Source organism: Pholis gunnellus (genome assembly GCF_910591455.1).
Source record: "Pholis gunnellus genome assembly, chromosome: 17".
Lineage (NCBI taxonomy): Eukaryota > Metazoa > Chordata > Actinopteri > Perciformes > Pholidae > Pholis > Pholis gunnellus.
This window is the reverse complement of record NC_136544.1, coordinates 15516114-15653478: the sequence shown is the minus strand read 5'-3', so window position 1 is coordinate 15653478 and position 137365 is coordinate 15516114. Positions and strand designations below refer to the sequence as shown.

The 137365-nt window shown below is 42.3% G+C and overlaps 17 protein-coding genes across 19 annotated transcripts in view; 9 read left to right on the top strand and 8 right to left on the bottom strand.

Moving 5' to 3' along the window:
* Positions 1-10901, top strand: part of atp2a1 (ATPase sarcoplasmic/endoplasmic reticulum Ca2+ transporting 1) — a 16834-nt gene extending 5933 nt beyond the window's left edge. Inside the window, exons 6-25 of the mRNA XM_079177419.1 lie at positions 837-975; positions 2203-2283; positions 2371-2456; positions 3241-3396; positions 3565-3706; positions 4495-4661; positions 4767-4855; positions 4985-5087; positions 5197-5328; positions 5466-5591; positions 5794-6012; positions 6119-6230; positions 6326-6549; positions 6677-6897; positions 7003-7205; positions 7549-7634; positions 7759-7892; positions 8549-8666; positions 9109-9226; positions 10553-10901. Coding sequence (XP_079033545.1) covers positions 837-975; positions 2203-2283; positions 2371-2456; positions 3241-3396; positions 3565-3706; positions 4495-4661; positions 4767-4855; positions 4985-5087; positions 5197-5328; positions 5466-5591; positions 5794-6012; positions 6119-6230; positions 6326-6549; positions 6677-6897; positions 7003-7205; positions 7549-7634; positions 7759-7892; positions 8549-8666; positions 9109-9226; positions 10553-10563 — 2667 coding nt within the window. The 3' untranslated portion in view covers positions 10564-10901. The remainder of the gene's footprint in view (positions 1-836; positions 976-2202; positions 2284-2370; positions 2457-3240; positions 3397-3564; positions 3707-4494; positions 4662-4766; positions 4856-4984; positions 5088-5196; positions 5329-5465; positions 5592-5793; positions 6013-6118; positions 6231-6325; positions 6550-6676; positions 6898-7002; positions 7206-7548; positions 7635-7758; positions 7893-8548; positions 8667-9108; positions 9227-10552) is intronic.
* On the bottom strand, positions 10661-17855 carry rabep2 (rabaptin, RAB GTPase binding effector protein 2). Its single transcript, XM_079177420.1, has 11 exons — positions 17645-17855; positions 15907-16062; positions 15448-15524; positions 14971-15348; positions 14796-14891; positions 14595-14693; positions 13725-13835; positions 13195-13273; positions 12767-12921; positions 12348-12464; positions 10661-12249 (listed from the first exon to the last, which is right to left on the bottom strand). Exons 1-11 carry the CDS (start codon positions 17667-17669, stop codon positions 12145-12147), a joined length of 1398 nt encoding a protein of 465 aa, XP_079033546.1. The 5' UTR covers positions 17670-17855; the 3' UTR covers positions 10661-12144.
* Positions 17856-19610: 1755 nt separating this feature from the next.
* On the bottom strand, positions 19611-24178 carry LOC306709973 (uncharacterized protein). The gene is made up of 12 exons (XM_079178312.1): positions 23981-24178; positions 23263-23374; positions 23056-23149; positions 22783-22837; positions 22465-22605; positions 22192-22352; positions 21917-22015; positions 21592-21737; positions 21289-21460; positions 21087-21199; positions 20479-20563; positions 19611-20361 (listed from the first exon to the last, which is right to left on the bottom strand). The coding sequence occupies exons 1-12, from the start codon at positions 24096-24098 to the stop codon at positions 20302-20304; spliced, it is 1356 nt and encodes a 451-aa protein (XP_079034438.1). The 5' UTR covers positions 24099-24178; the 3' UTR covers positions 19611-20301.
* Positions 24179-25292: 1114 nt separating this feature from the next.
* nudt9 (nudix (nucleoside diphosphate linked moiety X)-type motif 9) lies at positions 25293-30195 on the bottom strand. Of its 2 annotated transcripts, none has more exons than XM_079177163.1 (8): positions 29899-30195; positions 29038-29325; positions 28802-28891; positions 28146-28232; positions 27760-27871; positions 27486-27632; positions 27306-27390; positions 25293-27131 (listed from the first exon to the last, which is right to left on the bottom strand). In XM_079177163.1, exons 1-8 carry the CDS (start codon positions 29997-29999, stop codon positions 26986-26988), a joined length of 1056 nt encoding a protein of 351 aa, XP_079033289.1. In that variant the 5' UTR covers positions 30000-30195; the 3' UTR covers positions 25293-26985. The 2 variants fall into 2 exon arrangements, with proteins under 2 accessions (XP_079033289.1, XP_079033290.1); XM_079177164.1 differs by having other exon boundaries at positions 29038-29289.
* Positions 30196-30997: 802 nt separating this feature from the next.
* On the top strand, positions 30998-42734 carry mapk3 (mitogen-activated protein kinase 3). Its single transcript, XM_079177533.1, has 9 exons — positions 30998-31381; positions 32739-32921; positions 33998-34187; positions 36072-36188; positions 36333-36447; positions 36717-36845; positions 37000-37109; positions 37972-38100; positions 38995-42734. The coding sequence occupies exons 1-8, from the start codon at positions 31155-31157 to the stop codon at positions 38089-38091; spliced, it is 1191 nt and encodes a 396-aa protein (XP_079033659.1). The 5' UTR covers positions 30998-31154; the 3' UTR covers positions 38092-38100; positions 38995-42734.
* A 1904-nt stretch (positions 42735-44638) lies between these two features.
* gdpd3a (glycerophosphodiester phosphodiesterase domain containing 3a) lies at positions 44639-51891 on the top strand. The gene is made up of 10 exons (XM_079177985.1): positions 44639-44973; positions 45385-45427; positions 46333-46468; positions 47120-47165; positions 47298-47416; positions 47751-47840; positions 47976-48109; positions 48331-48390; positions 48625-48676; positions 50090-51891. Exons 1-10 carry the CDS (start codon positions 44835-44837, stop codon positions 50216-50218), a joined length of 948 nt encoding a protein of 315 aa, XP_079034111.1. The 5' UTR covers positions 44639-44834; the 3' UTR covers positions 50219-51891.
* A 524-nt stretch (positions 51892-52415) lies between these two features.
* On the top strand, positions 52416-57142 carry ypel3 (yippee-like 3). The gene is made up of 5 exons (XM_079177665.1): positions 52416-52744; positions 53938-54056; positions 54305-54348; positions 55088-55196; positions 55939-57142. The coding sequence occupies exons 2-5, from the start codon at positions 53940-53942 to the stop codon at positions 56026-56028; spliced, it is 360 nt and encodes a 119-aa protein (XP_079033791.1). The 5' UTR covers positions 52416-52744; positions 53938-53939; the 3' UTR covers positions 56029-57142.
* A 2606-nt stretch (positions 57143-59748) lies between these two features.
* On the top strand, positions 59749-64209 carry atp6v0ca (ATPase H+ transporting V0 subunit ca). Its single transcript, XM_079177429.1, has 3 exons — positions 59749-59971; positions 62341-62524; positions 62930-64209. The coding sequence occupies exons 1-3, from the start codon at positions 59896-59898 to the stop codon at positions 63132-63134; spliced, it is 465 nt and encodes a 154-aa protein (XP_079033555.1). The 5' UTR covers positions 59749-59895; the 3' UTR covers positions 63135-64209.
* Positions 64210-65084: 875 nt separating this feature from the next.
* spsb3a (splA/ryanodine receptor domain and SOCS box containing 3a) lies at positions 65085-70109 on the top strand. Its single transcript, XM_079177410.1, has 7 exons — positions 65085-65240; positions 65967-66162; positions 66579-66759; positions 66852-67039; positions 67138-67240; positions 67336-67461; positions 67576-70109. The coding sequence occupies exons 2-7, from the start codon at positions 66055-66057 to the stop codon at positions 67965-67967; spliced, it is 1098 nt and encodes a 365-aa protein (XP_079033536.1). The 5' UTR covers positions 65085-65240; positions 65967-66054; the 3' UTR covers positions 67968-70109.
* A 741-nt stretch (positions 70110-70850) lies between these two features.
* Positions 70851-72144, top strand: mrps34 (mitochondrial ribosomal protein S34). 2 transcript variants are annotated; one of them, XM_079178006.1, is made up of 4 exons: positions 70851-70917; positions 70995-71379; positions 71500-71542; positions 71649-72144. In XM_079178006.1, the coding sequence occupies exons 2-4, from the start codon at positions 71062-71064 to the stop codon at positions 71945-71947; spliced, it is 660 nt and encodes a 219-aa protein (XP_079034132.1). In that variant the 5' UTR covers positions 70851-70917; positions 70995-71061; the 3' UTR covers positions 71948-72144. The 2 variants fall into 2 exon arrangements, with proteins under 2 accessions (XP_079034132.1, XP_079034133.1); XM_079178007.1 differs by having other exon boundaries at positions 70858-71379.
* Positions 72145-72598: 454 nt separating this feature from the next.
* nme3 (NME/NM23 nucleoside diphosphate kinase 3) lies at positions 72599-75693 on the top strand. Its single transcript, XM_079178045.1, has 5 exons — positions 72599-72680; positions 73746-73876; positions 73975-74076; positions 74213-74325; positions 74826-75693. Exons 1-5 carry the CDS (start codon positions 72635-72637, stop codon positions 74941-74943), a joined length of 510 nt encoding a protein of 169 aa, XP_079034171.1. The 5' UTR covers positions 72599-72634; the 3' UTR covers positions 74944-75693.
* A 154-nt stretch (positions 75694-75847) lies between these two features.
* mapk8ip3 (mitogen-activated protein kinase 8 interacting protein 3) lies at positions 75848-98866 on the bottom strand (the record flags this gene model as incomplete). Its single annotated transcript, XM_079178177.1, has 34 exons — positions 75848-77131; positions 77690-77836; positions 78677-78841; positions 79370-79408; positions 80211-80324; positions 80413-80584; positions 80686-80834; positions 81017-81084; positions 81172-81252; positions 81511-81630; positions 81803-81986; positions 82072-82272; positions 82394-82559; positions 82738-82893; positions 83363-83452; positions 84075-84125; positions 84249-84408; positions 85156-85326; positions 85451-85507; positions 85657-85808; positions 86092-86149; positions 86623-86775; positions 87040-87097; positions 88127-88144; positions 88850-88861; positions 89693-89811; positions 90272-90374; positions 90513-90744; positions 91554-91605; positions 92312-92335; positions 92986-93077; positions 93546-93616; positions 94344-94464; positions 98561-98866. The coding sequence occupies 34 exons, from the start codon at positions 98864-98866 to the stop codon at positions 77007-77009; spliced, it is 3987 nt and encodes a 1328-aa protein (XP_079034303.1). The 3' UTR covers positions 75848-77006.
* Positions 98867-102876: 4010 nt separating this feature from the next.
* On the bottom strand, positions 102877-106658 carry jpt2 (Jupiter microtubule associated homolog 2). The gene is made up of 5 exons (XM_079177116.1): positions 106520-106658; positions 105861-106012; positions 105233-105378; positions 104641-104680; positions 102877-104331 (listed from the first exon to the last, which is right to left on the bottom strand). The coding sequence occupies exons 1-5, from the start codon at positions 106573-106575 to the stop codon at positions 104066-104068; spliced, it is 660 nt and encodes a 219-aa protein (XP_079033242.1). The 5' UTR covers positions 106576-106658; the 3' UTR covers positions 102877-104065.
* Positions 106659-108998: 2340 nt separating this feature from the next.
* cramp1 (cramped chromatin regulator homolog 1) lies at positions 108999-120766 on the top strand. The gene is made up of 20 exons (XM_079177868.1): positions 108999-109078; positions 109461-109837; positions 111113-111315; positions 111418-111571; positions 112042-112125; positions 112306-112354; positions 112682-112767; positions 113243-113366; positions 113896-113977; positions 114301-115239; positions 115388-115565; positions 115664-115836; positions 115940-116014; positions 116176-116257; positions 116477-116587; positions 117217-117374; positions 117738-117924; positions 118064-118231; positions 118583-118728; positions 118978-120766. The coding sequence occupies exons 1-20, from the start codon at positions 109029-109031 to the stop codon at positions 119089-119091; spliced, it is 3540 nt and encodes a 1179-aa protein (XP_079033994.1). The 5' UTR covers positions 108999-109028; the 3' UTR covers positions 119092-120766.
* Positions 120767-120998: 232 nt separating this feature from the next.
* On the bottom strand, positions 120999-125403 carry dhrs7b (dehydrogenase/reductase (SDR family) member 7B). Its single transcript, XM_079177020.1, has 7 exons — positions 125376-125403; positions 123493-123664; positions 123206-123324; positions 122847-123057; positions 122535-122627; positions 122284-122436; positions 120999-122082 (listed from the first exon to the last, which is right to left on the bottom strand). The coding sequence occupies exons 2-7, from the start codon at positions 123644-123646 to the stop codon at positions 121877-121879; spliced, it is 936 nt and encodes a 311-aa protein (XP_079033146.1). The 5' UTR covers positions 123647-123664; positions 125376-125403; the 3' UTR covers positions 120999-121876.
* A 974-nt stretch (positions 125404-126377) lies between these two features.
* On the bottom strand, positions 126378-129627 carry tmem11 (transmembrane protein 11). The gene is made up of 2 exons (XM_079178301.1): positions 129562-129627; positions 126378-128045 (listed from the first exon to the last, which is right to left on the bottom strand). The coding sequence occupies exons 1-2, from the start codon at positions 129606-129608 to the stop codon at positions 127529-127531; spliced, it is 564 nt and encodes a 187-aa protein (XP_079034427.1). The 5' UTR covers positions 129609-129627; the 3' UTR covers positions 126378-127528.
* Positions 129628-131550: 1923 nt separating this feature from the next.
* On the bottom strand, positions 131551-135218 carry natd1 (protein NATD1). Its single transcript, XM_079176914.1, has 3 exons — positions 135056-135218; positions 133673-133791; positions 131551-133196 (listed from the first exon to the last, which is right to left on the bottom strand). Exons 1-3 carry the CDS (start codon positions 135153-135155, stop codon positions 133080-133082), a joined length of 336 nt encoding a protein of 111 aa, XP_079033040.1. The 5' UTR covers positions 135156-135218; the 3' UTR covers positions 131551-133079.
* Positions 135219-137365: the final 2147 nt, after the last annotated feature.

Below are 137365 nucleotides of genomic sequence, written 5' to 3'. Positions count from 1 at the left end.
TTATCTAAATTGAATCGTCTTTTCTTCCCGTAAAACTAAAAATGAAGTGTGCTTACGTAAGCTAGTACCAAACTTTAAGCGATCAGTGTGTATGTCAATCAAGATCTAATATTATTATAAGTTATTTGCTGATGTTACAGCACATTCAATCAAATCTGACCAAACCAAAAACTTTACAAATACATAGTTTAAAAAGATTTTCTTTCTCTTTGATTGTTGCCTCTTTAGTCAATCATTTATGTTAAAGAGAAATAATTAAGGCCCCAGAAATTATTCTAGAACAAGTTTTCAAGGGCTTTAAATAGACTAAGTAGTCACACATAAGCCTCAATGATTTATCTCTCGTTGTCTGTACTTTATGCAAAACCAAGAAATATTCAAACAGTATTTTACTTCAAATGTTATGCAGACTGTAGATGCTATCACTGTTTAATATGACGTTACAGGGAGCGGATAAAAAAACAGGAAAACCTTAAATACAAGCAAATGCAACAATATGACGAAAATGACCTCACACATTACCAACACTGTGGAAAACGTATTGCTGGAACGGTATTGCAGGATTATTGTATGGGATTATATTATTTTGTATTCAGGTTATTTTGTCCAACAATTTTAACTTGTACAATTTAATAACTAGCATTCAGGTTTATGACTCCTTAACTTATTATAGTTCATGTTTTCCTATAGTGTCACAATGCTGGTATGTGGAGTTTCACACTAATCCAGGAGAGACGGGCACACCGGCAGAGTTCCTCTTGAGTAGTTATGGTTGTGGTATTAACATTGATAGTCAGTAATACTAATGTTTTATGTTTTGTATATTTTCCCAACAGGAGCGCAATGCAGAGAGTGCCATTGAGGCTCTGAAGGAGTACGAGCCTGAGATGGGGAAAGTTTACCGGTCGGACAGGAAGAGCGTGCAGAGGATCAAGGCCAGGGAGATCGTTCCTGGGGATGTGGTGGAGGTTTCCGGTAAGATTCCCAAAACTGAAGGAGCTGTTCAGCCACTGAAAACGCTCCAGGAACAGTCAAGTGTAAAAATAGGTGCAGCAGCAGTGAATCCTCAGGGTCACAGAATATCTATACTTGGAGCAGACAAAGGTGCACAGGAAATCCTGTAATTTCAGTGTTATGAAGTGACTCAACGCAATCTACAAATATGCAGACAAAAGCCACACAGGGTTAAAGGTCAAGCCCAATTTCCTGAAACTAACCCTTCAGAATAGGACTTTGTTGTGTCCTCAGGAGACGAGTAAGCTAAAGAAGCAGCAGCTGACATTGGGACATTTGAATTAAGTAATGATAAAGTCTGGTAAAGTAAAACATTCTTGCTTCGGCTTGTATCTGAAAGTCAAATCACGATATAGTTGATACTATATACTAAGAATAAACTGTAATAATATTCAGAACGCACTTTCACTATGTAGCGCGTACTATTAATTAAGCCAAAGCTCATCTCTGCGGCTTATTCAGGACTTCTCAACCTTGGAGCTAGACAAGCAAGTGTTTTACGGACTGACTCTCAGTGCAGAGGAATGATAATCAACTCCAAGCGTGAGCTGAAAACATTTCAAACAGATGACTTTTGCCCTAGAAACTCTTATTTTGTTTGACTCCTGTTTTCACATAAAGCAGAAATCAAGCTTCTGGGCCCATTCGCTCATATACTTCAAAAGAGTCACATGCATGTACGTGTGTGTGAGTCTGTGTGTGTGTCTGTGTGTGTGTGTATGTGTGTGCATGTGTGTGTGTGAGTACATGTCTCCTTATGTCCTTGAGAATGAACATGGGCCCTTTTAAGGCAGTCACAGAAAAAAGGGGTGGAGGGGAACTCAAGGAACTTGCTGCGGGAAGAAAAAAAAAAAAACAAGCTTGAGTATAAATACACTTGATATCGCCGGCCGGCTCGCTCCTCTGTCTCTGTCTCTCCCTCTGTTTGCTGTACACCTGTTCTTTTCATTTCATGATCTCCCCAAGGTCTCCCTCTCCCTCTGTCTCGGACTGTGGTATCAGTTTTCAACAACAACACTATCCATCCAGAATGCTAAAACCAGTCAATCAACCCCCCCCCCCCCCCCCCCCCCCTCTCTTCCTGCTGCAGCCCAATGCTGCGGCCGCATTGATATGAAGCTGTTTTAAACAAATCAAAATGGTCTGATGAACCTTTGCGTGCGTCTCTCTGTTTGTGTTTGACCCTAGTCGGTGACAAAGTGCCAGCTGACATCAGGATCGTCTCCATCAAATCCACGACCCTGCGCGTGGACCAGTCCATTCTCACCGGTAGGTATCTGGGGGGAAAGACAGACATGATGTCTCTTTGATTGTCCGCTTCCTCACCTGACCACCTCACCTGTGTGTCTCCCGTAGGTGAGTCTGTCAGCGTGATCAAACACACTGACGCCGTCCCAGACGCCCGAGCTGTCAACCAGGACAAGAAGAACATGCTGTTTTGCGTGAGTCTTTTTTATGAGAACTTTTCCACCTTAATGTGACATACTAAATAAAGCTCCTGTTGTTGCAAAATGATGACCCCAATACAGGCTGAATCCACCCACACATGCTCCACTTGAGTGTTGTGGAGGACAGTAACCAGCGAACAACTAATAGCAGCTTCGTTAGGCTAGCGTGCAACGCTTACATGCTGAGGTTTAGCAGATATATCGTTATGTTAAGCATGTTAATAATAACTGTATTTATATAGCACCTATAAAAACAGAGTTTACAAAGCAAAATCAAGACAATACAACAACAGAAAGCCCAACAAAAGCAAGACAAACTAAGTAAAATTGAAACATACAATACAATACAATAGATGAAACAATAAAACCAATCTACAAACATATTAGATGATAAACATATTAGTTAGCCTGCTAGCATCATTTGGACCAAACCCAAAGCACACCTGAGGCTGATGGGAATGTCATTACCTTTGCTGTTATTTCAGGAGAAATCAAATCTTTACCCGGTGATGGTGCTGGAGGAAAAGTCATGGATCACTAAAGTTATTACAATTCATCCTGAGGGGGGCGTGAATGCACTCCGAACAAAATTTCATGACAATTTCCCCAATATCTTTCACTAAAAAACAAGCGATCACCAACGCCAGTAGGATTCATCCTCTGGGGATCATGAATGTATCATGGCAGTCCATCCAATAGCTGAGATATTTCTGTTTGGTCCAGATTAACTAACTTTCAAATGTTTTTTTTCCTCCATCTCTGCTAAAACTCCGTTCAGGGAACCAACATCGCTGCAGGAAAAGCCACTGGTGTTGTTATTGCAACTGGCGTCTCCACTGAGATCGGAAAGATCCGTGACCAGATGGCTGCCACTGAGCAGGAGAAGACCCCTCTGCAGCAGAAAATGGACGAGTTTGGCGAGCAGCTCTCCAAGGTGGGTGAGGCAGACGGACGAATCTGAAACAGCATCACCACGGCGACAGTCGTTATCTATTGATTCATTTAATAAAAAGAGGACTAATACTGTTTTAAATGAATTAAGATGGGAAATGTGTAGACAAAACAAATGTCTCACACATCCCTCTGACTGCCTGTCCTCCAGGTCATCTCCCTCATCTGTGTGGCTGTGTGGATGATCAACATCGGACACTTCAACGACCCCGTCCACGGAGGCTCCTGGATCCGCGGGGCTGTCTACTATTTCAAGATCGCTGTGGCTCTGGCTGTGGCTGCCATCCCTGAAGGTAAACCTTGAAGGATTGTCTAAGATTCGTCTCGTGCAGCTCTCCTAAGATGACGCTCCATTCAAAATCAAATAAGAGCCACTGGCTGATTGATCATTATAATATTATACAGTCACATTGAGGAGTCTGCTCACAGGTCTTGGGGAGTAGTATACTATGTGTGCCAGGTTTTGACAAAGGAAGAAGAATGTGTCTCTCTGATGCATTGATTTCGGGGTTTTTTTCCCCCGACAATATGATAGGAGCATAATGAATTCTTTCATTCTGTTCATACCTTGATTTCCTCAAGGTATCAGCCATCAACTCTTGAATCAGAAACCTTTTTGCCTGAATGGCACCGATTAAATACTGCGGGACAGAAACGGTCTGAGATTTAGAGGTGCTCGCTGTCACATGAGGGTCAGCTGCAGACTGTGGCGATGCTCGTCACACACCATGGTCTGATGATGCCAAAACGACGACGTCATCTGCAAAAGACAGATGCCGCCATAATGTCACTAAACTGGACACTCTCCAGACCTTCTTCACATCATAGTCAGAGTCGATTTTTGCCAAGAATCTGAACACAGATCTGACTGAGGGGCTTGCAGCAGCCCCCTCCCACAGGAATACCTCAGTCTGGGTGTCCTCCAGCTGATGGGTTTAGGGACCACAACTGTTGTCTGGAACCCAGTGGCAGGTGGTTTTGAGCAGACAATGTCGGATCATTCTTTCTTGTCACTAAGTTGTTCTTAATGTTTATTTCATTCAGTACCTCCCTGCCTAATCTCCCGCTCCGTCCACCGCAGGTCTGCCCGCTGTCATCACCACCTGCCTGGCTCTGGGAACACGTCGCATGGCCAAGAAGAACGCCATCGTCAGGAGCCTTCCCTCTGTGGAGACCCTGGGCTGCACCTCGGTCATCTGCTCCGACAAGACCGGTACCCTCACCACCAACCAGATGTGTGTAACAAAGGTAGGTTCACACGCAGCACACCGATATCACCTTCAATCCAGACAGGTGGCGGGAAATAAGAGCAGATCTAATGAAATGTGTTGTTGTTTTTTTGTTTCCATGCAGATGTTCGTCATTGATAAAGTCGACGGTGACAATGTTTCCCTCGGTCAGTTTGACATCTCAGGCTCAAAGTACACCCCTGAGGGAGAAGTGTAAGTGTCAAAAGAGTTCAAAGTTAATCTCACAAGAACCTGCGCACACATAAACACCACAACCCATTCTTTTTTTTGACTAAATATCTTATTTAATTCTAAATATTTTTGACAATCTTTTTTCACCAGTACAAGGAATGGATCGATTGTGAAGTGCGGCCAGTTCGACGGACTGGTCGAGCTGGCCACCATCTGCGCTCTGTGCAACGACTCTTCTCTGGACTACAACGAGGTCTGCAGAGCGTTCGGGACAACTTCTGTTCATGACATTCGTGGTTAATTGTGATCCACGGCCCACTTCAAATGTAACGTTTGTTCTGTCTTATTGCTCCATGATGCAGTCCAAAGGTATTTATGAGAAAGTGGGCGAGGCCACAGAAACAGCGCTGTCCTGTTTGGTGGAGAAGATGAACGTGTTCAACACTGAAGTGCGTGGCCTGTCCAAGGTGGAAAGGGCAAACGCTTGCTGTTCTGTAAGTCTACAACATTTGTTTTTGCTGTAGCAACTTAAAGGTGATAATATGTCAAAAACAATAATATGGGCCAGACTCAACCTTGATTTTAGATCATTTTCCTCCGGTTGACCTTCTTCTTCCTCATGTTCTAACAGGTGATCAAGCAGCTGATGAAGAAGGAGTTCACCCTGGAGTTCTCCAGAGACAGAAAGTCCATGTCAGTGTACTGCTCTCCTGCCAAGTCTGCCAAATCCCCTGTAGGAAACAAGATGTTTGTCAAAGTGAGTGTGTGACACAAGACATACAGTACACTTTCTGTGGTCACTCTATAAAAGTCTAAAACAGAAGCTATGATGTCACCATAAAACAGCCTCTAAATTTGAAAGAAATGACCGAAATGAAGTTCAATGAATCAACTGATATATTATTCAAATACCATTCGTTGATGGATGATGTTGCCCGTTATGTTAACTCCATCCACAGGGCGCTCCAGAAGGAGTCATTGACCGTTGCTCGTACGTTCGCGTGGGCACCACCCGCGTACCCCTGACCAGCTCGGTCAAAGACAACATCCTGTCGGTCATCAAGGAGTGGGGCACCGGGCGGGACACCCTCCGCTGTCTGGCACTGGCCACCAGCGACACACCTGTTAGGAAGGAGGACATGAACCTGCAGGACGCCACCAAGTTCGTTGACTATGAGGTAAAGGCAACTGATGAGGAAACGTTGAGGCAGAAATGTCACAAAAACAATTGTTGGGATGTTGCTGTAGGCTACACTTAACATCTTGTTGTCCTTTCTTCTCCAGACTGAGTTGACCTTTGTCGGCTGTGTTGGCATGCTCGACCCTCCTCGTAAGGAAGTCGTGGGCTCCATCGAGCTGTGCAGGGCTGCTGGCATCCGTGTCATCATGATCACTGGTCAGTAGACTCAAAACACACTCTCATCTCATCGTATAAGAAAACAAGCAATCTCTTAAAAGAAACGACTAAATCTTCATTTCTGTCCTCCCCAGGCGACAACAAAGGCACAGCTGTGGCCATCTGCCGTCGTATTGGCATCTTCACTGAGGAAGAGGATGTCACTGGCAAGGCCTTCACCGGCCGTGAGTTTGATGACCTCGATCTGTACGATCAGAAGATCGCCGTTCGAAAGGCCGGCTGCTTCGCCCGAGTGGAGCCGTCCCACAAGTCGAAGATCGTTGAGTTCCTGCAGGGCTTCGACGAGATTACCGCCATGGTGAGCAGATAAAAGATAGAGAGCGCACGCGTTGTTGTTTCTTGTGCTGAAAATGGAACGAGAACCGTTATCTTAAAAGTATGGATGGGCAAAAACCATAACTTATCTCCCTCCACCCTTCACCAAGACTGGTGATGGAGTAAACGATGCCCCCGCCTTGAAGAAGGCGGAGATTGGCATCGCCATGGGCTCTGGCACTGCCGTTGCCAAGTCTGCCTCTGAGATGGTCCTGGCTGACGACAACTTCTCCTCCATTGTGTCCGCCGTAGAGGAGGGCAGAGCGATCTACAACAACATGAAGCAGTTCATCCGCTACCTCATCTCCTCCAACGTCGGCGAGGTCGTCTGGTGAGCACATCCTTTGCGTAAGCGGAGGAGAGGTGTGATAATAACTTTTACAAGAGAGTCAAAAACTAATAAAAAATCGCTGTACTTCCTCTCTCCGACGCTCAGTATCTTCCTGACGGCTGCTCTGGGTCTGCCCGAGGCTCTGATCCCCGTCCAGCTGCTGTGGGTCAACCTTGTGACTGACGGTCTGCCCGCCACCGCGCTGGGCTTCAACCCTCCTGACCTGGACATCATGAGCAAAGCCCCCCGCTCCCCCAAAGAGCCCCTCATCTCTGGCTGGCTCTTCTTCAGATATATGGTCATCGGAGGTAAACATGTTCTCGCTCGCACTGCAGACAAATCCCTCCTCTGTTGTGGCAATTTCGTTTTATTTTTGTCTAAAATGGCCTCCAACCGTTTCTGACAGAACACTCGCAGAGAATGTTCGTCTAAATGATGTTGTTGCCATGGTAACCCATCCGCCTTCTGGGTACAGTGCGCCAAATTAACATTGATTTCTTCACAACAGCGACTTCATCAGAACCTCTCTGGCTGTCGGCAAACGATTAGCTTCCACACGTCTATTGATGATTGTAGGATTTGAACTGTTGGATGAATAGTTGGATAAATAAAAAAATACTTCTTTATTTAACACGTTAATATCTCCTCCAGGTTATGTTGGTGCTGCAACTGTCGCAGCAGCTGCCTGGTGGTTCCTGTACTGTGACGAAGGCCCGATGGTTTCCTTCCACCAGCTGGTTAGTATTCACGCGGCGTACGCCATCCAGCTGCTGTGACTAGAAACCTTTCATGTAAACTAGGACGGATCTCAGCTTCTCAGACTTCTTTAGTAAGATGTTACGTCTCCGTCTTCCCCCTCAGTCACACTTCATGCAGTGCCACGACGAAAACGAGGACTTCACCGGGATCGACTGCGATGTGTTTGAGGCCGCCCCCCCAATGACCATGGCTCTGTCTGTGCTGGTCACCATCGAGATGTGCAACGCTCTGAACAGGTCTGACGACACGGTCAACTCGTACTTCTGTGACTAAGTACATTCACTCAAGTACTGGATCAAAGTACACATTTAAAGTACTTTCCATTTGATGCCAAGTCAGAAGCACTATTTTCTTGTAGAAACAGTACTTTTACTTTTGATATTTGAAGTACAATTAACTGATAATACTCCTGTACTTTTATTTATATGGGGGTTTAAAACGCAAGACTTTAAAACTGCTGTGTTGGTGCTTTTACTTTAGTACTTCTACCTCCACTGAGTGAACTACATAACAGTATTTAAAAAGAAAGTTAAAATTATCTCCCAATAGAACGACAATAACAACAGTAAAAAGTGACACAGCAGTAATAATAATGCATTTATAAAACATATATCAACATTACACTCATGTGGGAACCGTGGATCATATGCATGCAACATATCAGAAGTGTGATAACTCTGATTATGATAAAGACGCAATACACAACATCTACCTTCAATGATCAACATATAAATGTGTCACATGCTCATTTATTTTCCTACATTCACCTCAACACACAAACACACTTTTCACACATGCCCTCAAACATGTTCAGTCTGCATTAACGTTCCCCTCCGCCTCTCCCATCCAACCCCACCTCCCTCCTCCTCCTCCTCCTCCTCCTCCCCCCCAGCTTGTCTGAGAACCAGTCCCTGGTGCGCATGCCCCCCTGGAGCAACCTCTGGCTGGTGGGCGCCATGAGCCTCTCCATGTCCCTTCACTTCATGATCATCTACGTCGACCCCCTGCCCGTGAGTCCGGCCTCCTGCACCACAAAAACAAACATCCATCTCCCTCGACTCCTCCCTCACACACACACACACGCACACACACACACACACACACACACACGACCTCCATGTTGCCATTGCTTAAATACTTAACAGACGATGCACCGCTCAGCTGCCCAAATTACTAACAGAAGTGGGATTTAAGGTGGCATACAATCAAACCAGCTGCTCAGCTTTGTGAACTGCTCAAATGGTGTGATTGTTTTTTTGATGTGAACTTGTATCTTCACCTACAATAGTGTCGAGATACAAATTCACAGGAATGACAACACATTGTTCAGAGGGAATAACACTACTGATATTCATACGAGCACTGACGTTAAAATGATTTTACAGCTCGTTTCTTATTGGTAGTTGTGCTTCTAGTTTGGCAGCTTTGACGCGACGTTGCTCTCGTCCACAGATGATCTTCAAGCTCACTCACTTGAATGTGGAGCAGTGGTTGATGGTGCTGAAGCTCTCCTTCCCAGTCATCCTCATTGATGAGGTCCTCAAGTTTGTGGCTCGCACATATCTGGAGGGTAAGCTAAACGCGTGACCCGTGTGCAACACGTTTTCCTTCATTCTATACCTGTGTGACGTTTATAGCGTGTAAAACAGACGTTAACGTGACTTCATCCTCCTTTAACATTTTAACCTGAACCTGTGCTACGAATGTCTCCCAATTAAATGTGTGATTTTAACCTCTTTTCTTCTTCCTCACACAGTTGTAATGATCTCCCACCCTCTTTCCTCTAATCTGTTTACTCTGATGACATGTATCTAACTTTCCTCTCCTTGGATGCTCTTTTTCACCATTCCCTCTGCGACAGTCTAAACCTATTCCCCCTCCTCTACCCCCCTGTGACAAAAGGTGTTCCCCTGACTCATGCTCAAGGTTTAAGCACTCTGCACCGTGCACAATCGTTTTGTTGAGTCTTACAAATCTTTCTGGACTAACACATTTGGATCCTGAGTGCAGCCGTTTGTCTGACTTTACATCTTTCTTGAATTGCCAGAAGAAATCTAATACTTGGTCTCAGCATCATACGTAGTATTTGCATAGTTGGTGTTTATCATTTAAAGTTTGAATTTGTTACTTTATTGCTGACAGTAGCTTGTAGATCCGCTCAGAGTAGAAACAGCAACATTACGATGCTTTTAATGTGCTCAAACTTGTGATTATGTAAAAGCAGCCTTTTATTAATTTGACTTTGCTCATAGAAAAAACACATTTTTTTACTGAGTTTAACTCAAATATATATTTTCATTATACTGTATTTTAGCTAATGGGCATTATTTTTCCCCGCTATGTGAATCTGGTGTTTAGCTCAAGAACCGACTAAAAATGCATATATGAAGATTTGATTTTGGGAAATATGCTAGTTTGTTTCCTTGCCTAGAGAATCCATCCATGCTGGAAACAGGTGGATGGATTCATGGATGTATTAATTTATAAAAGAAATGAATAATTCAGAAATGTAAAAATGTAAATTTGAGATTCCAGGTAGAAACTGGTCCCAGACAAGAATTTGCTCCTGTAAAAGAAGCACATTTTATTTTTTACACTTTGTTTGTTGTACACATTACACCAAAAAAATATTTTAGTTTAGTAAGTTTAGAGAGTTTAGGAGGAGCTGGAAGACGTTTTTTGTTACCTTTAACAGAGACGTGCTAGCTGTTTGGTTATGCTAAGCTAAACTAGCGAGGATGGAGGAACAGTGTTAATCTCATCATCCAGCTAACTCGAGGCAACAAATCAAATTAGCATATTTCCCCAAAACAAACTCTTGACTCGATGCTTTTTACTACTCGACCTCAGCACACTGCCATCACCTCACAGCTGACCTGCTTGTTTTCCTCTGCAGGGAAAGTCTAGAGGTAAAGAGCGACAGAGCGGCTGAAGCAGAGAGAGAGAGAGAGAGAGATAGAGAGATAGAGAGCGAGAGAGAGGGGAGACGCAGAGGATGGAGAAGAAGAAGGCCGAGCGCTCCCCCTGAAGGAGTGCTCGGATGACAGTCACTCATCAGAACATCTAGTGGCATGAATGCAAAAGAAAACACATACGCCATCTGAAAATACACCAAAAGAAAGCTGCAAAATATTTTTTTCTGTGTATGTACTGAAGTTAATATATAGGTGAGAGTTATTAAAACTATCGTGTTGATTCTATTCTTAAAGAATAAAGATATGTATTAAAGAAAGTCTTGGATGTCACCGTTTTCAATTCAGTTTTTATATATATATATATATATATATATATAAATAATGTCGTTAATAGATGTCGAGCGCTATTTCCTGACATTAATCAAGCTTCTGTAATGCAACAGAGCACAACAGGAATAATGAGGTCAATAACAATCAGTAAACAAGGTGTAACTGCAGGCATCCAAAAAACTACACATTTATGAACGTTTGGTTTATGACAGTTGTTGCACAAGTGAGACAGTTACAGCAATTATCACAATGAAGTCACAAACTGATGTATAACTGTATTAGTACTTAGAGATCTGTCTACAGTTAACTCTTTACATTATTCAGGGATTTATAGCCGGTGGTAAAGTTGTTAAAGTTGAATTTGCAGCGGCTGTACTTTGTATTATTTTCAAGTTCATGTATTTCAAAATAGGTTAAATGTAAATGATCCAATTATACGGTATATTAAAGTATATTGTGTAGAGAAATATATTATTATGCACATCAGTCTTTTACATTTTCCGTTGACCCTTTTTACATATTAGGCGGCTCTGCACGGAGCTCCGAGCCCAGGGTGGAGAAACTTTATCTTAATATTTGTAATAACACGAAACAATCTGGAACACATTCACATTCCTTCATAGAGTTTTTCTGAGCTTCTGTTCAAATCCACCGTCAATAATTAGCTTGAAGTCTAAAAGCGACTACGGACAAGATTAGTTAACAAAGCTGAGCTAAAATAAAAAGACAATTAATGCTTGTGATGAAAATCCCACCTGAAGTTCATTTAGGAGAGTTTCTACTTTGTGTCACTATTCTTCATTATTGCACTGTGAACGTTTGCGTATCAATTAGTGATACGGTGAAATAAGGAGCGTTGGAATGTTGAGTGTTTTGCTGGAATCATGTCAGTTTTAACAGAAAACATTTACATGTGTGTTAGTACAGGATGTAAGACAAAAGGGGAATGTGAACAACGTCGTCACTTTGGGAGCAAAGCAACAGTCTGTTCGGTTTCAGTCACCGAACCGTCACCTCAATCACAACAATAACGTCTCTTTAGGAACATCGAATGTTAGCAGTGCTAGCAGCACCAGCTGTGATAATCCCAGTGGTCACGACAGTATTTCACGTGGTTGGTTGGTCCTTTTTGGAGAAGTTAAATCTCCGTCTGTGCTCTTTGGTTAGATATATATATATATATATATATATATATATATATATATATATATATATATATATTAATATATATATATATATAAACTCAGGAAGCGTCTGCAGGCGGGGAACCAGCTTCACTGACTCTCTCCTCCAGGATTTCTCTGACTTGTTCAAGACTCTCAGCCTGCCGAATTACCTCCAGCTTCATCTGAAGGGACAGACGGGGATCAGAATTATATTTATATTTTTTTTTTACCATCGATCCTCCACTCAAGCAAACGTCCACAACTGTATATTGCGTCTCACCTGCAGCGACTGGGAGAGCTGCACAAAGTCCCTCTGGACGGTCTGGATGGTGTCGACCTGCGAGCGCATACTGATCACTTGGCTACGCAGCTCCAGGCACTGTTGATGCAGAGACGCCTGACAGCCACGGAGAAACAGGGTGATGGATTAGCACTGTTTTGAATATTCACAATGTAAGCGTAACAATTCACGAGTCGGGTTTCAGTATCATAGATCCATGGCCCACCACGATGTGTCACACTTGATCCTCATTATGTTAATATTTCAGTATTTCTGAGAATGAGAGCGGCCCTCTACAGACGGTATTCACCACCAGTACAAATAATCAGCACTACAGACTGAGGCACAGAGGCAGCAGTGATCATTACAAGCATCAGCAGGAGCACTAAAGCTCGGTGCTAAAAGCAGGTTGGATTTACTTTGTCGTCAGTGAGGGTCTTGTTGGTGCGCTGCACGTGAGACAGCGCCACCCGCAGGGCGTCCAGTTCAGTGCGGCAGGCCAGCAGCTCAGCCTGCAGCTGGTCCTTCTGACTCTGGATCCTCTCCGTCTCCGTCTTCAGACTGGACAGCTGCACTGCACGCAGGAGGAAGGACCGAAGAAATACAGTTCATGACAAGTGGCCTCTTATTTATTTAGTTTAGCTAAACCAATCACAAGAGCTAATGATTTGGCTTAGCAGACTAATAATAAAGTTGTGGACTCACCTTCTAAAACTTCTGATGACAGTAGTTGTGAGTGGGAGCAGGCAGGAAGAGATTAAAACATGGTTCAGTGTCAAGACAGTGAGTGGTGCAAACCTGTCCTGAATAGATATCATATATAATAATGATAATATAATCCACAGACCGTTCTCCTCTGTCCGGGTGTCCAGCTGCTCCCTCAGGTTGACAATCTCGATGCGGAGCCGCTCCTCAGAGTGCGCCCCCTGCAGGTTAGAGTCAACAGTCAGCACAGCAACAGTCACTGCTGTTAAAGCTGTTCAGGAATAAACACAATCTGATCCTCAAATTAAAGACACCAAATAAACTATTTAAACTAACAACAGATACTAAAAACAAATATATACTTCCAGAGCCAGGACAACGACGACTTGATTACAAAATGAACCTCCAATTAATTAAACCTTTCAATATTTTACAGTCATCACAACAACTATCTGCAATCAAGAAAAGCAGCAACTAGCTAAAAGGGAAGTTACATAAAAATAAGCTTCCCACGGGTTTCTGTTCCCTTTACAACACTGTGTGAAAAGATTAAATCACATTATTCTCATTAAACCGGATGCAATTAATGTCAAATACGTTAGTTTATTAATTGTGCTAACATGATACATAACATGATATAGTGTAAATGAAAACCTAGAACAGTGATTCTACCTGCAGTGTTGCTGGGAACGATGAAGAGTCTGGTCCCTCCTCCTCCACCTCCTCTCCTTTCAGTCTGGACAGCTCACTGCACACCTTCCTCTGGGAAAACGATAACTCTGCCTGGACACACAGATGCAGATGTGAACACCTACGTCTACTGAATGAGGTCATCTTACCTTCTGTAATATGTAATAAGCAGCTAGGAATCTAGTGACTTCTGTCGGCTTCATCACTGTGTGATGGATGAGTGAGTCATGGTGCACTCGGGTTATGCGTTTATGGCAAAAACTCAATTTAAGAGACGAAACTTCATTTCTGTTCTTGGCGTCTTTTTCATTTTAATCAAGATGGTTGAAATACAAAACAGCAACATAAAAGGTAACATTTAAGCCTGTAAAGTAAATATGCAGCTGGAGCCAGCAGCCAGTTAACTTAGCTTAGCATAAAAACTGGAAAGGGAGGGAAACAGCCTGGCTCTGTACCTCTAAAGGTCACTAATTAAACACTGTTAGTGTAATGTGTACAAACCCTCAGTGAAATGTCAAATCATTATATTATGTGACAGACTTTCTTGGCAGGGGGCTGGCAAACACCAACATATAGTACGGGACATCCCCCCCACTAAATACACAATTAGTTGTTTTAACACTTTTATAAAAGCTGTGTAGGCAGATTTTGTTACCTGCTTTGGACGGAGCCAGGCTCGCTGTTTCCCCCTCTGTTTCCTCCCTTTATGCTAAGCTAATTTAACTTAATTCAACTCGCGGCAATAAAGCACATAAAAGGTATTCCCCAAAATGTTGAATTCTTCCTCGAAGGTAAATCACCATCCCTGACGGAGTCACAAACACTCCGTGGGATCGACATCATGTGACTCACCAGCCGACTCTGCACGGCATTCTGTGATTGGCTGAAAGATTTCTGCAAATCCTGGAGGAGGGCCTCTGAAGTGTGGACCTGACACTGGAGCAGTGATACCTGAACACACGAACAGATGAACATGTGTGTCAGTCTGCACACGTCACATCCGCTGTGTGATTGTGCCTGCTGTCGACACACACTCAGAGCAGAGCTGCTCACCTGCTTGTGTGTGTGGTTGGTCTGTGTGTCCAGCTCCCTCTCCAGCTCCTCCTTCTCAGCCTGCAGCCGACTCGCCTCCCCTCGCAGCTCTGACACCTGCCCAACACAGCACACCTTCGTTACGCCGCTACGTCATTTGTTGTGTGAAACCTGACTCTTGATACGAACACTGTACCTGAGCATTGAGTGCATCCCAGTCGCCGTGCGTGACCAGCCGGTGACCGGCCGGCGGCAGGTAGATGGCTTCTGGCACCAACGTTCCTGTGGACACCAGAGAGTCGGTGTCCTCCTGAGCGTGGAGTTTTCTGGGCAGAGAGGGCGTGTCTAACGAGAAGGAGGACAACGAGGCCGAGTCGCAGTGCCGCAGTGAAAAATACGCCTCTGACGAAAGAGGAGCCCCTTCTCCCTCCGCCACCGCCTCCAGCTCCGCCGATTGGTTGTGCCTCCTGTCCGTCGGCAGCGCGGCCTCGGCCTCCGTCAGGCTGTTGGTGATCGATGCGGTGGATTCATTGCTGGGGACTTCGGCCTCCGTCCTGCCTCTCCGTCCACTGATCTAACAGGTAGAGGGGAAAACAAAAATATGACCTGGGGTTACGTCCAGGACATTTGGGAACACTTTAAGAAAAGAAAAGACACAAAGACAAACACGGACCACGGTCGGTCCACTGGCTCTCCTCCACTCCGCAGACTGAAGGGCGGATATCCGGGCCTCGTACTGCGCTGCCGTCTCTGTGAAGACAAAAAAGCAGCATGAAATAATGATTTAATCCTCCAGTCAGATGAACAGTATCCGGTTTGTCTCAACAAAAAAAAACGTTGCATAAACTCACCATACTTTAAAGTCTTGCTAATAAAACAATCTCAAAAGCAGCTACACTTTAACTTATACATTTAATTTTAATTCTTTTAAAAAGGAGTATAACTTACCCTTCATGTAACTGTTTCCCTGTCCTCTCCTGACCTTTTACCTTAGTGAATACCTCAACTACATAGTTTAGAAACTACACAAACAGGATACGAAATGAGAGTAAATACTTTTTAACGTGAAATCAGATAAATGGGCACATACGCACACACAAACATGAAGGCGCTGAGACAAACACACACTGACCTCTCAGGGCCTCCTGCAGGGACTGGATCTCTTGATCACATTGTTTTTGCAGCTCTGCCAGTTCCTCCTGTTTGCTCAGCTCACAGATCGTCGCCACGCCCTGCCAGTGTTCGGCCTGAGATCGGAACTCGGCTAGCTGGGCCTGCAGGCCGGCCTCTGAAAAATGATTTAAGAAATGTGTTTCAGCTTCATTAAGTTGTTTTGAAGATGTTTGGGATCAGTAGGGTTGGACTCACACACACACATAATAGGGTAAACAGCAAGCTGTCAAAAGGAGTCTGCATTACTAGCAATCAGACGAGTAAACGCTTTACTACAACATAAGTAGAAAGATCACCCGACTTTGCAGCATGTAATTATAAATTCTTTGCATCATTTAGTTTTGTAACGCTGCACCCAAAGCCTTTAAATACAGGTCAGCCAGTCACGTAAGAGTGTGTTTGTGTTTGCATGAACAAGGATTAGGCCGTGAATGACCCCACCTGATAATATTCTTAGTTTTTTTGAGTATATGCGCGGAAACATAAGCAATCGTTCACATTGCTGAGCAAACTGAGATCAATGAGAATGAGCCCCATTTATAAATCAGTCTAATGAGTAAATATACTGAAGACGTCCAACTGACTCCACTATAGTTAATGGAAAATAGCAATAATAACAACAAAATCAACCACAGGTATGTCGTCTTTACTTCTGACCTTATTAAAACCCAATATGTAGAAATATATTATATTATAAAAACATATAACCCCTCTGTGTGCCACAAACCAGGCTGACACATGTAATGAAGGTGACAATACTGAAATAACCATAAAACATTGCACCAAATAAGAAAATATGATCACGTTAGTTATTTAACAACAGAGAGGTGAACTCCCACAGCAGAAGAACAAAAAGACTTGTTTGGATTTGGGAGAGGAAGAGCTTTATATAAAGTAACATAATAAACAGTTATAGAGCTGGAAATGTATTTAATCCTGTTTTACAGCATTAATGTGTCTTTATCTGTGGCATGTCATCAGGTTTATGAGTTATTCTCTTTACATTAGGAAGTATCAAGATGATTAGATAACACGAAGTATGTGTTTTAGCTGTCAGGGCCCTGGGGTCTATTATTGACATAACATTATTATTACCGTATATCATTACAGGTGCCAAACTGAACTATTGATATATTTATGGATGTAAAGACTCCACCAACATGTACACAATGTATTACATTTCTTTGACTATTGTGATGAATGTCTTCTGATGTTGAACAACTTTACAGCAACACTTTAGTTGAAGTTGAAGGTAAACCTTTAGCTTGATAAGCTGCTGTTAAAGCCCTCTGCAACAGGTTTTAGTCTAAAAAAAGCACCACATCTACAGATTAAGTTGTTGTAATACATATGAGTTGATACAGTCGTCCCATAGCGGTGATAATAGCACATTAAAGACATGAAACAGAGCTCTCTCGCACAGAGTTAGCGTTTATAAGAGGTCCAGAGACCACAGCTTAGACACCAGTTAAGTTAAGCTAAAGTGTTAGCTTGGGGCTAGCCGCGCCCTTTCATTCCTATGGTCAACGATGCTAACAGGCCGTTTTGTCGGCTAACGGACCACAGTTGCTTCACAATCAACAGGTTAACCGTTAATGCTCATTCAAATTAAAGCCGTTAAACAGTCAGTGACACCTCACAACACGTCACTGTGGAAGTAAAGCTCATTCAAGTTGAACGTTGATGTTTTTTATTACCTGTGTCTTCAGTCTTTGAGCTCATCTTCAGCAGCTCAACTGTGGCGAAGAAGGAGAAGAAGAAGAAGAAGAAAAAGAAGCAGAAGAAGAAGAAGAAGAAGAAGAAGAAACACGTCTATCAAAAGTCCGTGAAACGTGTCGGAGTCATTTTGAACGAGCAGCAGTGTTTTTTAGTGTGGAAACGATCCGCGCAGTGTCAACTTCAGGAAACAACTTCCCCCGGTCTAAAGCCTGCGGAAATCACGTCAACCTCCTTCCTGTTCTCACGTGTCTCTCCCTGTTTGACTTTTAATGTCTCTGTTTTTAAATGTCAAGAAAGGTGTGAACGTGTTTTCTTTTAGTAGCTGCCACACCCTGAACATCGGTATCTCTTCATGGCCACTGTGTCTGAACCTCATCATTGACTGTCCATTAATACTGTTACATTATTTATTCATTCAAGTAAGTCTTCATTACAGATTTGACAGGTCCTTAGGCAGCAAGCTGCAGCTGTCAAATAATATATACAATAATATATATGATACTTGAAATGTATACTTGATATATGAAAAAGTTGTTGTATAATAAACATGTTTTCAATTATATTTTACCATGTCATAATGAGGAAGATCAAGGGTTAAGTCACCGAGAACATTTTGGCAATTTGAGGTTGTTTTATTTATTTTTTTCTCAGATTAATTCCTGACTGGCATGTTGACTGCTCCCAAAACCCGACAGTATTACTCTAAGAAAATAAATGAATAACACATGAATTAATGAAAAGAAATCCCCCAAAATACAGTAAATCACATCTATTTTTTTAGATTCACTTGAATCAAAATGATTCCCTCTTTCTCTAAATATGCCAGCTTCTTAGGTTTCCTCTAAAAGTGAAAAAGTGAGTGTACTGAATGCTTTAACAGAGTGCAGAATATCCTGCAGGTGATCGTGTAGTTCAGTCATGGATTCTCTATCTTGTAGGTTGATGTGCTGGATCCACAATATTTAACAGACTGGAATGGAGGAGCTCAGAGCAGAAGGAGGGACCTGCTGATGGTGTTACTGCATGAATGATGTCGCTCTGTCACAGCTAAACTGTCCAATTCCTCCGTTAAACAAAACAAATATCTGTTTGTACAAAAGTCCTTTTCACAAATGCATAATGCTCTGGCTGTGTGTTATCAGCTTTGACAGGCAGGTCACTCTTCATACTTCATGCTGATATGATGCACAGTCCTCTGTTGTCCTCTACAGAGGAGAGATTATGTAATCGTGATGATGTCGTATAGGTTCAACGACTTAAACTCAAACTTGAGTTAACTTTGATGTTTCATGTTTGGGTTAATCCCTTGTCTTCTGGGTAAAAGAGCAGGACTCTTATTTAAGTGATTAATAAACAATCTGTTGAAGAATGACAAGTGAAATTAATTACAGAGATGTTAAAAACCAGCTTTAGGATTAACCTGGAAACTGTTTTATTGGCAGCAGTCTTTTTGCACCTGCTTCCTTTGCTTGACAAGGGAATGACTATCCAAGGTTTATAGTTTCCTGTGTTTTCCTTTCAACAAAAAAAAGAATATGCACAATCCAAATGACACCAAACTGGAAGCCACACACACACATTTAGCTTCAGTTATAAATCTGTGATAACAGCAGAATCCTAACATCTACACGCTGACACCAAAACTGTGTGTCTATTCATAGAACTGATCCAACTCAAGCCCCGATACTCTTACATGCCTTTCTTCGATTTTCATCTAGAAATCTGATATCTACAGCGGGAGGGCAAGCATTCTGTCTTTGCTTCATCCATCTGCAGTCAAACAGGTTGTGGAAAGAAAAACGGATGCAACCTCCACCGAATGGAAATCAAGATATGCTTTCATCAGAGCACCAGCAGAAGAGCAGACATTTAATGTAGATACTGTTTTCAAAGATCTACAGAAAAATCTGAAGAAAGAAACAATATTTTAACTCTTTTATTTAAGTCTTCATTAATTAAAACATGGTCACAATGTAGAAGAGGAAAATAGAAAATGTTATCACTGGAAAAATGTTTGCTGGACATTTACAGGAGTTGTGTGTTTAATAGAATATTCTACATATTAGACATAGACGTTCATGATTAATACCCCAAAACTATAACTTCATGATCCCAGGCAGTCAGAGTTCTGTATAAAATGCTGGTGAAAGTCTTCAAAAACTCATTCAAAGCAACTCATGTAAAGCAGTGCTGTACGCCCTTTAACCAAAATACAATTGATCTGATAAAGGAACATTATAAATACTTTGCAAATGTCTTATAGTGGTATAAGCCTGAATTATTTTGACTGGAGCAGAGGCACAAAATACATGTATAGAAATGCTCACAACAAGTAATCAGTAACAAGAGCTCATTTCCAAACTATTAATCTGCAGGTAGTGTGTTTTTAGAGTGTTCACAGAGGTTAACATCATCTAAAAAAGGTAAACGGGGCTTTACATTATCCAGAGCACCAGATCTGTGATGGGTTTCTACGAGTACCATGTGCTAATAATTTACATCCGCACAATGAGACACAGCATCGAGGGGTCGGAGCGACACGACGGCTGGAGTGAAACCTCGGCAAAGCTTTTATTTCATTTGTTCCAGCGTCGGCGTCGGGATGCTGAGTCGTCGCCTTCGTCTCCGTCCGTCTTTACAAGTCCATGTCGTGATCGCTGACACTCTGCCGAAGGTATTCTTCATACAGCTTTTTCTAGAGGCACACAACAGACGGTTCAACACTATACCGTCTATTATACAGAGACAGACAGACAGACAGACACAGAGAGAGAGAGAGACAGAGAGAGACACAGACAGACAGATGTAATACCTTCTTGCTCTTGACCACCTCCTGAACGTACTCCAGCTTCTCCTGCAGTTGTCTTTTCTGTTTGCCTGAAAGAGTCGGTCGAGTCCTGCAGAGGATTGAAGGGAATTTGATGAGATTTGTTATTAACATATGAGCTGACGTTTGTTTTGGTCCTTTGTCACAAGCAAAGCTGCAAATCCAAGGAAACCCAAAATCACATGTGTCTGCTTAACAAAGATTATGTTCTTGATTCCACAAAGGAAATTAAAAAAAAGTGTCAAAAACAGTCAAATATTAAGGACAAGGAAAACATAACAGAACCTCAGATACAAGGATACTACACAGAGGCCCGATTTTCATTAAAACGTGGTAGAAGGGTGTCGCACGGACCGAGGATGAACCCATTACATTTAGGAGCTGATCCATATAAAAGGGGAGGACACATGCAAAGCATTTAGCAGAGGTCTGGACTCTCAGAGGGCCCTTCTAGTTAAGTGTAGTTGTGTCCATTCAAGAAAGCAAAAGAAATAAACTGAAATATAATTCTAATCGGAAAATAAAACAAATATCACAATGAATGAAAACGGAGACTTTACAGTGAGTAGCAGTAAAGCAGCAGACGGTCCTACCTGAAGGCGAAGCGTGCGACGATGAGCAGGAGGAAGGAGAGCAGCACCATTCCTCCACAGCCGTAAAGACGCTGCTCCACAGAGAGCGAGTCAAACACTTTGACCACCGGAGTCTGTGGATCACAGGAGCGGCTCAAAATCAGACTCGACCGCTTTACGTGCAGACGAGAGCGGCGGTGGTGCACTCGCTTCAAACACTCACCAGGTAGAGGGAGAGCGTCTCTGTGCCCTCGCGGCCCAGAGCCACCTCCAGCAGCTCCTGGGACAGAATGCCCAGCACCAGCAACGCCATCAGAGCCAGAGGGACGGTGAAGCCCAGCAGAGTGAGGAGGCAGCTCTTACAGCGCGCCCGCCGGTTCATAGCACTGGTCTGCCTGTGAGAGCAGAGGGGCTTTAAGCTTAATGTCTGACTGATGCCACTGTGTGGGGATCACCATCACAGTCGGGGATGATTAGGAGGCAATGAAACAAGTTTATTTAATGCAAAGTGTTTGTGTGAAGTTACCGGTCGTTACTGAGCGTGTCAGTGATGGCCTCGCTGATGAGCTCACAGTCCTTCTCCAGGGAGTTCAGTGTGTTCTGGACCGTTTGGTTGATGGTTTTCTCGATGGTGCGACAAACCTCCTCGATCTGGTTTACACAGCGACTTGGCTGAGAACGGGAACGAAGACAACAAATCACAATGTGCACCCGTCAGAGAAGTTCTATCACGATCTTTAAACTCATTTGGAATTATGTGCCAAGTACAAATTTAGGGAGCAGAGACATGAACCTGTAAATAGGTTGGGTTTTTTTAATCACCTAGAGCTCAATGAAAGTTCAACTCTTACCTTATTTGGGTTAGGAATGTAGATGGTGGGCATGTCAAAACCACATTTGTTGAGTCCCGGTCGCTTGCAGAGCTCCTGGACAATCTGCATCATTACTCTCTGAGACAGACAGTAAGGACATGTTCTATTTTAGGTTATCATTCCTCCTGGACGGACCTTAGTGTAAATATATCAGTGCATTTTTTTAACTGTTCATATGAGGAGCGGATAATGTTTGGAAAAGGACAAGGTGTCCCAGAACACAAGCCTATAAATCATGCTGTTGCTGTGCGGACCTGTCTGTCCGACTCCCCCCCGGCCTCGTCCGCCTTGCTCAGGTAGAATCGCAGCCGATCCCCATGTTTCTCGTTCATACGCTCCACGATGTTGAGGGAGCGCTTGCACAGAGCCTGACCCATGGGGTCGAAGAAGACCAGAACCAGGTCACAGAGATCGCCTGTGTGGGACAGAGCATTTTTATTAACACATCAGATGGTTACAAATAATCAAAGTTAGGGCCTTGATAACTACAGCACCACAACAGGCACGGTCAGTGCGCGGCCACTCACCCAGCCACATGATAACCTCGTCCACGTCAAACGGATACTTCATGTCACCGTCCACCAACCCTGGAGAATCCACAAATGTCACCAGGCTGAACCGTTTCTGTCGCGACGTGCAGATCTCTGTGCTCAAGTACTCCGAAACCCCTGAAAATCAATTCCAAGAACATCACAGATCAGATCAACAGTGATCACTTTACAATAGAAGAAAACGTCACGCTCAAGCCACACAGTGTAAAATAACTTGAATGCTTGTTTGAGCAACACGTTATGAACTCTTTAGAACAGAATAGGGGAGGGTTGTGATTTGAGCTGAAGTCTTACCTTTGAACTCTTGCAGAGGCTTGAAGTGCGGATATAGATGGAGGGTTGCGTTTCCCTGAAGAAAAGCAGAACCAGATTAGTCGTAGATAGTTTGTGAACCAGGATCTCCCGAAGAACTGAAAACACCAGAGAGGAACTAATTCAAGTTAATGTAATACGTTATTATCATGAGGAGTTATATATAACGTCCATAAAACCATTCACAATGTGTTGCTTCTTCCTGGACCGAATCCTTTCTTACAATAATTGCTGTTTTTGTACAGTTGCACTCACTGTGAGAGATTCTCTCTTGCGCCCACTTGTAATGAAGTTGAAGCCTTGGGTCTCAATAGCCACTCCAGTGCGCTGGATGTGCTCTTCCACATACCTGACCAAAAAAAAGAAAAAGAAAAGAAGAGGAAAGGGTCAGAAACAATTTAGTGAAGCACAGGTGGAGGAGAAGTTTTGTGTCAGTGCATACTTTTTAAAAAACATGTTTACCAGTTGATGAAGGAGCTTTTTCCAGCAGAGTGGTTGCCCATCAGCATCACAGTGATCTTTTTCCTGGGCGGCAGCAACTTCACATTAACAGATTCGGCTACTGAGATCAGCCCTGGGCAAAAACATGATGAAAAATAAAAGGATGCAAGTTATCCATCAAGTAAAAGTGGAGTCATCATCATGGTGCTGTGGCTGCACCTGAAGGGCTCAGGTCAGACAGACAACAGCCAGACCAGGAGCTGGAGAAACTTTTTAGTGGGAGTATTTTATTTTTAAACATGTTGTAAAAGCATAGAAGTTATAAAAGAAAAAAAAAAAAAGAAAAAAAAGATTGTACTTCATTCATTTTCTGAGGACCCAGAATCCTTAGCGACGCCCCTGTGTCTCTTGTGGAAGGACGCTACAAACTCTTTATAGGTTACATCACGAGCTAGCATACGTTGCAAAAAACGCCGTGACTGCGTGGCTGACTCATAGATAATTTATTGGCAGCTGAACGTGGCTAAGAGATCTAGCTTTAACACTAGCTAGCTAGCGCAACGTCAGCCAACACACACTCCTTGTTTAATGGCCAGCTAACGGTTAACGGTGTCAGTTAGCTAGCTGACCGGGGTAACCACAGGGCAGCAAACAGCTCGCTAGCTCAACTTAACTAAAGCGAAGGGGAATGTTTGGAGTGACGGGGTTTGAGTTCAGCAAATCATGTCAGCCAACTCACCACTGTCCAGATCCGTGTACAGTTGATGACAATCCCGCAAGATGCGCTCATCGCAGGACACACCGCCGGTTATCGAGTTTGCGTTCACGGCGCTCCGGTTCTTGGTTTTCCCAGACATGATGGTGTCAAACTTCTAGAGAGGCTTGTTTAAATGAAAGACTCTCTGAACTGAGCTACGAACAAAGCCGGTTAGCCCTGTTTGAATCGCCCCGGTCTGCTGAAACGAGACGTTGGGACGTTATTTGGCCACGTCGTCAGCTAAAGCGGCTTTTTGTCGCACGGGATTGTGGGTATTGTAGTTCTTCTATTGAATTAACGTAGCGTCATACATAATTTATTGGACCAGTCTAGCCCTACACTGAAACCCAACAAGAGCCTGACAAGTGGGAGGAGAACAATGATAAGTACATGTTTAAAATGTTTGATGTAAATGGACAGATTGTGAAAATAAAAGGCTGTTCCTTCTCTGTCTGAAGAAGAAAATGTCCTAAAGGTGAAAAGGTCTGATCGGGTAAGAAGGGAATTATAATAATAAGTGAAAGAAAATAAAGGTTTCACTGACAATCTCCATTACAAAGTGGGGCATGGGATGAAAGGATGATACATGTATTTTTTTCAATTTTTTTTCAATTTTTTAATCAGTAATAAAACTATGTCTGCGGTAAGTGTACAGGCAGCTGTATACCGACGCATCAAAAGAGTTGTGTCTGGAAATGATATGTTACTGTTAGGCTTTGCTTACCACTGAGCCTGGCCTGACAACGCCGTGCAAATACAGCATTACATTGAAATGTTACCAACTTTAAGATTCTCTTTTGCACTCCCTTGCCTGTTTTACTGAGTTGTCCTTACATATGTAAAATATAACTGCACTAATAAGGCAGTATATCCTGCTGCTGTCTGAGTGAGGAGAACATCGGTGTGGTTCAAGACCACTCAGGAAAGAATTTACACTCAATTTAGTAAATGGTTTAAGACAAACACAATAAAGAAATGAACAAATATTGTTCACAATGAAATGTATTTTTCCATAGCTTTTATTTTTTCCTTTTCACAATGAGAACAGAGACACGTGAGACATTGATGTATTAGATCTAAGTGCACTTCATAATGCATAAGGTCTCCTAATGCGACTATGTAGCCTGAGCCATAATGACAGCTGATGTTACACGCACTATGAGACAACAAATACAGCACACCATGTATAACAACCACCTTCAAAACACATATTTTATGAGGGAAAATGCAAAAATCAACTCCAGAATTCAACTGAGTCAGGATTAATATGAAAAAAAACACAAGATCAGACACGTTGGTGTAAGTTATTTTTAGTGCAAGTTGAGTAAGTAGAGACATTACATTACAACATAAACAGACAATCCATTCAGCAAAGCCCCATGTGTCATTACAATGAAGCTAATCAAAATTCCAGTTATTTCACCACTCATCCTACCATTTCGTTACGTATTCTTGTACCAACCACCAGCCCCAATCACAATAACCATAAAGAAATAAAATCTGAACTTTTGAAGGCAAAGGTTAGAGGATTATGTTCCTGGTATGTTACAGACACAGCCGGGGACATCTGGATGGGAAGTACTCTCCCTTCCTGCAACATCAAACGCTGTCAGTGCTCGGACTGTAAATGCATCAGTGGCGATGGTAAGTGGCCCCGGTGTACTGGGAGTCTATCAGAGCTGAGTGTTTTTCTGCTAAAGTGTGAACATGTTTTAAGATTATGCTTTTAGTAAAGGGTTTGAACAGCAGAACCTCCCCACGCACAGCTGCTGGTAACATACCTAAATGCAATTGAATATCATATAATGAGGTTACATTTTGTGGCCTGAGCAGTGACGAGGGCAAATAAAAAGACGTATAGGATCTGTGGCGCCTCCTACAACTGTTGTGGACACATTTTGAAGCAGTTTTTCTTTTAAGAGGCTCTCTTATGGCCACATTCATCTCCCTTTCCCTTTAGTGTCGAGTTAAAATGCTCACTAGTTTTATAGCGGTCATCATTTTCACATCACACCAAGCAAGAGACAAACATATTTTATTGCGAAGCCTTGGTTGTCTGTTGTGGACTGCCTCTTGATGAAAGAAGTGTCCACGTGTTGGTGTTTTTTTTATCATGAATCCAAACAGATACGAGCCATTTAATGCGCAACTCTCCCTCGCCTGCCTCATCGCAAAGTACGCCCAGCCGTGAGATGACTCCTTCTGATGTGAACATTTTGGAGAAGGCAGGCTGTCGAGTGTGAAACGGCCTTTGCTTCCACCGTCTGTTACCACTTGAAACCATGTTTGTCCTCTAGCTCCGGTGCACTACTGGGCTGTGTGGGCAGCTCCAGCACATCTTCTTACTCTATTCACATCTCCAGATCAAAGTCAGCCTGCACTTCTTCATCCTCATCGCCCTCCTTTATCATATCACCCTTAAATTAATGTAGTATGTGCTGTGTTCGGCAGCTCATTGTGTTTGTTCTTACAATATCACGCTGGGTTAATGTGATCCTTGTTAACATTGAATAAATTAGCATTAATTAGTGCCAATAGAAATAATGTGGCGTGCTGCTCAGCAGCATCTTGCGTTTTACAGTCTGGTGTTAAGTTTCTTCCCAGCGGTGTGTTTAATTTCTTTTTTAATGAAAATGTACATCATCTCTTATTTTTTCTTTTCTTTTCTGTGACAAAAATCAAACAGCAGCTCTAACTGAGCCAAGTCCTCAGTCACTAAACCTGCATTAATGTTGCTGTGCATTATACTGTATATATAGTGGGCATACATAGGAGCCTAATGAGATACATATTAAGCTTTCGTTGACTATGATTATTGTTTAAATTAGTGAGGTAAGAGCCGCATAAGTTTAGGTGTCATGCATCCTAAAAGCATTAGCACTCTCAGCACACAGAGAGCAACAAGGCCCTCATGTTCCCTCCATGTTCCCTTCACGCTTCCTTCATGCTTCCTTCATCCTCGTCATGTCACAGTCCGTCCTCCTTGGTTACCAGTGAGCTTTCTTCTCTTTGGCAACCAGCTCCAGGAAATGGGAATGGTTTGCATACAGCGGGAAGGACGAGTCGACGTCAACCCACTGGACTTGTCCTGCGTCATCGCCGGCTTGCAGCGGCAGCTCGCTCACACTGTTGCCTACGGTAACAACAAAGATATGTCATCGCCCGACAAAAAACACGTTTAAAAATGATCTCAAGAACACGTCTAAAAAAAAAAATGGTTTGCAAGTTGCTGGAGCTGTTGTCGCCTGAGTTAAATACTGGATTTCTTTTGACAATTAAAAATATATATAAATAAAATGATTGATACCTGATTCATCGTGGAAGTTGACAGCGACCGTCTCCATCCAAGCATTGTCAGTGTTTCTAGGATCATCCACGTAGCCTTTATAGACCTGAAGAAGAAACAAACATATTCTAGTTTTCCTCTTAAAGGAACTTGTAGAGTAAAACGTGACAGAAAACTATTGAGTGGGTGTCAATGGCGGACCTGAAACCCTGGAGATTTGAAGAGTTTGGCGATGCGCTCACTGATCTTTGCCCTCTCTGACGCCGGGACTGCCAACGAATTCAACGCTTCTTCCGAGAACTCCCGCTGCAGCGTGAGAGAGACCTGCTCCCCTGCATCCACCATCCCCTACAGAGCAATCACACCCACACAAAGAAACAAGCAAGTCACATCTTACACACCCAAAACCACTCAAACCCTTGCATGTCTTGGCTGCCAATTCATTTTTGTTCGAAAGAGAAATGCAGAAACCAACCCCAGGAACGGCCCACTCCCCACAGTCTTTCCTCTTGATGGACACAAACTGCAGGATAGGCCGCTTGGAGACGGAGTGAGATATCTTTGCTCGTTTGGCATCTACTTTCCATCTACCAGAGAGTGACAAAACACACATCTGTCCATCAGGCATCTTATTAAAAGAAAACTGCAAAGTTCATAGTTCTTTGTCGATTGAGCATCTTTCTAACACGACAGGAGACGGTTCTGTTACGCTGATATCACGTTTAGAAGAACCTTAGATTGCATTGGTGGTAATGAGCAGTCCCCCGTTTGAATTCTTCTTTATGTAGCTAACCTGAGTAATGAACTTTTTATTTGCAAGTAACTGGTTAATACAGATGGGTAAAGTAAAGAAAAGGTTACCTGGTGACAATGGGATCTGCTGCGTGATTGGGTCCCCATCGTCCCAGCAGACCTCTACCAGTCACCCCTGTGCGTCCATGAGGATTCCTACACGAGTGACAAGCACATTTGTAAATGCAGTAAGGAAGAAGAAACAGTTATTACAAACACAAAACTCTTTAGTAAAAACTTCAGCTATCATAGCCCTGCTCTGGCTACTCATCCTGACATGCTTGTTAAACATGTTAAAGTAGAAACAGGCAATTTTTCAACTTCTCTGAAAGCGAGGCTTATAGGGAACCAATCTAAACAATGATGGTGTCAGCTATCACACTGTGCAATCAATATTTACTGCATAAGGATAAGTTAAAGCAAAATACTTGTCTATCGCCACTTTAAGCAAAGTCTTTGACGTTAGCATTTAATGAAACGACTCCCTGTAATGTGAGAGGGCTGCTAAAACACTCGATGGCCGCTCTGTGCAGCTAAAGCTTTATGTGAACGGAACATTAGGAAAATGTTCGCTCACACATAAGCCACCAGATGAACTGATATACTAAGTCATGTTACTGTGACTTTCTTTTGGGCTTGAAAATCCCTGAATGTAGATGTGAGTTCCCCGTTTTATGCTAAACCAATCAAACTGACTGAGTGTCTCTTGGTATGCGATGACTTACAGCGGTTTTCCCTTTTCCATTTTGTAGCTGCCTTCAAAGCTCGTCCTGTCCACGGCACCGTCCACAGCGTTAAACTTTGGAGAGAAAGAGCTGCGAAACAAGGAAAGTCATCGGCATGAATAAACTCCAGCTGATCTTTGAGATCTACGAGCATTTACAACAGTCAGACTGTCTCACAGCAGAGATCAGCTACAACTCATTCAACATACACTCCAGTCCTAAGATGTATCGCTCACCCAATATCAGGATCCGCCCATACTGGCTTCTTTTCTACCGACGGGTCGGTGTGGCTGACGGGATTATACTGCGGCCAATTCTGACTCCAGGCCAGCTTGTCATCGGGCACGAGGAAGCGCTTGATTTTGGACCCTGGATACTGGGGGCACCTGGACTTGAGATGAAATGCTGCTGAGGATGGCATTTTCCAGACACTGGTTGTGTAGAGGTTACAGCAACTGGTACTGATGGGTCTGATGGATTGACTGGTCCTGAAAGGGTAAGAAGATGAACAGCAGATGGCCGGCCTGCAAGGCAAGAAATATGAGACATAGAAATCCAGTAAGTCAGCCCAGATCTGCCTCCACTGCAGCAGCGCTGTCCCGGGACAGCACCACTCCACATGCACTCTGTGCCCGCCTGGCTCTTCAGCAAATGAATATAATACATACACATTCCCCCTCAAGAGCAGAAATCTCCTGGCACAAACTAACATTTAAATTCAGCAGTAGAATCATATCATGACATACTGCAATAATAACATTGAGTGAGTGGTTTGGTTACGCTTTTATTTGTTAATAGCTTGACATGTCATTTCATATCGATACGATATGAAATGAAGCTTGACTTCAATGTTGCACGTAAGCAACGTTCATAATATCGTAAATCGATGTAAAAACAGTTAGCTAATGGTGTCTACTGTAACATTGACTTGTCATATGTATCATGTATGGCACTGTTTATTGACTTTGACAGAAATAGCCACTAAAGCACATGACTGTCTACTTTCGATTACAGTACCTTAGAGCCGAAACTGTCCTATAATGTCAAAATAGTGCACGCTTCAAGTTAAACCTGTTAATCAACGTTTCTCTTCATACCTAAGTTCGCGGGTGCAGCCGGTAAACGGGAGTCCGAAGAGAGTGAGAGCTAGACGAATCCCACCGATCCAGTCTCGTCGTCGGACGAAATAATGGACCATTCCTTGAGACACAATAAATCAACAGTCCCTAAATCAACTACCACAACAGGCATGCGGCGCAGAGTAACCAGGAAGTGCACCGCCCGACGTTGTGACGTCTGCAAAATGGGGTGTGGTTACGGCAGTCGCACTCGTTTCCATGGTGATAAGATTATTATAGTATTTATGTCTCAAACAGAGAAATAAATAAACGGGAAAAAATACATGGATTGTGACCGATGCTCTATATTATATGTCTACAATTTGTTATAGACTTAAAAAAACAAACACATTGTTGTTGCACCTTGTTGTGCTTGTGCTTTATATTTGATTTAAATACAAGTACATTCATCTGTAAATGAGTTTAAATTATTAACAATCAGCTGTTTATTAGGGTGAAAGAGGACAATTCAAAGCTGTGACTCACTGTCAAGAAAAGCGCGAGAATAAACAATACGGAAACATGTTTATATTGTTTACATGTTTATATTATTATTTTACAATGTAAATCATTTGTAAAAGTTGCTCCACAAGAGTATTGAATTGTAATAACAGGTTTCCTATATATTAACATGAATACATCTCAAATATAAGGCTGCAAAATGCATATAGTTTCATAATGTAATGTCAAATATGATAATTGTATCCTGTTTTTTATAATGTGCATCGTGACATACAGTGAAGTCCTCTAACATCGCGGTAGTGGGTGGATAACCACACAAAAATCGATAAAAATGACTATTTGGTCATAAAGTATATTTCTCTTGTCACAACAGGCAGCATGCAACATATTTCGACACGCCCACTCGTAGCTGCTGCTGCATGTTTATTTTACAGGTTGCGCTTGTTTCGTTCTAACTACGGAGCCGTACGGGCGGGGCCTTTAGCCAACTGACGCGAGTCCGCCCAGGCAAGTCACCCTCAGGAGCATATCAAGCGCACCTGTATTAACCGTAGTTTGGCACGCGCATTTACGCTCGGTGCTGAGAACTAAATCCGGGCTCGCGCACGAAATCCATTTACACTCCCGGTAGTAGAGAGGGCCCAGGATCGAGTCGCTTTGCTTCCGTCAATCAAACAATCCGTTCGGTTTAAAGCCCCGCACGAACGTTAAACCGATCTAAGCGGCGGCGGTTCCTCGGTGAAACACATTGACAGAGTGGGAGAGGAAGAAGAATGGCGGATTCATGCAGCACTGCAACGGTCGCGGCCGCAGGCTCCAACAGCGCTACTGCTGCTGCCACTGCCGCTGCCGGGGCGGCTGTCACGGTGGCGCAGGATGGAGCGCCCGCAGCCGCGGGACCCAAGGCCCCGGCCGAGTCCGTGAAGGGCCAGATGTTTGACGTGGGCCCCCGCTACACCAACCTGTCGTACATCGGGGAGGGAGCGTACGGAATGGTCTGGTGAGTTGTCGTCTCTGTTGGGCCACCGTAGTGTCTAACGTTAAATCAAAGAGCGCTAGCTAACATAAGCTTGTTTGTTAGCAGATACTGCTAGCCCGTTAGCCCCCAACTGTTGTAGTCAACAAGCGTTTGTCCCGTAGATGTGAGCGTCGATGTACGTGTTTTGAAACTGCTGCCCAACATTCAGACGTTGTTGAGCCCGAGAGCAGCTCATGTTGTGGTTAGCATGTTAGCTCACTGGCTACAGGCGTGGCTATGAGCTTTACAGGAAACCAGATTGGGAGTGATTGCGTAGGACGGAGGTGGCTATATCCGACGAGAGATATGTTTTGCATTCAACTCGCAAATTTGAGTTAGTTATCGCGACAGCCGTTTATCACGCCCAGCGCTAGTCTCTAACCCACAGTTATCTCCGTTTGAATTGTAATTGCTCAACATTAAGCCTGCAGCAAAGCTGGTGCAGAGGATATGCGAAGTGGGATTTGTCAGTTGTTGCGAGGCCTTTCCTCGTGTTATCGCTGTCCGTGATCCACAGCGTTAAGCAACCCTTGTTGCACTTGACATCAATGCCAAGTCATCGCAATGGAGGCTGAACCGTGAAGGTGGATGCTATAGCACGAAAACTGGGGCCCACACATCCATCTCAACAAGACACTCCGCGTACACCATCACTGTCAATGTGTCAGCACATTGTCAACACCCACTGATTGGTACAGTGAAAGCAAAAACAAATAGTTTCATCTTAGGATCTACACGTTGTCCTTATTCCCATGTTTACAGATGTTTTGTTCCAGATGTGACATTAACGGATGTTTACATTCTGTGCCGTTTGTTCACGTCACAGCATTTTACCACAAAGGTGTACATGCGTGTCAACTTGTCCAGTTTCTGCAGTGTGTTGTGCAATAGGAAAACACGCCTTTTACCAGTGTGATGTAACTGGTGTTCCCGTTGAGGCTAAGGGACTAGCTTGGATTTGTTTTTCTCACAGAGGGGACAGTGAATTCAAGGGTCCCAGAAATGCACTATTCACAGCTGCTCTCAGCCTCCATGTACTCTACACCTACACCACACTGACACCTACAGAACAGCTCCACATATCGCAGCAAAACGACGTGTCACATGTGCATCTTGGCAGTGGTGAAAGTCTGCTGCGCCCTTTCAGCCCTAAGTATTAGCCCCGTTTCTGATAGTGTGTGTGTGTGTGTGTGTGTGTGTGTGTGTGTGTGTGTGTGTGTGTGTGTGTGTGTGTGTGTGTGTGTGTGTGTGTGTGTGTGTGTGTGTGTGTGTGTGTGTCTTGAACAAAGTGTAACATGAGACCTATTCTGTGCTTCTTTTCCGCATCCACCCTACCCAGCTCTGCTATGGACAACGTTTCAAGCCAGCGCGTAGCCATCAAGAAAATCAGCCCCTTTGAGCACCAGACGTATTGCCAGCGCACACTGAGGGAAATCAAGATCCTGCTGCGTTTCCACCATGAGAATATCATCGGCATCAACGACATTCTCAGGGCACGGCACCTTGACAACATGAGGGATGTGTATCCTTTAAAGCTTTACAGCGAGGGTCCTCCTGCATTTCTGTCACTTATTCTCCAAACATAAAATGAAATCAAACTCTTATATAGGATTAAACTGATTTAAAAAAACTTCTTCCATACTTGGATTTAAGCAGATAAAAGCATTATTTTCTTCTTTTTTTCATGCTGCACTTACTATAAGTGTAGCACTCAAAAGGTATTAATTTAAACATCTGGTCATAATGCATTAAAAAACGGTGTACAGTGACTTTTGAAGAGTAACTTTATTGCAACAGCTTTGTTTTTTTTTGTTTTTTTAAGTGTGTGGGAGAATCAGGATTCTGCGGTGGCAAACAAATAAACAAGGAGTTATTAATCCGGCTTCAGTCTTGGTGCAGAGCTTCCAGATCGGTTTGATCAAGAGTTCAGTGTGACCGTTAATAAGGAGGACAACTTTGAGGCAATTATGTTTCTCGTGGCCTTTATGGCTGGACAAGCTACATTTATGGCTAAATATGAAATCTAAATGATTATAAAATAGTTTTTACTGATAATTATTTTAAATTACAGTTCATACATTGAGATTTGTTTAATAACATTGTCAATGTTAATGCAACTATTTCAAGTGACCATAATGATAACATATTCTACAATTAAAAGAATAAGTACTGTGATGTTGAGGCATACGTGTTGATCTTTACCCAGTCGAGCTGTTTAACGTCTTCTAAAATGGATCATTTGAGTATGTTAACTAGTTTTGATTCAACATGTCTCCTGTTTTTGGTTTTTCTGTATCTTCGTTTTGATGCTTGGTCTCTTAAGTTGCTCCACTTTGTTGCTTTGCGTTGTTGCTGCCGACTTGTGGTGATGTAACCAGACCCAGGGACGGCACCAACACCACTTTTCACGTTTTATTCAGTATGTAGCTCAGCTGGTAGCCGCATTGCACACCAGGGTCGCATATATCAACAAGACTAAGAGTCTACAGCCGTGTAGGCGGCTCTGTGGGGCTGTCTTAGCGACCTCATGTGTCTCCTGGTGTCGGTGGAGACCGTCGGCCCTCTTTGTTGTCCTCCTTGACCCGCGCGTCCGTCCAGCTACATCGTTCAGACCCTGATGGAGACGGACCTGTACAAGCTGCTGAAGACCCAGAGGCTGAGCAACGACCACGTCTGCTATTTCCTCTACCAGATCCTGCGAGGCCTCAAGTACATCCACTCAGCCAACGTGTTGCACCGTGACCTCAAGCCCTCCAACCTGCTCATCAACACCACCTGCGACCTCAAGGTCTGCAGACACACACACACACACACACACACACACACACACACACACACACACACACACACACACACACACACACACACACACACACACACACACACACACACACACACACACACACACACACACGACCCATCATTTCTGGTAACAATAGGCTACTCTATTCATTTTGTCCCGTCGCAAAAAAAGGGACAAGTTTTGGTGGTTTTTTTGTGTTATGGTGGACGTTACACATGAACCTAAATGAAAACTACTTATGTAAGCTTTGCACAGCGTACGTAGCTGTATAATAGTGGAAATCCTTCACTTATATGTTTGTAAATTTAGCATATATGTGAAACATTCCCTGTGATTCAAAGTCTGTGTACGTGGTAACTGGTACACTTCAGATTTGGAAGTTGGTTAAAAAGAGGATATTTTTGTAATCTCGCACACATTGTGCATTTAAGCCGACTGCTTATTTTTCTTTAGCTAAAACAGTGACATGTTTATTTAACTATTGGTACAAAGTGTAAGTTGCAGCGCTCCACAAGATTGAAGAAGAATCTGAGGGATGTTGGATTGACTGAAGCCCTTCCTGGCTTCATCATTGAAAATATAAACACTGACTCTGTTATTAGCCGATACTTTATATCAAACTACTCACAGATGAATTGTGCTGTCGTAAACATTTCTCTAAAGACGTTTCCCGTCCCTGATTCCAGTTCTTAAAGCCGTGTCTCCCTTTCCTGGTGAATAGAGTAAAACATGCAACGAATATATTTCACTATGAAAGTTCTTCAGCTGATTACTTACTTTAAGACAATTATGGTTTCTATGAATTATGGTTATTTGCATGAATCAGCCAGGTTCAAAATTCTTGTTTCATTTTGTGGACATAATGGAGTCAAAGGTTTTTACAGAGGGGATTTTGGAAATGTCCTTTTGTTTAATGTTCTATACATCAGGCTATGAATAATATATGAACACTCCCCTCACTAAACACCTTCAGAATACAGAGAGGAAGGTTTGGTGTGTGTGTGTGTGTGTGTGTGTGTGTGTGTGTGTGTGTGTGTGTGTGTGTGTGTGTGTGTGTGTGTGTGTGTGTGTGTGTGGAAGTGCTGAAGTGGAGGTTTCTGGCTCAGTCTCAGAAAAACCTCATTTTGAGAAAACAAGCTTTTTAAAAATATGTTTAGTAAAAAAGAGACTGTAGGTGAAGAGGGTAAATAACAATAACTAATATATCTCACCATGAAACCTCCCCAGTTGGTTACTGACTTTAAGACATTTAGTTTCCTGAAATGTTGTGCTTAAATGTGCAAATTAGGCATTATGTAACGCTGACTTTTGGTGAATGTAGGAAAAATTCTACAGACGCAAATAGACAAAGTAGTAGAATAAACGCCTAAATGTGTAATTGTTTGTAGCGTCGTGTGTGTGTTTCTTCTTTTATCAGCTTGTCGGGTCAGTTTGTTCCGTCAGAGATTAATTTAAGTCTTGCTTTTGTTTCCGGAGTGTCTGGTTTGTCTTTTTTTTTCAAAAAGCAGCTATAATAAAGGCATCGATAGGAGCCATGAGGGTTCTCTTTGCCGAGTTGAACGGCTTCAGTGAACACTTGTGAGTTCTCAGCAGCCAACCATCAATCCCTGGATTAGTTGATCATGCGGGAGGAGTGAAGAACAAAGGCAGCACATGTTGCAGCTGCTTTCTGACACATTCCACTCCATGAAAAACAGAAAAATAAACCCTTATTACAACAGCTATCTGTTCCATCTGTTCCTTTGTACCACTGATAATGTGGCAACATTCCCATTCCCATTGAATATAGGTATTGTAATACTTAAAATTGATTTAGAATACTTGATCTACCGTAAGTGTCTGACCTCTGACCCTTCATGTAATCCTCAGATCTGTGACTTCGGCCTGGCGCGGATAGCCGACCCCGAGCACGACCACACAGGGTTCTTGACCGAGTACGTGGCTACGCGTTGGTACCGGGCTCCAGAAATCATGCTCAACTCAAAGGTGTGTGTGTGTGTGAGGAACCGATGTGGATTCTGAGTTGGACTGAGGAGCTTTTTAGTTTGTTGACTGTTTGGTGTGTGTGTGTGTGTGTGTGTGTGTGTGTGTGTGTGTGTGTGTGTGTGTGTGTGTGTGTCTCTCTCTCAGGGCTACTCCAAGTCCATTGACATCTGGTCAGTGGGCTGCATCCTGGCTGAGATGTTGTCCAACAGGCCCATCTTCCCCGGGAAACACTACTTGGACCAGCTCAACCACATACTGGGTGAGTCTTCACTCATTTCTACAAAATGTTCTCACTATTTGAAGCACCGAGTACGACTATCAGTTGTTGTTATTTGCAGGACGATCATTCGCGTTTGCGTCCACTCTTGATTGTCCTCGTTCAGAGTTCTTCTCTCAAGTAACTCAACTTTTTGAAAACTGAACTTGCACAGTTTCAAGTAACTAGAGTGAGACGTGGCCGAGCTGAAAATGAGTCGAGCACCGGCCATGTTGTAAAAAAAAATGTCCCCCTCTCTCCTCTGTGTGCAGGCGTGCTTGGCTCTCCATCTCAGGACGATCTGAACTGCATCATCAACATGAAGGCGAGGAACTACCTGCAGTCCCTGCCTCATAAACCCAGGATCCCCTGGGAGAAACTCTACAATGCCGACTCAAAAGGTAACGGCAGCGCACCGCGGCGTTCATTTGTAAGGGGAGAAAATACGCTGCTGCTTCCTTAGATGTTGAGAACAGACCAATCAATGGTCCTTTTGTATGAGTCTCCTGTGTAATACCACTGTACTAACTGAAGCTCTTGATGAATGTGATGCAGCTCTGGACCTGCTGGGTCGCATGTTGACGTTTAACCCCGTGAAGCGCATCAGCGTTGAGGAGGCCCTGGCTCATCCTTACCTGGAGCAGTACTACGACCCCTCAGATGAGGTACGCAGTGACGGAGCCCGCTTTTCATGCCGAGTTATCGACCGTTGCAGTGTCGCTGCAGCAAAAGGCAATCAGTCAAAACAAGAAAGATGACAAGTTGTAAGAAGTGAAAAGCTGCATATTCCATAAAACCCAGTGATGGAGAGAAACCTTTCTTTTTCATTATATTGTACATTGTACTGTCCTCTACAGAGGAAAGGCATACTTGCATCCACACTGTTCCTTTTTAATTATGGGAAGCCGATTACTATTAGATTCATTGTGCAGCCCTGGCCGTCAGTCAGCCAAGTTTTGAGATTTGCACAAACGTTGGAGGCCTTTTGGGCCTTTTTCCCTCCAACGTGTTCGTCATTGTTTTCAATCATGAGCCAAGATTTGATCGTGAGCCTTTCCCTGCGTTGTGCCGGGAAGCCTCTTAGCTCTGTGTGGAATGCAATTAGTCTTAAGTTAGCTCCAGGGTTCAGCTGGAGGGAGGTCAAAGAACGAGCATCTCGGTTTACGTCAGCGTGGACTGAATCCTACCGCTGTAGAAATCCAAGCGCTGGATTTCTACACCAGTTTGTCCACTTTTTTTGTTTTTATTCAGATCAGATTTCAAACCTTTTACTTCACTGTTCGGGCTGCATACAGTCTCGCCAGTGTTCCCCACGTTGCAGCATTAGTCTTGAAGCTTAACTTTTATATACATTTAATCTGCCCCTTATATTTTGAATTAGTGTGTGCAGCATGTTGCAACAATGCTCTTCTCAATTTTACCACCAAGACTTTGTTTTAAGCTACATTTGAATGAAATGGCTCTCCAGCTTTAGTGGAAGTTGTGTTTTTATATGTTTTTAATGTGTTTTTATGCGTTTGTGTGCAGCCGGTAGCAGAGGAGCCCTTCACTTTCTCCATGGAACTGGACGACCTTCCCAAAGAGAAGCTGAAGGAACTGATCTACGAGGAAACCGCTCGTTTCCAGGAAACCTACCAGGGCTCCTGAGACGCACAGGTACGTGGACGAGGCTGCTCAGCATGCAGTCAAACACGAGCTTCTGCTGCAGACATACTTTAGAAGCTATTCCTACCCAGGTGTTAAGCTAGTTTTCCTGGTTTAAAGTCTTAACCGGTTTAACTGTGCGGTTAGAGGCTACGTGATGGCTTTCTTGCGGTTGCTTGAGCCCGTTCATACATCAAAGTATTTTGGGGGTAATGACTCTTGCATCGTCTTGCGAGGTTGATCAGCATTGTGTTCTGTAGAAGAGAACTGCAACCCCGTGTGTGATTGTGTTTCCTTTCGAACTGGAAGCGCTCTGAATAGACTTTGTTGTGATTTGAGACCACTAGATGTCAGTGGAGCATTAATGCATTCATTCAAACACACCCAAAAACTCTGAAGAGACGATAGTAAATATACGCATGTGGCTCCGAGAGTCAAGAGAAACATGGCGCTACCAAGACGAATCCTCAACGACCGACTTATGTCTGACTGCATGCATAATATTCAACGTCTATGTTTTATATTGAAGGATTGGTCTGAAAGTGGACTCTGGAAATGTGAAGCATGTCCAGGATCAGCTACGTATGATTATAGATGAGGTCTTAAATTTGACCGTACATCCTGTCGGCTGTGATGACACCTTAATGGCACAATGCAGCGGTGCAGGAAGACAAAAAACTAAATGTTTAAAGATCCACACGGGTGTTTATTTCATCACGGACTCACTTACCATCTTTCAACTCATTATTTGGAAGTTTAATCTAGTAGCTTAAAGTTACTGTGAGGAACTTTTAAACACCGTTTCTCTTTAAGTGTGTGAGTCTGATCCTTTAGGATGTTAGAATCGGACTTAATATTCATTCAAAGTGGGCCTAAGTGCATTTCTTTGTCTTTTTTTTTTTTTAGCCCTAAAGAGTGACAAAGCCACACAGAGGCTTTGAACAAGAAGACTCCAAACGACATGCTAAAACAAAAAGGAAAAAAAAACGCATCTTCAAGAAACCAACAAAAAGAGAAAAACAAGAAATGAACATTTAACTGCTTATCTTTCCATTTCTACTGCAAGAGAGCTAAGTTTAACTTTGATTTCTGTGGTTGGGTGGGGTGGTTGGGTCTGTCGTACTCATGCTGTTTCAGTTTTGTCCATGTTGGACTCTCCCTCCTCTCACCTCACATTTGTTTTCCCTGTTAAACGTCCCGCCTCGTCCTGTCCCATCTACAGTAACGCTCTGTTCCCCTCCTGTCCTGCACCTGTTGATCAGTCTGAGCTCTCTCTGTCATATAAACTTCTGTATTAACCGACGCCATAACTCTCTTGTCTTGCTCCATGTAAAGTACAACCTGGAAAAAACCGAGGGCTAAAAGAACGGGGATGCTAATTGGGTGTGTGTATATACAAATATATAAAAGCTTTGTTTTCTTTCTCTTTACAGTGTGCTCGTCGCAGTTTTTGTTTGTACACCGTTGTTCGAGTGTTTTCAGATCAGTTCGGAGTCGTATCTTTGTTTTTGGGTTTATATTTGCAAGTCATTTTTTTTTTTTTTTTTGTTTTTTGAACACTTGATTTTGAGACAAATATTCAATGTTTTTACTGGCATGTTGGCAGGTTTATAGATTTCTTCTCTTTTCTTTTTTTCTTCTAAAAACAAACTGTATGATCATATGAATGCATGCATTCCTGAAATCAACCAAAGTGGCGTAAAGATGCAGGAACCCTGGCTGGGGAGCAACTAAAGGAATCTCTTATCTGTCGTTTTTGAGTCGTACCGTAGACACATTTCTCAACCTTTAACTCGTACCGAGGGCAGACGAACGCAACTCCCCCTTTGGTGGAAGTTGGTTATATTCAGGAGGCGCTACACGATTGGACCAAAATAGAGATTACGTATAGTTTCTATTATTGCGCGTTCATTTAGATAACGGCGATGCATGCGCCCCATTTTCCAGAACATGCACGGCCCTCTGACGGTCAGGAACTACCTGACTTAGGTTTGTTTAGTGGTGGATGCAGAAACGGCAAGAGCTGCCAGATGTGAGACAGAGGTTTAACATTACTGTATCGTCCACATTTTGCCCCACAACGTCCATAAACGTACAGTATTCCATTCCAATTCTAAATGACTTGGCATCACCGAAGCCCTTGTTTCTCAGCTCCTCTTGCTCCTAAACTTCGCTCAGTCCTTCACTTACAGAGCCACGAACACATTCTACATTATTCTGGAAAATGGGGGCCCGGTTGACATCGGCGTTCCCGTCCCACCGTGCTGGTTTTTATACTGCGTTCCTATCCGACTGTACAGAGTCTAACACAGGCTGCGGCCTAACTGACAGCGAAGGCCCAAATCTAGAATCAAATTCATGTATTCAAAGTGGCCATACTTAAATGCGGTCGAGAGAAGTGCACTTCCCCAACGAGCATTTTCAGATTACGATCTTTCTGGCCCATTGACGCAAGTGTTTGAATGTAAACGGCCTGAATTACTGGAGTCTGTCACTGCAGCTTAGTGATTTTCTTTTTTTCTTTTTTTAACAAGAGCAGCACCTCTTCTACGACTACTAAGAACACTGTAAGCCGCTGGGTCACACGGGATGCAAAGATTCACATTTAAACAACTTTCATCTTTTAAGACTGTTGTGTATCAGAGAATTCAGGAAAGTTGTTCAGTTATGACTCGGACGTCGATGTGAGCGTCATTTTAACAACATGATAGTCAAACCCAGGAATGTCGGAGTGCTGTACAGTTGTTCCTGCTCGGCGCACGGCCAAGCGTCCATCACCACGTCGTGCAGTGTATTTATATATAAAGCCTCTCTTCTTGCGCTCCCTCTCCTCCGCCTGTGTGCTTTCTTTGCTACCTTGTTAACATACTGGATGTTTATACTTCGATGTGGGTGATTTTTGTAATGCTACGTGTTTCTTTGAGTGTGTGCATGTGTATTATGTCTGTTGTCCATATGTTCCCTGTCAGTGGCTGCTCCCTCCTCCTCTTTGTTCTGGATGTGTTAACGGCTGCCCGCGGGTCCAGCTCCATCACCAGCTCAGTCTGCACTAATTTCTGCCTGTTGCACTGGGACCAGTACAGAAGCCCCCTTAAAATGGACCAACACATGCACTGGATCCTCTCTCTCTCTCTTGCTCTCTCTCTTACTCTTACTCAGGGGAGGCCTGTGATGCTGATAGACTCACCGGCCTCGCCCTCTCGCAGCAAAAACCATTCGTTTGTCTCTCCGGGCTGTTTACTCAGAAGCCATATCCAGCACTCTGGGATCGCCGTGAGGCTCTTTGGTGCATGTGGTGATACGCATACTTTTAGTTTCAACCTCCCGACTCTCACCACGCTTTACTCAAAGGGCTGCCCCCCCCCCCCCCCCCTTCTCTCTCCTCCTCCTCCTTTCTGTCTGGGATTGGTGAAGACCTTCTAATCCATATCACCGACTTTGCTCCCACTTTCCTCCTCCCCTCTGCCAGAAAATCATTGCGCCTGACTCGCCTGGATCATAGATCGTGGATGGTCACACATGCAGGAACCTCGCATTAACTCAATCAGCACGTCTGCACTTTGTCTTTCCAGCCACGCTCGCTCCCCTCAGAGGTTGTTTTTGTCTCGTATCCTCCGTTTTCAGCTTTAAGTTTCGCCTGCTGCGTGTGTGCGTGTGTGTTACAGCTCATGGATCGTCTACAGTAATTTATGTACAAAGTGTTTGTGTATCTGCTCATCAGTAACATAAAGCCAAGACTCTTTTTGTTGTGTGTGTGTGTGTGTGTGTGTGTTTTGGGCCCTTTCCCTGCAGTTACCTGTGCTTCTACATCTGTGAGATTTTTCTTTTGTTCTTTTTGACCGACACAAAAACAGTCGCACAGATATTTTGGATGTGTTTCATATGTATATTTGGTCACCAGTCAACCAGGCCCAGCTTGCTTCTTCTTCTTCTTCTTTTCCTCTCTCCAACCGACCTGCCGACGAACCAAGAGGACCCCATTTTGCAATCCTCCTGACACACACACACACACACACACACACACACACACACACACACACACACACACACACACACACACACACACACACACACACACACACACACACAGACACACACACACTCTTACTTCCTCTCTCTTTCTGAGGAGTGTATCCGTGTGTTTGTGAGAAGTTGCACTTAAACACACCACATACATTCACACGGTATCGAGTCTGAAGGCCTGACCGTCATGAGGCCTGTTTCCAGATATTGTTGTTTTTAAATGGCTGTTCTTATTATTGCTATTGTTGTTGTTATATTGGTGAGTTGTTGTGTTTTCTTTCTTTTTTTTTTTTTTCTTTTTTTTACATTAAAGGGAGTTAAAGTTGTATCTTTTTATTAATAATTAGAATGTTTTATTTGTATTTTTTTTTTCTCTTTTGGGCGTGATTATTATTATTGGCAGTGTTCAATCTTTCTGAAACCTTTTTTTTTTTTTTTTTCTTTGATTTCCCCTCCAAGATCTTGTAAGGAATTATTTTAAAAGAAGATATACGTAGATTGTCGGAAGAGATACGAGTTATTGAGGGTTATAGTCTGTATATTCTATGGGTATTATGAATTAAACGATTAACAAAGAAACAGAATTATATACATATAATTAAATAAAATTTCCTGATACTGCTTTTTTTTGTCTTGTGGTCGCTTTTCCTTCTTTGGTATTTTCAGCACCTTTTCAGGCTGAACTCCAGCGGCTCATTTACACAAACTAATGGACGGACTTCAGAAAGCTAAAATAAAATATTATGTGGCACAAACCTATCGACTATCTTAATACTTTGCCCTGAATCTCACTCCCAGAGGCAGCGACCGCCGCCCAACCGCAATAAGGTGATGGATAGCTGGCTTGTTAGCATGAAAACCTTTTCATGAAGTGACTTAACATTTCTAAACTACAAAGTGACGTGAAACGACCGAGGCGTAGGACTGGGCGATATGGCCAACATCTATATCGTGATATGAAACAACCTATAACAATAAATGTGAAATTATAGAGAGAAAAACAAATCTTTCTAGGCTTCACGTATATCTTAACATTGTGTTAATTATCTCTGTGTAGCTTAGTCTGTTGTCCATTTTAGGTGAAGAAGAAAAAAAGCCACGTGTCAGTTAATGAGACACAACGTCGTGGGAACCGACGTTTGGCACAACATTGGTTTCGTGGTCCGTGTCTGACTTTCTTACGAACTCTTTGTTTGGTGCCGAGTCTTCTACAAGTCGTCGCATGTTGTGACCTCTTGAAGATCCCACGTGCAACGAACGTCAATCGCCATCTGTTTTTCATCGTTGTTCGACATCACGATAAAAACAATTCAGAAAAAATATAAATTTATATATCTTATATGTATTTATATACCAAGACTTATTAAACCCGCCCCTGTTCACTACAGAACCCTTCTTGAAAAATTCAGCATTTACAAAGAAGAAATCAGTGAGGAGTGCAAAGAAACGGACAAAAAAGGTGCAGAGCTCTGGAGCTGGTGTCACCGATTGTTGCCATAGAAACGCTGTTCAGCAGGTGTTGCCATGGAAAATTATAACCATGGAGACATGGCTCTAACTTTTGTATGTTTAAAATCGAGTCTTTATTCGTTTGTGTGAATGTGTATAACTTTGTATCCGTAGAGCAACGCTCTGAAATATCGTTGCGACTCCAGAACGTCGACGCTGAGTCGTGGGAATGAACACAACGTCATCGCACCGTGAAACGCAACACTCGCTCTTCCAGCTCTGCAGCTTTTCCCACCTTCCTACATAACGTGTCTGAGCACGGCTTCCCCCGGCCGACCCTGACATTCCCAGAGTCTTTTCACGACAGCAGCAACATCTGCTTAGAAGTTAATCTGAAAGAAAAGTAGGCGAAACGTGGAGCGTGATCTGTGTGTCCGAAGGACACGAATTGACCAGGAAAAAAAGAGACGCCCGTAGAAGTGAGAGGATGCTGGAAAGATTGTTCTCGCTTCTGGTGAAAACCACATTCAGAGGGGTGCTCAGAGCGATTGTTTGTGTCCAGCTTTGCTATTGAACCCTGAACAATACAGCACTTCACTCTGCTGACTTTGTGCTGCGTGTAAAGCGAGAACGCGTGCTCGCGGATGAATTGTTTTCATATTTCTGTCCTTGTGGGTCAGAGTTCAGTTTACATATCTCCCAACACACCACCTTTGTCAAATATACACGGGCGTCGAAACCTGCTGCATTCCAGGACGGCTGCAAAACTATGTTAATGCACAAATGCAAATGAACACAATTCAATCTGGAAAAGGACAAATAGATGCCAGCAACTGTGAATTCCTCCTGTGATGTTGCTCGGGTTAGTCAATGAATAGAGTATAAAGTAAATCCTAGGTGCCCAGGTGTGACACACACAAAGGCACCAGTATCCCAGCTGAACAAAAGCAGTGTAAAGAGTGGAATAGTATTGCCTCGGGCAGGGGAGAGTCCAGAGAGAGAGGGAGAGCCAACAGGTGAGCTCTGGGTTAAGAGCCGGTCGTTCATTAACGTACTTTTACAGCTCTGAAGGTTTCCAGATTGTGCAAGACGGAGACGGTCTTCCAGTCTGTCCAGTTTTCTTTTTTTCTTATCTTCCAGGAAAGACAGAGAGTCGGTTGTTTGCACTCAAAGGAGGATTGTTGCAGATCTTCATTATCTTTTGCTTCTGTCCGACGTTCTGCGAGCGAGATCGTGCAGAGATCACTGGACGTGTCTGCAGTAAAAAAAAAAGGATGAGCGGTTTTCTGTACTTCATCCTCCCAGTTCTGGGTGGATACACTCTCAGCTCGGTGTACCTGCTGAAGAACCCCCACATTCTCCACAGGAAGAAACGCACAGCTTTCTACTGCACACGCATCTCACACAGAGGAGGTAAAGGCTCATTTCACACACTTGTTGCACACACCCTGGAGGTTAAATCAATCTAAACTAACTTTCAAATCAAATCTTTATTTCAACGTGTTTCTTTTCTTTATAATGTCATTAACCTGCAGCAAAAAAGCTCAAATGAAGATTTAAAAACACAACAAACACTACACTGTAATTGCAAACTTTATAACTATATCACTATGAATTCTTTCAACACTGATGAACTCACAGTATGTTGCCTACCGTGTCCTCCCCTACAGTAGAGACAGCGATGTAATATTCTCTAAAAGCAGTCAGCTGTGAGCAAAAGTTGTCCAAATGTAGCGAAGTGTGTTTTTTTTTTTTTACTGTATTTGTGGGGACTGGTGCTTCTTTGCTGCCAGCTTCAACCCTAACTACTCTGTTTGTGACCAGGATGTGGAGAGAGGATAGAGGGCACGATGGAGGCGTTCACACAGTGAGTACCGAACTCAACGCACTTTTCCTATAGAGCAGGTCTAGACCCGAGAGTCCCCCATGAGCAGCACTACAGAGACACTGAACTTATGAACTTATTAAAGCTGCTTTAAATGCAGTGGTGTCAATTACTCTCTTTTAGGAAAGAAACTCCCCTTTAATGGCTTTAAACCTTGAGCAGAACCAGGCTCTTAGTGGGACGGCCATCGGCCTCGACCGGAGAGAGAGAGAGAGAGAGAGAGAGAGAGAGAGAGATTTTATGTCATGTACCCTGTTCTTTATCTTTATAATCTGACTTGACGTTTTGGCAATATTGTCTTATTGATGCCAATAAAGCATATTGAATTGAATTGGGAGAGAGACACAGAGATACACAGAGACAATAATAACACAACTGCTATAATAATTTACTCTGATTCCATCTTTTCTGTCTAATAAGGCAGAGACTGAGTGATTACCCAGGCTTTTAAAATGACTTATAGTATAACATACTGTAATATGTGATATAAGAGGGAACTTACATTTACATTTCCTCTTGCCTTGGTTGCTGTCTAATAAACTGTAACTGTGACATTTTAGCCACAACAACTGATTTTTGGGGGAAATATATCTGCACACATATACTTTTACTGCTAAAATATAAATCAGAGTATTTAGGAAGTCAAAGATGCTGGATGTCAAAGATGTACTGTATAAAATAAGTGCAAGATATGTGCTTCATGAAATATGAGACACTGTGTACAGTCCGTTGTTTGCTGTATTAATTGTTTATGATGACATGTCTTGCATGCATTTTAGTTTCCTGTACAGCATTTTAGGAGATGTCTGTTCAGAAAGCTGGAAGAGTAGAAGTGAACAAAAGCTCCCTCACTGTTCCAGTAACACATGCATGTATTCCTCCTCCAGTGCGGTGGATCAGGGCACAGAGATGCTGGAGATGGACTGTCACTTAACCCGTGATGGACATGTGGTGGTGTCACATGATGAGAATCTGCTGAGGCAGACCGGCCACGACGTCGCCGTCTCCTCACTCAACCTCCAGGTGAGAGGCCGCGTCACAAGGTCAAGCTGAGACCAAACAGCAAGTGGAAGGGGGATGAGATTCTCACGTTAAAACATGAATTATTATCATTTACATACATTAGCAACGTGCAAAACAGCTGCATGCAAAGCCACATATTCACTTAAAACTCACCCACGATGCATTGGAGCCACAGCTCACACAGCTGGCATGATTTCTAAATGAGCGAGTTACTGCACTGAGATAAAACCTTGAGCTGCATCTTTAACGTCAGTGTGTGTTTTCAGTGCAAGTTTGCAACCTGCACTGAAGTTTGCAGGCCCCTAAACTGATGTGTGTTCTGAAGAGAATGTTTAGGCCCTGTCTACGCGTATACGGATATTTGTGTGTTATTATTATGTGTGATATTGTGTGTGTGCGAGAGGTCAAAACGCAGAGAAAGATATCTGTATATGTGTAGACGGGGCCTTATATTAACTAAGAGTAAAATGTCACTTAACTACTGAATTACCTTCAGGGGAATCTTTGACTTTGCCTCATTTAGCAACTCCTCTACATTACACCAAGAGTATCTCAAGATGTTTGTTTTATGGTAATCACAATCAAAAATGTCATAATAGTATAACTTTATAATACAACGTTCTCTTTGCATCTGCTTATCGACTCTTTTAGGATTTGCCTCTGTATAAAGAGAGACTGGAGGTGACCTTTTATAGAGGTGAGTTCCTCCTCACATTCTCTTATTCTCAATCATTAACGAAAAGTAATTGAGTGAAGAAGTAGGGCAGTAGGCGTGTGTGTGTGTACGTGTGTGAGTGCTAACCTTGGTGTTCACACATCCCTCCTCCAGGTCGCTACAGCAGCGGTGCAGACAGGAAGTTCGCTCTGCTGGAGGACGTGTTCAGGAAGTTCCCTGAGATGCCGGTCAGCATTGAGATCAAAGAGAAGAACAAACAGCTGATGGAGAAGGTGCAGTAAACCTAAAAAAAAAAAAAAGAGCAGTCTCAGCACTTTCCCAATGATGTAGAAGAATCTCCAAAATATGAAACCATGCTTTTGTGATGCTCAGCAACTTTCCAGTCAAATGTCAAGATTGTCCCTGATGTAGAGATTTAAATAACACTCACTGTTTGTCTTTGACTGCAGTTTTATAATCAAAGTTCCTGCATTTTAGACTTCTAGTTGCTTTAAACTCACACATGTGAAAGTGCTCTCTTTTAAAGTCAACACATCCTGCTTATGAATGTACGCTGATACTCCTTCATATCGCATTATTCCTTCGCCCTCTCTCGTCTGTGTGTAGGTGTCTGACTTGGTTCGCTGCTACAACAGGGAGGAGATCACCGTCTGGGCCTCAGTGAAATCCAAGATCATGAAGGAATGCCGCATAACGGTACATAGACCACCTGGGGGAGACAGAGTGACTTGTGCAACATCAAGTCACAGCCAACGTCGCCTTTCTTTTTGCCTCATACAATATTGTGATTGCTTGTTTTAAAGAGAGAACTGTCTCTCTGCTTCTTCGTAGAACGGCTCCATGCCGTACAGCTTCTCAGAGAGCCGAGGTGTGCTGCTTCTGCTTCTCTTCTACACCGGCCTGCTGCCCTTTATGCCGCTGGGGGAGAGTTTACTGCAGTTCTACCTGCCTCGCGTCATCAACAGGTGTGGCTGCATGTCGAGTCCATGTGTGTGTCCATGCGTGTGTTATCATGCAGCAAACTGCTCCCTCCCCCGCTGCCCAGGCTACACGTTAATCTGAGTTTCTACTTTGTTAGTTACTACTTTATTTATTTCTCCTTCTCCAATTTGATGTTTGATGAGAGATGAATGTCTCACGATACAGATGTGTCTGATGTTTCTTTGTCTGTGTCTGTGTGCTGAAGGACGTTCATTCCAGAGAAGCGCATCCTGAGGAACAAGCTGATCATCTCTTTGATAGAAACGTGAGTCAAGTTTCCTGTGACTTTGTTTTGATGTTGAAATTTAGAACGGACGTCACCAACCACGTCAGAGGAAATAACTTAAGGAACGACTGAGACGATTATCCACAGAAGGGGTGATGCTTTTATGCAGAATCGCATGTTCAATGCTGTACAATAATGTTTATGTGGCAGCAAATTCTGGGTGTTTTACTGCTATTTCTGTAAAAACTAAATGATCCTCTGCTGTCATTCCAGAGTCACAATGAGGAAGAGTCTGTTCAAACATCTCTCAGCTCGTGGAATTCAGGTATGAATCTACATACGTAGAGACAGAGTTAACGATGGATGTTTAGGTGCATCAGGAATGGATAGAAGACAAGAACCGTAAAACACTAACAAGTTTAGATAAGAATATAAACACCAAAGGTACTAGATAATCGGACCAGAGATACTCTGACAGTTTCCATGAACTGAAGCAAATTCTTGTGCCAGAGATTGATCTAAAGAAAATAATAGAAAAACGATAGATTCAAATAAAAACATATATCAACAATAGAGTAATACATGTAAAATGTATAAGAAGTAATTCTAATAAGAATAGCAACTTCTATTATTATAAATTCTATTATAAAATAAGTTAACTAAAATTAGAGTAATATCGACAATGATATTGAAAAGTAATAAAAAGTAATAATGCACATGATATATTGAATGTAATATTGCACAATGTTGAAAAAGTTATTGTTGTCAGTGTCCGACATTTCAGCTACAATAACAATAAGAGAAATCTCAAATTGTAATTCCCGGATGCAAAAAAAACAAAAGACATAGCTGATCAGCTGTTGGACCTAATTTAACCAAAGCGCTGAATGGTTTAATGCACATCACACGTCAGTGTTTCAGGACTAACAGTGACGCTCACGCAGCCACTCTGAGTGTGTTGGGCTCATCATCTCTGTCCTGATGTGAGTCATCTCCGCCCGGGATGAGGTCACCCCCATCGTCCGGTCATGAGAGGTCACTGAATAGTTTGAGCATGAAAACAATTGAAGTCACATGTCGCAGTCTTGTCAGCTGCTGAGGACCTCAACGCATTTGAATGCTTATGAGTGATTCTGACGTAGTGACTAAGAACAGCTTGTCCCCTCGTCAACAGAATGAAAACAGAGGGCTGAGATTTCCTCCAGCAGCAAAACGTGGGCTTGTGTGAATATTAGAAGTGGGAATGAAAGGTAACTGGAGATACCTTCTTTCAGTAAAACACTGTGAGACAATCATCTGTGATACATCATGATAGTAACAAAGAAGCCTAATATGTTAGTATAAGTACTCTGTGTATATTTCTAACACTAAAGAATATCACAATGCTGCTGCCTCGGCATTGATGTCAGTTAGTTGTCCACACTGCAGTGTGAACAAGTGATGCTCCGAGGTCTCACTTTGAGCCGATGTCTGCTGTATTTGGTCTGTCACAGCCCAGACGACTGCTCAAATTTAGTTTTATTGATGGTCGAGTCACGTACTGTAGCTCAAAGCTGCAGGACGGATGACAGAGAACAGGACTCTATCTCACCCTTGTTGTTTTGTTGACATCATCTACTCCCTATTTATTTAAGAAGGTAATAAAAACTATTTTAAGTATGTTTTTTTTTTTTTAGCTGTTAGGTCTGCAGGACCCCGAACCGATCATCATGATTGACTCGTTTAACTTTACCTGCAGGTGCATTTGTTTGTGTGCAATAAAGACGACGACATAAAGGCTGCATTTGAAGTCGGGGCCACAGGGGTGATGAGTGACTACCCGACTCTTCTGTCCAGCTACCTCTGCAGAAACCAAAGTCAGGACTGAACCCAAACACGCCCTCACATCCCAACAACAACTGATAACTCAGCAGCTTTCTGATGAGGGAGGACTGTGTGAAGAAAAGACTGTGAAAGAAAAGTAAATACAAGAAGCGTGAGACCTTCACCGTGACAAGATCAGTGGAGGAGTTGTTGTTCTATTAAACAGAACAGAATTATCATTCAACTCTTTAATCTCAAGCCTTCGCTGTAGATACAATTATCTGCTATCGGGTCGTTTTCCACGGCCTCCACCCTCAGTGTGTCAAACACAGCCCAGTGGGATTCATCTCAGCAGCAACTACAACGCTGTCGGAGTGAAGTTTTCCCTTTTCATTAGTGCACATGGGTCACAGTACAAGAGTAGTGACAAACTAGACAGACATAGGTTTACAGACAAGTAGACAATCTTTATGTTTTGTATGCGTGTCTGTGCACGTGTGAAAGTGTGTTGTGTATTCATGTATGAGTAAGAGCGATAAGACGAATGTGCATGTGGAGGAGATTGAGGAATAAATTAATAAATAAACATTTGTAAAAATTAAATTTAAAACATTTCTTTAAGTGGTGAAAGGGGAAAAAAACATATATTTGTGCACATGCACACATATGGCTATAATAATAACAATAGTAATAATATTGATACTAAAATAACAATAAGGATCATAAGAATAATTAAGTGTTTGTGAATATCTAACCAGCTGCACCGGAGAGAAAACGTGACTTTATTTTGACTGTGTTTGACGTTATTTTCTGGCATTATTTGATTGGTTTGAGTGAGTGATGGACTTTAGAAATACATGATTTGGGACAGTATACTTGGATGTATGCTTATATGTTCTTTTTGTGGTATTAAGATGAAAAGAACACAAACATGCTGGAAATAAAATAAAATGTATACTTATTTGTTCTACAAATATATCCACACAGGTGAGTAGAGTGTCATTAATGAAGTGTTTAATACAGTCACTTATCTACTGTACAGGCTCACTTAGGCGGAGGGTTGACATGTGCAGTTAGCTTCACCTGTGTCCTTGTTTTCCCAGGCTACGGTCAAAGTCCGGCCCCACCGCTGTGAGAATAAACAACCAGTCTAGTGCTGAAACAAAGGCTGCATTTTTCTGACCTGCTTTGCAGTGTGACAAGTGAGTGAATGGATTATTAGTGGATCAGTGCAGACTGAAGTCTTTAATACAGTAGATGCAAAGAGCAAAGGTTTAAATGAGAGAAATAGTGTTCTTGTGAACACACAACCAGGTCGGTAGCTGCGGTTTAAGACACATGGCATTTCACCAGTATTATTTTGATCGTCATTAAGTGTGGTTTAGATCCATATAGATAGATCCATTCGTATTAGTTTGTTGCAATTATTGTATTCGTATTAGTTTGTTTCTGCACTGTACTTTTACTCTGGTTTATGCTCTTAGATGCGTGTTTAAAAAAGGAGATGCACTTATGACTTCTGGTGACTAGTAGTTCTCTTGAATACCTATGTTGAATACACTTATTGTAAGTCGCTTTGGATAAAAGTGTCTGCTAAATGACTGCAATGTAATGTAATATACTTTATTACACAAGTTGGAACTAAATACCTTAAAAACTATTTTATCGATTAATCAATTGTCAGAAAAATGAATCTACAACAAGTGTGATAATCAATAAATCATTAAAAGAATGTCAACAAACAAACTTTAAATAAGAATATGTACTGTTTGTCTTGTTTGATTTGTTAAAGATCTTTTGCAGAGTGTGTTTAGGAGTTAGTAAAATGTCTGAGGATTGATGGTGCTGTGCTGTTTACCTCCTTGCAACTGGCCTGCATACAACATGTAGGCTACATATTTACACACGGCCTCGAGACAGTTATGCAAACAAAATCAAGAGACCACAACAACCAAAATCACTTCTCATGTCTCTAGAAATCAAATGTTTTCTTGAATCTCATCACATAACCGCAAATACATGTTCCATGCATTGTGTAAGTTTGACACGTTTGCAGCCAGTCTGAGGGACTTTTTTTTTTTTTTATCCCAAATCCACCAGCAGGATGTGATAACCCAGTAATAACATAACAGCAACCACACTGGTAGCCATAAAAGGCTCATGTGAAGTCGAATCTGATTGGTTGACCCACATTCTAGACGTCACCGGTCGCCTCCCATTGGTCGACGGGGATTTGTTTTGCACTCTTCAGACTTCCTCCTCCTGCGAGTTTTAATAAACAAAACACATTTGTTTTTTCTCCCGTCGGAGCCGCCGCACTGCCACCCCGTCACCCCGCAAGCCTGCATGCATTGTCGGATCCCAGCTCCTGTTTTTAACCGAGGCCGCGGAGGAACGGGTTCCGATTCAAAAGGAGAGAGACGCGGGTAACCGGGCTCCGCTGCAACAGACCACAGGCTGTGTTGTCTTTGTCCGAGCCGTCTGCGCGTGGTCGACCACGAGCCGCATTGTGCCTGCTTTAAATTAGATGTTTTTTTTAAGCTGTCAGTCATATTGGTCCGCCGTGTAGCCCGCGAGGAGCTTCTATCAGGTGAGTCCACGGACACCCGGAGATTTCCTGCATTGCGTATCTTCAGCTAGCCAGCTGTAGCTAACGAGCTAGCTTAGGTCAGAGCTGACGGACGCATCGGGCCGTTTGTGTCATTATTTAGGCGACTGACAGACGGTCATTAGTGTTGAGCGGTGCATAAAATGGCGCAACACGCGTTGCAAAGGGGGATTAAATGGAGGTTGTCTGATTGCATTGCGAGGATTGTTTGTGCAGACTGTCCTCAACCAGGAAGCAAGCTGCCTGACCTGTGTTTTCATAACGACTCCACCAACTCTTTGTTGATGCAAAACGGTTCATGCTTCATCTAATGTTAGTCTGACCACATGTCAAGTCTCTGCACAGCGACCATAAGAAGACCGGCTACACGATTAACGTTTCAGCTCATTATTTGCTAGAGCAGGTGAGGTATCTTCATGTAACGTTACGCTTATTCTTTCCACCTTCTTACGTAATAGTTCTATTTTTAGCCACTTGTTTCAGCTTTGTTGTGATTTGTTTTTAAGCTGTATTTCTGCTTGTCTATTCCTGTAAGTTGTTCTTTTGGAATGTGCCTAAGTACATTTAGAGCAAAGTAAAAATATGATTCTGATTCAAATAGATTGTCTGATGCTGTCTGCAGATATAATATAATAACAGATTAAATGTTCAGATTTTTTTTTTAAATAGTCATGGTATGTCATGTTATATAACATAGCCCAAATTGGTAATCTTATTTATATATATTACAATAATGAGATACAAAGTAAAAGTTATGAGGTCATAAATCCAATCTTATCATTTAGATTTGAACTTGACTTAGTATGTCATAATACTTGCTTCCTACCTTATCGTCCTTTTTTGTTTGCTTTTGGACTTTGTCGTTTTTAATCGATTAACTTGGTCAATAAAGTGTCAAAGTCAGCAGGTGCCTGAGCCCAGAGTTCTGTCTTTATAATGTCTTTTATTAATACACACTTCACTAAACATATGAAAAAAAGACAAACGCCAGCAAAGTATTTGTAAAGCTGCAACCAGCCAATCATTGGTAAATATTGATTGTCAGAATGAATGTCTGGTCAGTTCCAGCCTCAGTTTATTATCTGGGTGAAAGCCTTGCAGCCTTGTGTCGCTATTATCAGGTGTGTTAAAAGCTGATGTAAAACCTGTCTGTCTCTACGATCCTTCTTCCTCAGACATGGTGAAGCTGACAAAGGCCAAGACGTTCCAGGCGTACCTGGACTCGTGCCACCGTCGCTACAGCTGTGTGCATTGTCGCGCCCATCTGGCAAACCATGACGATCTCATCTCCAAGGTTGGTTGGTATGCTGCCACTCTCTTGTGTTGTGAATAATCCTTTCAGGTGCTACACAGCACCGCCCGATGACTCTCACATAGTTTACAAAGTAGGAGAGCTGGAAAAACTGGACTGACCTAATGCAAAGAGGAATATCCCAGTTAGTAGACATTTTGGAATTTCAAAAAAAAAAAAATCTATTTCATAGTCTGTTTGTGGAAGCATTTTTTTCTCCTCTGATTTTATTGTTCATCCTTGTTTCTTAGTCTTTCCAAGGCAGTCAAGGCCGAGCCTACCTTTTCAACTCTGTGTGAGTATTTTGTTTTTAAATATTACTACACGTTAGCACAACGCATGTAGAAAAGTAGCTAAGGCTATTCATGTATTAGATTTCAAATCTTATTTTTTTATCTCCATAACTGTGTAGAGGAGTAAAAAGTGACTTCAGTTTTAAAATGTACTTTCTTTTAATGTTCCTTACTATTTACTGCTTTGTTATCAAATCTTTATAGATTAGTGTTGGTATTAGATCAACTATTTTTGTGTGTTATTATAAAAACAAAAATAAGTTGTTGGCGTATGATCTGCTTTGTTTTCCCAGCGTATCATTTCAATAGTCAAGTTGTCCATGAAAACAAAGTCCCAGTATCAGACATGTTTGCACAAACCACATTGCCAACAGATAATTTGATTTTCTCTCGAGTGAACCTTGAAGTTCACTTCGGTCACGCTACTTCTGGGTTAGTGGGTCATAAATACACAGGCTCTGACCCTAAAGTGCCTTTTAAATAACTCGAGCACTTAATCTAACTTCAAGGTTTAAACCAAATAGATGCTGATCATCTGTTTTAGTGAAGCTCTGTTCTTAATGGTTTCATGGAAAGTCCTCCCCATGACTGTTTCATGAACCGTAGTCTTTTTTTTTCCCTTTTAAAAAAAGCAATATAGGACAGTAGGTCCTTTTACTGCTTTACAGGGTAATGAGAGTAGTTTAATTACTGTGGCTCAGAGAGGAGCTGCTGTTTGACAACCCTGCGTTTTGGTTTCAGAGTGAACGTCGGCTGTGGTCCTGCGGAGGAGAGGCTGCTGCTCACAGGACTTCACGCTGTCGCCGACATCTACTGTGAAAACTGTCACACCACGCTGGGCTGGAAATATGTAAGCACGTCCGTGTGAACAAAGGGGTTAACATGGCTCCACAGATGCCAGGTTTTGATTTACAGTTCAGCGTCAGATTTCACCCGTTGACGGCTCCCCGGTAACACTAGCAGGATGTAGCGCAAGTCATCCGATCCGTGTCCTGCTTTACCTTTTATTCCACAACTGTTTACTTTTGAGTGAAGGAGGCAAACAAAAGGTTTGCTAAATGTGTGCCACTGAAAAGCAGAATCAAACTGATAGTGATACTTCATTATCAACGACCTCCACTTGTAACAGATCCTTTTGGGAAAAAACAAAGACAGATCATGCTGACTAATCACATTTCTTGTGGCCCCCTCATGGCACCTTTTGTAATCAGCGTTGTAGCTACTACTATGTAACCTTTTAACCCACTTCTTATTCTCTACACATTTAATGATGTTGCTGCAGATGACATCGTTCTTTTATTTCCATGAGGAAGGTTATTAATAGGTAGTAGTTTTCAGAGTGAAGCACACATTTCCTCAAAATGCGACACGGTTTTGGAGGAAAAATATCTTTTATTTCTTCGGCTGAAGCTACAGATACATGTGATCATTTAGCAAAAAAAGAAAAATCTACACAGTAATCGGTTCAAATGCATCTTTGAAAAAATAAATAAATAGTATCGTAGTTGAAGTAAATGACCTGTTAATGTCCTTTTAATGAGACTGGTCCTGGGCTTTACTTTAATAACCCTTCTGCTCTTCTCCTTCTGCAGGAACAAGCCTTTGAGCTGAGCCAGAAGTACAAGGAGGGGAAGTTCATCATCGAGCTGTCCCACATGATAAAGGACAACGGCTGGGACTGAGAAGGACATTTTCATCTTTCTTCATGACTTTCTTTTCAAAGGTTGCATCCCCCTTCGACTTAAAAAGGGGTTCCAGTGTAGCTTCCTCATCCCGCGTACGAGCCATCGCCGTGTCACACTTTCACTTCGTGCGGCTTCGCAAAGAATAGCATGTGATGCCATATCTTTTTCTGCTCTTCATGTTTTTTTTTCCAGCGACCACAACAACACATTTGCTGATCTTGCTATCCAGATTGCTGGTTGTGCTGGGGACATGGACTGAATGAGTGCAGGGTGTGTGTGCGTGTGTGTGTGTGTGTGTGTGTGTGTGTGTGAAAGGCTGGGAGACGTAGTCACACAGGCAGGAGTGCGTGTGGGATTTTAAAGCGCGTGTTTGAGTGATGAGCGCTAAACAGTCTCGCTGTGTGGGGACGAGGCCACTGCAAATAATCTGACCTTCTTACATATCAGATGCAGTTATCCTTTTTGAGTTTACGGTGAACATTTAGAGCAATCTGGCCCAAACTGAGTAAAGTGTATCGGCCTGTTTCACCCGTAGATCACTTCTGAGTGATGACAGGGTGGGAATGTGTAAAGCAGTAAGAGTTTATTTTTTATTTTTTATCAGTGACATTCATGTTTTTATGGTAAGATCTGAAACACTTGTTCATATTTAGCTAAAGGCAATCAGGATGTTGAATTAGTGACGTTAATTAAAGCCCACAAAAGTCTCCTGCAGGAATTCTTAAATCTGGTATGAGTGTCTTCTGCTTGTAGGTATACATTTTAGTGTGTGTGTGTGTGTGTGTGTGCGCGCGTTGAGATGTCTTTAGCTGGGTGGTGTTGTGAAGCATTAGCCTGGGGTTCACATCTAGAGTTTCCGCTGCACAGTTGGGATATCTTCACTTTTACTCAATGCTGATGAGATCTATCCTACGTGTGTTTGTGTGTGTGTGTGTAGCCTAACACGGAGCTGCCCTACGGATCCATTTACTCAATCGTGTTAGAGCAAAGTGTGATTAGGATTATGTAGCATATTTATGGTGATTATTTTTTCTTTTTTAAATGTCTGCTTCTTTCATTAAATGTGTATTATTTTAACCTAATCTTTCATTAAAATACAATGTGTCTGTAACCTGCGGTCAGTTTTCTTTTGCTTGTGATATCTTATTATATAATCTTGCATCTGATTCCCACACATGAATCACACACACACACACACAATTATTAAGATAATTAAAGTAAGTCTAACACTTGAGAACTGATCATCTTTCTTTCAGCATCAATTTAACTTAAATTTCAGTTTGTAATTTATCATTAAAAACATGTTTAAGCATGTATGAAGCTCTGATTTATAGGGAGGAAGAAATTCAACAGGATGCCAGCCAGTAAACCAGCCAACAGATGGCGATGTGGATACTGTTAGAATAAAGGTATATTGGTACTTAATAGTAAGTTATACCTCCATATATTACTGCTGGTTCGATTCGGCTACCTTGCAACACTCAGGGTCTCATAAAATATTTTTTTCTTTAAAAATGCACATAATTCAAATAAAACACTACAAAAAGTATAAGTGGTGTATAGTAACATTTCACAACATCAAGCATTGCGTGTGCGTACAACACATATTGCAACACGCGCCAGTTTGTTTGCTGCAACGTTTACATGATTCAACTTGTTTCAGGTTTTTAAAACGGCCTGCAAAGCAAACAAAAATCATTTTATGTATGCTACCAACAAAGTCAACACATATTCCCTTCTTACTGTAAGGAAGTGATTGTTGAACTTGGATCAGGTCACATGATTGCGCTCTGACCTGAGCGAATAGCTTTTCTTTATGACATGCAGTGGAGAGGCTGCTGACAGTCATGTGTGTGCAGCACATAAGATTTAAGTACACTATCGAGACACAATTGAACTAAAGGCAGAGAGAAACTTTATACAAGTAGCACTGAGGGAGGTTGATTTCTTCTCAAATCCTAAATAATATGTTAGAGTGAGGCAGACGCTGCATGGTACATGTCGACCAAGTAGTGAAGGTGTTTTTCACCCCAGTATACAAAAAGTAAATTCTTGGGGGAACGTCAGAGTACTTTTCTGTTTTGGGGCTTCGGATTTACACCACCACAGCAACCAGATTACAATAAAAATGAAATGGAGGAGTTGATAAGACCCCATTTTAAAGAATTTATAAGATCCCTCAGAAGCCATGCGAAGGAGTTGGAGCTGAAGTGTCATTAAAACGTACATAAAGCATATACTATATAGTATATACCGCAGCATATTTTCTTTTTGCCAGAAGAAAATGTTTGGATAATTATTGATCATAAAAGTCAAAATTTCCACAAGGCATGCATTAATTCATCATGTGAGTAAATTCATTTATTATATTTGGTTGATGACCCCCACCTGTGGACAAGGTGAGGGTTTAGTGCCTTGCTCCAGGACACTTCAACCAGAGGTGGCTGTGGTGAAGATCAGACATCAGATGCAGGACAGCACTCTAATTAAATTGTTTATTTATGCACAGACAATTCTTTGCAGGGCGTTCCTCAGTAGGCAAATTGGCAACACAGTTGTGTTGTGGTGAAAATAAAAGTAAACATATTTCTGTTGTAATATTCTGGAGGGTAAGCGATGTCACTTTATGTAATGTTTGATCTAATCTCTCTCTCTCTCTCTTTTATACTAAATGTTTTATCCATTCTATTTTATTCCCACTTCGTTTGCTCCGTAAAACTCTGTAAAGCTCTTTGTACAAAAAGTGCTCTATGAATAAAGAGGATTATATCATTATTATTATTATTCTGAAAAGGTAAACTGTACATGAATATTTTCAAGGAGATGGATTATAAAAAGCTAAAACAAAAATTATGCTTGTCTTGTACAAAAGAAAATATCTTTCAAACCCAAACTGGTCTTAGGATATAAAACTAAACAGATAACAAACTTGTATAGTCATCAAGACTCACTGGGTGATGCTCTGAGAGAAAAGCACATTTTAAAAAACTAAACTGTGTAAAGAAGGTAAAATAGGATGTGATTAAAAATGTAATCTTTGCCCAAAAGAATAATGTCCTGAGGTGAATTATGAGGTGACATGTTCTTATAGCGGACATTAGGTTTGTACAGTGTCACCTTGACAAAGGCAGAGACCCAGGATGTGTCTCCAGGTCAGACAGTCTTAGTGTGTTTGAGTCTCAGAGGAAGTCTAATGTTGATTTAAAATTACCTCTCCTTGTCAATACAAAAAAAACCTTTACAACATACACATGCTTTAAATGAGGGTGGCTATATGCTGGATATTATGGACACTGTGCCTCTATATTATTCTTGTTTATTTGTTGTTCCATTTTTTTAAATTATAGAGTAAAAATATTGTTTATGGTTGATTTGACTATCTACTTAAAACCTATAATAAATACGCCAGCATGTAGTAAACCAGCGTTTCAACTGCAGTCAGTACACTTGCAGCAGAACATACCATATTATAGCCTACACACTGTACAAACTACTCATATAATACATTGTAGTATTACAAACTAGTGTGCGTGTAAAAGAAATTGCAATCAAATGAGAATAATTTGTACAGTATACTTTACGGTGCATTAAACAACAAGGGTTAGTTATTTCGACCCTTGTTTGTGTTGCGCACCCCCGTGTCCACACAAATGGATCGTTCCGAGATGGTTAGTCATGTGACTTTTTCCGTATCGCCATTTTCCTCTTCTACACCGGTGCTCTTTGCTGGCAGCTACGTTGTCACCCCCCCTCTCAGTGTTTTAACCTATCCAAAAGCTGACGGTGGGAAAAGGGGAACCTAAATAAAGAAAGAAGAAGATAGTCTGCCATATAGCTGTTGTCGCCCCGAGAAAAGTGCCGAGAATGTCTTCTGCGGAGAGCCCCGAGTACGCGCCTTTCTTCGCTGTGATGGGAGCCTCTGCGGCCATGGTCTTCAGCGGTAACTACACCAGCTCCTCCATCTGACATCTCGACCGTTAAAACCGTTACTGTCACAACGCTAACGGGCGAATATGCTCAGACAGATGTTCAGCTATTCTCACGATGTTAGAAACAACAAACATGGGGGTCTGTCTCACGAGAGATGACGGTGATGGGTGTTAGCTGAGTCGGTCACGGCTCACACACACCTGCCGGGGGATGATGAGCAGAGGCGGGGGAAGGTTTCCACTGACTTGACCACTGACGTTAGCTCGTCATGCTAACTAGCTAGCTACCTCCATCAGCTTATATCATATCAAGCTGTGATGCTGCCTTTCTTGGTGACGCAGACTCTTCTTTGAGGTGGCAGCTCAGGTCGACGAGGCCGTCTTTTAATCTGTCATCATTAAGTTATTTAAGGTCTAGATCCTCATGATATTATACGATGAATAGGATTGTTGGGATTAGCCCCCGTCACGGTTTAATATGTGGTGTTACAGGAGGGCCAGCATCTAAGGCCTAAAACATCAGTGATCATCCACGTTTAGCATCCACTCGAGGCGAGGCGGGGTACACCCAGGTTATCGGGGAGGAAATAAGGAATTGTACATAAAAAAATATATTTTTGGGTGGGGATTTACGGTCAATCAGGTGATGTCAATGCCTCCATACACCTGTCTCCATAATGTAGAAATCATTGATGGTTTGACATCAGGTGACACTTTGTGGAGTTTGACCATTGAATGAGTTATAAGATATATAAATCTAGAGCTGCACATATCCAACTTTTATCAATCAATCAATCAATCAATACAATTACAATACATAAACTCTCTTTCATAAATTAAACATCTGTAAATCACACCGCATGAAACTTGGATGAATCAGGATTAAAGCTGAGATAATGGCTCGTCGTGCCTGAATGAATGGATCTAAAACACATTTTATGACAACGACCAAGAAACAGTGTTTAATGTGAATTGCTCACATTCGGCCGACATCAATTGTTTCAGTGTGTCTGTCCTTCAATCCAAATTATTATTTTTTCTAAGTAGGTGGTGATTGAGGTGAAAACACAGTTATACTTATATAGCACAGCGCTGCCTGAGGGCTCTGTTTTAAGCTTTATTCTTCACACCCCGAGGCACACAGACACCTTCACAGCAGTGTTATTTGTGCTTTAGAGCTGTGAATCATACATATATTACACCCTTCAGTAAAATCTCTTAAGTTTCAAAACGGTTTGATTTTTCACCATAGAGTCAGGACAGGATTTCTCGAGGCGGCTCCATCAAGCAGCCACAGGCGACATCTGTGTGAGGCTGATGACCAGCTGGACATGTGATGTCCATTCATTATCTATGGGATGCACAGTGAGGAAGCAACCAGTACAGAAGTGGCACTTCATGCATTTAAAATGGGAGGGATCAGAATAAGTGGATAACAAAACCATTATTGAATGATATAAATTGACGAGTAGCTTGGTACAGAGATGTTAAGCTTGATGGGGAAACTGATGCATTGCTTATTCACACAATAATGGTAATGTTTGCTTGTAGTGAGTCAATAAGCACAGAGCCCTCTAAAGTGTCAACACCCACATCAGCAAGTGAGAAGTGGTGGAGTGATTTATTTATTTATTTATTGGCTCCAGCTGGTCGTTATGATAAGCAGGTAACATCCTGTTTTCAGAGTCCTTTCTGCTTGTTATCATTTAAAACCATGCGTGATAAACGGTAATCGTGCACAGTGTGAAGTTCTCCAGCTGACAAAGAACAGCGCAGAAAACTGGGCACTGCCTTTTCCAACTTCAAAAAGGGAACTTGGACTCAAACAATGGAGTACGCAGAAAAAAAAGAAAAGGCGGGGCTACTGTATTGTTTCAGATCGAACAGGTACACTGAACAAACTCTGTGACCAGTGATGTGCAGCGTGATTACAAATAGGTGACGAGCACTGAGACATGTGAGACGTGAGGTGACGGCAGAGCAGAAAGGGAAGAAAAAATAAGTATCAAGTGGGGGAGGTTTAAGGGCTCCAGAGTACAACAATGAATCCCTTTTTAAACGTGTTTCAGAGGTTTGTGAGGACACTTTAAAAATAGGTGCACTAGTGTGATTTGGCAGTACGCCTTTTTAAAAATTAATTATATACAATTGGTCAGCTATATATGGCTGGGTTGGAGAAAACTCAGTCGAATATCTTCTGCTGTTTCATTTCATCTGTTACCGGCACGTCAGGTCTGAAATCGATTTTGTCTGGGTTTATTAATCTCACTCATCCGAATCCATATCTCATCTGGTTTGAGTTGTTTTCGTCGGGAATCGTTTGTAAGTGAAGAATAAACACTGAACTGAATTAACAGGAAGTCTCTCCTCTCTCACGCAGCGTTAGGAGCAGCGTATGGGACGGCGAAGAGTGGCACGGGCATCGCTGCCATGTCCGTGATGCGGCCGGAGCTCATCATGAAGTCCATCATCCCCGTGGTCATGGCTGGTATCATCGCCATCTACGGGCTGGTGGTGGCTGTGCTGATAGCCAACAACATCTCTGAGAGAGTCACCCTCTACAAGTAAGACGAACCTCTGATGACAAAGTCCATTATAACAGTTTGCCATTTTACATTTAAAGTGTGTATTATTGCTGATTGTTATTTGTGTAAATTGCCTCAGATGGCTTTACAATCTGTACACGTACAACATTTACTATGTCTGGCTCTTAGTAGAGTTATACTGCGAGTTAGTAAACAGCTAACTGCTCAGAACTTGTTTTCTGAGACAAACTTTCTGTGATCATGAAGTCCGATGTTACTCTACAATTTTCTGGTTTATCATTGAAGTTTATGAACTACACTGCAGACCGAAGTCTCTCCTATCGGTGACTTGCAACTTTAACGACAAACCGTCGGCCAAAAAACAAATGTATTATTATACGTTTCAGACGGTATAACCTTGTGCAATTTGTGTCTTTCCAACAGGAGCTTCCTGCATCTCGGTGCCGGTCTGAGCGTGGGCCTGAGCGGTCTGGCGGCCGGGTTCGCCATCGGCATCGTGGGCGACGCCGGAGTGCGAGGCACCGCCCAGCAGCCCCGGCTTTTCGTGGGCATGATCCTGATCCTGATCTTCGCTGAGGTGCTGGGGCTTTACGGCCTCATCGTGGCTCTCATCCTATCTACAAAATAAATGTTCGCATCAAACACCATCTCATTCATTCCACATCGAAGCAGCAAGAACAAATAGGAGATTTTCACCGTACTTCCATTACACCCCGTGGGTCTGACAGGATGGGATGGCAACAGAAACATGTCCTCCGTAGATGTGATCATATTGTTTAATGCCATCCAGTTGTGTCAGGTCTTGTGTGTACTGAACGGGCATGAAGATGTATTGGTTGTTGTGGGATGATGTGTGGACAGTCTGCTTGATTTGTTGTCTGATCTTAACCTGTACAGTGAACCAGAGTCCCTCCACCCTGTAAATGTAGTAACCAGTCTGTGCTGTGAGTGTGAGTATCAACGTTTATCCCTCTGCCCATTCCCCTCCTTTTGATTTCTGTTTTCTGTTGGTGATTTTGATCGTCCTTCTTCGTTTGGAGACTGCTGAAGAATCATGCACACTAGTATTTTATGTTTCCATGTTCTTTTCAGGGACCTTTGTTGAATCACAGTGGTGAGGACTGTCAATACATATTTCTTTTTTTTCACTATTTATGGAAAGTTATGAAGATTTTGACTTAATGAAACTGTCTAAATGGAATACTGTTTATTGAATACCCTATATACATAAAATATATAAATTATCTGTGTATAGTTAGATTCATTGCACCGTGGGTAATTGTTCTAAGTGCTTGGAATTCCTCTGGATGTAGTGTGATTATTTATGGAGGATGTCCACATGTTAACATGGAGTTGACGGTGTGTGTGTGTGTGTGTGTGTGTGTGTGTGTGTGTGTGTGTGTGTGTGTGTGTGTGTGTGTGTGTGTGTGTGTGTGTGTGTGTGTGTGTGTGTGTGTGTGTGTGTGTGTGTGTGTGTGTGTGTGTGCGCGCGCGTGTGCGTGCGTGTGTGTCTGTGAATGACCTGAGTGCATAATGTGTGTGTGCGCAAGTCTTTGTTTAATATGACATTCTCCAACACTAGTACCGTTTACCTGTAGTGCTGCTGTCTTGATTTTTTTTGTTTGTTTGTTTTGTTTAAGGTGAGAGCTCACTGTTCAGCCATGCCTGTCAGATTTCCAAATAAAACTCAACCTCCTCCAGAACATCATCGTTGAGCCTTTTTTTCTGTTTTTAATTGAATGACTTATCTTACAGCGTCGACGTCTTGAAGGCTTTTCAGAGTCACAAGCACCTGTCAGCATTTAATTGAAAAAGGGAAATTGGGTAATAAATAGTTAATTCAATTGATAGATGGCTAGATGAAAAGTGAAAGATTCACAAAAAGGTGTTTAAATTAATCCTAAAGTGGACATGAATGTCTCCTAAAACAGGCACATGCTTGTGAATGTACTTTTTTTCATTCCTATCCGCAGACGACTTGTGAGAGCTTCCACACAGTCTTATTGGTGTCCTGAATACATTTGCCAGCTCCTTTTCATCGAATATATATATTAGTTATATATATATTATATATACTAACCACTAAATGAGGAATGTGGGTTTTGTCCCCATCACTCACATCACATTAAAGGGGATCTTTTAATAGCAGGTCTAAACAGGAGAAATTATTACAGCAAGCAAAACCTCTTTCAATGTCCATAGAGGTAACTGACTATCTTTTTAGGCAGAATTGGGAAAAATTGTGAACCTATCCTTTTAAGAACATTTGATTTTTGTAACATTTGCAATGGTTGAGTATTGTTATGGTTTGTGGTATTGCTACTTACTGAAATTAATTGTATAATTCTGAATACTTCTTCCTACACTTTATACATACAACACTCAAAGAGGGCAATCTTCACAATACTTATACTACTGGTACATTGTTTGCAGTATTTTATATCATGTTGTGCTTTTACTTTTAGTTAAATAACCTCTAAACGTCTCCACTGAATAACACTACTCTTTCCTCCAGGCTAATACAGGAGTATTTGCTGTGCACTAATAAACTTCCTGTTGGAGACCGTGGGCTCCTGCAGAGAGCCCGTCTCACTGTTATTGTTTACGGTCAGCCTGATGTAAAGTAGGTCATGGTGAGCAGGAAGCTTAGCTCCCCGCTCACTCCGCTGTCGTGTGTTAGCTCTCTAGCAATAAGTGGCTTCGAGGAACAACGTCTCTGTGGTGAACAAGACAAGTAACGTTAACGGTTTTCTCTCGCGCTGATAGCAGGACGCAGCTAACGAAAGCTAACTAGCTAGTTTACGCTAACACGCAGCTAACGAACGCTAACTTGGTAGTTTACGCTAGGTCTGAAGCTGCATCACCAGCCTGGTCACCCTTCTCTAAATACATGGCTAATAAACCGTGTAGTAACCGACATCTACCGGTGTACTAAGCTATACTTTCAACCGGCTGTCTGAGTTGAATATATACGCCTCTGACCTTGTTACGGCCTGCTAACATTGTTAATGCATCCGCGGTTCAACTGTGTGGCTAACGATAGCTGCTACCGCTAGCTAGGCTAGGTGGCTAACTGAAGCTAGTTAGGAAAACAACATCTCACGTTAAAAGACCATAATAGATTTGCTGATGATGACAATTATCTGCGGTCAAGCAGAAGACTGCTACTAGCTAGTTAGCGTTAAATGAAGTAGTTAGGACGATATGTGTGTAATTAGTTAACCGTTAATGTGCCCCACTAACTCACTGAGCTTTATTGCATTTGAATACATTTAAAGTGATTAGGTTTATAAAGCTGTAATGTAAGCACATGTTAGTGTTGAGATAAGACATCAGGATAGCAGCATCAATAAATAACTAATACATTATGCAATGCACAAAGCTACAAGCATTAATTGCCAGAGGGACTTCAGTGTCTGTGCCTCTCAAGATTAGCATATGTTGTCAATTTATTTCTCAGCATCTGGACTGATGCTCTTCCTCCTGCATCTGGACTGAACCTGAGCTGACTAGGCGGGCTCTTCTACTGGTGAGACACGGTTACTGCCATGTCCAGGCACAGCAGGAACAGTCGTGGATGGAGATATGTTTGGGGTGGGATACGAAGGGATGCTGATGCCCGGGCACTTGAAGAATGGAGCCATGACCGTTTAGAGGTAAGCATACACGGGCTGCTGTTTCCCCCATTGGACCTGAAGCTCTGAACAGATTTCAAAGCATCAGTGGACACAGGAGTTTTTGTTTGTGTCACTTGTTTCACCCCAGGCAGGAGATAGGATGTGTTGTCATCACCATGAGAAGACAACAAAAAGTCACCTCAGCTATCACTGTCAGACTTAAAGCCTCTAATGTGCCTTTGGCCACTGTAAACAGTGTGTGTTTGGTTGGAGATTAGGTTTAAGGAAAGCATTATAATATCAGAATTTCACTATTACATTTTAGAGATGTAGATAAAACTCAGAGGTACATTTTCCAATGCAGTGCGCAACATCTAAACCAGCGTTGTGCTGTTACATAAGCAATGCTGCTGGCGTTTCAATGAGTTCTTTCTCTCTACATTGCTGCTCCCCAGTACAGTGATTCAGACTCTGAGGCAGACTTTTCGGCAGTGATGGTCCCTCCAGTCCCCAGTGCAGTGCCCGTCACCGGAGAGTCCTACTGTGGCTGCGACTCCCAGGCTGAGACCAACTACAACCCTCGTCTGCGAGGCTTTCACCAAGTTAAAGACTGCCACTGTGGCGAGGACGACCAAGGTGCAAGACAGATCCTGCATATCAATGGCCAAAACAAATATTTAATTTCTTGTCTCTTTGCATGATTGACTGAACGACTTCTGATGTTTCAGAGTTTGACTGGGTTTGGGACGGCAACAGCCCATCGACGGCAACATTACTGAGCTGCGACAATCAAAAAGTGAACTTCCACTCTGAATACAGCTGTGGCACAGCAGCAATCCGTGGCTCCAAAGAGCTGGCTGAAGGGCAGCACTTCTGGGAGATCAAGATGACGTCTCCAGTGTATGGAACAGACATGGTAAACCTCTACGCCTTACCTCCTATCACTGACCTGCTGGTAGTATGCAACGCTTCCGAAAGAGATCCAAACATAAATTGTTGTTTGTATCTATGCAGATGGTCGGCATCGGTACTTTCGATGTCAACCTAGACAAATACAGACACTCATTCTGCAGCCTGTTGGGAAAAGATGCGGACAGCTGGGGTCTTTCTTACACTGGTAAGACTAACACAACATGCTGTGATGCAGCAGTAACATCTCAAGGTGGGGGTTTGTATGAGTATTAACGTCAGTGGTTGTCCTCCTTTTGTCAGGATTGTTGCATCATAAAGGAGACAAAATGAACTTCTCCTCCCGGTTTGGACAGGGATCCATCATCGGGATCCATCTGGACACTTGGCACGGCACGCTCACTTTCTTCAAAAATCGCAAGTGTATAGGTTAGTATCAACAAACACACATACCATAACTGATAAATACTTACTTACTTATGTAGTATTGTAACAAGATATTACACGTGAACATAAAACATTTTGTCACCATTCTCGATGTAGGTGTTGCTTCCACGGAGCTCCAAAATAAGAAGTTTTATCCGATGGCGTGCTCCACTGCGGCGAAGAGCAGCATGAAGGTGATCCGATCGTGCTCTGCGCCCACCTCCCTGCTGTACCTTTGCTGCGCTCGCCTTCGCCAGCTGATGCCGGACTGTATAGACACTCTGGATGTGTTGCCGCTGCCGCCGGGCCTTCGCCAGTTGCTCCACAACAAACTGGGTTGGGTGCTCAGTCTCAATAGTGGCACCACAGAGGAAACCCCAGGTGGGCCCGAGGGACCCTCACGCTCGCCTGCCCCCCCCTTGGCTGGACCGTCCTCCTGTGAGAGTGACTCGGAGGGTTGCACATCTGACCCCGAAGCCTGTCAGAGGAAGAGATGCCGCTGGACGTGACTGCCCAGCTCGACTCAAACCATCACTGGCAGACGTTAATGTCCTGAGGCCTCTGATCTAGTGTTTCCTACCTGCTTCACGAGTTCCTCAACATCAATATTATCCAGTGGCGAAGAAAATAAACCATGATCGGAGCGGTACGTAAGTGGAAAACTGTGACGGCAGTATTTCTGCCGACATGCTTTACTGTGATCTTCTCTTCAGATATCTTCATGCTTGTCATACATTCAGTATCCAAACCAGCTTCAGTAATAAGTACAAATGTGCGGTGTTATTATGTTAGTTTACCATCATTTGTTGCCATTCATGTATGGCGAGTAGCGAAATGATGCAGGAACGGACTGAACAGTGTAACACTGAAGTCAAGTATGGACAGATTTTGATGGTCATCATAGTACATTTGCAAAAAGCGGGTTTAAAAAATGAGAGACTGTATATTTTAGGGATGCACTGATACTGATATCGGGCCAATAATATACACCAATTCAGTAAAATGATATCTATGTATTTATCGTTGCTCTGTATCGTTGCTCTGTATCGTTGCTCTGTATCGGTGCTCTGTATCGGTACTCTGTATATACTGTTACCCAAAGCCCAGGTATCGGTACCCGTTTTGGGACTGAAACATTGGTGCATCCCTTTTATATATTTTCTGTGTTTTCAACCTGTATGCAAATAATGTATATTGTTCTCAACCTTAATGCCATTGATGCATTATCAAAGTAATATGTTACATGTTTTACTGGAATCTGCAATTTTCTGTTGGGTTGCCAAAGTGAGACACTGTGTCTTAGAGTGAAAGAGAGATATGAAGAGACACCCCTTAGGTCAGAGAGTGTACTTTATTTGTTACCCAGAGGTTACAGCTCTAAGGCAAAAAAACCTTTTCAAGACAGATCAAAAACTTGTTACAAGGAGTTGGAGTGAACCTGAATGTAGTTTGCATCTTGTAGTGTTTTATTCCAGCCATCATCTCCAAACAACTAATACACTTATGGTTCTTGAGAAACTTGAGAGCAAAAAAAGTGTCAAATATTTGTGACACTTCTGGCAACATCACCAGGTTTTGAAAGCCTCCTGTTGAAACCGTATGCCACTGGTTTGTAGGCGGGTTTCCTCTTTCCTAAAATATGTCAGCAGTGTGTCCTTGTTATTTAGTGTAGCTCTTTTAAATCTGACCATGAGACTAGGATGACACTCTGAAGAGACTGCCGCACATGTAAAGTAACTTTTCATCACTGTTATATCTTATTGTTTTTTAGAACTTAAAAAAAAAAAAAGTGAGTTTCTTTGATTGACAAAATATGAGATTATGAGCAGTTTTAGTGTTTTTTTAACTGATCTGTTTATGCAAGTGTGTTGTTTTGGTTTTCCCAAAGCATTGTCCCATCACTTCCTGTACCAACTCTTGACTGTAGTTAATCATACTTTATTCTAAATTATTTTAATATCAAACACTCACAGCCTTTGTTGGACTAATAGCTGGCTCTAAAAAGTTGCTTATTTTATAAGAATTAGATTCCAACTTGAGTATTACTGGATCATGAATGACCGAGGAGGGGAACATTACCTCTGGGTCAGGTGTGTAACACTATAACAATAGAAGTATAGAGATGGTGTTTGATCCAGGTGTTGAAGCTATACAGTCTGCCAACTGCTGCCCAGTCGCCTGTCTCCGATCATGTTCGCTCCTCAAGGGTCTTGGTTCAAGTAGAATTGCACAAAGATTGATGGTACTATGCAATAAAAGCAGAAGGAATGTGTGTTTTAAGATGGACACACACAACATTAGTGGTGAAGGTACCAGAGGACCGTGATCATTAGTCATGAGTAGTGTGACATGATGCACTTAATCCTGTCCAGTTGTGTAATGATTGATCAGAATGATCCCTAAATATCTAGTAATATAAGAGATTAGTTGTAGTCCAGCAGATGTATTGGTGTCTTATTTCACTGCATTTGTCTTCACTTTGATGCATCCAAGCACTTTTTCTTACTGTTGTACTGTAAATAGGTAAAATTCTAAGTGTTTCTTCTATACCGTGTCATATTAATAATTCTGTATGTGAAGGCCTTTACTCACCTTTTTCTGTATAACTTATCAGCATGATTTTCAGCTGAAAATAAATGAATGCTAAATATGCAAAAATGACTGGTTGTGTTTATTTATTAGCAAGAAAACAGGCACCTAGGACATTTCAAGATGTCAGTTTTTTTATCTTCAGTTTGGAAGTCTTTTTTCCATTTTTTTTCATTTTACATAAAATATCAAGTAACACTTGGCTGATATCACTGGAGTGGGTGGATTCAAAGGTCTACATTTGGGAAAAAGTAACACTTCAATAAAGAGAAACATTTTATGGAATTTGACCACTTTGCTCTATGAATACAACATTTCCTAAAGTGAAATAAATAACAGAATTGCAGACAACGTCTATCGTGGTCAAAATAAAACAAAACGAGAAAACGGTTCAGTTTCAGATTAACATGGAAATGACCAGAAAGTTCCTTAAAACAGTTATAAACACTCTGGACACACTTTCCTTAACAAGTCCCCTAAAATCCCACCTGTAGTCCATTATACATTTTAAATCTTTGAAGAAAAAAAAAAAAAAAAAGATCTAAATCTGTACAAAGGCAAAGACCACCAGTAGAAATATGACTGAACACTGATTAGGTATAATATGTATTTATTTATAATGTGTGCAGAAAATCTTTATTAATACCCATTCTTGTCTTATGGCACGTATTATATTATTCCATCATTCCTCCCGTGAAATGATTAATGTGCTAACTGAGAGGTCTTCTACTTGATTTTCCTAATGCGGAACTAGAATGTGCAGCGACAGTGTACAGGGAAGCTTTTCACTGTCGGACCAAATGAGCGGAAGTTGTGTGCTTTGCTTGCGGAGGTCAAGTTTCGCTGGTGCTTCTCGCCAGGGACGTTCAGGTACTTTTAATTGCTGATATCTGAGTTTGAACAGCTGCTCCGTTCAGACGTAAATAACTAAATTTACCCTCGTGCAGGTTAAACGTTAACCGGTGTTTATCCGGGAGTATTGTGGAGTAACGAGCTGCTGCACGTCAGGCAGTCATGGTGAAGAAAAGGCGACTTCGTCTCATCGCAGAAATGGCTCGGAAGATCCGGGCGTACCGAGAGCTGAAGTCCCGGCCGCGGGAGTCCCAGAAATACGCCCTGGACTACGAGACGATGAAGCGGCCTCACACGGGGAAGATGCTGCCCGTGCTGGCCTGGCAGGATGTCCGCAGGGAGAGTCGCCTCTTCTCCCTGCTGGCGGGCATGAGGCTGTTCGGAATTGGCCGCCTCTTCACCCGCAAGTCCTGGCTGGAGGATCACACCGAGCCCAGCTACTGGCAGATCACTAAGGTCAAGGTGGACTACACCGCTGAGGTGAGAAAGGGCCACAGCCAAGATTCTGGTCAGCATGTTGCCATCCCAAGTGAGTGCAGTTTTGTTTGTCATGAGGTCTGTTATGATACACATGTAACACCTGATTCCTGTGTTTTCTAGAACATGGATCATGGCAAAGCATGGGGGATCCTCACCCTCAAAGGTAAGATGTAACTGTAACTACCATTGAGGACACTAATGTGATGTAACCCTTAGATGTTACACTCAAACAGCTTGTAGTACTTTTGTTGCATTTCTGTGCTTTGCAGGAAAACAGGAGAGCGAGGTCAAGGAGCTGGACAAGGTGATGTACCATGACTGGCGCCTGGTTCCCAAACACATGGAGCAGCAGATGAAGGACTTTGAGCCGCTCCCTGAGCCGCCCGTGCGCTACGTCCCTTACCCTCCTCTGCTCCGCGCCATGCTGCTGGCCCAGCACAAGAAGGCAGTGGGCAGTGTAGTGGCCGAGGAGCCGGTCTTGCCTCTAAAGAGGGACGTCCTGCTCAACAAAGACTATTTCCACCAGCAGGAGCAAGACACGCAGAGGACGGAGGGGACAGCGGTGTGATGCTCGTGGTTCTGAAGAGGAACATCTTGGGACGTTTTGGACAAAAACAGTGTTGATGGAAGTTGTAACTTCTTCTGTGCGAGTACACTGGAATCACCTCAATGTCCCGATATGTCCTGGACTCAAATGACTTCTCTGAAGCAGGCCTCTCTGAGTGTGATATGTATCTGTGCAATGTGGTAAATATTAAATGTAAGATAAAATATTGCTGCTATCATTGTTTTTTTTGTGATTTGTGCCTGTGTTATAGACTAACTCATAGAGTACTTCACTAATGTGATTACAGCACATTGAATATGACTGGGTGCCTCATACTTTGACACCTTGAAATCACTTTTGTTGTACTATCAGAGAAAGAAGTAGCAGAAGACTCCACCATCAAAAGTTGAATATGTTATTTTGCCTGATTAGATGCCGCTTTTGTCATATTGGTTTTATCACAATCACAATTTGAGAAGAAATCTAAACTGCCAGAATAACTGAATATTATATTACACTAACATTTAAAATAGTCCTGAGTAGTGTTCTTAATTTTGTTCCCCCATATACATTTATAATTTCTAACTTTTTGTTCAACCTGAACTTCCACGGTCACGCGCTTTGGGAAGCATTCCGAAACGTGGGTGCGCGCGTCTTCATCCCTCCCTACTCCTTCCAGTGTGACGTCACTCCGTCCAACCGGCGACAATGATCTGCCTGATTTTGTCCATATTCTCTCACTTCTTAACGTCAGGTTGGTGTTAAATCCGTTTATTCTTCGCGTGTCATTCACTATTGTTGAAGTTTGACTTTCTCCGTTTCCGGTCTGTGTGAGCAGGAGATGCTAACGTTCGCCTCGGCTCTAGCTAGAAGAAGGACTTAACCGTTGAAACAATGGTGTCACGAACAGTTCAGTAACTTCTACACAGGTGTTGTAACTTATTGTGTGTAACGTTAGAGTCGCTCGGCTTTGGATTAGTTAGACGATTAACTGTGTGGGTCGAGCTAACTTTAGTTTACTAATATGTAGTTATAACGAGTCACAGCTACTTAGTCTCACTACCAGCAGCGTCATCCTCGTCACTGTCAAATACGTTGATTCAGTATTCTATTAATAGCTCCTGCTGGCGGTGGGATTCACGTGGAGCGCGTGAGAGCTGTTTTGTATGGAAGCCCATTGCTGCGAGCAAAAAAAAAAGTAACGTTTGTTTTTTCCAGTTAAAAATGTTAATGAATAAAAATGACATTTTCTTTTTCGTATAAAAAAAAAAAATGCACCAACACTTTTGCTGCATCCATCTGTAACCATGACACTGACCAGATGTTTCCAGTTGCTGTTCAGTGAAGGTTGCCCCCTCAGCCACATCGGTTTTATTGTTTCTACTCCAGAGCTGCTTCTTGCTGAAAATCCTTTAACGTTTAAAGTAGTCTTCAACCTATGAAGACCTGCTTCTACGACTGTTGTGTTAAAGTTTCTCATAATTTAGACTTTCTCTTTTTTTTTGCTGGTGGAAATAGGCTTCCAAAGATACGAGCACTGCAATGGTGTCGAGAAAAAGGTCACAGCGAGAGACCTGAAAGTGATATTTGTGAATCTAATAATTACTCCTAAAACTAACAAATAACAGACATTTCTAGAGATGCATGTAGCTTTTGTCAAGTCAAAACTTGTGTGCGTACTCTTGAATGAACGATGCTGCTTCCTCCAGTCTGTACCCAGATGCATGCACGCTGCTCTAGGTTGTGAGTGGTGGCCATCGTTGTTCACAGTTGTTGATTTTACCTTCATCGTTGTCGTGTGTTATTCCTGATCCTCCAGGCTGGACCGGTGTGAATGAGCGCACCTTTATTGCCGTTAAACCAGATGGCGTGCAGCGTAAACTGGTGGGAGAAATCCTGCGACGCTTTGAGAAGAGAGGCTTCAAACTGGTCGGCCTCAAACTGGTGCAGGTATTTGGGATGTAGGCCTTTTATCTTCTCTTGAGACAATATTTTCCAAAGTAGTTTTATGTTTTAGTTGAATACGTGTCTGTCTTGTGTGTCGTCAGGCGTCTGAGGATGTTCTGAGGGAACACTACTGGGACCTGAGGAGTAAGCCCTTCTTCCAGGGACTGATGAGCTACATGAGCTCTGGACCAATCGTAGCAATGGTGACATTCTCCCACATACTGTACACATGTTCAGAGGGCGTTTGGTTTTTGCTGATAACTCACATAATAAGTCATGGTGTACAGGGTATCTTTGTTTCTGCATGCTGTAGTCATGTACGTTCCTGTGTTTGTTCAGGTGTGGGAGGGTTTTGACGTAGTCAAGACTGCACGTAAGATGATGGGAGAGACCAACCCTGCTGACTCGCTGCCTGGAACCATCCGAGGGGATTTCTGTGTGGAAGTGGGCAGGTAGGAAAATGTGAGGCCTTATTTATAGGAGGCATTTTTACTTGTCATAGTAGAAAAAAACAGTTGTGACCAATAAAATGTATGGTGGCAGCATTATATTCAAGAGTCCCACTGGGCCATGAGAGTGTAAAAAAGTCATAGTATATCATAGTATGCCGAAAAAGTACAACTATAATGGTTCATAAAACGGTCATAGTATTTTATAAAAAATGTTACAAAAAGGTCTTAGTATAGTATGTCAAATAAAAAGTCATAAAGTCATGAAAATGTCACAATATAATTTGTCGAATAATCATAACACATCAAATTATATTACGTCATAAAATAGTATAGTATGTCATTCAAAAGTCCAATATAGAAAGTCTTTAAAAAGTATTGTCATAAAGATATCATAAAAAGTAGTATAGCATTTCATAAAAAAAGACATTAAAAACATCTGAACGTGGCGTGACTGCATCTGAATGTCCTAAACTTGTTAGTGTTCTGGTTCTGTGCTGCAGGAACGTGATCCACGGCAGCGACTCGGTGCAGAGCGCCCAGAAGGAAATCTCTCTGTGGTTTGGACAGGACGAGCTTCACTGCTGGGACGACAGCAGCAGTCACTGGATCTACGACTGACGGTCCACACCAGCTGTGTGTCCTCCATCCTGTAGGCATGACAAGATGGATCACACCTCAGATACAGAGGTCTTTGGCTTTAATATCTTGTAGAGATGCAATTGTTCCCTTTATTTTCTTTTTCATAAAATGAATTTTTTATCTAACTACATTTCTGAGGTGAAATGTCTCTACAAAGCAAACCTGCACTAAGTGAGCAATAACTTTATCAGTAACATGACGGTGTGCTTCTGTTACAGTTTTCATTGTAGTCTTTTAGCCCAGAAGCTTGTAGTTCATGATGTTCATCGAGGGATCACACATCAGGGTACGGCTGCATTTAAATAAACCCTGAAGGTTCATTTCTACAGGACGCTTTAATATCTATTAATATTCAGGTGATGTGCAAAGTATTTTAAGTTACATAACAGCCATTGTTTACCCCCTCAATGTGTTTTGCACACAAATGTTTTTTCTTATGTTGAAAGATCCGTCAAAATATACACGTTTCTCCTGTAATCGTACTTCCATTGAGAGCAATCAACTAACACCATTATTGCCTTTCTACACATGTTTCAGTTTCCTGCACTTTTAAATATAAATCCTGTCAGGGTGTGAAACGGATCACTTCACAGGAATACTTGAATTTAAAGGGCGTTTTAAAATAAGATGCTCAACAGGTTTTCGTGGAGATTCCAAAGGCTAATTTAATTTGTTTTATAAAATTGTAATTTCTTTGTCACATTTGCGCTTTTCTAAAATTCCATGACGCTGTATGAATTGTCAAAAACAATAAATCTGGTCAGGAAATCCTTTTTAATATGTTATGTTTGTTTTGTAAAGTAAGACACACACACCTGTAGGTTTTTTTCAGCACACAAATATGTTTAATATTTAATCCACACAGATAGAGATCAATGCATGAAGTTCATACTGAACAGAGAGGATGGGCTTCAGTGTGTCTGGACTTTTACAATAATCCCTGTACACATGACGACAACACATCACTGTTCACCTGCTTTACAACGAACCGTCTGATCAACAGCCAGTCAGATGAGAGGAATGAGTCTCGGACCGAACCCTTAAACCATTAAACAAAACCCCTTCCACTGGTTTTCCAATTGTTCAATTGACTCTTTGATTCACATCAGGCACCAGATGTTTCCTGTCTTTACCGCACACAAAGTCATTACATCCTCATGAGGGTTTTTGTTTTCATCAGGGTAGAAAATCATTAATCGAGCTTCTTTAAATAGACAAGATTAGATGCAAAATATTTTAGGGTAACAGCCAAAAAAGCCCAAACTACATTTAGACTTTCCATTCGTTCCATGCCGTTGTAAACCCGTTCGCTATACACTACAATGTTAAAGCCAAAACAAGACTTCTGTCTGCCGTCTCCTTGGATTCGTTTCCACTCTCACACACCGTCAAAGACTGTCGATCCGTGAACACCTCATCCGTTAAATCCATTTAAACATACGGCGGCATTAACAATCATGGATTGCTGCTAAGCGGTTAGAAAAATCTGATTTCTGGTGGAAATGCAAGTCAGTGTTTTCATTCATATTTCTGTACCTGTGTTCTTGATTCTTTTTGTTATTGGTACAATAATGTTGGGGCTCTGGGCTTTGCAATAAGATGAGCTGGAGGCCTCACAGCTGACAAACTAAGTGGAGGAAGAGGAGGAGTAACTCTGGGGCAGATGCAGGACAATCGAGGTAAATATGGGAAGAGATACAGTGTGCTTACAGGGTGAATATAAGAGCGATACAGAGGAGGGAGGTAGTTATGAGGCTGGGTTACAAGGCTCATGAAGATAGTTACAATGCCCTGGGTGGGACAGAAACAGGATGGCAGGCAGGGTACTAGATCAGAGGAGGTACTTACAAGGCATTAAAGTTACAAGGGGACGGGGCAGGAGGGGATATAATAGTTACAAGGGAAGATACGTGGCTTTAAGGGTCGTTTTTAGAGCCAAGAGGGGACTTTTACATGACCAGGGATAATTACAAGGTTTGGGTGGCTGGAAGAGATTTCTTTAAGGAGATGAGTGGGTGTGGGGGTTAAAGCAAATCCAGGTGTCACTCAGGTATGTAAGACACCTGCCAGACGATGATGTGGCTTCGCTCAGCTTTACACAAAGCAGGTTTGACCTGCGAAGTTCCACCAGCGTCTCCTTCCTCCGTCTCATCGTCCTCTCCATCTCCTGAGGAAAACACGTAGACAGAAGATGTAAGCGCTGTGATTATTACAAGGAACACTTGACTTTATTGTGCGGATAACATTTTAATGTGTTTTTAATTCCTTATTTCTTTATTTTCTAAACAACATTACAACATACAGGCTTGCATTTGTATAAAACATCAGGAAATAATCAAAGCTCAACACAAATTCAAAGAACAATTTCAAATCATTTTCAAAAGCTGAAAGGGAGTAACTTTAAAAAAAAATACATTTGTATATTTATATATATATATATATAATGGCTATTATCACAAAGTTGTTATAAGAATAGTTGAAGCCATGGAGACTTACATTACAAACTGTTGAGAGTTAAACTCATTAATAATATCAGCGACATCAGTACTGATAACAATTCAGTGGAGAGCTGCAAATAAACTATTGGTAAAATATCAACAAGCAGAAACATAATTTAAGTGTTTTTTTTCTCATCACTCAGCGTTTTTGCTGCATCACACAGCTATGAATAATATATACACGTGTGAATATTGCTTCAGGTTTATGTGAAGGTGTGACTGCTTACCTATACGGAAGTCGATGTAGCCCTCTCCTCCACTCAGCACCAACACGTTGTGAACACTCTGGGCCTCCGTCTCTTGGGGCGCTGTTGACCCCTGACCCTCCGACGGACTGTCCAGCACACTGCCGTTCAGTGTGGCCAGAACATTTCCTGTCACACAGAAGAAAAATGTCAGGTTACGGTTTACATCCGATTTGTCCAAAATGTCAGCACTTCATCGTTTTAACAGATATTTGTGTGAAAATCTCATGTGATTACTTGAGTTACGGCCATAAAACGTTATAGTATAGTATGTCAAAAAAGTCATAGCATGGTATAATTTAGTATGTTGAGAAAAGTTAGGTCGAATAATGTCCGAAATTTATTTTTGAAAAAATAATAAAAAGTCATACTATAGTTATAAAAGTTATAAAAAAGACATAGTATACTATGACTTTTTTATAACTTTTTTTAGTATGTCGAAAAAAAAAATCATAGTATAGTATATTTTTTAAAAGTCAAAAAAGTCATAAAAAAGTCATTGTATAATATTTTTTAAAAAGTCATAGTATAGCATGTCGAAAACAAATTATAAAAATGTCATAGTATAGTATGTCAAAAAACAACAAAAAATCTTAGTACAGTACATAAAGAAATAGGAGTATAGTATGCACCAACAATGTTAAAAAAAGTCATAATATAGTATGTCCTAAAAAAACGTCATAAAAGTCATAGTATAGCAAGTAATACAAAGCTTAACCCTGCAGTATGCTATTAAAATATCATGAAAAGACACAGAAAGGTAAGTCATCAAAAATGTCGTAAAAAGTAATAGTAGAGTATGTTGAAGAAACGTATAGTAAGTCCAGTGTAATATGTCAGTAACTACAAGTACCACCTTCTGGTTATATGTCACTGTCAACTACTCAAATTGGAATTTTACTTCCATGTCAGTAACAGAAGAGTGAATGTGGTCAGTTACAGACAGACACAGACGGGCTTTGTGCTTACCGGGTACAGAGACGAAGAACTTGACAGCATCGCGGTGTCCATGAAAACAGAGCTGGGCTTGTGCCATGGAGCAGTAGGGGATGAAGCTGCCGGTGCTCTTCTCAGAGCCGTCGTCACCGTACACGTGGATCACTCCACTGGCCGATGTAGGAGACACCTTATTGGCTGAGGGATGAAGAACCCGGGAGTGAAAAACTAACCAACCAGGAGGTTTTTAAATAGCAAATCATATTCGGTAGCATGACACAGGTACAAAAATAAATAATAATAAACACCCACAAAATCCATATATTTCCACAGATCAACTGAAAATGAGAAGTGATATTAGAATATTACAAAAAAATAGATTTGAGACACCGAAAGCACATCTTTTGCATGCAATGGATCTGGTACACAAACCATATATTTTATTCATTGATGCAGTAAAGCACAGTGAATAATAACATGCAAAGCAACCAATGAGTAAAAGCCCTGCTACAGTAAAAAGATTGCGCACAGAATACGTTTGGTGACTTTGTTCACAGCTCAAAAAGGACTAATTGAGTGGCTAATATTCAATGGTGTTCACATTTAAGTAAGCATAACGAAACAGGTGGCTTTACTCTGCAGACACCGTTGGAGGGGAGATAAAGGTTTGACCGGGCAAGAAAAGGTAGATCACAACAGCAGGAGGGAGGGAGCGCTCCCACTTACCCCTCAAACCAAGGAGCTGTCCCCGGTGAAGGACCACCGCTACAGGAGGCGGAGGCAGAGGAGGAAGAGGAGTGGGGAGAGCAGAGGAGAAAGAGGACAGTAACAGTTATGACCAAGGCTGTCTGTGAAAGAGGGGAAGCCACTGGAGGAGAGGCAGGAGAACAGAAGGTGGAAAGAAAGTTGAGGGAGCTGAAGAGGGAGTACGCTGAAGAGGAACACAGATAAACAGCAGCGCAGTATGTGGGGAAAATTACCTCCTTTCTGATCCGTATAACTACCGAATGATACAATCTGATAACATGTGAGCTGCTGTTAGTTTCTGCAGTGTCGGAAGGTCAGGACATTAGCTGAATTTAAGATCTGAAATAAATAAAATAGTAAAGTCATGGCCTTTTTGTATGGAACTAAGGAATCCAGGAAAACAATGTTCTCTACATCTCGTGGTTTAGCGGTTTTAATCCAAAATGTGACCACATGATGGTGCTGCTGGATTCAAAGCAACACCAAAAAAATCCCAATATCGTGAGATAAGTAACATCCAGACGGACAAACACATTTTACCACAAAATAACCTCCTTAGCAGAGGTAACGAACACTGTCTCATAAAGACTTTAAGACCACTGAAAGCTTAATGTTTCGATGAGACTTAGACTGCTAATCACTGCTGATCACTCCCCAAAAAACGTTCTCAAATGTGGATTCAAATGTTGTGCTTGTAGCTTCCCTTCTTCTGCCACTACACAGGCACTGCTTTCACCGTTTCGATCTGTATTTGAAACAAAGCTCATGACACACGTTTTGTTGCGAGTCACTTGCTGTGAGCCGTTTGAATTAAACTCACTCTCTGTCAGCGGGATGGAGATGATCACGCCGTTTCCGGTTCCTACCCAGAGACGATTTCCACCGATCAGAAGTGCTGTGATTCGCACAAAAGAGAAGCCCAGCTTGCCAGTGCCTGTGAATTACAACCAGAGTGAATGGAGAACAGGGCCGACCGCATGTCGGCGAGAATACAACACCAGCAAGTGTCCACGGATTCTCACCCAGCATCTTGCTGACGTATGGCTCAATGTCCACATCCTGGAGATGCTGGTGTGTGTGCGCATGGTAGAGACGCAGGGTCGAGTCTAGCCGGATTGACACCCAAACACCATCGCCGATCCACGCTAGCTGCCGCACCTGACTCTCCCTGCGAGGGTGGGCGTCGAAGGACTTCTACAGAGACGAGGAAAGAATGATGACGCATTATTACAGTTTGATGTTATTGTTGGTGTCATTTTTCAGCAGGATGATGTGACAGTAGATTCTCAACTCACCTCGATCTGCATGCTCTTGGGCTGGATTACGTGGATCTTGTTCTTGTAGCCGCACCAAACCTTATCATGTACTACAGCCATGCAGCGGATTGAGTGATGAGGCCGACCGAGGTCCATGAGGTGGTAGTTGGACAAATCCCACTGGCCATCTGTTGACAAAAACACCAAAATAAATGATCTTTTATTGACCGTAACAACCAACAGTCACTAGTTGCATTCAACACAAAACACACTATTTCAGCCTAAATTGTGCTTTTCTTAGTTCGAGGAACCAACTAGAAGTTTGTTTTTATGGACACTCTGCTTAAACAAATATTTAAATTCCAAATACCCTCTGATCTATGGAATATGGCGAGGGTCCCGTCAGCGAGGGCAACCAGCACGCGACCTTTCACATGTCTGCAATTAGAGAGGAGACTGCTGCAGTCACAGAAGTTCACACGGACCAAACTACAATTACAGAGTTTAACTGTCACCACCACTTACACCAGACTGAGCACAGAGTCTTTGAGTTTGATGGAGTGGAGGCACTTCTTCCAGTTTCCAACTGCTGAGTGGACGTAGAGCCTTGAGGGAGAACAGAGGCAAGATACTCCAGAGCAAAACCAAACTGCATATAGAGTTCAAAAGAAGCATGTCATGATATTTATGTGTGCTACTTGGATGGAAGATACAAAAAGAGTCTTCCTATCCAGAGTGTGACTGGTGTTTTATTGCAAAAGTAAACAGTAAATATATAAACTTATGGGTAAGGAAATGGTTGTAATATGTGATTTTTGTGCGGCTTTAGCGGAAGTTGCGAGTAGATCTGAATGAGTCACTTACCAGCCGTTCTGGGCCCCGAGCCACATAGTGGGGGCCACGCTGGTGTAGTTCTTGGTCTCGTCACTTCCGTCCTCCGACTCTGGAGGCTGAGAAGTTTCCTCTTTGGACTGACCTGCGCTTCTGAGTGGACAGACATACACACTGATCATTTCAAAGGACAAAAGGACCACATATTTCACCGCAGACATGTTGATCTAGTGTACTGAAAGTTATCAGCTACCAAACGTACGCATACGTTTAATCATGCCGCCATCCCTGATGGTCTTTACACAGACAGGCTCTGGCCCCCTACCTGTCGGAGGCGTCTGATAGACGAGGCTGAGGGTCGGTGAAGACGTGCTCAGTACACGGTCCTGGAGGTCCAGATCTCAGCTCAGCGTGGCTGGCCGTCGACTCTGGAACCTCGGTGGCCTCCGTGGCCTCCTCAGCCGACTGGGCAGGGTGAATCTTCCCATTCATGGTGGGAGCGGTGGGAGCTGAAGCACAACATCATTAAAATAAACAGACAAACTGGTTGACTTGACACCTTTCTACACTGATAGTAATTGACGATGAGCCCACCTTGTCCTTTGTCCATTATAGGCGTGTCAGTGCGTGAGGAGCAGTTGCTTCGGGCAACGCTGCAGTTGGTGGCACAGCCGACGAGAGTGATACCAGCTAACATGCCCTCCACACTGCCGGCGTCGTCCCCTCCAACTCCTGCTCCTCCATCGCCTGGATCCAACACGATCTCTCCTGCTGGATAGTCGCTCTCGCTGGCAGCTGGATACAAACACACACATTAACATTAACCATTTGCATTTTTTATACAGTTCACACCCTTCAACATACCAGGTGTAGAGAAATGCCAGTATGGGGGGTTAACAACAACCTTCCCGCTCACCTGGAACACTGGAGATGCAGAGCACGTGAGCGTTGCACACGTTGAACTGGTCGACCAGTGAGCCCGGCTGGTTGGCATCGATGATGACCACCTTGCTGGCAGAGTGGGTGCTGGTGAGGATCCACACTCGACTGTTCATGGTGTCCGTCTCCTGGAGCTCCTTTGACTGGGCGGATAGAGGAGACAACACAATGACGACTAATGACGAAAAAGGACAGACGTGGTTCATAATATGTGAAGATGATTTTTCCACATCTATGATTCTAGTTGAGTGTGCAATGTTAGTTTTGAACTACACTCTAAGTAGTAATAAAACTACTAAATGTCCAAAAGTGGGTTCCTACCTTCCTCTTCTCTGGGGAGCTATGGCTGCTCTTCTTGCCAGCTCCGTTCTCATCAGCGTGGAGGGGGTCGCTGCCGCCCGACGGTGCTTTGGCTGGTACCAGCTCCTGGCTGCTGGCCCTCCATCCTGTCAGGTCCACCCCAGCTGCACACCACAACTACAAGCACACACACATACGCATAATAGAAAAGTTGTGATTCAGATTGAGGGGCCACCTGAACACTTGAGAGTGACTTAAATGCTACAGAGTTTAATTAAAATTATGTTATTGTGATTTTGGTTCAGGAAGAAGGACCATGCTTTGTTCCTACAGGTGAGACATCGAGCATGAAGTCTCATCGAGAAGCTTCCCTCTCCCACAGTCTCACTACCTGAGTTCCTTAACACAGTTGCACATTGGACCATTATCGGTTGCCAGACTAGTTGTAATATCACGAATCATGCTGGTAGTTACACGTGTTAAACTGAGATTTAAGGTGAGCACAGAGAAACGTTCCCTGACGGATATTAGCTTTATCTAGTGTCAAACTGCACATAAATCATTCTGCATAACATTCAAGTGAACTAACAATCATAACGCATTTTTGAGTAGAGCTACGGCGGTTCACATCGCCTGAACGCCTCACCTTCCTGTTAGGGTCCTTCTCCACCAGAGGACGACAGTACACCGGCACCGGGACGTTCTTCATGCGGTTGTCCTCTTTCTCGACAGTTGTCTAAAAGCAGGAGGTGATAAGAGGTAAGAAGACAATCAAAGCAGTGAATTATCCTGTACCAAAATATGATCTTTATGTCAGATTATTTTGCTATTAAACTCTATTGTAGCTGCACTGGAAATAACCTGATGGGATGTCATGCAATACACAAAACAAGGGTCCCAGCAATACAGGTAGCTGCCACTGTTCATTCAGATTAATTTATATTGTAGGCTATGTGAAAATAACTTTGTCTAAGATTTTACAATAATATTACTGTGTAACTTAAAAGCATTTTACAGTAGAAGAACACAAAGAGCAAAGCCAAAGTGGTTAGTAAGTTAAGACGACATCAGTGTGTTAAATAGGGCCGGAAGAGACAGACAAAGGGTAAAGGTTCAACGTTTAGTAAGGCAAAATAAGATGGAATCAACTCCTCAAAGACAGTTTATTAGAGAGATGCAGTCATAAATGTGTGTGTGATATCATGCCTCAAAATGAAAAATGTCCCTTGATTTACATAAGTTGAAATAAGTTGTAATAAAAATCATACAGTTGTTCCGCTGTCTAGACTATCTGGATATGGATTCAGGAAGGTTCAAGAGAAGGGAAGTCATGCTGGAACTCTGTCGGTCTCACTTGCCTGAGGTCTCTTCAGCGGGCTGTCCTGAGCGGTGTCCGCCTGAACTCCATTCTGTGGGAGACCAGAGTTAGAGCCACCTGCCTACCAACACACTCTGCCATTGGCCTTACAGCTGCACAGGGTCCGCCGGCCCGGTGTGTGTGTGTGTGTGTGTGTGTGTGTGTGTGTGTGTACCTGTTTGAAGCGAGATGGCACACTCCAGCCACAGGCCTGCATGATGCCGTCATCGCGGCGCATGTGCTCGCGGACCTGCCGGTACTGTTCACGTCGCTGCTCTCGGCGGGCCAACAGTGCCGAGTCACTGAGGAGAGACGCAACACTGTTACTGGCCAGTCTGGAAGCAACGGGGGGGAAGGGAAGAGAAGGAAGAGAAGAAAGCGAAGCGTTAGCAGCCTGGCCAGCCAGCAGCGAGGAAGAGGAGAGAAAGAAAACAAAGCAACAGCAGTTGTTATCAGCACAAATTAAACTAAGCTTTATTCTAGCTGAAGCAAAGAAATGTGTTTGAAGATTTTAAGTGTTTAGTATTTGTGTCTGAATGCGAGTTTTGTATTTAAGTGTTTTATGTTTATTTGAGAGGTTCAAAACTACTTGAGAATCTTGCTTTGCACTCAAAATAGTTAAGTATAATAAATGTTTAACCATGTCTAAGGTCATGTTCATTGTCACTTGAAACAGTTCAATGTGCAACTTTACAAGTTCCACCATTAAAAAGGATCTTATCTTCCCAAACCATCTCTTTAATAACATTTGTGCAATAGCCAAAAAAGGCTTTAACCCAAGATTCACATAAGACAATATTAAGAATATTGCCTTTAATCATGCAGGACGAGATTTGTCTGGATGGGATGTGAAGACATTAACAACCAATCCAAGATGAGAACAATGTGTGAAATTAAACACACTTTCACATCTCTAAGTGTAATGTCGAACATGCTGGAAGCTCTCTACTCTCCAAGCTGCTTTAAAGCGAGCAAGCGAGCAGGCGTTCAGACCAAAGCAGAGTGAGAGGGAGTTAAGGACGGAGGTTTAGTGAGGAGTTGGCGGTAGGTTTAGTGACGGTATGTAGCTGGTTGCTGCTCACTCTTCGGGGAAGAACTCCAGCGTGCGGTTGGAGGTGGAGATCTGACACATGGTGTGGCTGCGTCGCTGAGAGAAACCAGCGGGTGAGGGCGACTTGTAGTGGATGTTGACGCTGTAGTACGGCCGCTTCACAGGCGGAGGGCTGGACGATGTGCTGAAGAGTCGTGCAAAGCTGGTGGATGGAGGAAAAAAAAAAAAAAAGAGGTTTTATATTTGATATTTCACCGGTTCATGAATTCAGGGTATCAGTAAAGTTGTACTCTAGTAAAAAAGGTGGAATAAAAGCAAAATCTCACAATTGCCAGATGGTGGACTTCTTTTTCTCTTGGATTTGAGGACTCTCCCTGGACGCCCTGAGAGGAAAGAGAGGTGTGAGTCAAAGAAATAGAAGGCAAAACCAGATCAGACAAAAACTGTTTAGTTTAAACCCAGCAACCGTTCCCGACCCGTCCAGTGGTCATCCAAGCTCTTCATCTCTACTTTAAAGCTTTCTTTCGTCTACCTGATCATCTCCGTCCACCGTACGGCCTCCTGCAGCTCCATCAGCCTCTCTTTGTACTGATTCCTCTCCATCAGCACGCGGGCCATCTCCACCCGGGTGAACCGCCGCCGCTGCGTCATCGTCATGTCTCCGTCCTGCATGGGCGATGAAAACTAACCACACAAGAGACATTTATTCATTCATACACAAGGTCTAAAAACACAGACTTACTGGCAGTGTGCAGTATTCTGACAGTAGTTATGTCATGTTTTAATGTATTAAAATACTTTTTACACATCAACCAAACAACAAAAAATAGTAAATAGTTTTTTTTCTACAGTGTGAGATTGTCATTATACTAGTGGTGATGAAGAAAATAACACTGATATCTCCATTCACACCGCTTCAATGTGCAGGACGAGTAACGCAGAAATGGACGAGACATTTTTTACTCACATCATCACCTCCTTCATCCTTAGAGTCCCGGGACGCACCGAGAGCCTCTGCTCTTAACCTGCAGCCCAAAAGCACAGTCAGTGTTACACAAACTTTATTTGAACTGCAGGCAAACATGTCCGATAAAAGTTTAAAAGTTTATAGAACAAAATGACTCAGAAAATAGGGAGACTAAGAAAGTAAGGAAAAAGAGCATTATGACAGTGTGCTCCTTTTGGTTTGAAGCTAACACAGAAACACTGACATGAATTCAGACATTTCGTCCTCTGGTTCTCGTTCTTCACCAGTGACCGTTTTTCAAGACTGATGTTTTTTTCCTCCGTTGTTGTTGTTGATGTATTCATTTGGTTAGAAACAAAGAGTCACTAAGGTTTGGATTACAGGTCAACAGTTTAAGCCATTATGTTGACGGATACAAGTTGTTGTCCTTTGACCGGTTCATTGTTGTATGTAGCTTCTCCAAATGTTTTTTTCTCATTACATTAATTTAAGGGGCATATTGTTTTCTTCCTGAAAAAGACTAATGTTCACCTCTTGAGTTCTTCTTCCAGCTCCTTGAGTCTGGCGTCCACCTTGTTCTTGGACTGCCTCAAAGCCTCCAGCTCCTCCCTGAGCACCTCCTGATCCCCCGACAGCTCGTCCACTTTGGCAATAAGGTCATTTTTCACAATGTTGAGAGCGTTTCTGTCGAGCAAAGTGCAGCGAGAGCAGGAAGTAAGAAAACAAAACCAGCTCCAGGAAACTACAAGCTCATGTTTACGAGCAAACCGATTATTAAACATCATGATCCAACCAGAGGAATGTCACACTCATTTTAACATACTAGTTAGAGCACAAACAAATCTGTAAGTATGTATGAGACACATTTGAAAGGATGAAAGGCAAAAGGTGTACAAGGATTAACACTAACACAGACACACACACACACATACACACACATCATCTTACTTGGTCTCTAGGAGCTGTTTGTTCTCTGTCAGCAGGTTCTCCACCTCCTTGCCCATCCCTGAAACAGTCACATTCACATCTCTGTTAATCGTCACACACACACACAATAGAAGACATCCATAAGTCTCAGATAAATTGATCGATAAGCAAAATGCATTTCCCCGAGTTCTTTCATGGCAACACTGCCTTTCAGGCCAGCCAAGGTAAGAGCCTGTTGAGGAGCAAATGAAAGCTCCAGAAAAGCCAAAGGTTTAATAAATCAATGACATTAAAATTAATGGACAGAATATTGATTTAAGCACTCATGCTAACAGGGAAGCTTTGATGTTAAATACAACTATTACACTCATTATACTTAAGTTGTTTTTCTTAATTTTTAGTTGATTCCTTTTCAGCCAGAGACAGTCCTGAAGCATCTTTGAGTAACATTGTAACTTTTAGTAGGTTACCACCGTGTAACAACATTTAGATAAAGTACAACCACAACAACTCTTCCCCTCAAAACGTATCATGCCATCTGATCAGAGCTTTACCCGGTTCCATGAGTGCACATATATTCAAAGATGATCCCTTAACTATGAAAGGTGTTACTGTCATGCTCAAGCTGTTGACTTTGATATTACATCTTTATTATTTTAATCATTGCCAGACTTTAATTGAAAAGTGTACGTGCAAGCAGCAAGCACTGTGCAACAGAAGCCAAGCACACAAAAAATGTGGACACGAGGACAAACAAAAGAAAAGCCAAAAGTGTTGTCTCCAGTTGAAGAGCTATTCACCACACAACCTATTTATCTTCCTCTGACTTTCTCTATTTTCTGCTTCTTCTCTATAAGATCTTTCTCCAGCAGTGTTCCTATCGCATAAATAGGGTATTTTTATTCTAATGTTCTGTAAATGAGCAGCTCATTATTGACAAATATCTAAACATTAGGTATGTGAGATGCACAGGTGGCACAAAATATAAACATTAAGCCACACAAAGAAACGGACACAAAGAAGGAACCGGAAAAAACGTGTAAGCTGGAGGCCAGGGAATGACATAACAAGCAAATGTGACCACGAGCGAGGGCAAAGTGTGCCTTACCGAAGAAATCATCACGAACTGGAGGCAAAAGAAGAAGAAGACGGGAGGGAGGGGAGAAAGGAGAGAAGAAGAGGAGAGGCCACGGATCAGAGAGGGAAAAGAGAAGGACAGGAATGGAAGAGAGAAGATGCTGATAAGCATTTATTATTTTGGACTTGAAGAAGAGCCGCAGGGCTAAAGAACACAAAAGCTGCTATTCAGCCCTCAAACTGAAACAAGAGAATACTTCTGTGACCCAACAGCTGAGTTTATCAAACATCATCAGATTTGTTTTAAAGTCCCAGTGAAACAGCCTCTGTGAAATGATGCGTTTCCTATTTGAACATGAAGCTGGGTGGATGTCTCTAAACCAATGGGATGTACTGTAAGTCTGGGAGAGTAGTGTACTTTAAAAAATACTTTTGACTGAAAGCTTAAGGAAAGCAGGCTGGTGTAGCTTAATGCAATCACTAAAGATTAAAATAATTTCACTGTGACTTTAAAGGAACAAGAAAAAATCTTTTACTGCATGTGTATGGATATTGGGCATCTACTATATCATCAAAATCTCCAATTGCTCGACCAAGCAATGAATAAAAAACATACTAATAATTATATAGCAGCATATTAACAATAGCAATGACACTGGTTAATAACTGCTCTTAAGTGTGGAGCTTAGAAAGTAGATGGGAGTCGACAGAGTGAAAGAAAAATATACCAACCAATGCATGTTCAGATACACACCTGAGAACTCCCCTATGAGTGTCACCAGCAGAAGCACATAAAAAGGGAAAAAAAGAAACGAGCGAGAAGTTATCAGATGGACAAGAAGACGGATCAAAGCTTCCGTTCTATTTCTGCTGCATAACAATCAGGGACAATAAATCAAAACCCAAAATAACTGAAAGAAAATCCACCAAGCGTGGTCCACAACAGACACATCTACGATAAATAATAAGCAAAACAAGTGCAAAGAAATCTGAGCAATATAATAAATTCAACTTTTAAAAATAGGATCTGTTTAATCAGCATTTAACATGCCTCTGCCCCATACAACAGAGAAAGAAAAACAATAAATAGTAAACAGAAATAATAAACTGCATGAATGGGCAGCAGAGGTTTGGCGTGCAGCCAGAGAGGGACTGTATGTATTTTCATGATGTGACTCAGGGATGAGCTGCTGGCACGGCACCATGCAAGGTAAAAAGTCACTGTCATTCACATTCACACAGCGTCACATGGAGCTCCTGCCCTGATGTAACGCAAAGCCAATGCTGTCTCGTGTAAGGCGCTCATGCATCCGCCTTTAACTTCCTGTCCTCTGGATCTACACTGAATCTGACTTCACTGAGCAATATCACACGTTGGCATGTTAGCAGACAGTAGAAGTCTCAAGCTTCACTTTCACCAGTTCAAGGTGAACAACGATCACCTCAGGAAGAGTGTTCAGGCGTTTCCTCTGAAGAGAAATACTTACCACTGACCGAGACAAAAGGATATTACGAAGCTGCAACTGCCAAGCTTTAAGATAATAATTTAAACTGATAAAACGAACAAACGTTATAGCCGTCAAAGTCCTGTTCATACCTAGCAGCTCAGCGCCTGCGTCGACATCTCCAATGATGTCCGACTTGGCGTCTTTGATCTCGTGGTAGAGAGAGTCAGTGTTGATGCCGAAGGCCTCGTTCACTATGCCCTGTGAGGGGCTGAAACACACATTAGATTTCATTAGACCAATGCTGTGATTGGACCAAAACGTCTCACTTGCAGTCCCTTAAGTTACGGCATTTTGGTCGTCAGACTTTCATTAAATTCGTACAGGTAAAGAACATCAAACCATAAATATTTAAACACAGCTGGGAAAAAAACACTAATGAGGAACCAGAAGCATGAAAACATATTTCTATTAATTTTAATCAAAATATGAGACTTGTGTGTAACACTGCTGTCCATCAAAAGTCTGGCAACTTCCGCCTTGCTGATTTTTTGGATGAAAAACTTGCTTTGAGCCAGCAGACTACAAATCTGCACACAAAAAAACCCTACTAACCCTCACCTCAACCAAGAATAGCTGCAGACATGATGTTCACTGTGTTGAATTATCTAACTCAACCAAGCAGGTCTTTGCATGCCGTGGGTAAATGATGCACCACAGTGTAGCTGTACCTGTTTCCTCCTCCGTACACACGGGGGTCCACACACATGTCCAGCTCAGGCGTGGAATCAATGATCTCCTGAAACTCGGACCACTCATCGCTGCTTCCCATACCTGGAAAAACATGCAGGAAACAGAACAGAACTTTAAAACGACTGTAAACATTTCAACCATATTGCACTTTGCACGACTCCGATATTCGAGAGGGAACAATGGTTTAGTCTGAAGAAACATTTGGTAACACGTTCTTACCGATGCTGACATTCCTGGTTTCCTGGGAAACCTGCACCTCCATATTCCGGCTGAGCCGCTTGGCACTTTTCCTGCGGTTCCCGGCCCGCATCGCGTCAAACTCGGACTGCGGCAGGAAGCCCTCGTTAATGGGGGTGACAGTGGCGGAGGGGACGGAGGAGGTGGGCGTGTTGGACTTGCTTCCTGTGCTGCTGGGTGTAGCCGCCACGGAGTCGGACTCTGATCCATCCTCCTGGGTGGTTTGAGACGATGACGTGGGAGCAGGAGACAAACATCACATGAGCATTATATAGTGAAGGGACATTTTACCTATAACACCATTTTACCAATACCAGTCAGAGTCAATTATGACTTTCTTGTAAGCAGCTCCATGGTTTATGGTACGATTCCATTACGTTTTTCAAGGCTTCATTTGGACATACTATTATCATTATTCTTTTTTTTGGCTATTTTGATTATGGATTCTCTATTTTAACTCCTATTGTTACATTTTTATCAAATTCATGGCAACTTTATGTCAAAAAATGCTAACTTGTCAGTGACTTTATGATAAATATATATTTTTTTGCCATGGCTGTTTCTCTCACAAATAAAGCACTAGTTTAAAAAAAAGGGGACATTTGTACATTTAAACTTAATACGCAAGAGTAAAGTAAAACATGAGGACACATGGGGTAGAAGCGCCATGATCACACAAACTTCATGGAAAATAATGTGGACCCTGCTTGCTCGAGTCAACATATATACCTAACAAATCAGACTTTTTATCCAAGTGATGTGAGTAAAATTGTTTCCTCAAAAGTGACACAAGCAGGCGTGGGAGGGGAGTTGGTCCGTGTGGGTGTGGCTAGCGGGACGGGCAGCAGTAAGGCCGGCCCCTCCCCTTTCTACTCCCCAGGCTGCGGTTGTGGTCGTGGCGGAGGACAGGGCCGCTGTCTGTCCCACCTGATAGGCAGAGCAGAGGGTAGACCGGCCGAGCTCGCTGACCTGCCAGATGTCTTTCCCGGGCATCATCCTAGCCCCCCCGAGACCCCCACGTACCATGCCCTCGCCGCTGGGGTACAGGCTCAATGAAGGCGGCCGCTCCGCTTTGCTGCTGGCACAGGAGACACAGAGAGGAGTGGAGATTAACGAGAGACGGATAATTGTTTTTTATTCTATCTTTTTTTTTTTACTTTTCATTCTCCAGGGCTGAAGGTTTTCCTGGCATGCATAAGATGCAAGGCACAGAAAAACCCCCACAAGATTTCCAAAATATGCTCGTTCTCTTACTGAGACCAGCACTGAGACCAGCATCCTTATATAAATGAATATGAATAATATAGAAACAGAACAAGTTAGGGAAAGAGATTTTAGGGGGAAAGAGAAAATGCAAAACTTCACATGCACAGCTCAAATTGTTACTTTTTGTGTAATAGTAAAATACAATGATGTTTTTTTGTCATTATCAGAAAATAGTAAAAATGAAAAAGTACAAGAACTGCGGAAGATTACTCCTTAATATGCTTAATATAAATACATTTCCATTTAATTGCAGAAGACTGACAGATAAAACAAGCAGAGCAGGCAGACAGACAGGCAGACAGACACATGGACGGACAGACTGGCAACTCATGAGGGAGAAAGAGGAGAAAACTGGAAAATGTGATTGTTGCTTTACACGACCTCTGAACCATTTCATTATTTGTTATTAGGATGCATCATTATTGATAGTCACAGTAATCATTTTTTGTCACACGCATCAATAACTAATAAAAGGAATATTTCTTGGGGGACTTGTGGGACCATGTTGGATTTACCTTTTCCTCCATGTGTGGCGTTGACTGTGCAAACAGCAGCAACAGAGAGCAAGCCAGCAAGACAGACACACAGACAGTGATTAGAGAAAGACAGGAACATGCCATGAGCCATGAAAACACAAACATCCACACACACACACACACACACACACACACACACACACACACACGCTTTTACAAGTTGACCCCAGTTTTTTTTTACAATTCTGAACCTTTCGAAGATCATTTTTATTCTTACTAAAACTTGAGATAATCATCAGTTTGTCTTCTAAGTCTAATCAGAGTTTATAATGCAGCCATCACGCTTTATAAACACTGCGGTTCTGCTACAGAAGCTGCACCAGATGTCCAGCCTCTCGTCTTACTTCGTGCTTAATTGATATTCATGCTTATCGGTCGGCTAATTGCTGAAAACACAAAGCTTTTTTTCTAATTATTTCCCACACGTTTCATCATTTCTTCTCTTCTCTGTCAAAGGCTGAAAAGTAGCAGCTGTTCATCACGGCTCCTGACAAACAAATGCCAGCATCAACACACAATGAGATGTTGAAACGTGAAAATACACAAAACATGAAACAGCAGCAACAAGACGATGGGTGACAGTTATAATTCAAATCCACACACAGATATACGAACAACCTTTTCACACCAACACACACGTTAAATCAACTCACGTTCGTCCACAGCCGGGGCCTTCTGATTGGCTGTTACTCCCTGCCTGCTGCATTTTGGACCGCTCTATGTGTTCCACATACGTCTGGATCATCTGTGAGGCACGGTGGCAAGAAAAAGAGAAATGTGTGAGAAATTGAAATGTTTAAGGATGAGAAAGCATGAGAAAGCATGAGAAATACCCCTGGACTGGTGAGTAAAGGGGTTGCATTTAAAAGGATTATCATTATTTATTTACAAGATATAATGTACTAAATGTTGGATAACCTAGATTCAATATTTTGTGATCCAAAAGGACAATGAGATTAGTTTAAAGCTGTTACAATATGTCAATACTCATTAACCACACAATCTAAAATAGACTAGAGTTACAAATAGAACCAGATTGTCAGATTATTGCGCTCAAAGGACCATACTATGACTTTTACTTAATGCTATTTATTTTCTACAAATCACTTCAGTCTTATTGCAACGCACACACTTTGTTTTCGATGTTCAAATTGTGTTTCTTGAATGTCTTTGCTCCAGTTGTAAAGTTGTTGGGCTGAACGTTTGCTCTTACCTCAGTGTGGCGCTGGTGCAGAGCGTTGTACTCTTTCTTCATGTCTGATTCTCGCTCCTCCAACCGAGTGACTGGGAGACACAGAGAGAACAGTTTAACAGCAGGAAAACACCAGGAGGGACTCCGATAGATAGAAAAACAATTAATGTTCAATCTTGCTTGCTAGTATTTAAGATATTTAGCTATTTGGGTCTGTGAAAAGACACAAGAACTAAAAGTTACAGCTAGTTGTCTAAGAAAAAAACAACTAAAGTGCCAATAAAATATGTACGCCAGTATTCATTAGGTATTCTTAGTAAACAGAAGCATCATAATCTAAAAATACAACGTCCTCCAGCAGTGTGTCTCCTTCCCTTTACAGTTCCCCGTTTTAGCTTTAGTGTTAATTTTTATTTTATTTTGTGTCCCTGAAGAAAAACAACTTGTAGAGCTGCTGAGCTAATAACTGAAATTCATCACATAACGTTTAGGAGGTCAGTCAATGTCCAGGTAACGGGTCTCTGCCTTAAGTACTAGTCTCAACACCAATCCTTCATGTTTGGGCTTTTTCTTGTTCAAAGTCACGACTGGATGTAAATTCAAACCTGTGCCTGCTGATCTCAAATCATTTTTAATGGATGGTCGTTTTTTTTCTTCTGGTGTTGCGTCTTGGACCATTTTTAATGGATGGTCGTTCTAAAGTGATCCTGATTTTAGCTTTGCCTGGGACGTTCATAAAGAGCAGCCACATGTGCTACGCGTTCAGTATATCATGGGATACACAGACATTTGTAGTCAGGAGGATGTCTGTCCACTCACTCTGGTCAGAATAGTTCTTGGTCTTGAGCTCCTGCTGTTTCCCCTGCAGCTCCAGAAACTCCACCTGCACCTGCAGGTCCTTCTTCTCAGCTTCCAACGCATCCTCGAATTCAATGAATTTCTGATGGAAGACACAAGAACAAAAATTAGGTCTCTAGCTGGAAATATATGAATAAACTGCACTTAAAATGACAGGTTATATAACGTTGTAATTATTGTATATTGATTGGATTAGATTACGATGCTTGTGGTTAATACACAGCGATGTCCTGTAGTTGTGAAATTGTTCACAGCAGCCATCACCTTTCAAAACGATTCAGAGAAACTAACAGTGCAGTCTGCCCTCATGAGTCAAAGACTAAGTGAGTGTTTAGATAAAAAACACTTTATTCTTAAAGTATTTGCCTCTTTCAGAAAGGTTGGAGTTTGTCAACAGCTTTATAAAATACCTCGGTTGTTCGTATAGTAAACACATAAACTCAGTAACTGAGGAACAGGCAAACAGAGCCGTCTCCTTCCCTTTCACGCCTGTTTGTTTTTATGTAAAGCTGTTCACAAAGACGTCCTTTTTTCAGTGCAGCAAGCCCACAAAGTCTTAATACTGTAATCCTCTGATTGCAGTGAGACTATGGAACCAGGAACATGCAGCAGATATCCAGCACACATTCAATATGATGACCTTCAGTACGATGGAACAACTGGTAAAGCGATCCAGCACCGTGGAGAACAACATACTTGATCGTCATACGCAGAGTGGATTTCAGCAGGAAAATAAACCAATTAGTCCTTTCAAGTGCTGACTGTCTCCAGCTCTGAATGCAAGAGGTCACAGAGATGCTACTCTTCTTGTTGGCTCATTTAACAAGACAAATCTCTTCATCAAATCAACTTAATGACAAAAAATAAAGAGAGAATTTGCATATTATTACCGTCAACTACCAAGCTGAATAGACAGCCGTCATACTGTTTTGTTTTGGGAGTTTTTCTACCAACATAATAACTGAAAACCAAGTTTATACATCAAATAAAGACACTAACTATACAAACTATTGTATTTTTCATCATAATATGTAATATTTGTATCTGGAGGGCCAGCATGGTGTTTTCTAGGACTTAAAATGTAGGGCTTCACACAAAAAGAGTATCTCTAAGTCGATAAAAGCAGGGATGTTTTCTGCTCATATTGGATGTCTTGATTGAATCTCTCTAAAACTAGTGAACGTTATGCTGTAACGTCGTTTTAACTTCAGAGCAGCAGACCACAGCTTCTCAATATAATATCCACCTGGACCGGGAACATGTCCTACAGTAATAAGTAAGTATTCGCTATTAAATAGCAGCGTTAAGGAGGTACAGCATACAGTATGTAGTGGTTGGGTGACTAGACTTTCTCAAAAGGAGAATAACACAATGTATGCATTTATGGGCTGGAACATTGTTTTATTCTGTCCAGTATGAATAACTCACAGGTAGCTTCCCTGACAAACCGTCTGTTTGTTTGTTATCATATCAATTATCAAATCTTGGAGAAAAGTTCCCAGGTTACATGTTAAGAGAGTGGTTTTAGAAGAAATGCATCCGTGACCATGTCGAATCTGCAGCTCAAGAAGCCAGTTGTACTGTTTGGATCGAAGCTGATGAGTCACACAAAATCAGTTTTCCGTTCACAAACAACTGAAGCAAATCACATCACGAGAGAAGGTGATTGGGGGCATGGTCAGAGATGATCAATCTTTTACTGTAATCGCACTTTGAGAAGTGTTGGCGGTACAAAGTGATGGGTCACTCAAGCAGGCGGACGCAGAACAAGACAGAAAACAACTAAGATGCTACAAAATGGCTGAATCTGTTAACCTCATAACTGTTATCCTGGATATGTTGGTGAGGGCTACACAGGCAGACGCAGAGCTGTGGCTTTGTTTACCATTAGCTGGAGCCTAATAACCCTGTAATCTGAGCCGCTTTTTGCTCGTTGCTCCCAGTGTCTTGCGAGAGGGAGCGTTATTGTTTTCCTCCGGCTCTGAGATTCTCTCTCACACGGCCTTTTCTTTGTATTAGCCTTTTCCTACACTAAAGCTTTCTGAACCTCAGTCTAGTTCTCCGTCTCTGTTTTTGTTGTTCCAGTTCTGGTCCTCATAAACACAAATCAGGTTACAGTGCCAGGCTCCCTCAGTGTGCTCTGTGCACTATTGATTTCCTCTGATTTCACACCCCTCTTAGGTCGTCCCATCCCCCATTTTACCCCTCCGATAGTCAGACAAAACTGTCTCTGTTTATTTGTCCCATTCAAATGTGTCACCTAATTTGAGCTGAAGATGTAAATCGACTTCTCTTACCGGATGCAAACCTCAGCGTCCTGAACAAAAAAAAAAATCAAGAAACACACTTGACCATAAAAGGAGACTATATTATATTAACGTCTGAATTGGTTGCTTAATATATAAATAAGGCCAAAGTGTAACATTCAATAGGTGTGGGTCCAATATGAAACCCAGCTTTTGGTGGAAGTATCCAGGCAGCGTCAATGTGCCACTACACTCACCACAACCTTCCCTGGACACAGAAAATAAACACTACAAATCTAATTGATATGAGAAGGTTGGTCGATGTGATAAAAGGGGAACATTACTCAAATTGTGGACGTGTGCAGTTTAAAATCTCGGTTCTCTCTTGCGACGAGAAGCAGGATCAGAGAAGTCTTGTCTTATTCATAAATATAACAGACCTTCCAGCTGCTTAATGCACTTTTCATTTCTATATCTGAAGGGTATGTAGTCATTATATATTTAGTTTCAGTTTCGGTATCATTGTTAGGAAATAAATGAAAACGTGTCTGGACCTGTTGGCGTCTCTCAATTAAAACAATGCTCTCAGCTCCTACTCCTACCTGCAGTACCTGTTGGTTTTAAAGTATTACTTACAAGACAACCACAGTTATATTATGAACATACTGGATTTTTTCCCCCCTGTCACGGTATTGAAATAAGCTTAAATATGAGAACACTGAAATTGTAATATGAAGCAGCAAGTCCTCTCTGAATTAACAGCTTGAAGTGAAAACAAGCTAGATACGCGACTCAGGGAGGAGACACAGATGATGAAACAGACTAAAAGCTGAGCTAAACTGATACTAGCTGTGCTGACAGTGATATGCTGATGCCTTGTTGGACGGGAGAAGGATTAAAGTTGCTTTACGACGCCCGCTGGTCCCACGGCTGCTGTTAAACTGGTCAGGGGGGGGGGGGCAAAGAAAGATATGCTGGAGGTGGAGCTTGGATGGTAATGTAATAGCTCCATATTGATGTCCACTTTTCTTTTTTGTGTTCCTGTTGTTGCTGTGTTTTCACGTGTAAACGCCCACTAAGAGAGTCAGGCTCACACACATCATCTGTCAAAGCTGTGTGCTGTCACTTTAACTCCATTTACTGTATGAACACCATCATGTACTTACTTTATCTTGGCATAAGTATTTGCATATGAGACTTGAACTGTGCTGTGTGGAAGCTCAGGTATCATAAAAGAGCACTACAAATGAAACTAATTTATTGTAAAAACAGACATTAGTATTGTATATTGTCCTTCTTGTTAGTTAGCATTGATGTTTGCAGTGGTGAAAACACTTAGTAGCTGTATTAATAATGGTAGTATTAGTAGCAGACGTAGTTGTGACAGTAAAACCTATAATCGTAAAAGCTTAAGTAGGTCCAGTTAGTATGAACAGTTATCCATACATATAAATGTGTAGTTTGGACTTAACACTAACTACTATAAGTATTGTATATGTTAACCTTTGAGTACTGTTTACTTGCATCTACATGTGTAAGGTAGCTGATGATGTAGTGACATATTGACCTAAACATCTGAGCTTAACTGGTCTATGGTATCACTGTAATATCAAAAGTAAGTATTGGTTTGACCAGGTATTTATTGAGGTATTTCTAAGCCATTATAACAAAACTGCTATAAAAACTGTATGATAGGCATACATTTTATTATAGGGTCATATTTCTTATATTAACAGCTTGATAGAAGACCGTGTTGAAAATGTGCCAGCAGTGCATTGAGACTAAAAATAAGCGCATGTCACAGGCCTTAACGTGAGTCACATGTCTGGTGAACCATCTCGCTTCAGACGGGACACCGTGACTGTGAAGCAGCGTGAAGGTGGATGTGATGATGCGGGTATAGAGGCCCATCAGAGCCGGGGTGTGACTCACCTCCTCCGCCTGCTTGCGAAGCGCTTTCTCCCGTTCGTACTGGGTGATGAGCTGCTCGTTGTCCTCCTTCAGCAGCTCGAGCTCCACCTCGTGCTCCTGGTTCTCGGTCAGCACCCCGTCCAGGTTTTCCAGGACGTTCACCACGAGCGGCATCAGCTCCTTGACCACCTCCTCGTCGTAGCTGCGGATCAGCCGCTCGAACTCCCGGTAGATGCTGTTGGCCAAGCCCGACACCCGCTCCGACATCACGGAGCCGGAGCCGTAGTCGTCCTGGTAGACCACCTCGTCTATCTGCAGCTCCATCATCTTGGCAGCTGGACCCGGCTTCTCTCTTCCAGATGAGGGAGGCTGCGTTAAACTGTTTTTTTTTTCAGGCCCGCAAGGCGAGACTGTCACTAGGTTTGGATCCGCTCAGCGCGTAAAAAGAGGGGCATTCAATCACAGTCTTCGATCAAATAAAGAAAACAATCAGCCTATGCCATGCTGCCGCAGCAACACATTCACTGAACGATAACTGGCTGTTGCTGTGCTTAACCTTGAAATTACTGGCTCTAATATTGTGATGTAAAGAGGGCCCCTTCCTCCTCCTCCTCCTCCTCCTCCTCCACCAGCCAGTTGTATCGCCTCCAGACGCGGCCCAGCTATTGCTCTCCCCCCGCAGAGAGCATCTGATCCGGGGAGCAGCGGATGTGGAGTTGTCCAGCCGGAGCTTCGGCCCTCGCTGAGCCCATGCCGAGGAAATGCCTTCGTCGATGATGTATTGCACCTGCCTCTCTCAGCAGCCGCAGCCATGGACCCCGGCCATTGCTGGCAGGGGGAAAATAAATAAATAAATAGTTAAATAAATAATCTAACGCTCCCTGATCCGTAGCCGACGCCCCGATCCGCCACTATGTCGCTTCCTCCATGTTTGATCCCCCTCTCCAGCGGGCGGCCGACGCAGCTGGCCGGGCTCGGGCGGTGATGGTGATGTCGCCCTATGGGAGAGGCTCTCACTGCTGCTCGGAGAGAGGAGCCAGCTGACCGACTCTGGCTGACGTCACACCGTCTGCATTGAACCAGCGGACTCACTGCGTCAAGTCAGGCACTCTACACCGGAAGTCCGCTTCACGATTTCAAAATAAAGCTTACACAAGCGTTTAAATTGTGAGCACGTTAGATAAACGCTCAGCTTTTTAATGATTTCAAAAAGAGTTTCTCTTAAAAGAGACACTCCACTCAACGCATTATAAGGGACAGTCATGCCACACATCCTGTGTAAAAAGTTAAAACAAAGCCTGCTTGTGGAGTTTAAAAGACATGGGTAGACAGTGCTAGGACTATTTGTTGTATTATTGGAAATATAGGATTCAGTGTGTCTGATGTTTGACTCATAGGATCACTAGTGTCCAAAAATCTGGATATTTTAACCATTGCTGCTTCAATTTTGACCGTCTCTTCTGTGTTCCAACTGAATTGAAATGCAATGCTTAATTGCTGGTGTAGTCCTTTATTACAAACAGGTCATTGTTTCTCAAATATAGTAATATTTTTGTTGTAAACTCTCTATTCTTTAACACTAGGCTACTCAGATCTTAGTGAGCTCATTTATGAAATCTCTCATTATCTTGAAAAAATATATCTTCATATAGTTATTTCCTTTTATACTCAACCAATTTGTTCAAGACTCATTAACGTGACACTTTCCTCCATCCTACCTTCAGATTACTACATTTTATTTGGTTAATGTAGTCACATTCTTGCGGATGGTCTTATTTTGGAAGTTGAAACCGGAAGTGATAACTATCTTTGTAGCAAACTTGACCAAAGTCTGCAGTAGGACAGTACCTGGTGCTAGAATTAAATAATAGTGACAATGCACTCTCCAATAAATCAAATAAAATGGTTCACAGTTCAGACAAACAAAAGCAATTATAAATGACTAGACCGCATGAAACATTACAGATATTTTAAAGTTAAATATGTGTATATTTTGTGGACCATTTTAAATATTATACTATACTTTTATTCTGTCAGTTGGGACACTAATTCCCACCTGAGAGAATAAAAGTACCTCCATTTAAATCATTTTTGTTTAGCTAACCACTCAAATTGTCTTAACACTCGCAATAAAATTGTATCTTCTTATAAATGTTAAAGTTGTTTGCCAACGCATTAGCTGCTCAGTTGGTGCCAGTGAAAGCTCATTCTACTTTCATCTGTACAGTCGATGCAGTTTTAAGCCTCGTCTGAAGGGGTCAGCATATAAGAACTAAGTATGATGCTGGTTTATACCACAGAGTCTTCTGAATGTTTTCCACCTGGATGTAATTTAAAATATGGTCAGTAAAGAAACTTACCTCCACACATTTCTTTCCATGACGGGACGATGTGTGGAGGGATTCAGCTTTCCACGCTGAGACTTTTATCGGCTTCTTGCTGAAAATGCACTTGACTCTGCAAAAGAGATCAACAGAGTTTCATAATGCTGCAGTGGACATTCACAATGAGCATAAAGATGGAGGAATGTCTCCAGTTAGCAATTGATATCAAATTTACTTTTTGTACACATTAAAACAAATTGTATGTTCAGATAAACCAAGAAACATTACTGGATGCATTGGAATAAATACACATACTAAACACACAAACATAATCACAAAATATCTGATAAAGATATGCTTCTGAAGATGTTCTTGTGTTATATTAATGAATTGCCTTTAAAAAAAACGTTACACTTCTTATAAAATGATTGCAAATGTTGACAGTTTTCCCCGGTAAAGGATTAATATCAACAGGTGAGATTTTATGCTCAACAAGACTACTGCCTGAATATAAGAGGGAATAAAGGTTACAGCCTCAAGAACTCAGATAGGACGAAAGAAAATCCTTCCAGACAATAACAAAAAGGGAAGGCGTGGAGAGCAAACATCTTTCACGTGAACTTTCTTTCAGGGAGACAAGCGAAGCTTGGACTATTGTTTGCTGTGAAGAGGACTAACAATGGAGACAAAGACTGGTCAATGAAGCGTAGAGACTGTAACTAAAGGGCCCACCGCTCCAAAGACAAAATTAATCTTAACCACCTCCATATTTAACAACTTATTTCTAACACACAACAAAATATAAACACTGTAAATACCTAGCAATACTCACATGTGGAACTTTTGAAATGACCACTCTGAAAGAAGGCAGTATTAATGCACAATATGTCAGAGAAACACCGAGGCTTCAGTTGTTCATATTTCACTCAGCAGGAGGCAGTGAAACACTGACAACATTTTCATTTCACAGCACTCATCAGTGTTCTTCAGAGGCTGACAGCAGAAGGTGGGTGGTCCTTTGAAGCCAACAAGTGGTTTGAGGTTTAGGCCAACTATAGAACCAAAAGTGGACAAAGCAGATGTAAACTCACATGAACCTGGTTTAGGTTGTGAAGCATAAACAATCTTCCAGTTTCCTAAACATGTAAAAATATTAGCTTGGTCTCTTTGAATCTCTTTATTTGGTTCTTGACTGAACAACCTTTTTAAACCATGTTCTTGCAATCCAACGTTACCAGAAGCAGAACAATTACAAACACTGAATACCGTATTAACATAGTTTTAACCACGATAAGATCTTTGACAGAATCTGGAGAGAAATTTAACTGACGGGATTTTTCAGCTCCTGTTTTCCTCCTGCCAGTGAGTCAACCTGTAGAGCTCTGCCTAACACACCCGTTAGTGTAGTATGGATCACTCCTCCCATGTTGTTATTGCATAAAATGCATCACATGCCACTCTGTGCTGTCATTAAGTCAACTGAGACTTAGGTTGTTTGTCCATCTCGCTCTCATTTCACACACAGTAATACCGGTTGAGGAAGTTATGCAATGGCCCCTGAAACAAGTTACAGAGAGGCTGCCTGTGAAAGAGGGTTTGTTACTCAAGACGAGGCTCATAGTGGTCCAAACAATCAGCCACAACTCATTCTTACCCACAATAGGATGCTGAGCACGGGATCATAATTTCAGGGCTGACTTCATGGATGAGTAACGAGCCCTTTTTTGGCATTGGGTTTGAACAATTTGTACTGCTGGCCTCTGGCTTTCATTTTGAAGGAACCGGTTGCTCAAGTAGATTCATTTTCTTTTAAGCTATAAAATCAATACTAGTGGTAGGCTGCCAGGTATCATACAAATAGGACACATGTCCATCTCAGTATCTCATGTGTAATATCTGTCTGCTCTTTTAGACGGTTGCTTAAAAGAAGAAAATTAAAAACAGAACGTGTATTTGTAATAATAATAATTTGCTATGTTTTCAGAAAGGAAACAAAATAAACAACCGTTAAATGCAAAACAACAGTTTTATTGCAATACACAGTTTTCTTCTGTTGCGCTCATTGCCTGCCAGGCACATCAACACTCAGAGGGGGGAGTAGGGCAGGCCGGCACCAGAATACCATTAATGTGCGTCATGAATTGGGTGAAACGGTTTTCATCAATGAGCCCACCTGGACTCAGGTAGGCCACGAGATTGTCCAGAGTTCACACGTCTTCAGCCGTTTTAATTTAAAACATAAACAGAGGCACAACAGGCGTGTTCTCAGATGAAGCAAAGCAAAGAAGAGAGCAGAGAAGTACCTGCGTAATACAGCCGCATACAATCAAAATGGAATTTTCTTTAAGGAAGCAGAAACATTTAGGAGTAAACAATTGCATCCATCTTTGCTTCATAGTCAATTTTTGGCATCGATCCTTGAACAGAGAACAAATTATTAATGTTGGACACATGTTGAAATGACGGGATGATTCGTGAGAAGAGAAGGCAGGTAAGATGAAAAGATGCCGAGCTGATATAAGGCTTCATTGGTTGTAGTCCAACACATGTATAATTTTATAAAACTGCAAAACAAAAGGTTTTATGTAGCAATCCAATAAAGATACAGCAACGCCTAAAAAGGTGGCACGAGTGGAACTCCCTGAAACATGTTGCATTGATGCATTTAGCCCCTCCAGATTGAACGGTCACATTAAGGTTTAAAACAAGCACCTTCGAATTCAACCAAATGCCTGCCTTGAATTTTTTAAACCAGGAGTTTCTTGAACCCAGGACTGTTTAAAGCTGATCATTGTACAAGCACGCCAACGATTGAACCGTTCTGGAAACGCAAAAAACATTTTCAAATTGACAAACTGTGTCTTAACCCAAACTACATTTACAAACACAGAAACAGTGAAAGAGTAACCGCTATATTGTGATTGAACAGTGTCACAGTTACAGCGATTAGCTAATAGCTAGCCTGTTGGTTGATTGATTGGTGATTGCAGGTTTCATTGAAGAAGAATTAGACAAAGACAAGAAATAGGGCTGAAAGTGCAAGAAGTTGAGGACAACATATTTGAAAAGGACTCTGGTGAGAAGAACAAAGATTCCTGCTCCGTGTTTGAATGTACAGGTGTTGGAATAAGAGAAGACTGACAGGGGAGCAGACACAGAGAGCATGGACACGAACAGGGAGGAGATGTGTGTGTTTAGCTGATCAGTAGAATACCACACTAGACTTCCCTCCGGGGGGGTTGAGGACCCTGTTGTGAGAGCGAGGCTTGGGTCCCAGATGAGGCTCGTGGTTCTTCCCCTCACCAGTCGGGCCCGTCTCCTCAGGAGGTGAGGAAGGGGAAGATGAAGATGGGGGCTCAGGCTTAGGAGGGGCCGCGACCACAGCAGGCTCCTCCTTGGCTGGCATGGGAGCTGGTGGGGGGGCCACTTCCTCCTTCACCTCAGGCTGGCTGACCGGGGCTTCTGGTGCTGATATAGGGAAAAAAAAAGTGTCTTACAGGAATATCCTAAAAGTATAAACACCTATTTCCACTTGGAATATATAATAGAAACCCCATCTTTACTGAGTCACAGTTGAGATCTCAATGGAATGAGACTTACTGAAAGTTATTACCAAAGGGTGCAAAACTCAAAATATACATTTTATTAGTCTTAATTATAATCCCTGTGATCAACATAACAAAACCATTTGACACGTTCAAAGTTACAATGAGTGGGATGACTCAGTATAAAACTAATCTCCCAAAAACGGTAGACAGTTTCCTTTATGTAACTCACCAGGTGATGATTTGGTTTCGGGTCCCACATTTATATTGTCCTGAAAAAGAAACAGAGATAAGAGTATTCTCACTGTGTGATCACCTAAAATGACTTTATAACAACAGGCTCTCTTCTTTATGTTACTTGAATAAACCTAAAGTACTGTCGCAAAACAGTGCAACTTCAAATTAATGTCTCGTGAAAAGAAGATTAATGTCAACACGACTTGTAGCTGGTTAAATAAACAGCCTCAACATGTTTACAGAAAACTGGTGATTTTATTGATTTCTTAAGAAGTGGCTGTTTGGAATTTATTTGAGTCACTGCTGAGATTGTTACAATAGACTCAGCAGTCTAACAGTACTGTGGTTAAACAAACACTGTTGACCCGTAGGGAGGACTGATTGATACACTCGTGTGTGTGTGTGTGCGACACAGTCGTACGTTCAAGTCTTACAGGATAAAATTAGTTATACAAGCAGACTTTTGGACCTTAACTGCACAAGAGGTGGGGGGGGAATATTCCTTTTTAAAAAGTAGTGAAAAGCAATCAAATAAAAAGAATCAAACCTCAGTCAGAGAGAGTATAACATCTGGGTGCATGGCCTACCTTTGGCTTATTTGGGTGGCTTTGGTTTCGGCTCTGGGAAGGTTCTGCAGCACCGAATATGTCGCTGGTTGTTCCACCGGGAGGTTTGTGTCTCTGCTGCCGAGCTGGAGGTTCAGGATCCCCGAATATTCCGCTACTCTTTCCACCTACATAAAGTATCACCAGTATGTGTTATGTTTTTGCAGCAGTGACAGCGTCGTAATTGCACACTCGTCTCTGTAACATTTAATTTTGGTCGACTAGTGAACTGCCCTGCCCACAGATTTATGACGCCATTTATATATTTTGACATCTAAATTGAGCTTATTTATGACCAGTCACCCTTCAACATCAAAACATATTCATAAGAACATTATGGTGTGAGCTACTGTACACATATTACAGTGGGATGCTAACACCACAGTGAAAAATAAACAGATAATGCAGTCAGGGTGACTCAGCAGTCTGGACTGAAAACATTCTCGACTTTACCAGATACTCCACAGCATCTGGAGGTGGATTACTTTCCGGCACAGAGAACAGTCAAAGTGTTTATACTGAATTATCACATCATAGTAACACTTCTCACACCCTGGATATTGATAGAGGGCATGACTGCTCAGCCTCTGTACATCCATCCTGGTCTGACCTGGAGGATTGGAGCGCCTGGGTACGCTCTGGGACTCCTCTGGTGGAGCGAACAGTTTAGAGGCCATCTTATTGGGTCTTCTTGATGCTCCACAGTCCTCTTCATAGCCACCAAACAAGTTGCTGGAGCCACCTCCAGGAGGCTGCAACACCCTGCAGGGGATGAAGTACAGCACCACTTTTAATAGGATCCTATCCAATGTATTCATCACAGTCTCATTTAAATCAATTACCCCTGCAGCAAGTGTGACCTGGCAAAGACAGACTTCATGATGATTTAACGTTTTACTCAACACCCGTCAGAGGATGTGGATCCCCCGAGAAACATTATGCTACTTTTGTACTACGTTGGCGAGTACAAAGGAGGGCAGTCTTTCACACTTCCGCAGCAGACAACGCCTGGTCGGTCAGTTAGCTTAAAAGCTCATTCTTGACTCTTTAAGTTTGCTAACGCGAGACAACTCAAACCAAGCTAGGTCAAGCTGAGCTCACTTATCACATAGCCCATTGCTAGTGTTAGGAAAGATAGTTAGTGAAGGTAGTAGGAAATGAAGTTATGGTACAAAGGGCTCCTGTCACATAACGTCAACCAACATCGAGATAAGACGTTGACGGCCATTTCTCTCAGAGATAACCAAGCTACACGGAAGTATTCTTTACCTGGAGCTTGGTTTAGTTCCAGTGTCCAACCCTTGAAACATGTTCGTCGAAGTCATAATTGTTTTTTGTTTCCGAAGACAACTTCGTCAGTTTGCCAACTGGACGACCAGCAAGTTCCGCTGTCTGCGCGTGCCCAAAACTCCTGGTGAAGAATTTCAGATCCTCCCAACTGTGACACGGAGGAATATAACTGGTGCACTGCCAATCTGCCGAGTAATGCGGGGTGCGCTCGTTTCTGGTCACCTGGTGCCCCTCCGGGACAGTTTGATCAAGGAATCCATTGGGTTTGAAGTCTTTTGAGACAAAACTGTTGTTTGATTGCAATATTAATGAGGCCGTTGTATTTGTGTTGCATCTGTTAAACATGTATATAAAAATAAAAATAAAAACTCCACCCTGCTGGTCTTTCACAGAGCCCAAATCCGTGCACTGTTTATGACACTTGTTTTGTGGCACCGGTGCGCCTGGTCTGAACAAAGGGAATGTGGGATGAGTCTGAGATATTAACTAAAAATACGTGCAGATGCTATTGAATTAAAATCCCTTTTGTACCACATGTTGTGTGCTTATTAGCCGACACGGTTTTATATCAGTGTTTCGTTTCCAGCCCTAAATATCAGATTCTGATTCCGTTTAGCCGGGTCCTTTTCGGCGTACGCCAGGATCGAATTCAAGCACATCCTCTCTGTTTCGCCTGTTGATTTGATCGTCAAAATGCCAATCTCTGTCTGGGCGGGACCTCTTTTTAAAGCGCCAAAAACCTACATTGTGGTGATCAAATGTTGTTGAAATAACGTTTTATTACGAGCAAAAATGTTAGATTATTGAGGAGTCAAACTGGCTTTGAATTAAAAAAAAACTTATTGGGAAACGTATACGGCATGACAGGAAAAGAAAAGCAATTGGTCCAACGGCATAGTTTCTCTCACTAACAATTGGCGGAGCCGTCTGTCAATCAAATTCTAACGGTCGTCCTCGTGTATTCCTGACCAATCAGAGGATTTGTTTTCGAGTTGTAATGGGCGTGTCTAAACGCGTGCACAATCGAACTGCAGGAACTGTCACCGGTAACAAGCAACAAGCTGGACGGATGCCGTCAGCTAGCAATGCTAGTCCGTGTCTCGATTATTAATACCACCAACAGGCTTCAACCTCAGGTAATTCTTAAACTTTGATTTGTGTTATCCATTTAACAAACTGTTTAAAGCTCAGCGTAGAACAATCATTATGTTACAATCAGTTTTTGGCACGTTGTGGCTTGTTTGACTGCCGTAGCGTTAGCTAACCAACAACAGCATGCTAGGTACCACGTTCTATGTGGAGCTATTGCGTGTATTTAATACAGCTTATTACAACGAAGTTAACGATAACTATTAGTATAAATAACTTATCTATTATGTACTATCATCAAATCGCACTCTTAGAGAGTTGTCACCCTTCTAGTGTAAAAGCAGAGACAGTGGTTGGACAAACGGAACTATAATCACTAGTCTGCTCATACTATTAAGTTGTAAGGTCAATATTTAACTCTGTGAAATCAGTGTGATGCTGTTAGATTATACTGAAGCAACATCAAAACAATAATTTAAAGATTATGCGTGTTGTTTAAATTATAGCTACATTCATCTATTGACATTACAACAACTTTGACGTTGTAAGATTCCAAGGAGCGAAAGTAAACTTGAACAAATTTGACTAGTTTCAGAGTAGTTCAGAGTTCTCACTGCTGTTAGATCAGTTATACATTGTGGCTGTTGGAATATGAGATTGTGCATTAAGATGACTAAAAACAGGAGTTTAAAGTCTGTGTGGGAATGCAGAAAGGGGGACGTCCCTCATACTCAAACTGCTCATCTACACTTGATATTTATTTGTGTGGCTCTATCTGGCTGTCATCCCTCTGTGCTGTCACACTCCTGATTATTCAGTAATAAATGGATGAGTAGATAATAATCGAGAAAACACAATGCTGTCATGTTTACACATTAGAACAGTTTTATAAATGTAAAGGTGTTGATGTGCACCGGGCCACTTAACGCCTGGTCCAGACACAATGATTAGTATGTGTATGAGAAGATAGTAATGCAAGCAACTAGAGCATCGTCACAAAGCCGTATAATTGCAGGATGTATATGAAATACATTGTTTTGCAGACATAATTTCTGCATGCGATGGTGACGTAGTGACAAACAAAGTCCACTTGCGCACAGGTTAATACAACTATCTGTGCTTATCAATTCAGATGAGCTCCACTGACACGTGCTACGGTGAAGTCTTCTTCAGTGCATGCAGTAAATACAGCTGATGTGTCAGTGTTTGTATAGTTTGAATTTCTTTTTTTGCAAAAATAAGCATTGTGTAAATGTTGCTGATAGAAAACAGTTGAACTGCGCAGAGAGTTCAGCTCCAGTCGAAGCTGGAGCGAGAAGAGGGCAGAAAGCGGAGAGATCGCTCTCGGTTTTATTATGCTCCATTTGAACAGTATTTGCCAATCTAACCGGTCGGACTCATGGTGAAAAGGAAGAAGGCGTCGCCTACTAGCGAAGAGCACGAGAATGGGTAAAAATATGTTTAGAATAAACACTTTATTTAGAGGTCGAATGCAGCGACGGGCTTCGTCGTCGTTTCTGCAGGGCGCTAAACTGAAAAGCGCTCGCATTTGAATTTAGTTGAAATTCAACCGAGAATATTGGGCATTTGAGTCGAAAGACACTCGGTAAAACACCGCCGCCAGTTACTAAACTGTTTTGGTTGTTGAATGTAATTTATCTGAAGACGTTTAATGCATATATTTGGTGTTGTTTTGTCGGGACTGGAGAGGGGATTTGAAACAAACAGCGGCGGCCATGTTGAGAGACAGTGAACGTCGTCTCTAGAAGTTAATTTCACACACCGCTTTGCCCCTAATGTGACAAATGTTCCTTAATATGTCTGTTGGCAGCATGACACTGGGCTCCAGGGAGGGGATCGGTGTCGATGGGAGGACGAATCCGTCCACAAAGCCCGAAGGTTGCGACGAGGAGGAGAGCGGAGAGCAGGCGAGCGAGGAGCGCAGTACAAAGGGAGACGACGGAGTGGAAATTCTTAATCCATCAACCACGGCTCTCAGCCCCGGTTCGGCTCCGGTTCTACCCGCCTCTCCGCAGAACCAAAGCGGACTTGGCTCAACCCAGCATGCCCAGACCTCGGCGGAGCCCGCCCCTCCGTGTCACGACCAGCATCATTTTCTCCGATCGAGCGTCCGACCTCCGAGCAAGCGGATCCGGAAGGATTCAATCGGCTCGACCATCAATGGACACGGCGGGGCAAAATCGAAAGGTACTGGATGTTACCAGCGCAGAGAAAAGTGTGCTGAGGTGGGATCAGCAGGGGGTCTGCCCTCAGTTGTCACTGTGGTTCCACTTTGTTTGTCAGTGATGGCTAAACTGATGCTGGCTTTGTTGTTCTCCCTCCGGGACACCGGGTCCTACTCCGGGACCAAACCAAGTTGCAAAACCATCCTGTGAACAATTTCTGTGAAACATCACAGACTCACACAGACCACAACTTACATTTTCAATTCGGTTTCAGTTAGTGTTTCTTGGAAACTTGCCGTTAAGGGTTTAAAAACACTGTTTTGAGTGTGGTGAGTGTAGATAAAATAAATCAGTGTGTCTGCATGGGAATGAGAGCAGCATCGTTATAGATGGTTGCTTGCACTTTTACTTTATTTTTAATATTTTCAGCAGACTGAGCTTATAGCCTTCAACTATTTAACTGATCCAACCAGGAGGTAAATTAGCATTTTTGAAACATTTTCTTATTTAAGGATTTAGTTTTTCACTTCCAGATTTTGTGAGGAATTATCACTGACTGGTTTCAGAGTGTATGATTATTCTGCTCTGTTGTGTCTGTTAAAATTGTCATTCAAAATGAGTGTGACTCTGATCAGACAGAACGTTTACAGTGTAGTGATGAGTTGGTCTGCTCTGACAGGTATGACTCGTGCATTTCTGTTATTGTTGTTAGAAAGAGACTGATTATTTCATCATATTTAGATTGTCCAGGTGTTGACCAAGGAAGCCCTACTTATTTTTGATATGTTGCTATATTGGTGCACATCTATTTTCAGAGAGACACATCTAGGTCAGTGCCTATGACCCACAGAGATTTGTAAATTAACACCCATTTGTGCTGAAAATCTAAAGCAAATCAGCCTCTGTGGTTGTGTTAATGCGTCTGGCATTGTACTCTGTGCTGGGGTAAACTCAGCCATCGGGGCTCATCGGGAGTTGGTTTTGGACCCGTGTACTGTAGACCTGGCCGTAGGGACTGATTGCTTTTCCTGCCTCCTTGCCAGAGCTGAACCACAGAAGGATCAGCTCAGCAGGTTTGTGCAGTGTAGTTGCAGTGGGTGGCTTTGTGCGCATGCATTTTAAAATCTCCCAAAAAAACCACAAACTACTATTTTTTTCTTTCCGTGCCATACAAAACAACCCATGCGGTGAACCAAATCATTTGTCTCAAATCTTACATCTTTGAGTCTCGTACTGAAGTTGTATTTTTTTCTCTGAATGTTTCGTGACTGATGGCTCCTGTGTCTGTGTAACACAGGGGCAGAGAACGGCTCTTCCTCCCAGGGGACAGTGGGACAGTCGGGGCCAGTGGCCGGCTCCACAGGGGGAGTGTCGAAGGCTTCTAAGGGCCAGGGGTCTGCTGAGAAGGAGGAGCAAGCTGGTAACCAGAAGAGGGCCCGTCGGCAGTGGGAGTCGTGGAGCACAGAGGACAAAAACAGCTTTTTTGAGGGCCTCTACGAGGTAAAGGGCACAACCAAATAGATTGTCACGTGGCACAACTTTTAACTATACGTGTTGCAGTTTATTTTTGACATCTTGAACTCTAACTACTCTGGTCTCCAGCATGGGAAGGATTTTGAGGCCATCCACAACAACATCGCAATGAAGTACAAGAAAAGAGGCAAGCCAGCCAACATGGTGAAGAACAAGGAGCAGGTTCGCCACTTCTACTACCGGACCTGGCACAAGATCTCCAAACACATCGACTTTGCTAATGGTGAGCTGCCGTTTATCTTTGTCAGTCTCCCTGAGTCTCAGGGAAGAACAGATTTTATTTGTAAGGGTTGGAGCTCCGCATAACATATTGTTTTACAATAATAACGTAACACTTATAACGTCTCATCTTGACCCACTTATCCTGTTATGTCCATTACAAATGTAACATGGCAGTCGTATGTGTCCGGGGGTTGAAAAGAGATGTTTATATGATTCACTCTGTATGTCATTTCTTCCTGGTCCATGTGTTTTTTTTAACAATTCCAACACTGATGTTGAAACAGCATTTTGTTAGGTCAGTAAGCTTTGTCCCAAAACGCATGTTAAAAAATTCTCCAGATGAGCTTGAGCTGCTCTCCTCTTCAGAAAGCCCTCCGTGTCACGGTCGCGTTATCTCTGTGTAGCATGCACATTCCTCCTGAATTCTTGTTTACGGCACCGATGTGACTTGTGCCACCTTTTTCTCCTCAGTGTACTCCAGAGTGCTGAAGAAATCCTCTCAAGAACTGTACGGCCTCATCTGCTACGCCGAGCTCCGCAAAAAAGTTGGCGGTTGTAAGTGAAGGCTGCGTTTGAATGCATGACTTTTTAAAGTTGTTTTGTGTGCGAGTGTTATTCTGCTGTGGTAGTTTGGGGCACAAGGGATGTGATGAAACACTGCACCCTCCCAGTCATGGGGGACAGCTGCTCCTGAGGGATGATGTCGTAAACAGCTCTGTGCTTTGTCTTTGACAGTAATGGACGATAAGAACGTGTCAAAGCTGAACGAACTAATCCAACAAGGGTAAGTCTGGAGGAACATTAAAAAAGAAAATTGCACTGCCTACTCACACGGTTTTCAGTTTTTACGTTTAATAACACAGGTTTTTGATTTCAAGTTCTACATCACAACACAGATACGCTTTCACCGTCCGTATGAGGACATGATGACATAAGTCAGAGAAACTTACATCAGCAGCAGGAACACTTATAATTAAATATGACCTACTGCGCGGCTACGGCAAAAGTTCGTGTACAATTGTAAAGCTCATTCTGTGACGTGTGATGTGATTCCCCCAAAAAGTTTTCCTAAACATTAAAGCGTTCGCTGCTGTTCTGTGTGTTCGACCAGGGCCACCACGGTGCGCTCCAAAGGGAGGAACCTGAGAATCAAAGCCCCGATGTGCCGAGCGCTGAAGAAACTCTGTGACCCAGATGGTGAGCGGGTGATTCACAGGCACACACGGAGTACATACGCACGAAGTAAACAAACATCATCGCTGTAAATACAAGCCACGGTGATGGCGAGGCACAGGGTTCGTGGGGGCGGGGTTTTGGCAATAACAATGGCAGCATGTGGGCTAGCGGTGTTTCCATGGAAACACTGTGGGAGAGAAAGTGAGGAGGAGGAGGAAGATGATGATGATGGAGATGACGGGTCTGACCGACTGGCTTCTGCCCCTCTGTTCAAAAACAGCCACTCACTCAACTCAGTTGCGCTGTCAGCTGTATTGTACTGTTCATGTAGTACGCTAGTGTCTCTTTAGGTTCAGTACATTGATGTTATTTCTGCTCCGTGTTATAACTTCATACTTTCTCACGCTGTCTCTTGCTCTTTAAAAACACCGTTTCTCCCGTGAGATCTTTGTTGGTGTTTCTCATTCAGTCTCATTGTGTCTTCGCGTCCTTTCAGGAGTGAGTGACGAGGAGGACCAGAAGCCAGTGCGTCTACCCCTGAAGGTGGCAGTGGAGCTCCAACCTCGCAGTAACCACTCCTGGGCCCGCGTTCAGAGTCTGGCCCACAACCCTCGCCTCAGGTCAGGCCTGTTAACTGGTGTCTGAGTCTATTACCAACAAAAGCAATCGATTTGTTCATAATTTACTCCAAAGCAGAACTTGTAATTCATTTTCAGCCCCGGATTAGGAATCCGTTTGCTTTTGTTAAGTCTTTGTTTTCAGGATCAATTTTCAAAAACAGCACCGCTCAATGAATGCCAGTTTTTAGATGTTGCCGTTAGCATTAATGCGTCATCAAGCAGTTGCGTGTTTGATGCATGTTGGCAACTGAAGCACGACAACAAGATTAAAACATAAGAATGATAAAAATAAATCTTCTCTTTGCTTTGGAAAATAGTCATCATAAATCCTGAGTATATTGTATAGTATGTTTTAAATTTCCCGGATCAAGTGAATCTATATTCTCCTTTTTGTATTAATTTAGTGTGGGACCTCAAAGTGCTTTATGTGTTGGCAACTAAATCACCCAGCCCGGTGCGGTTCTGCACCATGTTACCACAGCAGCTTGTAAATCAACACTTATCTCTTGCTGTGTCTTTTCCATAACAGGATGGTGGTGGAGCTCCACAGGAAAGTCTCCAGCCTGATTGATTATCTGAAACAGAAGTGGGCGTACCAGGACCAGCGGATTGTATCCTTTTAAAACATCATATGAGTCTTAGAACAGTATTGATTGCATTGCAGTTTAGAAAAATGTACGAGAGAGCAAATCTGCGATACAAGCTTGACATTTAACAGTGGAGCAGAGCGCTTGAGATAATGTTCTTATCCCATCATTAACTGATGAAATGGATTGTGTTTAAGACGAGCTGCTACCATACAGTACATCATCTTTATTATCTTTGGGATGTGATGTGGAGCGGTGGTATTCCACTTCAGCAGTAGATATCTGTGAACTGTAAACATGCCTCTTTCTGTCATTCATGTGTGAGACCTTGACACCCGACGCTTCAGCTGAAGAGCCTCATGGAGCGGGAGGCTCTGGAGGTCGGCCCATCCAGCACAGCCTCTCCCAGCAAATCCCAGCAGGACGATCTCTTTCTTTACCCCGCTGAGAGCAGCACTTTGACCACACTGCCTGGCGTGGCACGTGTCGTGCACTCCAAGGCCTCCTGCACTGTACACTGGCTGGAAAGTGGCAAGAACCGGCCTAATGCCAAGGAGTTGCCCGCTGCTCAGATTCTGGGTATTCACACGGCTCCACCACTTCGGACTGGCACTAAATCTGGACGGGGAGGCGGCGCCGCCGGTGCTTCAGTGACTGTATTGTGTGATAGTCGACGAACTGAGCCTCTTAACCCTGAGCCTTCACTAGACTGCTCCACAAAGCTAGAGGAGAAGAGACCTCAGCCTGTTTCTGTCCCCGCTTCCTCTCAGCAGACTGTGGCTCTTAGGGAAGAGGGAACTGGGATAGGACCCTCTGAAGGGGGGAAGATCTCTACTGGTGTGAAGGCCAGTAGTGGTTTAGCAGTGACCAAAAGCATTGAGAAGTTGTGTAGTGTTACAGAAAGCTCATCCGAGCCGTGCAATGAGGAGCAGAACACCAGCACCTCCTCCCCAGAGGCCCACCAGACTCCGCCAGCCAAACCTCCAGTCACTGGCTCCGAGGAGGGAATGTCGCAGGGCTCTGCACCGGCAGCCAAGGAACGGGCTGTCGAGCAGATCAGAGGGGAGGGCTGGAGCGCGCGGGACGCCGAGAACGTCACCCTGGCTGAGCTCTACCTGATGTTCGGGAAGCCCGGCAAGCTGCAGCTGGAGTATGAGTGGCAGCCCATTGCGGTTCCTTTCAACAACCAAGAAAACGGACAAGCCCAGCTCAAGCCCATCAGGACACAACACGTTCTGCGCTGCCTGCTCAAGCTGGTTTCCACTGAGGTCAATCCTAAACCTTTGGTAGGGATTAACTGTTACTTCTTGCTAATGTTTCGGGTGGCCAGATATCCTTTTTATCCTGTATAAAAAAAAACAACAACATTTGAATGTCACGATTATTTGTGAAGATTTGTTGCAGGAGGTGTCTATAATGTATCTTCTCCTCCAGGCTCCAGAGCTGTGCTCCACTGCTCCATCCCCACACAAGACACATCAAGAGGAGCAAAACCAGGCCCTTACACCTCCAGGCAAGGGCCCCATAGCAGGTGTCCGCAGCCCCAGCTGTGGCCGGCAGCAGACCTCTGTCCGAGGGGCCCGGCTACACCTGCCAACTGCCGGAGTCTCAGGTATTCAAAAATGAACGCAAAGAATCCCTGGATGCTGTTCAATGGTTTTCTTCATTATCCTCACATGACATCTCTAACTTGTTCCTTCCCCTCTCAAGGTGGACGTAACCTCCCCCGCTCTCTGCTGGGGTCGACAGCGGGCAGCGACGCAGAAAGCGGTGTGTTTGCGGTTCCCACCACGCTGCCCCCCAACAGCTCGCGGCACAACAGAATGTTTTCCCCCAACAAGGAAGCAGAGCTAGCCCTCAAACAGCAGCTCGACTCTATCAGTGTAAGGCTGGGCAATGCAGTATTTTTTACACCAATTGTTCGACTAAATAGGTACATCGTCCACATGCACAAATGTTAATGTGCTCTGTTTTTTGTTTTTCCAGATGCAGTCAGATCTTTTCCTTTCAAGACAGAGAAAACCTCGAAACAGACAACTCCGGAAACCACTTGTAGTTCAGGTAAGAGAAGAACAGAAAGGTGTCTTACTTTATCTATGCTGTTGCATCGCAACAACGTCTCGAACTTATAGTGTTGTGGAATTGGTTGACTATTTGTACTGTAAATGTCTTTTTAGTGCTTCTCTGTGCATTTCGTTCAGTTGCTTCTGTCTCATCCACAGCGAACACTTCTACCGCGAACGACAGGAGACACTCCTCAGCATGTCTGCTCCTTCTCCATCCTCTCCAACTCCTCTGCCACAGGTAATCCTCACACATCCTGATGCTGCAGTACACGTTATTGTCATGTTTCAATTATTATACATTTCCCTACAGTGTAGCATAAAACTGTCAGACGTGTGTTCTTGACAGTAGGTTCTTGAAAGTCCAACATACTCTTTGTACATTACTAAATGTCATTTCTCGTTTTCAACAACCATTCTGCTAATCTCCCGCTCTCTCACTTCCTGTTTCTTCCCTCAGGAACTGGATCTTTCCGGCCAATCCACACTCGCCTGGCTCCTTCCTCCCGCCCCCTCCTGTCCAAAGCTTCCCCTTCAGCGTCCAGCTCTGCAGCCGCCAGCCAGCTCTCCAGTATGTTCTGTTTTCATTATTTCATCTATTTTAACTAAATTCTAGATGCAGTATAATTTATGTTGTATTAGTTTAAACTCTTCTTGTCCTCCTATGACATGGCTCCTTCACTTAATGTGCTCAACAAAACAACAAGACTACTAAAACATTAATCTATGCAAAGAGAGTTGCACATTTTTTGACCTCCACATTGTGAGTCAGTTGGATTATTTACAGTTTGGATACTTTTGTTCTGCCTAGTTAAGGTCTTCATATAATATTCTAGATATAGTCTTTCCTTTTGTAGGATTAAGTTACTTTTGTGTAAAACGCTGTGAATTCTCTGGATTTTTATACAAAATTGAGTTCCAGTTTCAAATGAAATGATGAAAACGATTTAGTACTTAACTCCCACATGATCTCTGACAGTCGATGTGGTTTGAACAAATACTCCTTTTGTGCCGGAGTAAAAAGACAAAAAGAACATTCTTCCAGCTCCTCACTATTCTCTCATGCTTTCCCTTTTTTATATTCACATTGTTGCTGAGTTTACTGGGTTTTTATTTTGGTGCATCCCCACATGCTCAGTTGCTGTTGATACTTGTCAGGTACAGTGCTGGTGTGTTTTTAAAGTGTTACTTCTCTTTCAGGTGCCATTGGCCTGGCTGCTAAGTCTGCAGGTATCATCCCGGGCAGTCCCTGTCGGGAGCTGAATTCTCCCGCTGTTGAGAACGGCTCCCTGCTCCACGCCGCTCCCGCTGTCGATGCTGAACCAGACGCTCGACTCCTCCAGCACAATGTCCCAGAGGTCAGCAGCACACACTTGCATATACAAACTGGGAGCTTTGCCTCACTTGGTATCTACACACAGATAAGTACTTTATAACTACTTTACTGTGAGGGTGAAGAAGGACTTCATTGACGAAGGCCATAAAATAGTATTGCCTGTGTGTGCAGGCCCTGTTCACAGGTAGAGGTACAAGAATACGATGATTGCTGACTGCAGTTATTAGTGCAACAGACAAATAAGATACTGATATTGAGTCGGGACCCAGGCTTGGTCCTAGCTAGCAGGGTAGAAAACACATGCATGTTGCTCTGAAAACTCATCTTTTGAGGAAATAAGACCTCAAGCAGCCCCAATAAGTGTTCAACTTGTTCCTTTTTACAGAATGGTCACCCTCCACCGTCTCCTGGACTGACTGGTGGCGGCAACTCTCTCCTCTCTCTGCCCAGCGTGGCCTCACTCCTGGACATCTCTCTCCCTGGCCCCCCCGAAGAGGCTCTAGCCCCCGGAGAAACCCAGACTCACATCAGTGACTCCATCATCGAGCTCGCCATCAACTCTGGCCACTATGGTGCGTGCCAGTTTCTATCCTATATGCCAACATTACATTAGTTTGCATTTATGTTGACATGCAACCAACTAGCTCAGTTCTGAGAGGCTTATTGAGTGAGTGTGTGTGATCTAATGGCGGTTTGCCTGTTATGCTGCAGGCGAGGAGGCCGCTCTCTCTCCAGCCAAGCTGAGCAACAACGACGGCTCCAAACTGTTGGCCTCGTCTCCCTCGGTCAGCCCGTCCAGAGGCTGGATCCCGTCGCCCAGCCACGACCCCCAGTGGTACCCCAGCGACTCATCTGACTCCACACTGGGAACCCTCCTCTGTGAGTCTTTTTCTCTCCTCAATAATTAAATACAAGCACATACTACTACGGATCTTCTTTGTAGCTCTACTGAACACTACTCTGTGTTTCCTAACCAAAGAGCTGATACTAGAAATGAAAGTTAAAGCTTTAGAGGGACACACACACTTAGCTTTAATGTCAGACAGATTCACTAAGGAACAAATAAAGTAACACATTTTAATCCTAGTAAACCTTCACACTTGTATTCTCTTATTAATGCACATGAACACCGACACACCTGTGGACTTCCTCTTGCAGCGATGTCCCGTAAAGAGGACTTTGTTTCCACTCTGTCCCTTTTTATTCACGGTCCGTCTCTTTTCCCTCCAGCCAGCATGGTCTCTCCTGATAAGGGCAAGCGGACCACCCTAACCCCCTCCGGCCCCTCCAGCGGCACAGCTTTGCTTGGTCCCAGTCTCCTGGACTGCAACTCCCATGATTCCTTTCAGTCCCGTGGCCTTACTGATGTGGCAGAGGTACGTTCTCAGAATTGAGTCGTTTACAAAATAGCAAATTTGCTATTCTTTTTCAGTTGAACACTTTGCCAGTCTAAAAATGTGCTTCCTTGTAAATAGTTCGACCTTTTTGGAAAATAATTCTTTTATTCCAGACGTCCCTGGAGGGGAAAGAAAAGTGGATTTGAATCTCTTTTCATTTGTCTTAGCTGCTGCTCAGGCTGTTGTCATTACTGTTGTACATTGAAAGCTCTTTGGTTGTGCCCGCAGATGGACTCTCAGCTTGCTTGTATGATGAGCGAGAGCAGCGTGGACTACATTGCTCGCTTCAACGACCTGGCTCAGGAGCTGGCTGTGACCGAGCCCTCCATCCCACCACCCTGAGGTGGAGAGGACCCACGGCCATCTGGAGGACATGAGTTTGTCTCCTCGCCGTCCCCTCTACTTTGGAGAAAAGACGCCCTTCCCCCTCCCCGTTTGTAAAAGTGCAATAATAACAGTGAACCGTGACCTTTGTTCAAAGCGAGTTGGAAACTTGTTGGTTTCACTGAACTGTTCTTTAAATTGAAACGCCCTTTAAAAACAAACACTTTAGAAAAACAAATGCGTTTACAAAACACAACCTCATGTACAGGAAAATACTATGCCATATTTGAACAATAATATTTTGACTGATCTTGTATGTCTCTTCCTGCTCTTTGTGTGTTTTTGTCCGTCTTCTATTCTCTCAGATTAAACGAGCGTAGTGTGTCTCAGTGTAGTTCAGATCCCGACTGCTGGAGGTTTAGAAGGTAATGGCGGTGAGAAGGGCTTGAATGTTTCTATTCCGTTGTTATTGTGGCCTCAGTTGGAAAAGTAGAGTACAACACAGCGGGTAAAGTAGAAACTACTGCCCTCCTTTTCACATCCTTTTGATCAGTTCAGGTTTTATTGGATGCATTTTAGGAACGTAGCCTGCCGCGCGTGTTTGGAATCAGGTCTGTCATTTCTCACGCTCAAATGTTACATGCAAAATGGCAGCTTTTCTTGGTGGACTTTACTACTTCTCTCGAAATCACATTGGAGTTCAATGCAGATTATCATTTTTTTTTTTTTAATGTATGTTGAGATAATAATAGCGATGCAATGCTCTTAAAAGGTTGGTTTGTTGTTGCGTAAGAACAGGTCGACATTTCATTTTGGTATTTTTAATAACCTCGTCATAGTTTGGAGTATTTTTACTTTAGCTCTCTTGCTGGTATCAAAGAAGCGAGTTGAGCGTTTAAACCCGTAACACCAGAATGTGACCAACCTCATTTTTATTGACTGGGAACCATTGAAAGTTCCCAGTAGTGTTGCACTCCGTTTCAACTCCACAAGAGCGAGCAGTCACAAGTATGGAATGATATTAAACACTAAAGCCATAGGTTTCAGCTTTTTTTTAAGTAGTGATCTTTAACCAGTAGTAAAACCTGATTTGTTCAAAACCAGATCCTAACGAAACACTCTCCATGTGGCGAGGTTAGAGGTAAATGGATGCTTTTAAGTGCTTTCCCCGTGCAATGTACCGTTCACAGCAAACGCACACCAACCACATACTTATTGCATCCAGATTGTTTCTGAATTTTTAATCAACCAGCATCATCAATATGCAGTATTGTGAACATCTTGTCTCGACAACATGTTTAACTTCATCTGAGTGTAAATTGTAGGAGAGCTCTTGTTATCATTCCACAAATGGGATTTTAAATGTTTGTCTCCGAGCACCTTGAGGGCTTTGACTCTACAAAGTAAAAGCTCCCGTGATGTTTCTTCATTAGTGAAAAGGCTTCATCTTCACACACTAGATACAATGAAGATGACTCTTAATGAGGAATGAACAGCAGGTTTGTCTTTGAATCTGCCATGTTTTTTTTTAATCTTTGCTGAAGGATTTATTTGTACAAATGTCAATTAACTTCACTGCGCTTTTGTAACATAACGTAAATTGTTATTTGGATTATTTATTTTTAACATTTCAGAATTTTTTTTTGTCTAACTTAATATTAAGAAAGTGAAATTTAAAGTTTTCAGTTTGTAAAATGTGTTTTTATTCTGTGTATAAAGATAGTTATAAAAACCTGCTTGTTTTATTCATTGTGTGTACTTTGTGCTAAAACCAGTTCAAATGCAAACTTTTAAATATTGGGTTTTTACCACCACAGTGGTGGAGTGGCTTCTCTGCTGAAACTCTACTGAATACATTCTCACTCATCAGCTCATTTAATTAACAAGAATATACTGAACAGAAGTATAAAAACACCATTTCACAGTTAGTAAATGGAAACATTCCAAATGTGTCCCAGTTTATTTCCTGCTGCACCGTATGAGAATAACATCAGCTGACAGGATGTAAATATGGACCGAGCTGTTGCCTAACGGACCACAAAAACACTACTGGACAGCGATGAGCAGCATTTCCTTCCTCTACATGTATTAAAAGCACTTTGTTTACAGTGGAGTTTGTTTACTGTGTGCCACACGGTACCAGTGACCCACAAACAACCTGCCAGGTGCTGGACCACGTCTCCAGGACAGACATGAGATTGTTGAAAAAAGTGCATTTTTTTTCCTCCCATCTTTACTTGCAACAACAAACAATACTGCGATCAAGTCCTGCACTTTGGGGATTAAGTAGTTTTCATATACTTGTTTCTGCAGTTCAGTGTGATGTTAACCAATTAAATCTCATCTGTTCTCTTTTTTTCGTCATTCAAATTTGACACCGAAGGCTTTAAAGATAACAGCTGACGACCTGGACGACATATCCCAGACCTGACAGAATTACAAACTAAACATCAATATTCCTGCAAATAGGTAACAAATTGAGCATTTTATTTGTCCGTGTTAGGAGTCAATTTGAAAATCAGCATCACAAGCTGACATCTTTACAGAGTTTAGTCAATAACAGACGTTCCACTTTTAAACAGATTTTTGAGGACAAAGTGAAGTCCTGTCCGGTCAATCTCAGGTGTTAATCAAAACAAACTCCCCATAGGTCCCGTTACAACATACAGGTTCCTGGTTTGTGTAACTGAGGAGCTTCACCTCTTGCTCATCTGGTCTCCGTGTGAAGCAGTCACTGTCGTGTTTTGGTCCATGTGCCACTTAACGTGCGCTGTGAGCCTCGTGGTCCTCCCCTGCTGCGGCGTCACTCGTCTTTGGGTTTCTGCTCCTTGCGAGCGCGAGAGGACATGAGTTTGAAGAAGAGCGCCGGCCACATCGTGCGGAGGTAAATGGCCACGCTGGGCAGAGGTCCTGCCAAAACCACGTCTTTGCTCCTGTGACGGACGGCCTTCAGAACAGCCTGAGCCACATCTCTGGGGTCCCAACCCGTCGCTGTGGTTTTATCCAAAACTGAAAACAAGTGTTGCACAAATAAGAGCGATCAATGATACCAGGGAGTCAGTAGGTCAACTATTACAGAAAACAATTCTATTGCTGGGAATGTGTCCCTTCTCGTTTGTTTCACAGCTTATTTGATCTTCTATCTAAATGAATATTTTTAGCCTTCTTATGTCTCTTTGTCATCTTTACTGATAATCGACACACACTCACCTCCGTACTTGGAGCCGTCTCCTGTGACAGCGTTGACCGACAGGCTGGTTCGAATGTACCCAGGACTGATCACGGTCACTGGGATCCCGTAGTGCTCGATCTCGGCCCGTAAGCAGTCAAAGTAGGCCTGGGTGGCGTGCTTTGAGGCGGCATCTGACCAAAGTGAGTAAAAACCAGAGTCCTGCTTCATTTCCAATCAAAAAACTCTTGTGTAGTTGTTTGCTTTAATTAAACGAGTGAAGACAACTTACAGGCGGATCTGTAAGGAATGGCTATCTTGCCCTGGACACTGCTGATGACAACGATGTGGCCGCTGCGTCGATGAACCATGGAGGGCAGGAGAGCTGTGAAGGGAGGAAAGAAGAAAGAAAGAGAAACAGCTGACTAAAATAAAATATTGGGCTTCCTCTTCTGGGAAAATCTAGCTCTGTAATGTTCATGCTTCAACTACTTTCCTTCCTTATTTGAATTCAAGATCCTTTAAATAACTTCTGTATGGTTTGGCTCCCTCGTGTATTTATAACTTTGTAACCACATGTACTTCATCTGAACTCCTCACTAACCTTGAGTAAGAGCAATGGACCCAAAGTAATTTGTTTCCATTACATCCCGCTGAACTGAAAGGTGGGTATCCAGTATGTTGCCGCGATAACTGATTCCAGCATTATTGATGAGGACTTCCACTCGCCCGTAACACTTCAGGATCTCCTCTGCAGCTCGGTCCACTGTGTCTGTGTCAGACAAGTCGAAGACGACGGTGCTGGGAGTGTAAGTCTGGTGGTTGTAAAACACATTTTATCTAAATATGTATTGCTGTAAAAACTAATTGCCCTACGGCGGCAAAAATAAAGTTGACCATTGAAGTTGACCTTAACTTTATGTCAGGGCTACTTTTTGTTTGTGTGTGTGTGTGTACACACACCTGTGGTCGTGAGCTTGTTGAACTTGCTGTGAGCTCCTGGACCACCTGCTGCAGGCGGGCTGCATCGCGTCCACACAGCACCAGCCGGGCGCCTGCAGCGTGAAAGACCCGAGCACAGTCTACAAAACATAAAAAACACACCTGTTGTTCATGGTGGATATCAAACCAGGCCGGCAAGTTAGCACATGCACCACGACACTGACACACGTTACTGTACGTTATCGATGTTACTTGGTTTGCAGAAACGTCTACATGTAAGCTGAAGAGAAGAAGAAATGGAGGCCGACCTTTCCCGAGTCCAGAGCTGGCCCCTGTGATGACCACCACAGCGTCCTGCAGAGCCGCTCCTGGTCTGAGGCGGACAAGTATTCGATAAAGCAACAAGATCCCCGCACTTACTAAAACCAGCTGAAGAACTCCTCCTCCCATGATGCGCTCCATGTCTGACAATCACCCGGCCTGCAGACACAAGATCAAAACATATTTAGTTAGGAAGAGTTTCAATCAGTTGCTCTTGTACAGAGAAGTCACCCAACAGAGGTCTGTTTAAAACAATATGTCTCTCGGATGACGAATGAACCAACACAAGCAAAAGGTGATTCCTGCGCTCCATCAATGACGAATGATTAGTTAATCAATGGGAATTTGATTTTTGCAGCTATTGGCTATTAAAATGTCATGTTTTGGATAAAGATTTAATTAGCTGAACTTCAGACTAAGTAAGAGATTTAAAGACATGACATGAATGTAGGCTGAATGATATATTGTTTTAAAAATACTGTAAAGCACATTTGATAATGAAAACCATTCCTTGTTGCAGTGCTAGTCTTTAGAAAAGAAGAATAAAAACACCATAAAGGGCTTTAAACAAGCCACAGTGTGACATTGATGTGTGTGTTCTGTAAGCTCTCTCGCCCCCATGCAGACGGATTGTGAATGTTTTAATGTGAAGTGCTTTTAGCTAAGCCTCTTCCACTTGTCCCGCCTCCAAAGCACAACACAAACAACCAGCATGGCAACAGTGACATCTACCACCAAATAATAAGCATATATGCGCGCACGCACACACACACACACACACACACACACACACACAGTGGAAAAAAATGTGTTATTGTGTGCTTTATATGTACATATTCATGATTGTGAGCATAATGACTCAAGAACTAGACATTAAATGAACTTCATACTTACAGTTTTTATAAATTGCTAACAAGCATTGGTCAATACTGAAGACACTTTTTCAAACCACTTCATACAGTCTGCAATAGCAACATGCATCTTAGCCAAACAGTTAATCTCACCTCCAAAACTCACTCAAACCACCAAAACACTTCAAACATGTTTCAAAGTAAGCTCGTTCGACCAGAACACTGTAAAAAATTCTCACTCAGAAATGATACATTGTCACTCATAACACACTGACTTATAAAACACTAACAACAGGGAGCAACACATAAATCATGAACATTTATAACACTGTTTCACTTTATTGACTGTAATAAAGTATATGTACCAAGAATTATTCAGACATGCCTCGATTTGCAACAATATCCTTTCTTTTTTCTAAATCCTTGCATATAGTCATTTACTTCTGCCAAATAAAGATTTGAAACAAAAAAACTAAATCCTGACATTCCAAATCTCTCAAAGAGAGACAATGGTTTACAACAAGGTTAATAATTGTGCCCCATCTCATCAGAGACAACTGTTATTATACATTTCAATACAGTTATTGCAGAAATGCAATGTGTGCCATCATTCTGTTTTGAAAGTTTTTCTAAAAAGAATGATCGTGTTTTGCAGGTGTTGTTGTATGAATGAGAAAAGAGTTCATGGATTTTGGGAAAATGTGGTAATTGAATGTAATTTGTGTGAAAGCAATAGACTTCTGTTTCACTGACTGTGTGAAGAGTAACCCACAGATTACAACATCTGATCCACATCTGCATATATATGCTTACTAACAATGGCGTTCATTATCAGGTTAATTAGTTTAGAAGTGACAACAGTCCGTGCATAACGAGGATTGGCAGATACTGCACAGACAAGCTAGCCGTGTGTAACTCATAAGTTAACGGCTGGGCATGCTAATGCTAACGTTGGCTAGCTTCTGCATTGTAATGAAACACTGATTCTACACCAGCCTTCATGAATAGTTAGAGCTCACCTTGTTGTTGTTCTGCTGTACAACACAGCGGCTGGAGGCGGTGGTAAGAGCACTTCCGGGCTCGTCTTGACAGGGACCCCACGTGCCGTACCAACGACCGTCTGTGTCCCCCGCTATGGATTGTGGGAACTGGAGTTCGGTAAGACAGTGGGCTGACTGAGCGAGCACGATTGGACTTGCCCATTTCTGTGTTTATCAGACACATATTCTTTGTCCAGGTTGAAAATAAGCAGCCAAATAAACCTAGAGCTTTATTTTTAAATATGTTTTTCTCCATATTTATAGTATATGAGATAATAGAGCCCCAAATTAAAAAACAAACAGTATATAAATGACTTGTTTACCACAAACATTCTGATTTAGGTCTACCAGTGAAACGTTGGACAAACTGATTAATCATCTGTGCAGTTTATCAGGAGAAAGTCTGAATTATCCTAAAAGGAGACACGTCTGGGTAACTGGAGAAGGGGCTGGGCATCATTATGCCACCAGACCTTAACATGTGCGACAGCCAGGCCATCATTCAGCGCTCCTGTCAGCTGACGGATAATTAGCCTGCTCTGGTCTCAAATCAGTGGGTTTGTCTCAGGCCACCTGAGCACTCATCCCTCTGCTTCAGTTCTGCTCAACCCCTGAAAGTCTGTGTGTGAGGTGAAAGGAAAATAAATTGGAAAAATTCACCTACTCTGCCCATAAACGCATTTTTTTTTTCAGTTGCAAATTATAAATGAGTATCAATGTGAAAAGAACAGTTGGGCAAAGTGATTCTTCTGTGTTGTCTAGTGTGTTGCTTTCATACACAGTCTTAAGTTTTACCTGTAAGCACTATTTACTGAGTTAAACCATAGCGTCTAAACGTTTTAAAGATATCCCGTCAGAAATTGTTGACAAAATATTGTGAAGTGAAGGAAAGACTTTCACCCGTTTGTGACAGACTGCCGTCGATCACAGTTGTTTGCATAATGTGTGGTCACAGTACATACTAAAACACCACAAGCAAGTTTACAATTTATTTAATACATCGTTTGATAGAGCTTTAAGGGATTTACACAAAATTCTTAGGAAACTTTTAATTAACATGTTTAAATCCTGCTGGCAAAGTCAACAATCCTTCAGCTTGTAGTGGACATTTATATGCGATGTAGTTTTAGTCAGTGACCCTGACAACATCAAGTCTCCATATTCAACTAATTCACATCTGAATTCCACTTTATTAAATCGTTACAAGTCTCCTGTTATATCACAACTCATTCTCCACTTTTACCTTCTTCTATGACCCCAAATTTTAAAACTGCTGATCGAGACAACAACGCATAACAAGCACCGTGAGCTAAACATACACAAGAAAGTATGAATTTATAATTTGCTGTGTAATTACCTGTAATGTCAAATAGTGTTTGTATTTTTAAATTTAATTACGAGGGTTTGGCTTGATGTCAATGTAATATACATTATTAGAAGCACGTGTAAAATGTGACTTTTCAAAAGTAAGTATTTTTGTAGTGTTTCAAATAGACATTGAGCCACAGCATCGTCACATACGATCTTTCTTACACTCTTAAAACAAGAATATCTACATGAACAAGACACACTCTCAAATAAGTTGCAACTACTTGCTGGTTTCTGAACATCATGTAGAATTTAATGAAAAAAAGTAAAATAAAATACAGAAAAGTTAGTTTGAAATATCCTAATGTTTAATGAAAGGGTGATGTACTGATCAGCAAGAAAGGGGGGGGGTACAGTAAAACTACGAGGGAACGGGGAGAGAGCTTGATGCTCAATACATGTCGGTCCGTTTCAACTGCAGTACAATTCCATCCAGAGGAGCTGCTGTCGTACCCTTGAGCACTTGCTTGTGTGTCAAGGATGCAGGTGGAGGGCGCAGGGGAGGAAGCGCAAGGGTTCTACGGATATAAGTGTGCCGTTGTTGTCACAGAAGTAAAGAAAATGTAAAGGAAAAAACAATTCCTTCTAGTATTAACTATATCCCTTTGATTAAAGTTCAAAATGGAAGCACCCACCACATGTGTGGAGCTAACTGCTGGGCCTGATCGGGACTTCCACTTTTCTTACATCTGGGGGGGTAGGCTCTGTTTTTTTGTTTGTTTTTTCCTTTATTTTTCTGTTCTTAAACCCTCTTCAGAGTGCACTCATACCGCATAGAGTTCGTAGATCTTCTTGGCGCAATATGCCAGGGCAGCCAGTGCTATCGTGTTATGGAGTCTCTTTCTGTGGACGTCATCCCTGCGTACCAATACAACGGGCGTCGAGGAGGTGAGTGTATGCAGGGGCAGCCGCGAGAGTTTTTGGCTGTCGTACTCCACCTGGTACTTGCAGCAGGGGTCAAATTGCCATGAAATCCCGTAGAGGGCAGCGCAGGCCACGCTGAAGGCGCCAGCGGGCAGCGCCACTTGACGTGAGTACTCAATGGGAAGTGAAAGGGGCGTCAGGAGGCAAACGGCACCGGACAACACGGCCGTCTTGTGCAGGCAGTTGCCCACGGTAATCCACCGGGCCGTCTCATCTCCGATGCGCGTGGGCTCAATGACAATGTATTTATACTGGGCCTCCAGTGCCTGCTCCAACTCGTACTCAAACTGGTCCTGCACATTCTCCCCATTGTAGATCTCGTGCACAATGTAGCAGTCTGTCGCCGCCATCACTCCCCTGTTCAGAAACAGATACGGCAAAGAACAGTGAGAGAACGGATACAGAGAACAACTAGACTCGATGCATCCAAGACTGGTTGGCCTTCATTTTTACACCAACCCGCCCCTTTTTTCAAGAACCTGTGAATATGTTTTGCCTTTAATAGCTCACACAAAGATTCCCAGATGGGAATTTTACCCAAATATTTTCTCAAATGAAATTCCATAAGGTTTACCATATCACAACATATATGTGCATTCCATTACCATAATAACTAGCATGTAATCTGTATTTATAAATTACATCTTTGGTTTAAGTAACAAAACATGAAACAGATGTCTTCTTCGATTTGAAAAGAATGATTAAATGTTAATTTGTTGCCATCAATCAGCTCTAAAATGGTACATACACTCCAACTACATAACTACTCAATTACAAACAATCTCCATGACCAATAACATTTAGTTCAAATGGTAAATTCTTGATGAAAAGTTGGTTGTCTATGAACTCAAAGATGTGTGCACTGTTTTACATGAGCTCATTTGTATTCTTTAATGATTCCCACATTATATGCAACTCAAGATTTGGATATTCATTATTGCTAATGAAGTTTGGAAAAATATTTTTGCTCCATATTGTTTCCCAGCAATTCATAAAATGTCGTTTTAAGAAAACTGTCAACAAAATAACTTGTCTGACCAACAACAGCTAAACGTGTGAAATATTAAATTACACATAAAATGCAGCAACAACGTTTTTTAAATGGACAAATTAATGATGTCCGTTGACTAGTTTCCGTCTGATTGATTAATCGAATAATATATTCTGTAAACTGATAATTTCCGGGTTATTTACACATTATCTTTGAATATGACAAACACACATGTGTCAACTCTCCGAGGCCTTCAGTACAAGTTGACAAGAAAACACCCCTCACGACTCACCTACCTAGTTAAGGTTAGACACCGAGCTCATTGGGCTCTAGAAACAGCGGGCATTGGCTCAATGAGTATTGGATACTAATGAAAATCAATCTGGGGTCGCAGTGCAGGGGACACAATGTACCTGAGCGTCGGTTAGATAACACGAACAGCTAACACGCTCACATGGTAAAAAGTTGGGAGGACTGGCCAGCTAAGTTAAGGACCGTTTTACTTTCTAAACAGGTCGACAAACACAGCGGACACTTGATTCAGACAGAGACGTGTAGCACGTGAGCCATGGCGTATTACAACAGTGCTCGCACGCACGAGCTGTTAAACACATTTGTTTTGTCCCGCGGTTATATCGGCTGGTGTGAAATAACCAAAACATCACATGCTAGTTTGTTTCCTTGCTAACGCCAGCTAGCTGTACACGTTAGCCTGCTAATGTTAGCTAACCCTAGGATAGAATTCCGACTTGTCGCTGTTGCCATTTTACTTTCAGTCCCGAACGATATGTATGTTTGGGATCCGGTGAATGGCGACATCGACTAAACGATGCATCACATTTAAACAGTTTCGTTTAATATCTAAGATGTGGAGTAACTGACCTCTCCCTGCTCACTGGGACACCGCGCCTCCTTCCCAGCGACGCCATGTTGGAGATACAACCGTGATTGCGGTTGACGTATGAGAGCGCCAGGCTTTATGGGTAATGCAGTGAGTCAACGCAGTCGACGCATCACGTCGACTCGAATTGGGACTACTGTTCCCATGAAGCTATAAAGCAAGAGCACCTTTAAGTATTTTATAATAGCACATAGAAGTTTGAGAGGTCAGAGCATTTATTTTAAATATATAAATTGCAAATTAACGGACGTATGTTTGTTTGAAATATAGTAATGAATTAACTATATTCAAATTGAACATCAAACACATACAGGGGACATTTATATATTTACATTGTTGTGCAAATAGATTGCATGCATGGGTTACGACATAATGTATAGCTACAGTATGCAATACAGTGTCCCAACCATTAAGTTGTGTGAGTGCATTTGTGTTTGCAGATTTCTGGGTGCTCACCCATATTGTGCCCTTGTGTGCTCGTCTCTGTGTCACCGTGGCGAATGGCGAGTGTGGGCTCCCGGTCCATGTGTTGTAACCTGAAGCGCTTTGTAACAACTAATGTGTACGTTCAGGAATGCAAGATCAGCGTAAGAACAAGTGTTTCACCAGTGACAACAATTGTAACATCTTTAAAATCATGGGCCACGCATGACGAATCAATACAAATCCAATTAAGCATATTGGCGATGCCATCTTTAAAGCTGTGATTTGTTTTTAATGATGTTTAAAACATGCCTGCTCGACCTGCCATTGTCCCCCTGATCGTGTTTTAATATACCATCAAGAATCTTTTCAACTGATGTAACATAAGGCTATAGACTCAGAACATGCTTATTTGATGGTAGGTAAATTATTCATCAGTGTTAATTAGGCTATTAATTATTTGTTTATATTGCGCCTTCATACATATATTAAAGTAACAACTGTCAGATATTGAAGGTTTGTGTGGCAACTTGGTCAGATTCTTAGGTTTGTTTAGTTATTCATGGTTCAGACAGCTCCAGATTTAGATTAGAACACTTTACTTACTTTATTACTTTAGAGTGAATTTAATTCAGGCAAAGCTTTTTTTATTTTAACCTGGTAAATTAATGTGATCAAATAAAAAGAAAATGGTCAATATATCTTTATATTCCGCAAAGGTAGATATCAAATACGCTGATATCAACATGCAGCCCTAGTTAATTAGGCTTTTGTTGGCCCAAAACTAGTCAAATATTCAGTCTAAACACACTGGAATCTGCTGTAAAATAACTATCACTGGCAGGTTTTTCACTATAGAACCTAAACTCCCCATGTGGTCCCAAAAACCCAGATTTACAGAAAAACTACAGAAGACATGACGTCAGTGGTGACTATGGCCCTGGATGCAGACCAACATTGCTTCAAGGTCTCATCGTCATTCAAGTGCACTTTGGACATCAATTGGAGTTTATAGGCAACGTGTTTGTGTTTTGATTTCATGGGAAGTTAACAGCGCTCCCTCCCTTCACTGAAGGCACTTCTGGGTCTTCTTGAGGAACCAGGAGATGTTTTGTTGTTCATGAGAGTCCTGAAGACTCTGGGTGTCTCAGCCGGGTCTGTGGTTGAACTGCTGTGCTGTCAAATGGGAGATTAGCAAGCGGAGTTCTTTCCAGCTCACCCATGTCAGGGGTGCGCACCCTTGCATTCTAATAGTACACAATGTGACAAAAAGGTTAAGTAATTCTTAATACTGTCACTAGATGGCGGCAAATTCAAGTTTGCAAAACTCTTCCAGTTTTTCTTTAACCTTTGCTGCAGGATGTTAACACAAATACATTTAAGTTAGCACAATATACATACATAGTTTAGTGTACATACAAAGTTTTATGTATCTCTCTAAATGACTGTACTACTTATGCAAAATATATTGTACCTAATCTCTTTAAAGTTGGCTGTATGTACAAACTTTGACATTGATAGTGTGATGAGTATTGTTTTATTTATTCATAGATAATAGATGAATATAGATGGAAAAAAGTCAAAAGCACAAAACAATATAACAAGAATTGGTAAACACATATAAACATAAACACAAAAATGAAATAATTCATTGGATATCTTGGTCTATCAATAGGTTTGTGTCACCTAAAGGAAGGTTTTACAAAAGGGAAGTGGATTCCTGCAATTAACTCGGTGATTAAAGCAGATAAAGAGAGTCTGCATTTCATGTTGTGTGTCCTGCCAGAGTGTTGAGCAACCTGAGGGATTCTTCTCCTCAACACTGAAGATTGTCAACAGCAAAAGCTCACGAAGAGCCAAAAAAGGGAATACACTGGGTTTTTTTCAGTAAAAAATGTCTTCCATGATGACCTTTATCATTTTTACATCAGCTGGTGAAAGCAGCCATGTGAGTACAAGAAAAAACAACAAGAAAAAACAGATCAAATGACAAGAACAAACAAGCGCATAAGATCCGGCCATCCAGTGTCATTTTACTGAAAAACGGAACAAAAGACACCATACAATGTAAATGCCCTGAATATAACAGTGCTGTTTTTTTAAGTGCTGGTTTGAGCAGAGATATTTATCCATATCCACACGGAAGTGTTGTACCACACAGCGACGAGCTTCAGACCCAATTTATCACGTGTGTCTGTAATATTTAACATGTGCGATGGAGAAAATGATGAACTTTGTCTTCAAAGTTCGACATCCTCGGTTTGTGTTCTTTGGTTTACAAATCCCTGCATCTATGATCAATTTAGGACTCCAATAACAAACAGTACATTTCTGTTACTTGAAACAGTGGGAGTGGATATAGTAACAGTGTAACCAAATTGAGATTTTGGGAAAATAAATTCCAAATAATTACCCAGTATCCACCGAATTAATGTCTATACCTCTCCGCAATTTCAATAAAAAAATGACATGACATTTAAAAGATTTGTTTAGCATTTACAACTTATCAAATTAGCATTTCAGCCTTAAAAAAACTATATGTAAGAAAAGGAGGCGAAAGAAAAAAGAACATTAATAAAGCCAAAGAATATCAGAAAAGGGTCGAAATATAAAAGTCTTCACCATTTGAGAATCAGAAGCGCCGCCATCACCATCATGGAATAAGACACCTGCGTCGGTCATCTAGCAGCGCTGCTCACATCCGACGAGTCCAAAGGAGGACAGGAAACGTGCATCACATCTGTTATCTTTAGAGGCCTGACCTTTGCTTCCCATCAGTGATGAGTACGCATCCTGAATGTTTCAGTCTGAGGTAACAGGCTTCAGCTTGGGTTAGTTTATTTGCTAATTTTGTTAAGAGTAGTGACCAGCTGATTCACTTCCTGTTTCTGGTGTAACACCTGTGTTACCGACCCGTAGACCCAACGTTCAGCTCACGGACGTCTGTTCCGTGAGATCAGTCGTCTCTAAAGCCTGGTGGGTCCTTTGTTGTCTGTCAGCCTGTAACTCCAAACCACGATGCCACACAGTATTTATTCCCCGGGAGTCTCTTTCTCCTTCTCTGCGCCATGTGTGGTCATTGATAAATATGTTCAAAGTACTGAGGCTGAGGATTCTCTTTGACGTATTTCTGAATGTACCAGCAGGTCAAGTGAGCTCTCAGGTCCTCTTCCACCACAAAATCCATGGCTGCCTGCCGTAACAGAAGCACAAAGTCACATCTCAACGGCTCTGACAGACATTTTCATCAGACAGCATTTTACACACTTTGGACATTGATTTTTAATATTTTAGTACTTGTTGTTGTGCAGTTCAATTAAACTACATGAGGTGTGCGTGAGTAAGCTTCCCAGATATAAGTGGTACAATTACAAGCAAAGTCATTATATTAAGAATATCTTTCGCCTTACAGCTAATCAATATTGTAATCTGGGTTCTGCCTATGTTCGTATACTGTCTATAACATTTAAAGGTTTTATATATTAGAAATCTGAAAAGATACTAGCTGTCAAAATGTAAACAAAAAGGTTGCCTGGCCAACACAATTCTAAACACATAAAAATAATAAAAAATATAAATTGGGCCTTAAAGAAATTATTAAACAGAAACACTCCCTCTCCTCTCTTAAGATGATGACAGATGAAAATAACCACCCTGTGTGAGTTTTACCTTGGCCAGGTGCTTTGCTATTCCTCTACCTCTGTAAGCATCTGGAACTTCAGTGTGTTGCAAGTCCACCGTCTTCTTCCCGACATATTCATACAGAAGAACGGCTCGGTCGTGAGATCCTGAGGGAAGACAGAGGTCATAGTTCTCGGTTGTGTTCGTCTCCACCCAACCCCAAGTAACAACCCCACCTCTCGAGGGGATACTGAGATTACATAAAAACTGTCAATGTTTAAGGTCACAACTGTTATAGCAGATTCGTAAATATTGCTCACAGTGAGAATCACTGATGACCACCACAACACACAAAAACTACTCATGCATGCAACACAATCTTATGCTAGATTAACTATGATATGTTGCCATTTAAATCAGAGTGTAGGCTCACTGGCTAATTTATTGATCAGGTTGCAGTAGCAGCTTGCAGTTTACATAATATGTAGCTTGAATCTACATATTATGTAGCTTGATTGATTATATTACAACTCTGCAACATGCCCGAGAAGACAAGGCACGAGTAACTGCTCACAGTGAGCTGTCAAACATCTCAAAACAAGAGGGTCACTGATTTGATGCCATGTGATGTGGTGCCACAGTCAACAGCCTAAATCATTAATAGAAAAGAACAAAGAACACAGACAGGTACAGAAAATGCTTGTGGAAAAGAACAATATAGCTGTTTGGAGAGAGACAGAGATATTTGCTGTGAACGCGTCAGACATCTAAATTCATAGATGACCAAAACTAATTTCAATAAAACATTAAATGAAGCTGACCTAAACATAAACACATGATAAGCTACAAAACACCTGTTTGTTTTCAGTTTACCATAAACTAAAAAACAAAACAAAGCCAAGAACAAAGGGAATTAAGTTATATTTAGTAATATAGTTAAATACTTTGGTTTGAAATAAAGGTGTCAAAATTAAGTGCCACTGCCCATATCTGGATCTGATTAATAACATACACTATGTTTTATAAAGGAATTTAAAATGATTGGTGTATTATGCATAACTGATTAAGGTTGGGGAGAGGAACTAGGTTATTATTCGGCAACTCCTTATTGAAGGTTTCATATTTGCTTTCAGGAGTGGAACAAAGAAAAATATTACCGAAAAAACAAGCTAGTGAAGTTACAAGTCAAGGAGGTCAGCAGCTTTGACCAAGAAGCCCTCTCGTCGTTTCAGTCCTGACACGAGCTAATATGTGAATAAACACGTGACATCCCTCCTGTGTGAACTGAATAACACCTCTGTGTCGGAAACGGCAGCTGGAGTTATCAATAAGTACACGACGACGATGTTGGCAGCGAGAAAAAAAAGCCACAGAAACCTCTGAGCTAACATTAGCCAAGCTAGCATGCTAATGTTTACATGTTGAACTTACCATTTAGTCTTATAACAAACTGCCGACGCTGTTTATCGTGTTCCACTTGTATCTGAGAGTTGTTTGCGTCGAAGACATTTGCCTGCGCTGCCTGGGCCATAGTATCTCGCTACAACCGACGATGACTGCTATGCTACTCTGCAGCTTTAGCTAACCCAGAAATGGCTACATGAGATGATGAACGGCCAAAGCAAAACACCTCCGTCCAACGGAATCAGCTGTGAGGTCACGTGATGACAGCCAGCCAATCAACGCCGGTGCTGTCAGAGAGGAGGAAAAACGATGCAGATGGATGCGATGTTTGTCTGTCACACATCATTTTAATTACAGACGTCTTTTCTGTATGCTGTACACAGAAATGTTGGAGTTGAAACCCCCTAACTTTCAAACCAAAAGTAAAACGGTTTTAATCAATGTAACGTTGGCCATCTTAGTTTAGTTAATTTGTCCAAAGGTGAGTTTATGGGTTGTGTGTAAAAGTCTAACATGAACACCTTAAGATGTCCTCATACTATCAGTTACAGCTACATAAAATTGTCTCATAGCATTTGATTAAGCTAATGATGTAGTTTTAACTTCTCGATTTCACAATTTCTCCCTCACTTCAAAATGTTTGCTTTAGAGCCTCTTTTGTTTCCACATGTCAAGCCTTGCACCAGTGTCTGTGGCCTTCATTTGATCACTTCATTTCTAGCTTCCTCCTGATTGGAGGGATTCATTTTTTTTCCCTATCTTTTGAAATACTGTATTTTAATTTTCAGTTTACTGCTCTACACCTTTTTACCTTGACCAGTGACACAAAATTAAATTACTAATTAGTTTAGTTACATTTGCTAATAATTGATTTAGCTCAGACTAGTGTGTATCTTAATAGTTTTTGGTAGTTCAGGTCAGGTCACAGCTCACAGATCCAGAGTGACAGCTGTATCACTGCGTCGCTGTGTCGCTGCGTCATCAGCAGAGCAAATGTACAAGAAGCAGCCAAATCCTCTCAGTTGGACTTGCGAGAGTTCATGTGTTTCTCTACAGTACTGTTATGGATTGTACTCATATAAGTTAAATAATGTGTCTTGAGAAAAACTAAATAGATATTTTGCAGTATTCCTAGACGTAGGCAGGTATGTCAAGTTCACTCAAATTACAGTGAAGTAATCCTGTTAAGCTGTTGGCTTAATCCTGCAAAACTCTAATAGAGTTTGTCAACTCTGTATGGGATTATGTGTGTGTGTGTGTTTCTTAGGGACACTATTGTATAAACCTGTTCTGTTTGGTTTTTGCCAGAGTGAGAGGGAGCACACTTCTTTTGCAGATGGATAACAGTGTCAGTCTAAACTTCTCACGTTTATCTTAATAGTCTCATTCATTGTGTTTTAATTTTACAGCTGAAAAATGATGTCCAAGGCGCCAAGGTAAGTCAGCATTATCTACAGAATCTAGGTCCTGTATTACTGTCAGGGTATTGTTGCTTTAATGCTATTTTTGGATTGAGCTGACCATAACATTTTAAAAATAATGAAAAACATACATGCATATGCAAATGGGGCTGAGATATTGATTATGTGATTAACATCATAATGAGAAGAAACATTGAAAAAAGTTCAATTATTTTTGGAAATAAGTTTGTACTACCTGGAGCACAGAAATGATCAATAACTTGAATTTAGCACTTCATCTGAATTAGGATGAAAATCATCCACAAACATAATAAATAAAGTAAAATTATCAGCACAGCAATACCTGGATAAATCCTTGAATATAGCCAAATCAAATGTAATAATAACACACTAAATAATTGCTTTCTGAAAGTGGAGGATGACAGAATGATTTACGCTTAACTGTCTTAATGTTATCTTTAACAGGTGGCCTGGGACCCTGGTAAACTCTAAGACCAACACAACTGCACAGAAGACAAAGGGGAAGGTAAGTGTCGCACTCGCTTAAAAGGTTTTTGTTTTTGTTATTTACGAATGCTTATTGCCTTAACCAAGTGTTTGATTGTCTCACATTTATCAATTCAGCATTTATTCCCACATAGATACAAACTGGATATTTACTTTTCATTCTTCATTTATTCTACTAGAAAAAATGTTACCCTGCATACCAGCATTGTCAAACATCCATGTATAGAAAACATTCTGTAGAGTTTTGTTTCATTTTGTGGGAGCCAGAATGTGTTAAAATGATTGGACTGTATTAACATGTTCATGGACACATTTTCCTCAGAGTGAGTGCATGTCTTTGCTATATGCATGTATTAGGTTTTATCTATAAAGCCATTGATGGCCGAATATCAAGTCAGTGCTTTTACAA

Coding starts and splice junctions, on each gene's coding strand:
- rabep2 (XM_079177420.1), bottom strand. CDS start 17,669: ATGAGCTCAAAGACTGAAGACACAG. Junction 16,063..17,644: donor CTCAAAGACTGAAGACACAG/GTAATAAAAAAC, acceptor ATCATTTTTCAG/AGGCCGGCCTGCAGGCCCAG. Junction 14,892..14,970: donor GGGATGCACTCAATGCTCAG/GTACAGTGTTCG, acceptor TGTGTTGGGCAG/GTGTCAGAGCTGCGAGGGGA.
- LOC306709973 (XM_079178312.1), bottom strand. CDS start 24,098: ATGTCTGGGAAAACCAAGAACCGGAGCGCCGTGAACGCAAACTCGATA. Junction 22,838..23,055: donor GCAAGAGAGAATCTCTCACA/GTGAGTGCAACT, acceptor GCTTTTCTTCAG/GGAAACGCAACCCTCCATCT. Junction 21,461..21,591: donor GACACGCTCAGTAACGACCG/GTAACTTCACAC, acceptor CTGCTCTCACAG/GCAGACCAGTGCTATGAACC.
- nudt9 (XM_079177163.1), bottom strand. CDS start 29,999: ATGGTCCATTATTTCGTCCGACGACGAGACTGGATCGGTGGGATTCGT. Junction 28,233..28,801: donor ATGGAAAAGGGAAAACCGCT/GTAAGTCATCGC, acceptor TCACTCGTGTAG/GAATCCTCATGGACGCACAG. Junction 27,391..27,485: donor TCAAATCTCCAGGGTTTCAG/GTCCGCCATTGA, acceptor TTTCTTCTTCAG/GTCTATAAAGGCTACGTGGA.
- mapk3 (XM_079177533.1), top strand. CDS start 31,155: ATGGCGGATTCATGCAGCACTGCAACGGTCGCGGCCGCAGGCTCCAAC. Junction 36,189..36,332: donor AAATCATGCTCAACTCAAAG/GTGTGTGTGTGT, acceptor TCTCTCTCTCAG/GGCTACTCCAAGTCCATTGA. Junction 37,110..37,971: donor ACTACGACCCCTCAGATGAG/GTACGCAGTGAC, acceptor GTTTGTGTGCAG/CCGGTAGCAGAGGAGCCCTT.
- gdpd3a (XM_079177985.1), top strand. CDS start 44,835: ATGAGCGGTTTTCTGTACTTCATCCTCCCAGTTCTGGGTGGATACACT. Junction 46,469..47,119: donor TCTCCTCACTCAACCTCCAG/GTGAGAGGCCGC, acceptor CGACTCTTTTAG/GATTTGCCTCTGTATAAAGA. Junction 48,391..48,624: donor ATCATCTCTTTGATAGAAAC/GTGAGTCAAGTT, acceptor CTGTCATTCCAG/AGTCACAATGAGGAAGAGTC.
- ypel3 (XM_079177665.1), top strand. CDS start 53,940: ATGGTGAAGCTGACAAAGGCCAAGACGTTCCAGGCGTACCTGGACTCG. Junction 54,057..54,304: donor ATGACGATCTCATCTCCAAG/GTTGGTTGGTAT, acceptor CTTGTTTCTTAG/TCTTTCCAAGGCAGTCAAGG. Junction 55,197..55,938: donor CCACGCTGGGCTGGAAATAT/GTAAGCACGTCC, acceptor CTCCTTCTGCAG/GAACAAGCCTTTGAGCTGAG.
- atp6v0ca (XM_079177429.1), top strand. CDS start 59,896: ATGTCTTCTGCGGAGAGCCCCGAGTACGCGCCTTTCTTCGCTGTGATG. Junction 59,972..62,340: donor TGCGGCCATGGTCTTCAGCG/GTAACTACACCA, acceptor TCTCTCACGCAG/CGTTAGGAGCAGCGTATGGG. Junction 62,525..62,929: donor GAGAGAGTCACCCTCTACAA/GTAAGACGAACC, acceptor TCTTTCCAACAG/GAGCTTCCTGCATCTCGGTG.
- spsb3a (XM_079177410.1), top strand. CDS start 66,055: ATGTCCAGGCACAGCAGGAACAGTCGTGGATGGAGATATGTTTGGGGT. Junction 66,163..66,578: donor GGAGCCATGACCGTTTAGAG/GTAAGCATACAC, acceptor GCTGCTCCCCAG/TACAGTGATTCAGACTCTGA. Junction 67,462..67,575: donor CAAAAATCGCAAGTGTATAG/GTTAGTATCAAC, acceptor TTCTCGATGTAG/GTGTTGCTTCCACGGAGCTC.
- mrps34 (XM_079178006.1), top strand. CDS start 71,062: ATGGTGAAGAAAAGGCGACTTCGTCTCATCGCAGAAATGGCTCGGAAG. Junction 71,380..71,499: donor AGGTGGACTACACCGCTGAG/GTGAGAAAGGGC, acceptor TGTGTTTTCTAG/AACATGGATCATGGCAAAGC. Junction 71,543..71,648: donor GGGGATCCTCACCCTCAAAG/GTAAGATGTAAC, acceptor TGTGCTTTGCAG/GAAAACAGGAGAGCGAGGTC.
- nme3 (XM_079178045.1), top strand. CDS start 72,635: ATGATCTGCCTGATTTTGTCCATATTCTCTCACTTCTTAACGTCAG. Junction 73,877..73,974: donor TCGGCCTCAAACTGGTGCAG/GTATTTGGGATG, acceptor GTGTGTCGTCAG/GCGTCTGAGGATGTTCTGAG. Junction 74,326..74,825: donor TTCTGTGTGGAAGTGGGCAG/GTAGGAAAATGT, acceptor TCTGTGCTGCAG/GAACGTGATCCACGGCAGCG.
- jpt2 (XM_079177116.1), bottom strand. CDS start 106,575: ATGACTTCGACGAACATGTTTCAAGGGTTGGACACTGGAACTAAACCA. Junction 106,013..106,519: donor GGAACTAAACCAAGCTCCAG/GTAAAGAATACT, acceptor CATCCCCTGCAG/GGTGTTGCAGCCTCCTGGAG. Junction 105,379..105,860: donor CAGGCGCTCCAATCCTCCAG/GTCAGACCAGGA, acceptor TACTTTATGTAG/GTGGAAAGAGTAGCGGAATA.
- cramp1 (XM_079177868.1), top strand. CDS start 109,029: ATGGTGAAAAGGAAGAAGGCGTCGCCTACTAGCGAAGAGCACGAGAAT. Junction 109,838..111,112: donor CGGCGGGGCAAAATCGAAAG/GTACTGGATGTT, acceptor TGTGTAACACAG/GGGCAGAGAACGGCTCTTCC. Junction 115,566..115,663: donor GCCAACTGCCGGAGTCTCAG/GTATTCAAAAAT, acceptor TCCCCTCTCAAG/GTGGACGTAACCTCCCCCGC.
- dhrs7b (XM_079177020.1), bottom strand. CDS start 123,646: ATGGAGCGCATCATGGGAGGAGGAGTTCTTCAGCTGGTTTTAGTAAGT. Junction 123,058..123,205: donor CAACAAGCTCACGACCACAG/GTGTGTGTACAC, acceptor TACAACCACCAG/ACTTACACTCCCAGCACCGT. Junction 122,437..122,534: donor CATTCCTTACAGATCCGCCT/GTAAGTTGTCTT, acceptor CACTTTGGTCAG/ATGCCGCCTCAAAGCACGCC.
- tmem11 (XM_079178301.1), bottom strand. CDS start 129,608: ATGGCGTCGCTGGGAAGGAGGCGCGGTGTCCCAGTGAGCAGGGAGAG. Junction 128,046..129,561: donor GTCCCAGTGAGCAGGGAGAG/GTCAGTTACTCC, acceptor GTTTCTGAACAG/GGGAGTGATGGCGGCGACAG.
- natd1 (XM_079176914.1), bottom strand. CDS start 135,155: ATGGCCCAGGCAGCGCAGGCAAATGTCTTCGACGCAAACAACTCTCAG. Junction 133,792..135,055: donor GTTTGTTATAAGACTAAATG/GTAAGTTCAACA, acceptor GTCTTCCCTCAG/GATCTCACGACCGAGCCGTT. Junction 133,197..133,672: donor TAGCAAAGCACCTGGCCAAG/GTAAAACTCACA, acceptor CTGTTACGGCAG/GCAGCCATGGATTTTGTGGT.